The 144,179-nt window shown below is 36.4% G+C and overlaps 6 protein-coding genes, 1 long non-coding RNA gene and 1 other non-coding gene across 9 annotated transcripts in view; 5 read left to right on the plus strand and 3 right to left on the minus strand.

The window, feature by feature from the left end:
• The first annotated feature begins 4,177 nt into the window (after positions 1–4,177).
• LOC122277394 lies at positions 4,178–56,269 on the plus strand. The gene is made up of 3 exons (XM_043087366.1): positions 4,178–4,375; positions 4,530–4,636; positions 55,798–56,269. The coding sequence occupies exons 1-3, from the start codon at positions 4,350–4,352 to the stop codon at positions 55,986–55,988; spliced, it is 324 nt and encodes a 107-aa protein (XP_042943300.1). The 5' UTR covers positions 4,178–4,349; the 3' UTR covers positions 55,989–56,269.
• On the plus strand, positions 15,968–17,097 carry LOC122277393. Its single transcript, XM_043087364.1, has 2 exons — positions 15,968–16,266; positions 16,637–17,097. Exons 1-2 carry the CDS (start codon positions 15,973–15,975, stop codon positions 16,754–16,756), a joined length of 414 nt encoding a protein of 137 aa, XP_042943298.1. The 5' UTR covers positions 15,968–15,972; the 3' UTR covers positions 16,757–17,097.
• Positions 56,270–58,646: 2,377 nt separating the features above from the next.
• On the plus strand, positions 58,647–63,326 carry LOC122274976. Its single transcript, XM_043083864.1, has 3 exons — positions 58,647–59,165; positions 61,955–62,191; positions 62,887–63,326. The coding sequence occupies exons 1-3, from the start codon at positions 58,689–58,691 to the stop codon at positions 63,058–63,060; spliced, it is 888 nt and encodes a 295-aa protein (XP_042939798.1). The 5' UTR covers positions 58,647–58,688; the 3' UTR covers positions 63,061–63,326.
• On the minus strand, positions 60,011–61,366 carry LOC122274977. The gene is made up of 2 exons (XR_006228470.1): positions 61,232–61,366; positions 60,011–60,560 (listed from the first exon to the last, which is right to left on the minus strand). It is a non-coding gene; the product is annotated as an uncharacterized LOC122274977 (long non-coding RNA).
• An 11,083-nt stretch (positions 63,327–74,409) lies between the features above and the next one.
• On the minus strand, positions 74,410–83,841 carry LOC122275349 (probable pre-mRNA-splicing factor ATP-dependent RNA helicase DEAH5). 2 transcript variants are annotated; one of them, XR_006228529.1, is made up of 4 exons: positions 83,679–83,841; positions 83,440–83,505; positions 80,047–80,429; positions 74,919–74,997 (listed from the first exon to the last, which is right to left on the minus strand). XR_006228529.1 is itself a non-coding variant. In XM_043084364.1 (2 exons), the coding sequence occupies exons 1-2, from the start codon at positions 78,626–78,628 to the stop codon at positions 74,604–74,606; spliced, it is 3,606 nt and encodes a 1,201-aa protein (XP_042940298.1). In that variant the 5' UTR covers positions 78,629–78,831; the 3' UTR covers positions 74,410–74,603. The 2 variants fall into 2 exon arrangements, 1 of the variants encoding a protein (XP_042940298.1); XM_043084364.1 differs by lacking the exons at positions 80,047–80,429; positions 83,440–83,505; positions 83,679–83,841 and adding an exon at positions 75,417–78,831 and having other exon boundaries at positions 74,410–74,997.
• Positions 83,842–122,831: 38,990 nt separating this feature from the next.
• On the minus strand, positions 122,832–124,061 carry LOC122276865. Its single transcript, XM_043086760.1, has one exon. The coding sequence runs from the start codon at positions 124,059–124,061 to the stop codon at positions 122,832–122,834; it is 1,230 nt and encodes a 409-aa protein (XP_042942694.1).
• Positions 124,062–131,759: 7,698 nt separating this feature from the next.
• Positions 131,760–131,867, plus strand: LOC122277885. Its single transcript, XR_006229193.1, has one exon. It is a non-coding gene; the product is annotated as a small nucleolar RNA R71 (small nucleolar RNA).
• Positions 131,868–141,171: 9,304 nt separating this feature from the next.
• Positions 141,172–144,179, plus strand: part of LOC122276419 — a 4,220-nt gene continuing 1,212 nt past the window's right edge. The window contains exons 1-4 of the mRNA XM_043086110.1: positions 141,172–141,474; positions 141,956–142,567; positions 143,054–143,241; positions 143,869–144,107. Of these exons, the coding sequence (XP_042942044.1) occupies positions 141,319–141,474; positions 141,956–142,567; positions 143,054–143,241; positions 143,869–144,107 (1,195 nt within the window). The 5' untranslated portion in view covers positions 141,172–141,318. The remainder of the gene's footprint in view (positions 141,475–141,955; positions 142,568–143,053; positions 143,242–143,868; positions 144,108–144,179) is intronic.

Raw genomic sequence — 144,179 nt, forward strand, 5'->3', positions numbered from 1 at the left:
TTTGAGGGGGAGAAAATAATAAGATAAATTGTACTCTTTTTCCTTTATTAAGATTTTATCCCATTGAGTTTTCCTTTGTATGGTTTTGATTAGGCACTCTTAAAATCATTACAAGAAATTAGACACAACAATGTTGTACTTTTTTCCTTCGCCATTGGTTTTTTCCCGTTAGATTTTTCCTTGACAAGGTTTTAACGAGGTGTGTTCTTTGACGCATTAGAATGTTGTAGTCTTTTTCCTTCACCACAAGTTTTTCCCACTAAGTTTTCTTTAGCAAGGTTTTAACGAGATATATTCTTTGTGTATGGTCATCCAAGGGGGAGAGTTGTAAATATATGCATTTGGTGGATCACCATATAGACTACACCTTATTGTGTTTATTGTACATGCAATTTAGTTGGCATAACAAATTATGAGTTTATTGTGTATATGATAGTTTGTTGTGCATGTGACTTGGTTGTTGTACATGTGATAATTTATTGTGTATGTGACTTGGTTGTTGTGCATATAACTTGGTTGGCACAACGAATTACCATGAAATTACCTATAAAAGGATGAGATAAGCTCCCAGCCGGATGGGTTTAAAATCCATTTTTGCACTGGTCAATGAAATTACGACACGTTGGCATCTCAAACACATTTCTCCTGCACCTTACAACACCAAACCTGCACTCATCCTCTCCCTCTCTCCCTTCCGTTCTCTCCCTCTCTCATCCTGCACCAAACCTGCACTCTCATCTATTTCATTTCCTTTCTCTCCCTTTCTCCCTTCCATTCTCTCCCTCTCCTTTCCTGCACCAAACTTGCATTCATCCTCTCCATTCTCTCACTCTCCCTTCCTCTCCCCGACGGAAGCCCTACTCGACGCAACTCCGACGGAAGCCCCACTTGCACTCGTCTTCAAAGCCGACAAAAGTTAAAAAAAAATTCTGTTTGGGACAATTTCATTGGTCTTCTATTTGATTGTGCAATTTCATTGATTGTGCCATTTCATTGATCTTCTGGTTGATTGTGCGATTTTGTAAAAATTTTGTAAAAGATTTCCTTCATTACTCTTTTCCGTTGGTGAAATGACTAAACTCTTTTGTAAAAGATTTCATTGGTAGTAGACTTTGCATCCCCAATAGATTTCATTGGATTTCTCGTTGAGGGCACTTGGAGAGAACGGAAGGGAGAGATAGAGAGAAAGAAATAGATGAGTGCAAGTTTGGTGTTGTCGGGTGCAAGAGAAATGTGTTTGAGATGCCTACGTTGGTCTCTATTGGCTGGTGTGAAAATAGGTTTTAAACCCATCCGGCTGGGAGGTTCTGTCTAAAAGGATATCTTGATAATCATTTGTGACACAAAAATAAAGAATTAGAAGTAAATGATATTGAACTCTTGAAGAGTCAAGTATATTGCAATCTTTCAATCATTTGCTACTTCTATTAAAATTTATAACGCAATATCAATTGGATTTAAAGTAAAAAAGTCCTAGTGTCGGTCAACTAGGAATCAAAACCGATGCCAACCGTGATCGATCTGTCAAGAAAAATAATCTATTGTTGATATTATTATTATAATTATTATCACTATTAGTATTATTATTTTTTAAAATCATCGTTTATCCTCAATTCTAGCATTTCTTCACTCCATTGATTTTAATCTGCCAGTATTCTGATCAGTTCAATATGATCACTCCACTCGTCATCATTGTGAGGTTCTATAATTATTTAAACGTTGTAGTTTTGTATATTTTCATTCTAAAGTAATCATTCATGCATGGTAAGTGTATTAATTTTCTAAATTTAAAGTTAAAAAATATAATATCGAATTATTTTTATCATTTCATAATTTATTCGAGCCCCCTTGACTTTAGAAGAGTTATCTAATATATTTGGAATTATTTGAGTTATCTAATATATTTGGATCTTACAAGTTAATTAATCGTGTCGGAAAGAATAATATTACGTGCATTTGAAGACTTCGAAGGCTATTTTTTCCAAAGTGACATAAATCTTATATTTTGTTCAGTTTTGTATATAATTTTTGTTTGCTACCGTAGTTGTCCTAATCTTGATTCAATTTGTCTCTAAAAAACACGTACAATCTTGCACAATAAGTTTCATTTTTTTTTTTGAATAATCGGTGTCATTCCCGGCCACCGACATAGTTGCTATTAAGTACGTAATTAATTTCTCCTTGTTTTTAACATTGTCCTGCCCTTTCATCCCAAATTAAAGCAGAGACAATGTCAACGCATATCAATAAAACTCATATCTACAAGATGAATCCTTCTGATTTAGCCAGCTTGATGTAATAAAATAGGACCCCAAAATAAAAAAACAAATAAAAATTACCCAACAAATTGTTTAAGATCAACTCATTCAATTTTCATTTCGATTTGGTTTACAAAATCATCATCATTTGTTATTTGTTAAACCATACAAACTCGACCGGAGCTAAGAATCTGTAGAGAGAGAGGGAAGAATTTTTCCCTCACTGGACAAAAAATAGCAGTTGGTTTCATTTTCTATACTACACATTGGTTTAATTTTGTCCATGCCATGGTTTAGCTGATTCGGAACACCAACAGAACCTCAACAATAGTCATTCTTTTCCCATTTCTCCTCCCTCCGATTCTCTCCCATCTCGGGTTCAATGAGCTCGCTATCGTTGCACCCTCTCTTTTAGACTCCATTGCCTACACGACCTGACTTGGTCCCTACATCTCTTGCTCCTTCTATGGCCTCTTCTGAGAACACATTGTTCTTGTCGCCCAAGTCAAGCAACAACATCTTGCACCCATTGGGAGAGCACTTTGGTCGCATTATATATTCGGGTATCGTGCCCTATTTTTATAAGTACCTAACTCTTGATCAAATTGGTTGGATTACAAGGATCTTGGCTACTGAGCATATAAAGTATATGAGACTTCCAATAGTATGCGATCAAGTCCATGACAACAATTCCCATAAGAAATCTCCATAATAGAACCATCAGATTGATGGCAGAAATATCCACTAGAAATCTCCATCTCCAACCCACGAACGGCAACGATGTGGGTCTTTGGTGTGAAAGTGAAGATATTTTTGGTTATTTCCACGTAGTGGTTATATGCATTCACATAGATGAGGTCTTCTATCTATGTCGTGGCTCATGCCATGGTTAACAAATAAACATGGCTTCATAATTTCTCTAGAAAAGAAGAAGTCTAAAGCAGAAGGAGAGAAGAAAAAAACATAAGAGTGAAGAATACGAAGAGGGTAGATGGAGAGTAGGGAATACGAGAAATAAGGAAGATGAAGCTTGTTCTGGAGATTTGTTATTATCATTGGTTGGTTTGATTTGTATTATGGTTGTTTCTGTCTAATTTGATTTGTTGTAGGAATATTTTAATCAATTCAGATAGAGAACTGCTAGATGATTTAATAACATGACACTAAGCACTTGAACTAAAAATTCTTTATATATTTTTAAAAAACTCTTAATACAAATTCTCACATTCCTTACGCTCGCACTCCTGAGGACTTGATTGAAAATAGATCTCATCTTATAATTATCATCTTATCTCATTCTTAAACATAATTTAAATATAAACATATTTAAACTAATCATTACAACTTTTCTAAACTTAAAAAAAAAAAAAACAATTCAACTTTTTCAAATCTTTAAATAAAAATAATATTATAAAATTATATTTTAACAATATTTTAACTTTATAATATTTTTTATTCAATTTTTTCTCTCTTATTTTTAAAAATTTAAAAGATACTGAATTCAAACTATCTCATTACTATTCCCAAAATATCTTATATTTACAAAATTCTCATTTTATTTAGAGGAATGCTACACATCATCTCACACATTACATTTTATATATTAAAATTTTATTTTTTTATTTTTTATTTCATTTTATTCTTATTAAACTAATTAAATTATTTTATTTATCATCCACACACTACATATTTATTATAGAAAAAATAAAAAAAATTAAAATAAGTGTTTATTATAGAAAAAATAAAAAAAAATAAAAATAAGTGTAGTGTATGAAATGTGAGAATAATAAAAAAAATTTTCTTTTTATTTATCTCTCCAAACGGGCCTCAATTTCGGAGCATCCGAATTGAATTGAAAATGAATAAAAAAAAGAAGATAGCCGTTGTCCTTTACCGGATGCCATCCCCCTTTCAAACAGAAAAAAAAAAAAGTCATGAATTTTTAAAAAATACATACAAAAATTGCTGTCAGTTGCCGCAACGGTACAGAAACAAAAATCCAATTCAATTATATACAGAGAGAGCTAGAAGAGATAGATGAGACAGCGAGCCACAGAGAGAGAGAGAGAGAGTGAGAGAATTGAGAGATAGATGGCGATCAAATGCCTTCGGTCGAGGTACATTCTTCTTTTCATCTTATGAATTATTTATGAATATGTTTCAACTGTTATTCAGGGTTTTCGTTTTATTGTGATTATTTTTTTCATCTTATGGATTATTTGGTTTCTGAAGAGATTTTTAATATTCTTTTATGCATGGAATTCATCCAAGACTTCTATTTCGATTCCTGGATCATCGAGAGATGGAAGAACTCGGCGCAATCCAACGCCATCTTGGACGTTCTCCGCTTTTAGAAACCGTGGTGACGAATCCGAAAGGTGTTATTATCTCTCTCTCTCTCTCTCTCTCTCTCTCTCTCTCTCTCTCTCTCTCTCTCTCTCTCTCTCATTTTTTAATTGACTTGAAGATCTCAAATATACTGTTTGGTTGCCGAGAAAATTTTGTGGAAGAAAAGCAAAGTTGTTCTTTCTTGGTTTGCTTAATTGAAAGGAAAATCAAAAAGAGAAAAATTCGAATTAGTTTGTTTAATTTTATAATTTTATAGCATATATACTCAAATCCACTTTGTTTAACTAATATCTGTTGTTCTGTCAAATTCTTTGGGAATTAAAGCATATTTGTTCCAAGTTCGAACTACTTGAGCTAAAGGCCGAACAGGTTGAAGATTGTCAAAGAAACATTTCTCTGATTCTTTAAAATATCTAACCTACGCACTTCATTTCTTCTAAATGACCTTTTCTTTTCTTGTTCAGTTGTTTCCCCTTTTATTTTCTTCCAAAAAAATTATACCCCTTTCAATATTGGAAGAGAATAATTTCGAAAGCTCAACTCGTCAATAACGTCTTGAAAAGAAATTAATAAATGATGTCTATGTCTGAAACTGAAACCAGCGGTTCTAAGCCAATGGTCGTGGAATGGTAGTTAGCATTAGGCCTATTCTATTTCCCGAATGTCTGCTCATTTAGTTAAGAGTGGTGCTAGGATGCTGCCCGTAGGCCAAATTTCTGGCAAAGTAGCAATATTCTTTTGAGTAATTCTTAATATAATCAAGAAGTGCGTAAGCACCACGCAATCGTTTTAAAAAAAAAATAGAATTTATTATTAAAAAATTATTTTTTTCATATAAATTTTATGTTTTATTCACTTTTTTTCAAAAGGATTACGTGATGGTTGCATAATTCTATGTTGCAAATATATGTTCTCTTGTTCTTTATTTAATTGTTTCATACAAAGTTCTTGCCTTTGACTAAAAACGAACGTATAGTCAGTAGGAAATTGAATAGAAGCTCTTGGCTACGATGGTAGACATACCATGTTCTGTAAAAAACGACATGTAGTAGTTAAATTTCAAAGGTAGGTCCAAGTGGTTTGCCTTCGTAGGCCCAATAAAATTGGCAATGTTGAGTAACAAATGTAGATTCAGGGATTGGGGCTTAAAACATTAGAGATGCATTCAGTGAATGAGAGAAATAAAGAGAAAATAATATATATTTAGTAAAGGAAAATGATAGTAAGACTATTAAACATGCCTGCCAAATGTATCCAATTATATGTTTTTATTTTTGACTTTTTTTTAATTTTTTAATAGTTGAAGAAGTGGCTATTAGTAAATTTATAGATTTTTTATTTGTTTCTTAATGGTTAAGGATGTTTAAAAAATAATTAAAGAAAAAATAAAAAAAATAAGAAAACTCATTTGTGCACATTTAGCATACACATATGATAGTCACCCTAGCATTGTCCGTTAGTAAATTGTTGATCTATGGTAAGAATTTAGTTTTCATTTTTTTATGTGAAAGGGACTGTTTTAACTAGACATGTCTTAGGAGATCAAAATTGCTACCTCCAAGGGTTGGCAATTGCGTGCCCATCCTCCCATATTTTTTCATTTCATATATTTATCGTTAATCTTTTGTCTACTTTCTTTATCTTACAATCTCTCGATTGCTTGCTTTTTCACGTCAACCTTCTCTTTTCCCCTTTTCGCTCACTTTTTCATCATCTTCTTCTCCTTACTCTTTTCCTCATCTTGCTCATCTTCCTCTCATCCTTTTCATCTAGTTCTTCTTCCTCTCCTCCAGTTCCTCCTCTTCTTTCTCTTTCTCTTCATCTTCTTCTACTTGCCATTCCTTTTCATATACCTCTTCCTCTTTCTTCTACTTCTACTTCTCATTTCTATTAAAAGCATGGAAAAGCATCCATGAAGATCTTCTATTGGTGCAATAGAGGTATGGATTTCTTTATTCTATTATGCTTTAATAATATGCTAATGTTGGTATGAAATAATGTTTGCTTTCTTTTTAATCAAATCAATTGCTAAAGTTAGTTATGTACACCAATCGAAATATGATATAAAAAATATGGGAAAAAAGCAATCACAAGACCAACACCACAAATCCATAGCCACTAACAATATTCAAAACAACAAAGCTTGCCAGCTGCCACCATGGTTCCATGACATCAACACCTCCACAAACAACACTCAAAATCTAAAAGCACACCACTGTAGCCACATCACTGACACAACAAATAATATTTCTCATAACTTTGAAATTAATACCAACATCACAAATAATATTTAAAACTAAATATCTATTTAAAACTCCACTACTAAAATACAAGGAATCCAACACCATTTACCCATCATAAGGAACAAATCTATTAAACCTTATTCTCTCGACATGTATTTAAGGTGACTTAACACCACCTCTGAAACATATCGAAATCACATAAAGATGACTTCACTCCACTTAAAAGATACAACTTTGAACAACTGCCGATTAGAGTAGTCTAGTAGAGTTAGTTTTTTTAATTCTCATACAATATGAGTATACAATGAATTAAAGATTACAATATAATATTTTGGAAGTGTACTATAGATTTAGTTGGTTGTTCACCCTCAGAAAAGAATACTTAAAGTGGAGATTGTCAAAAGAAAAACTCTCCCTTTGAAGATCTTTCAGTACAATCAAGATATGAGATTCTTTGTTACGTTATGTTATAATGTTATTGTTTTGATAATTCTTATTCCGTATATTATTTTATATTGGTGTCATATAGACAATGTTAGTTATTTTCCTATTCTTTACTTTTTCACTCAACTATTATGATGGATCTTATTGCTGTCTAGGCATTTATTTTGGATTAAACAATTTGCGTTATCATTCATGCAGAATATAATACTATGCTTGAGGTGAGTCTATCTATAAACTTTTATATAAATATGGTACATATTTTTAAATAGACATGTTTTAGGAGGTTAAAATGGCTACCCCCAAGGGTTGGCAATTACGTGCCCATCCTCCCTAATTTTTTCATTTATCATATTTATCATTAATCTTTTGTCCACTTTTATTTTCTTGTAATCTCTCTATGGCTCATTTCTTCACTTTAACCTTCTCTTTGCCCTTCTCACTCTAATATTTGTATTCTTCTTCTTCTTCTTACTCTTTTCGTCATCTTCCTCGTCTTCTTCCTCTTCCTATTCCTCTTCATCCTCTTCATCTAGTTCTTCTTCCTCTCCTCCATTTCGTCCTCCTCTCCTCTTCCTTTTCATCTTCTTGTATTTTTTATTTCTTTCATCTACCTCTACTTCTCATTTATATTAAAAGCATGGAATAGCATCCATGAAGATCTTCTGTTGATGTAATAGAGGTATTGATTTCTTTATTCTATTATGCTTTAATAATATTCAAACGTTGGTATGAAACATTGTGTTCTTTCTTTTCAGTCAAATTATATAAATGCTAAAGTTTGTAATGTACACCTATTAAAATATTATACAAAAAATAGGCAAAAAAGGTCGTCACAAAAACAACACCACAAATCTTTAACCACTAACAATATTCAGAACAACAACGCCCGCCACCATGGCTCCATGACATGACCACCATCACAAACAATACTCAAAATCAAAGCACACCATTGTGGCCACACCACCTACTCAACAAATAATATTCCTAACTTTGAAATCAATCAATACCAACATCACAAACAATATTTAAAACTAGAAATCCATTTAAAACTCAAATACTGAAATACAAGGAATCTAACACCACTTACCTAGCATAAGGAACAAATCTATTATAGCTTATTCTCTCAAGATGTATTTAAGGTGACTTAACACCACCTCTGAAACATATCGAAGTCACATAAAGATGACTTTGCTTCCACTTAAATGATACAACTACAGACAACTATCGATTAGAGTGCTCTAATAGAGTTAGTTTTTTAATTCTCATACAATATGAGTGTACAATGAGTTAAAGATTGTAATATAATATTTGGATAGTGTGCTATGGATTTAGTCGGTTGTCTACTATCAAAAAAGAATACATAAAGTGGAGATTGTCGAAAGAAAAATAATTCTTGTTGAAGATCTTTCAGTACAATCAAGGTATGAGATTCTTTATTATGTTATGTAATAACTTTATTGTTTCGATAGTTCTTTTTCTGTATATTATTTTATATTGGTGTCATATAGACAATGTTAGTTGTTTTTCCTATTCTTTACTTTTTCACTCAACTCTTATGATGGATCTCATTGCTGTCTATGTTTTTATTTTAGATTAAAAAATTTGCATTATCATTCATGCCGAATATAAAACTGTGCTTGAGGTGAGTTTATCTATAAACTTTTATATGAAGATGATACATATTTTCAATAGACATGTCTTAGGAGGTCAAAATGGCAACTCCCAAGGGTTGGCAATTACGTGCCTATCCTCCCCGAAATTTTCGTTAACATATTTATGTTTAATCTCTTATCCAGTTTCTTTTTCTTATAATCTCTCTTTGGCTCGCTTCTTCACGTCATCCTCATCTTTGCCATTTCACTCTCTTTTTTGTCTTCTTATTCTTCTTACTCTTTTCCTCATCTGTCTCGACTTATTCTTCTTCCTCTTCATCTAGTTCTTCTTCCTCTCCTCGACTTCCTTCTCCTCATTCTCTTCCTCTTCATCTTCTTTTACTTGTTAATCCTTTTCATCTTCCTCTTCCTCTTCTTCTACTTCTACTTCTCCTTTCTATTAAAAATGTGCAACATCCATGAAGATCTTCTGTTGGTACAATAGAGGTTTGGCTTTCTTTATTCTATTGTGCTTTAATAATATCTTAATGTTGGTATGAAACAATTTGTTCTGTTTTTTAGCCAAATCTTATGATTGCTAAAGTTTATAATGTACACGAATCAAAATATGATACAAAAAATAGGGAAAAAAAAGCAGTTACAAAACCAACACCACAAATCCATAAGTACTAACAATGTCAAAACAACAAAGCCCGACACCATGGCTCCATGATATCACTACCACCCCCAAACAAAACTCAAAATCAAAGCATACCACTGTGACCACACCACCGATACAATAAATAATATTCATAATTTTGAAATCAATATCAACATCACACATAACATTTAAAACTAGAAATCTATTTAAAACTCCACTTCTTAAAGTACAAGGACCTAGCGTAAGGAATAAATCTATTAAAGCTTATTCTCTCCCCATATATTTAAGGTGACTTCAACACGACCTATGCAACATATCAAAGTCATATAAAGATGATTTCACTCAACTTAATTGATACAATTGCGGACAACAGCCGATTTGAGTGGTCTAGTAGAGTTAGTTTTTTAATTTTCATACAATATGAGTGTACAATGAATTAAAGGTTGTAATATAATATTTGTGGCATGTGCTATGGGTTTAGTTGATTGTTCACCATCATAAAGAAATACTTAAAGTGGAGATTGCAGAAACAAAAACTCTCCCGTTGAAGATCTTTCAATATAATCAAGGTATGAGATTCTATATTACGTTATGTATATTATTGTTTTGATAGTTTTTTTTTCCGTATATTATCTTATATTGGTGCCATATTGACAATGCTAGTTATTTTCCTATTCTTTACTTTTTCACTCAACTCTTATGATGGATCTCATTGTTGTGTATGTATTTATTTTGGGTTAAGAAATTTGCATTATCATTCCTACAGAATATAATACTATGCTTGAGGTTAGTCTCTCTATAAACTTTTATATGAATATGTTACATATTTTTAAATAGACGTGTCTTAGGAGGTCAAATTGGATACCCCCAAGGGTTGGCAATAACGTGCTTATCCTCCTTGATTTTTTCATTTCACATATTTATCGTTAATCTTTTGTCCGCTTTCTTTTTCTTACAATCGATCTACGACTTGCTTCTTCTCGTGATCTTTCTCTTTGCCATTTTCACTCTTTTCTTCGTCTTCTTCTTCTGCTTACTCTTTTCCTCATCTTCCTTGTCTTCTTCCTCTTCTTCTTCCTCTTCTTATTCATCCTCTTCATCTAGTTCTTCTTCCTTTCCACATCCTTCTCTTCCTTCTCTTTCTCTTCATCTTTTTGTACTTGCTAGTCCTTTTCATCTACCTTTTCCTCTTCTTCTACTTCCATTTTTCCTTTCTATTAAAAGCGTGGAACAACATCCATGAAGATCTTCTATTGGTGCAATAGAGGTATAGATTTCTTTATTCTATTATGCTTTAATAATATTCTAATGTTGGTATGAAACAAATGTGTTCTTTCTTTTTAGTCAAATCTTATGATTGTTAAAGTTGGTAATGTACACCAATCAAAATTTGATATAACAAATAGGGGAAAAAAAAAAGCTGTTACAAAACCAACACCACAAATCCATAACCACTAATAATATTCAAAACAACAAAGCCCACCACCATAGCTCCATGACATCACCACCACCCCAAAACAATACTTAAAATCAAAGCACACCACAGTGGCCACACCACCGACACAATAAATAATACTCATAACTTTGAAATCAATACCAACATCACAAATAATATTTAAACTAAAAATCTATTTAAAACTCCCCTACTGAAGTACAAGGAATCTTACACGACTTACCCAGCATAAGGAACAAATCTATTTTAGCTTATTCTCTTGATATGTATTTAAGCTGACTTAACCACCACCTCTGAAACATATCAAAGGCACATAAAGATGACTTCACTCCATTTAAATGATACAACTGCGGACAACTGCCAATTAGAGTAGTCTAGTAGAGTTAGTTTTTTAATTCTCATATAATATGAGTATACATTAATTAAAGATTGTAATATAATATTTGGGGAGTGTGCTAGATTTAGAAAAGAATACTTTAAGTGGAGATTATTGAAAGAAAAACTCTCTCATTAAAGATCTTTCACTACAACTAAGGTATGAGATTCTTTGTTACGTTATGTTATAATGTTATTGTTTTGACAGTTCTTATTTCGTATATTATTTTATATTGGTATTATATAGATAGTGCTAGTTGTTTTCCTATTCTTTACTTTTTCACTCAACTATTATGATGGATCTTATTGCTGTCTAGGTATTTATTTTGGATTAAACAATTTGCATTGTCATTCATGTTGAATATAATACTATGCTTGATGTAAGTCTATCTACAAACTATGAGTATGGTACATATTTTTAAATAGACATGTCTTAGGAGGTCAATATGGCTACCCCCAAGGGTTGGCAATTACGTGCCTATCCTCCCTTATTTTTTCATTTTAACATATTTATCGTTAATCTTTTGTCCACCTTTTTTTTTTTCCTTATAATCTCTCTATGGCTCGCTTCCTCACGTCATCCTTCTCTTCGCCCTTTTCGCTATAATCTTCTTCTTCTTCTTCTTACTTTTTTCCTCATCTTCATCGTCTTCTTCCTCCTCATCTTGTTCCTCTTCCTCTCTTCCACTGTCTCCTCCTCTCATTCTCTTCCTTTTCATCTTCTTGTACTATCTATTCATTTTCATCTACCTCTTTGTCTTTGTCTTCTTCTACTTCTACTTCTCATTTATTTTAAAAGCATCGAATAGCATCCATGAAGATCTTCTGTTGGTATGTAATAGAGGTATTGATTTCTTTATTCTATTATGCTTTAATAATATTTAACATTGGGATGAAGCAATGTGTATTTTCTTTTTAGTCATATCTTATGAATGCTAAAGTTTGTAATGTACACCTATAAAAATATTATACAAAAAATTGGAAAAAAAAGGCAATCACAAAACCAACACAACAAATCTATAAGCACTAACAATATTCAAAACAACAAAGCCCGCTACCATTGCTCCATGACATGACCACCACCACAAACAATAATTAAAATCAAAGCACACCACTGTGGCCACAGCACCGACACAATAAATAATATTCATAACTTTGAAATCAATACCAACATCACAATTAATATTTAAAACTAGAAATCTATTTAAAACTCAACTACTGAAGTACAAGGAATCTAACACCACTTACCCAGCATAAGGAACAAAAATCTATTAAATCTTATGTTCTCGACATGTATTTAAGGTGACTTCAACAACACTTGTTCAACATATCGAAATCACATAAAGATGTCTTCACTCCACTTAAATGATACAACTCTGGAAAACTGCCAATTAGAGTAGTCTACTAGTGTTAGTTTTTTAATTCTCATACAATATGAGTGTACAATGAATTAAAGTTGTAATATAATATTTGTGGAGTGTGCTATGGATTTAGTTGGTTCTCCACGCTCAGAAAAGAATACTTAAAGTGGAGATTGTCGAAAGAAAAACTCTCCCATTGAATGTCGAAAGAAAAACTCTCCCGTTGAAAATCTTCTAGTACAATCAAGGTATGGGATTTTTTATTACGTTATAGTATGATATTATTGTTTTGATAGTTTTTTTTCCGTATATTATCATATGTTGGTGTCATATAGACAATGTTAATTGTTTTCCCATTCTTTATTTTTTTGCTTAACTCTTATGATGGATCTCATTGCTTTTTAGATATTTATTTTGGATTAAACAATTTGCATTATCCTCCATGCAGAATATAATTATGCTTGAGGTGAGTTTATCTATAAACTTTTTTTATGAATATGGTAGATATTTTTAAATAGACATGTCTTAGGAGGTTAAAGTGGAGATTGTCGAAAGAAAAACTCTCCCGTTGAAGATCTTCCAGTACAATCAAGGTATGACATTCTTTATTACATTATATTATGAAATTATTGTTTTGATAGTTTTTTTTCCGTATATTATCTTATGTTGGTGTCATATAGACAATGTTATTTGTTTTCCTATTCTTTACTTTTTTACTTAACTCTTATGATGGATCTCATTGCTTTCTAGGTATTAATTTGGATTAAAAAATTTGCATTATCATTCATGCAGAATATAATACTATGCTTGAGGTGAGTTTATCTATAAAATTTTTTATGAATATGGTACATATTTTTAAATAGACATGTCTTATTAGGAGGTCAAAATGCCTACCCCCAAGAGTTGGCAATCACGTGCCCATCCTCCCTAATCTTTTCAATTAACATATTTATCGTTAATCTTTTATCCGCTTTCTTTTTCTTACAATCTATCGATGGCTCGCTTCTTCACGTGATCATTCTCTTTGCTATTTTCACTCTTTTTTTCATCTTCTTATTCTTCTTATTCTTTTCCTCATCTTTCTTATTTTCTTCCTCTTCCTCTTCTTATTCATCCTCTTCATCTAGTTCTTCCTCTCCACCACATCCTCCTTCTCCTTCTCTTCCTCTTCCTCTTCTTGTACTTGCTAATCCTTTTCATCAACCTCTTCCTCTTCTTCTACTTTTATTTTTCCTTTATATTAAAAGCATGGTACAACATCCAAGAAAATCTTCTATTGGTGCAATAAAGGTATAGATTTCTTCATTTTATTATTATGCTTTAATAATATTCTAATGCGGTATGAAACAAAATGTGTTCTTTCTGTTTAGTCAAATCTTAGGATTGCTCAAGTTTGTAATGTACACCAATCAAAATTTGATATAAAAAATAGAAAAAAAAAAAAAAAAAAAGCTGTTACAAAACCAACACCACAAATCCATAACCACTAATAATATTCAAAACAACAAAGCCCACCACCATAGCTCCATGACATCACCACCACCCCAAAACAATACTCAAAATCAAAGCACATTATAGTGGCCACACCACCAACACAACAAATAATACTCACAACTTTGAAATCAAAACCAATATCACAAAAAATATTCAAAACTAAAAATCTATTTAAAATCCCACTACTGAAGTACAATGAATCTTACACAACTTACCCAGCATAAGGAACAAATCTATTAAGGCTTATGACTCGCTCAAAAATGAGTAGCACAAAGGTTATCCTAAGTGTAGGAGGATGTCGTTTAATAATTATGAATAAATTCCTAGATCGTCTCTTCAGGGAATGTTACTTAAAATTAAACTCATTTAAAATGGTGAAAATATTCACAAAGAGAAAAATAAAAATGATGGTATGTGCAATGGATGGAATAGTGCAACAAGAATGAAAAAGGGCACTAGTCATGTACTAGATTCATATTTTTAGATTTTTGAGTGTCAAAATGAAATGTAAAAGACTAACAAATTGAAATTAACAATCAAAGAATCAACTAAACTGAACAATCTGAATTAATCTGAAAATTAAACAATAAAACTGAAATTATTTAAGTCCTAATTAAGCTTTAATCAATCTAATATGCAATGGAACTAAGAGATTAATAAAACTAAGTTAAGAATTAAACTAGATTAAAAAGTAATTGATAAAATACGAACTAAAAATTAAAAGTCCCAAAACCAAGATTCTAGAATTCATCCTTGTATTCAAATCAAAAATTCTCAAAATTAATCCATAGCAATCAATTATGATCACTATTAAATGAAAGCTTAAAGAAGTGAGAAAAATAAATAATACGAAATAAATAAACAGCAAATAAATTGCCCAAACTTCTAAGCCAAAAATTTCAAAAATATTCCATAAACTTTAAACTGAAATTAAATAAAAAATAGAGAATGAAAAGAGCAAGCCAAATAAATGGAGATGAAGATGAAAAACAGTGGAGGAGGCTGGCCAGCGGCAATGGACCCTTCAAGGTTCTTCAACGGCGCTATGAATGCCAGAGACTTAGGAAAAATTCTGTGCGGCGCTTAATGCTTGCTCTGCAATCTCCCATAGTACGCGACGCCTCTTTCTCTAGCAGAAAAAAAAGAATTCGCTCTGCCTTCTTAGGTCTCTCCCCCGGTCAAAAGTTAAAGTTTTGTGCGGCCTTTTTAAAAACTCCCCAAAGGATATTTATCTTTATGTGTGGTGCCACTCTCCCAAAAGAAGTAATATTGTAGCTCAAAAAAGTGATAGAATTAAAGTTGCCCCCACTAGCTCTGCGGCGTGCCCATCAAGGGAATTATATATACGCTTACCGTCTAGCAATCCCCCAATATCAAATGAAATGTCTAGTCTATACAACTCTCTATGACTTTTCAAAATGAAAAGATCTTTTCCTTGTGCATTTCTTTTGATCACAACATATAAAAATAAAATCAAATAAGAATAATAAAATATAAAAAAATATGTATTGTGCATATAAAGAAAAATTACTCAATTAAATCATAAGTTCTAAAATTAAGCATAAATCATGCTATTAACCAATATAAATCACAACTTGGATTTATTCATCTTAATCATTTTTTTTTATATAAAACCAGTAATAATGTAATGAAAGAATTAAAATATATTGGTTCTACTTTTGGATGCCATACAACAAGTGCCTTCATACGCAAAATTTTTGAAAGACTTGTGCACAGTGAAGATGAAGCTAAATGTTAAGAAGAAAGCTTTCCTAACGGAGCAAGTCAGTGTATTGATATTAAGCGAGACTCCTCAGAAGTTTGGAGATCTCAGCTCTCCCAACATTTCCATTATGATCGGTGAGTCACACATTGGGAGAACTTTACTTGATTTGAGGAGTATTGTGAACTTACTACCATTCTCAGTGTATGAGCAGTTGGGATTAGGTGAGCAGAAAAAGACATCCATCATGCTACAATTGGCTGACAGATCAGTTAAGGAGCCGAGACGTATTATAGAGGATGTGTTGGTCCAGGTGGACAAATTTTACTACCCAGTAGATTTTGTAGTTCTTTATATGCAGCAGCTAGCCTCCGCTATTTACCAAGCTCCTGTCATCCTTGGAAGACCATTTCTAGCTACATCAAATGCTTTGATTAATTGCAAAAGTAGAGTTTTGAAACTTACTTTCGAGAACATGGCACTTGAGTTGAACATTTTCAATGCTTGCAAGATGCCAGCATATTTTGATGACACAAGTAATTTGAATGCTATGAAGAGTTTAACACCAACAGAATTTATTTGCTCAACTTTTCCTTTCTCTGATAATGATTCTATTTTTTAGACACCTGAATTTTTATTAGATGAAAAAATTGACCATATTGAATTTTTGGACTATTTTGCAGATTCTTCTTTACCACTTGAAGTACAATTTGCAAGTGCAAGATGGAAACCCTAGTTTGAAACTCTACGACCACCAGACATACTTAAATCCTCAGAGGAAGAAGTTCCCCACTTGGAACTGAAACCACTTCCTCAAGTTTTAAAGTATATGTTTCTTGATCATAAAGAAGGCACTTTTCCTGTGGTGATTTCCTTAAAGTTAAATCAGAAGGATAAAGCCCAGTTGATTGAAATCTTAAAAAAACATCGAGGCGCAATTGGTTGGACAATAGCCGACATCAAAGGTATTGATGCTGCTATTTGTATCCACAGAATCCACCTTGAAGATGATGCTAAACGGTTCGTGATGCTCAACGTAGGCTCAATCCTACCATGAAGGAAATTATTAAAGAGGAAGTGCTTAAGCTGCTCACAGTGGGTATCATTTACCCCATCTTAGACAATAAGTGGGTAAGTCCAACTCAAGTGGTACCAAAAAAATCTGGTTTAACTGTTATAAAAAATGATAAAATGAGTTGATTCCAACTAGAATGGTTACTGGTTGGAGAATGTGCATTGATTATAGAAAACTTAATTAAGCTAATAGGAATGATCATTTTCCTTTACCATTCTTGGATCAAATTTTAGAAAGAGTGGCTGGTAATGCATTTTATTGTTTCTTGAATGGATACTTTGGTTATTATCAAATTGCTGTAGCGCTTGAGGATCAGGAGAAAACCACTTTCACCTGTCCTTTTGGCACCTTTGCTTTTACCAGAATGCTTTTTGATTTGTGTAATGCTTCAGCTACTTTTTAGAGATGCATGATGAGTATTTTTTCTGACATGATTGATGATATTTGTGAAATATTCATGGATAACTTCTCTATTTTTGGGAAATCTTTTGATAGTTGTTTGCATAATTTGGTACGTATTCTCTAGAGATGTGAGGAAAAAAATCTTTTACTTAATTGGAAAAAATACCAATTTATGGTTACTCAGGGCATTGTCTTGGTACATATTGTTTCTTCTGAAGGTATAAAGGTTGACAAGGCAAAAATTGAATTAATATCTAAACTTCCTATCCCTGGGACAATTAAAGATATTCGTTCTTTTCTTGGTCATGCTGGCTTTTATAGGCAATTTATTCAAAGGTTCAGTTCTATTGCAAAACCTTTGTATACTCTTTTACAAACTGATATTGAATTTGTTTGGACTGATGAGTGCCAAAATGTTTTTGATACCCTTTAAAAAATCACTTACCATTGCCGTTATTATGCAACCCCCGCAATGGGACCTTCCATTTGAAATCATGACAGATGCAAGTAATTATGCCTTAGGAGCTGTTTTGGGGCAGTGTGTGGATAACAGACCTTTTGTTATTTATTATGCCAGTAGAACCTTGAATGAAGTCCAGAAAAATTATACCACTACTGAAAAAGAATTGCTTGCAGTGGTTTTTGCACTTGATAAGTTTCAGACTTACATTCTTGGTTCTCCTGTTACTATTTTCATTAACCACTCTGTGCTTAAGTATTTGTTGGCTAAGAAAGATGCAAAACCACACTGGATTCTACTATTTCAAGAGTTCAACATTAACATTAAGGACAAGAAAGGGGTTGAAAACGTGGTAGCTGACCACCTCTCTAGATTGTCATTATCCTCATCTTCAAATGTCAGCTTTCCTCTTGATGATAGTTTCCCAAATGGGCAACTGTTTGTGATTAATAGAGCTTCCTGGTATGCTCACATAGTCAATTATCTGGTGACTGAGTGAATGCCTTCTGAATGTCCACCCAAGATAAGCGTTGATTTCTCTCTGAGGTACGACACTTTTACTTTGATGATCCATATCTTTCCAAATATTGTTCGGACCAATTGATTCGAAAATGCATTCCTGATGATGAGTTTTCTTCGGTGTTGAGATCTTGTCATATAGGTGCATGTGGTAGTCATTTTTCTGCAAAGAAAACAGTCGCTAAAATTTTGCAAAACGGTTTTTACTGGCCTTCCATGTTTAAAGATGCTTATAATTTTTGTAAGACTTGTGAGTCTTGTCAAAAATTGGGATCCATTAGCAAAAGAGACATAATGCCTCTTTTCCCCTATTCTTATTTTAGAAATTTTTTATTGTTGGAGAATAGACTCCATGGGACCTTTTCCAGTTTCCTTTAGAAACACACATTTAATTAGCTGTGGATTATGTTTCAAAATGGGCGGAGGCCGTCGCTTGCAAAACAAATGACCATTGTGTTGTCCTAAAAAAAGAATTGTAAACATATATTTTAGGACAACACGATGGTCATTAGTTTTGCAAGCGACGACCTTCACTCATTTTGAAACATAATCCACAGCTAATAAAATATATGTGTTTCTAAAGAAAACTGAAAAAGGTCCCATGAAGTCTATTCCCCAATAATCAAAAATTTCTAAAGTAAGAATAGGGGAAAGATGCATCATCTCTTTTGCTAATGGATCCCAATTTTTGACAAGACTCACAAGCCTTACAAAAATTATAAGCATCTTTAAACATGGAAGGCCAGTAAAAACCGTTTTGTAAAATTTTGGCGACTGTTTTTTTTGCGGAAAAATGATCACCACATGCACCCCCCATAAGACAAAATCTCAACACCGAAGAAAACTCATCATCATGAATGCATCTTCGAATCAATTGGTTCGAACAATATTTGAAAAGATATGGATCATCAAAGTAAAAATGTCGTACCTCAAAGAGAAATTGATGCTTATCTTGGGTGGACCATTCAGAAGGCATTCGCTCAGTAACCAGATAATTGACTATGTCAGCATATCAGGAAGCTCTATTAATCACAAACAGCTGCTCATCTGAGAAACTATCATCAAGAGGAAGGCTGACATTTGAAGAGGAGGATGATGACAATCTAGAGAAGTGGTCAGCTACCATGTTTTCAACTCCTTTCTTGTCCTTAATGTTGATGTTGAACTCTTGAAATAGTAGAATCCAGCGAATCAAGCGTGGTTTTGCATCTTTCTTAGCCAACAAATACTTAAGAGTAGAGTGGTCAGTGAAAATAGTAACAGGAGAACCAAGAATGTAAGTCCGAAACTTATCAAGTGCAGAAACCATTGTAAGCAATTCTTTTTCAGTAGTGGTATAATTTTTCTGGGCATCATTCAAGATTCTACTGGTATAATAAATCACAAAAGGTCTATTATCCACACGCTATCCCAAAACAGCTCCTAAGGCATAATCACTTGCATTTGTCATGATTTCAAAGGGAAGGTCCCACTGCGGGGGTTGCATAATAGGGGCAATGGTAAGCGATTTTTTAAGGGTATCAAAAATATTTTGTAAAAGAGTGCACAAAAGTTTTGTAATAGAATTGAACCCTTGAATAAACCACCTATAAAAGCCAGCATGATCAAGAAAAGAACGAATATCCTTAACCGTCCTAGGGATAGGAAGTTTAGATATTAATTCAATTTTTGTCTTGTCGACCTTTATACATTCAGAAGAAACAATATGTCCCAAGACAATGCCCTGAGTAATCATAAATTAGCATTTCTCCCAATTAAATAAAAGATTTTTTTCCTCACATCTTTGGAGAATACGTGCCAAATTATGCAAATAACTATAAAAAGATTTTCTAAAAATAAAGAAGTCATTCATGAATATTTCACAAATATTATCAATCATGTCAGAAAAAATACTCATCATGCATCTCTGAAAAGTAGCTGGAGCATTACACAAACCAAAAGACATTCTGGTAAAAGCAAAAATGCCAAAATGACAGGTGAAAGTGGTTTTCTCCTGATCCTTAGGTGCTACAGCAATTTGATAATAACCAAAGTATCCATCCAAGAAGCAATAAAATGCATTACCAGCTACTCTTTCTAAAATTTGATCCAAGAATGGTAAAGGAAAATGATCATTCCTACTAGCTGAATTAAGTTTTCTATAATCAATGCACATTCTTCAACCAGTAACCATTCTAGTTGGAATCAACTCATTTTTATCATTTTTTATAACAGTTAAACCAGATTTTTTTGGTACCACTTGAGTTGGACTTACCCACTTACTGTCTGAGATGGGGTAAATGATACCCACTGCGAGCAGTTTAAACACTTCCTCTTTAACAACTTCCTTCATGGTAGGATTGAGCCTACGTTGAGCATCACGAACTGATCTAGCATCATCTTCAAGATGGATTTTGTGGGTACAAATAGCAGCATCAATACCTTTGATGTCAGCTATTGACCAATTGCGTCTCGATGTTTTTTTAAGATTTGAATCAACTTAACTTCATCCTTCTGATTTAACTTTGAGGAAATCACCACAGGAAAAGTGCATTCTTCAGGACCAAGAAACACATACTTTAAACCTTGAGGAAGTGGTTTCAGTTCCAAGTGTGGAACTTCTTCCTCTAAGGATTTAAGTATGTCTGGTGGTGGTAGAGTTTCAAACTGGGGTTTCCATCTTACGCTTGCAAATTGTATTTCAAGTGGTAAAGAAGAATCTGCAAAACAGTCCAAAAATTCAATATGGTCAGTTTTTTGATCAAAGAAAAATTCAGGTGTCTGAAAAATAGAATCATTACCAGAGAAAGGAAAAGTTGAGCAAATAAATTCTGTTGGTGTCAAACTCTCCACAACATTCAAATCACTTATGTCATCAAAATGTGCTGGCATCTTGTAAGCATTGAAAACGTTCAACTCAAGTGCCATGTTCTCGAAAGTAAGCTTCAGAATTCTACTTCTGCAATTAATCAAAGCTTTTGATATAGTTAGAAATAGTCTTCTAAGGATGATAGGAGCTTGGTAAATAGTGGAGGCTGGCTGCTACATATCAAGAACTACAAAATCCACTAGGTAGTAAAATTTGTCCACCTGGACCAACACATCCTCTACAATACCCCTCGGCTCCTTAACTGATCTGTCAGCTAACTGTAGCATGATGGAGGTCTTTTTTAGCTCACCTAATCCCAACTGCTCATACACTGAGAATGGTAACAAGTTCAGACTACTCCCAAAATCAAGTAAAGCTCTCCCAATGCGTGACTCACCGATCATAATGGAAATGTTGGGAGAGCTAGGATCTCCAAACTTCTGAGGAGTCTCGCTCAATATCAATGCACTGACTTGCTCCGTCAGGAAAGCTTTCTTCTTAACATTCAGCTTCCTCTTCACTGTGCACAAGTCTTTTAAAAATTTTGCTTACGAAGGCACTTGTTGTATGGTATCCAAAAGTGAAATATTAATCTTTACTTGCTTGAAAATCTCCAGAATCTCAGTGTGGTATTTATTCTTTTGGCCAGTTGCCAATTTCTAAGGATAGGAAACCACAGGTTGGTACCCCTTACTAGTTTCAGCATCTGCTCGCACAGGCTTCTTCAGCTCTGCTCTCACTACCTCTGGTTCTTTTTCAACTTCATCAGTCTCTGCTGTATCTTCAGGTTGAGGAGCAACTACCTTTGTGTCTATGGTTATCTCAGGTTGGGGAACTTTCTTCCCACTTCTCAAAATAAGAACGACCTTCACTATCTCAATAATGTCTCCTGAGACATTATGCACTTGCTGTTGTTGTTGCCTGTATACTTGAGGATTAGGCTGAGGCTGTGCTAGAAATTTTCCTTTCTCTAGAGTGCTTAATGTCGTGCTCATCTTATTAATAGTCCCACGCAACTCATTTATGACCTGAGTGTTCTGATTGTTTGTGGTGGCCTGAATCTGCATGAATTGCTGAAGTGTATTGGTCATCTGTGCCATACTGTCATCTAGAGACTTCTTTGCAGATGGACGCTGAGAACTCTGTGCAACTACATGAGGCTGAAATTCAGGAGGAGCTACAAAAGGATAACTCTGAGAACTCTGATATGGCTGATACTGGTGCTGAGGAGCACCCTAATGAAATGGCTGCTGCTGAGATGGTGGAGACCGGCCAGGCTGATCATTTCTCCATGAGAAATTTGAGTGATTCCTCTACCCCGGATTATATGTGTTGGAAAAAGGCTGATTAGGTGCTCTGTTAATCCAGTTATCTGATTGCATCTGCTTAGACCCACTTTCTTGAAATACTGGCATAATCGGGCAGTCTTGGGTCTTATGGTTTGAATCAGCACATATAGAACATGCCTCTACTACTTTCACAGCCTTCACTTTTTTCAGTTCCATGACCTCCAGCCTTTTGGTTAAAGCAGCTATTTGGGTTTGAACATCAGTATCTTCCTTAAGTTCATATTTGTCCCCTCCAAAAATAACCCTTAGTGGCTGTGCTGTTAACGGCACTCAATCAGTACAATTGTTCTATTGTTGTGCGCTCTCAGCAAGATAGTCAAAAAATGATAGTACTTCATCATGTTCCTTGCTAAAGAATTCCCCATTGCATATCGTCTAAACAAACTGCTTGCATTCTGGAGTGAGACCAGTGTAAAAATAGCTCACCAACCTCCAAGATTCGAAACCATGATGTGGGCAAATATTTACAAAAGTTTAAAATTTTTCCCAATTGGCCTGAAAAATCTTATAAGGTTTCTGATTGAATTGACTGATTTGCTTTTGCAAAAACTGAATTCTCTGAAAAGAAAATCTTTTTTGTAAGAATTCACGCTGCATGTCAGACCAACTAGAGATAGAATTAGGCCTCAAAGAATTAAACCAAATCTTCACGTTATCCTTTAAAGAGAAAGAAAATAAATGAAGTCTAATAAATTCATCAATAATGGCCCTAGTAATAAAAGTATTGCAAGCGAACTCAAAATTTGTCAAGTGCTGGTAAGGACTCTCATAATCCATCCCATAGAACTGAGGTATCACTGACATCATACCATGCTTAAAAAGAAAATTAGGTGCATCATCAGGTAAAATAATGTATGAAGGTGTAGTGGTGCGAGTGAGTTGCAAATAATCCTTAAGAGTGCATGGTGCAGGTGCAGCCATGTTTTGTTCAATTTCAATATCCTTGCTCATAGAAGGGACAGAAGAGCTATCTATCTCTGAGCTATGTATACTATTCTCAACACTTGATGTGACTCTAAGCAACCTATTTGAACTGTCTCTCACCCATGAAATATCAGTCTAAATAGCATAAATAAAATTCAAGTGAATAAGTGGTAAATGCAAATGAAATGTGTAACCAGAGATAAGATAGTGAAGAATAAATAAATAAATAAAAAACAAGTTTAAATTTAAGTTAGACAACTTTTCCAGGCAACGGTGCAAAAAACTTGACTCGCTAAAAAATGAGTAGCACAAAAGCTATCCCAAGTGTAGGAGGATGTCATGTAATAATTAGGAATAAATGCTTAGATCGTCTCCTCAGGAAAAGTTACGTAAAATTAAACTCGTTTAAAATGGTGAAAATATTCACAAAGAGAAAAATAAAAATAATGGTATGTGCAATGGATGGAAGAGTGCAACAAGAATAAAAAAGGGACTAACAAATTGAAATTAACAATCAAAGAATCAATTAAACTGAACAATCTTAATTAATCTGAAAATTAAACAATAAAACTGAAATTATTTAAGTCCTAATTAAACTTTAATCTATCTAATATGCAATGGAATTAAGAGATTAATAAAACTAAGTTAAGAATTAAACTAGATTAGAAAGTAATGGACAAAATACGAACTGAAAATTGAAAAGCCCTAAAACTAAGATTCTAAAGTTCATCTTTGTATTCAAATCACAAATTCTCAAAATTAATCCATAGCAATTGTGACCACTATTAAATGAAAGTTTAAAGAAGTGAGAAAAATAAATAACACGAAATAAATAAACAGCAAATAAATTGCCCAAATTTCTAAGCCAAAAATCTCAAAAATATTCCATAAACTTTAAACTGAAATTAAATAAAAAAACAGAGAATGAAAAGAGCAAGTTAAATAAATGGAGATGAAGATGAAAAATAGTGGAGGAGGCTGGCTAGAGGCAATGGACCCTTCAAGGTTCTTCAACGGCGCTGTGAATGCCAGAGACTCAGGAAAAATTCTGTGTAGCGCTTAATGCTTGCTCTGCAATCTCCCCTAGTACACGGTGCCTCTTTCTCCAGTAGAAAAAAAAAAAAGAATTCGCTCTGCCTTCTTAGGTCTGCCCCCTCCCCCCCCACCCGGCCCAGGTCAAAAGTTAAAGTAGAGTGCAGCCTTTTTAAAAGCTCCCCAAAGGATATTTATCTTTATGTGCGGCGCCACTCTCCCAAAAGAAGTAATATTCCCAGTAAAAAAAGTGATAGAATTAAAGTTGCCCCCCCCACTAGCTCGTGTGGCGTGCCCATCAAGGGAATTACATATATGCTTGCCGTCTAGCAATCCTCCAATATCAAATGAAATGTCTAGTCCGTACAACTCTCTTTGACTTTTCAAAATGAAAAGATCTTTTCCTTGTGCATTTCTTTTGATCACTACATATAAAAATAAATAAAATCAAATCAAATAAGAATAATAAAATATATAAAAATATGTATTGTGCATATAAAGAAAAATTACTTAATTAAATCACAAGTTTTAAAATTAAACATAAACCATACTATTAACCAATATAAATCACAACTTGGATTTATTCATCTTAATCATTTTTTTATATAAAACCAATAATAATGTAATGAAAGAATTAAAATATATTGGTTTTAAATGTATTAAAATATGTAATAAATCAGCTCAATTAGCTTATTTTCTCGACATGTATTTAAGGTGACTCAACACCACCTCTTAAATATATCGAAGTCACATAAAGATGACTTCACTCCATGTTGGGGGGAATTTTTCCAAAAATCTTAGCCCAACCCAAGTAGAAGCGCTAGCGGGCTGGGTGGGCCGTGGCCCATAAGACACTTAGTCCTCTTCTACCATAGAAGGAGCAGCACGCCACCTTGATGGGACTCCCCGAGCAGACGCCCCCTCCCAGACTATGCCCCGTTAAATGAGCTCTGGCAAGAGACACCCTTTGCGTCAGGGGAGCATGGCATGGGTTTCCAACCTTGGGGTAGTTATAAAAATCGTCCCCCCCGAACGCCGAGCGAAGGTAATTGCAAACTTACAATTCGATTCTAGAGTCTATTCTCTTCTCTCCTATTAACTTAAGTATTAGAGGCTCCACCCAGTTGCTACTTGGCCGCTAGACCCTGAAGTGACTTTGTGTGTGCAGGAAAAAGGAAGGCCCAAGCCGCTGAGGCGACCAACCCCAAAGGCGTACGAAACACAATGTTAACAGTTGGCACTGTCTATGGGATTCAACAAATTTCAAAGTCAACGTGCCCTTTGCACGCCTACAAGAGCCCACCCTCAGAGGGTCTAGAGGTGTGACTAGATGTTGAAGGGAGGTGACGACCAAGAAGCGGTCACAAGAGAAAAGTGATTAGGAGTAGTGATGACGAGCCTGCAATGTGAAATGGGCGGCTGACTTTGAGGCGCTGGAGGGGGAGTCCGGGCCGCTTTGGCAAGCAATGAGGCACCACCAGCCCCAGAGTGTACCTCTGTCGAGGGTGATGTGAGAGATGAGTCTATGCTGAAAAGGGCAGAGGTGAACGAGCCCCTATAATTAATCCTACTTGATCAGAACCAAAAAGACGCAACCATCAGGGTCAGGACATGGATCACTATTGAAGTAAGGGAAGCGTTGCAACAATTGCTTATCGAGCATCGGTAAATCTTTGCGTGGACTCACGAAGACATGTCGGTGATCGACCTAGCCATCATTCAACATCATCTAAGTGTGGACCCTAGGGCTGGGGGTTGAGGCAAAAGCATAGGAACTTCATTGCGGAGAAGAATGTCGCCATTGCGCTTAAGGTGGCTCGCCTGTTGGCGACGAGATTTATATGAGAGGCGCGTTATCCAGATTGGCTGTCCAACGTAGTGCTCGTTAAAAAGCATAATGGTAAATGGAGAATATGTGTGAATTTCACGGATCTGAACAAAGCATGCCCCTAGGACAGCTTCCGCCTTCCCCATATCAACCTCATCGTAGATTCGACGGCTGGCCACTACATACTGAGCTTCATGGATGCTTACTCAGGGTACAATCAAATTCGTATGTACCCTGGCGATGAGGAGAAGACATCGTTCATCACTGACAGATGATTACACTATTATACCACCATGCCATTCAACTTGAAAAATGCTAGTCAATCAAATGTTCAAAGCCCATATTGGGAGGAATATGTATATATGGATGACTTGTTGGTCAAAAGCAAAGCCCTGGCACAACACCTAGAGGACCTTTGAGAAGCCTTTGCGATACTACGACGGTACAACATGAAGCTGAACCCCACAAAATGATCGTTCTGGATGGGTTCGGGAAAGTTCCTGGATTCGTAGTGTCAAAAAGAGGAATCAAAGCCAATCCTAAAAAGGTGAATGTCATCTTGGATATGCCTCCTCCCTAAAGTATTAATGACGTGCAGAAGCCCGTAGGCAAGTTAGCGGCCCTCAAGCGATTCATATCACAGTCGACGGATAAATGCCTGTCTTTCGCATACTACCGAAAGCCCATGACTGGAATGAGCTATGTGACGCGGCATTCGCCGTGCTTAAGAAATATTTGACCAACCCTCCATTACTTAGCCAGCCCTAGTGCAGAGAAACACTGACCCTATATCTGTCCATCTCCCTACAAGCGGTTTCCTCAACCTTAGTACAGGAGGACAATAGGATCCAGAGGCCAGTCTACTATGTGAGTTGGGCATACGGAGGAGCGGAAGTCAAGTACACCCGGGTCGACCAGGTTGTCTTCATGCTGAGAATAACCACTTGCAAGCTCCGACCATATTTTCAGTCGCACCCGATCAAGGTTATCACAGAAGCCCCTCTGCGAAAGGCTTTACAACGGCTGGATGCCTCAGATCGGCTCACAAACTAGACAGTGGAACTAAGTGAATTTGACATTGAGTATGCCCCATATGCCTCCTTAAAAGGGGAAAGTCTTGGCTGACTTCATCGTAGAATTCTCTGGCTTCCCCAACGAAGGATGATATGTACCGCCCGTGAAGACTTAGCAAGTCTTCATTGACAGCTCTTCTTGCAAGGTTGGAGAGGGAGTGAGGGTACATATCGTTTTGGACGAGGGCGAGGAGCATGACTATGCCGTCAAGCTGGCATTCAAAACCACCAATAATGAGGCAAAGCATGAGGCACTTTTCCTCGGCATGACCATAGAGAGATCCTTAGGCGCGGAGGAAGTGGAATTCAAGGCAGACTAGAAAGTAGTGGTTAGTCAAGTAAAAGGAGAATTTGTGGTGAAGAGAGAAAAATTGAAGAAGTACCTAGCGTTGGTAAAGACCGAGCGCGCTCATTTTCGATACTTCCAGATCCAACAAATCTCCAAAGCAGAAAGTGATAGGGCAAACAAGCAGGCGAAGATAGCATCTGGGCAAGAAGCTACCCCATTACCAGAGTCGACTATCTTCAGGACCGTAGAGGTGCCCACTATAGGGGCTGAGTTGCTGGAAGTAGGACCAGATTGGGCACAGGACATCTGGCAGTGCCTGAACAATAATGAGCTACTCGAGAACAGATAAAGGGTGAGAAAGATGAGATATGAGGCAGCGTGGTATACCATAGTGGGCAGAATGCTATACCGCACAGGGTATAGTGGCCCTTACTAAGATGCATCTCATACAAGCAGGCCCAACATGTACTGGTGAAATACACGAGGGAATTTGGGGGGACCATGCCGGAGGGAGAGTGCTCGTGGAGAAGGCAACACGAGCTAGGTACTACTGGCCGCACACTTTGAAAGATGCAGAAGAATACGTGCGGATGTGTAAGAAATGTCAAGAATATGTAGAGATCATCCATCGCTCTCTAGTGGAACTGGCACCGATAGTCTCTCCATGGCCATTCGCTTAGTGGGGAATCAACCTGGTAGGGCCCCTTCCATTAGGGAAAGGAGGGGTAAAATTCATAGTCATGGTGGTGGACTACTTCACCAAGTGGTCAAGGCCGAAGAACTGGCAATGATTATGGCCAACAACATTACTCGCTTCTTATGGAAGAGCTTCATTTGCCAGTTCGGGGTGCCCCGCTATATTGTGTCCGATAATGGAAGGCAATTCGACTTTGACCATTACCGAGATTGGTGCCAGGACCTGGGGATCAAGTTTCGGTACTCTTCCCCGAGACACCCAGTCGAACAATCAAGTGGAAGCCACCAACAAAACCCTGTTTTGGATATTGAAGAAATTGTTGAGCAATTGGAAAGGGGCATGGGCAGAAGAAATCCCTGCCATCTTGTGAGCCTACCGAACGACTGTGAGGATGCTAATCGGCAAAATACCATTCACCTAAGCATACGGTCATGAGGCTATGCCTCCGGTGAAAGTCGACATCCTTACTTATCGAGTGCGCCACTACAAGCAACGCTCCAATGACCGACGCCTGGAAGAATATCTTGACATGGTAGAAGAGGTCCAGGAAGAGGCCAAGCTGACGATGGCAGCATATCGAAAGAGAGTGGAGCGCTACTTTAATCAAAGGGTGTGTCCGAGGTTGTTCAAGGTAGGAGACCTCATACTAAAGTAGACGGGATAACGGCAAAGGAAGAAGGCAAGCTTGGACCACAGTGGGAAGGCCCCTATGTGGTGGTCACCTGTAACCACACCGGGGGGTATTGGTTGCCGAACACCTGCGAATGTTTTACCGATGAAGCCCGGGAAATGCATTCTTTTTTTTGTTATTACCGACCCTACAGGTGCTTGTATAATTATCATTAATGAGAAATGCGTGACTAGTTCAAGAACTGTACATCAGAGACTAAGGTCCATGTGTTTGGCGAATTACCCTTCCCGCGATGTCAACGGACTAGAGTGGGTACAGTCACAAACTACTTGAATAGACTACTTCCACGTGCGGGTCATCAGGTAGGGTAGTCCCGAGCTAACCCAGCCTTCCCCGCTGGGGAGAGCGAGTCCAGCCCTGTGGCTGCTCGAAATAGACCCTGTCCCCATTGCAGCAAAGATGCAGATGGCCCCTTGGCCCTCGATGACTAATCTCACCACGGGGTACCAAATGGAAGGGTGTAATGCCAAGAGGCTACCTTGTCCCTCCCACGGCTGGAAGCGGGCTTGCCCTGAGCGTGCATGGATTGACCCTTATCATGAGCGTCGACTAGCGGGAGTGGGTTCAGTCAGGGACTGCTCGAACCTTCACGTGTGGGTCAATAGGTGAAACTAACCTGTTGACCCTGAGCGTGCATGGATTGACCCTTATCATGAGCGTCGACTAGAGGGAGTGGGTTTAGTCAGGGACTGCTCGAACCTTCACGTGTGGGTCAACAGGTGAAACTAACCCCCAGTTAGGTTGACCTCTACTGCGGAGGAGAGCAAGTCTAGCCCAGAGGCTTCCTAAGCATTACCCCGTTCCATCATGACAATGAGTGGACGTGGAGCTAGCCCGGTCCTAATTAACCTTCCTTGCGACGTCAACGGATGGGAGAGGGTCTAGTCACAAACTGTCCAAACAGATCACCTCCATGTGCGGGTCAACAAGTGGAGTAGCCTTGGGATAGCCTGGCCTCCTCCACGAGGGAGAGCGAGTCCAGTCCTAAGGTTGCTCAAAATTGACCCCATCCCTGTCACTGTGAAGAGCGGATGGTCCCTTGGCCTTCCAAGTTACCTCCTTGTGGGATACCAAAGAGATGTGTATAATGCCAAAGGGTTGCTCGATCCCTCCCACGGTGGAGAGCGACCTGTCCTCAACAGCATCGACCACAAGAGCAAGTCCAATCGGGGACTGCTTGAACAGACTACCTCCATGTGTGGGTCAACAGAAGGAACTATGCCCAGGTTAGGCCGACCTCCCCCGTGGAGGAGAGTAGGTCCAGCCCTGAGGCTGCCCGAACATTACCCCATTTCGTCATGACGAGTAGTGGACGCGGCACCAGCCCGGTCCTAACTCCCTTTTCCTGCGATGTCAACAGATGGGAGCGGGTCTATTCACAAATTATCAGAATGAGGTTTTTCCATGCGTGGGTCAACAGGCGAGATTGGCTCTGGGATATCCCAACCTCCCCTGCGAAAGAGAGCGGGTCCAGCCCTGCGGCTGCCCAAACGGGACCCTATCCCATCGCGGCGAATGGACGATGACCTCTCCAAAGGACTAAAGATGAGGGTGTGGTTTGAGACGCCCCTACCTCTCCTTTGGTGGAGTGCGGGATAGTCCTAAGACTACCCGACTCAACTGTGGAAACCAACGAGGCATGTATGATCGAATCACACGACCTCCACCAGAGGGAATGAACGAACCTCCCCTAAGGAAATGAACCTCGTGCGGAAATGCTCCCTAGAGCAGGAATGCTCCCTTGAGTGAATGAACGACTCCAACGAAACGAATTTCGCACGGGAATTCTCCCCTAAGGGAATGAAAGAGTCTGCAAAGGCTTCAGAGTCCCACCACGTCGAATCAACGAAGAAGGTTGGTAATTGTCAATTAGAGTACACATATCTGAGTTTTGATTTTGTAGAATGTATGTGAAAGATGCGGGCGAGTTTGGCTTACGCATTGTTTGGCCCCTTCCATAGAGCGCCAAGATTGACTAAGCCTTGTCGGTTCTACATATCAGAGAAACTTTTGTTACGGCTTTGACTATGCGGCATGCTCAAGCAAAACAAGGGCCTTGCGTATAGGATCGTGGGCTTGTTATGCTATAAGGGGTCTCTCATATCGCTAAGTGTAAATGTCAATCATACTCAACGGGTTACCATCAGAAAGGTTATCAATTTGCCACACTATCTGCAAGCGGCCAGCGCATCGTTGCCCGTGAAAGGCATACACGATACAAACAAGCATCGCAAAGAAACATGATAAAACAGGAAAGCATGAAAGGAAGAGTATTTTATTCATCAATTGCTAGAACAATTACAACGAAAGGGCTACAACATAACAGTGAAAAACCATGCAAAGAGAAATGGAAGACAAGAGAAGCTCAAGGGTCCAAATCGAACCTGGCGAGCTACAGTACCGTAGGCAGAAAAAAGAGCAGCAACTCCCAGGGTCCAAACAGCAACTCCATAGAGGCATCATCCCAGAACTGAGATTGGAAAGCATGATAGGAACCAGCCCGAAGGGAAGGGGGCTTGATCAACCCAAACTCCTTGGACTCCCCCCTAGGTTCATGAGAAGTTATAAGGCAGAGAAACCCATTGAATGGCCTACTTGTGAGGCTAGAGGCACCCCCTCTTTCCCGCGCATCTCCTGGTAATGAAGAATGGCATGATTTTCATAAGGGCATTCGTTGAAGGTTTGAGGGGATCGCCTTGCATGTATCTCTGCAAAATCTTATTGCAGGATCCGACACCACACGGCAAGCCATAAACCATAGTGCCCATCGAAGCCAAGAAGGGCCAACTTGATCACAAAGGGGAAGAAGCAGAGGTAAGATTTTAGAACGCTTGAAAAGCAGGAGGGGAAGATTGATGGCAAATAAAGAAAATGGGGAAGCCTATATATATATAGTCTGGGAATGACAGCTTGCCTCCCAAAATGCATGCCACATGAATGTTTTGGGGGCTTCGTCAGATCTGGTGCAAAGCTTGCAGAAAAATCCCACACAGGTTTTATAGCACGCATGGGAAAAATGTTGCCCACGCCGCAAAGGTAGGACAACCAACCAATGCGCTTTGAATAGCCGACTATACGAGGCCCTTTCATACCCATGAATGCTGAGTTGTACCCTTGGGAACATGCAATTCGTGCACGTCACCCTCGAGTAGAGAGAGTTGATGTGACCAGTCAACTATCACATCTCGTGTGAGGCACGCCTTTGCAGCACGAGATGTATCCTTCTTCGACTCGGTGGGGTCCACTTCTGAAGACATTGGGGCTCTACCGAAGCCTCTGGCATGACCGAGAACACACTAGGAATTAGGTCCACCCCAATCTAAGCTCCAGCCTCTAGAGCGGCAAGATCTGGGGTCAGGAACTCGGGATCTAGTGAGAGTAGGTCACACCCAGGGTTTGTTAGTAAATATATCCTCAGTGCCTACCTGGAGAAGAACCCATGGCACCACACCTCGTCCTTAACATGCCACACCCGCAACAGCTCTTGCTGCTGCTGCTGCAAGGAAACAACTCTCAATTCCTCCCTGTTAGTCCTCACGACCTTGAGGGTCTTTCTCCTCTCCGAGAGGGTCTGGCTAACTGCCAATAACTTATCTTTAGTGCACCTGTTAGAAGACTCTGCAAAATCACACCTCCTGGAAAGAAAAGTGACATTGGGGAACACATGAAAACAAGGAGGCCATGTGCCTTCCCCTGCGAGAGAGCAGAGAAGAATCCCCCATGATTGAGAGGGATGCAGGATGAGCGCACGGGGCCATGCCTGAAGGGAAGGGGAGCACCCGAGACTCTCACAAGGAAGGAAGCAAACTTCCTGAGCTAAGAAGCACGGTGATCCCCCTTCCACCGACCCTGAGAAGAGGGCATTTGACCAGGAACCCCCGTGGAAGATTGGCCAGGAAAGGAGGGAGCATCATCATGGAATTATGGCGAGCTCTATCATGGCTTTTTCCCCTTTCCCTTCACTGGGGTACTAGCGGACTACTGGCACGACGAGCGACCGGTGGATCAAGAACCTCAGCCGGCACAAAGCCACATGCGTGGGAAGATACTGTCGTGGGCTACCCTCACTCAACAGCGCGTTGGACCAGGTCTCTCCTTGTGTCACCAACAACTTCAGGAGTTCTCCCTCAAGCACTACACCCTAATTTGCTCAGATGGGATAGCTCTGTTCCGAAGACTGTCTCGACGGAGATTTCCACTCGACGCCAAAAATGAAGAAGAAGCGCTTGGAACTTGACGCCCTCTCACCATAATGTTGCTCTAGACAAACTAGTAGATAAATGGGATCAAAACCGTAGATGTTTCCCCTCTTCTTCAATACTCGATGAGTGAGAAAGAACTCCCGACCAGTGAGGTCAAGCTAAGTGTCACGAGCCTTTGTCAGAGCCCGTCGCCAAATTACACAACAATCCACCAGAACCCTCTATGAGTTAGGAAGGAGTTGGGTGGGCCCCATACTGACCATGTCTAGCACGTCCCGCACTGGAAAACAAAAGGGCAGCCGAAGGCCGTTGAGGAACATGGAAGGAAATAATGCCACCTTGTAGGTGAAACCCTCAGGGTCTACAACCCTTCATCTGGTCATGGAATGTCGAGGGTTGTGCGCTCTGGTATGTCGAGCACTCGCCTCAAGGCTTGAAGATCGGAGGGAACCACCGATGAGAGCCACGAGGACCCCGTGAACCCTTGACTATCTGGGGAACTCCAACGGGCCCTGCCCCCGAGGACGGACTGGGCTGGGTGGAAGACCCCCTAGCCTTATGATTCCCTAAGCCCTTCGGAGCAAAACGAGCAGGTCTTCTGGGAGCCATGAAAGAATAGTAAGGATGAAGGCCAATGTCTTGAGCGATAAATAAGGCAATGTAGAGAGTCTAGGAGCGATAAGTGTTCGACTCATTCCCCATTAGCTATATGTAGAGTCTTGAGGGACGATTCGTATGACCAAGCGTAGGGGCACATAGCCACCTAAGAATTGTTTCAAAACCGCCCGTGCACACTGAACAACATGGATCTCGTGAGTAGGACAAGAGCTAGATAGACGTTTCATTATAGGGTAGGCAAACCACCAACCCACCCGCTCACAGGTTTGCCCATGAAAAGGGACCCGACACAACTGATTTCAAGTACCCAATAGCAGGGAAGTGGAAGCGATCCCAGCCAGTTTGTGCCAAAAGTCGGGAAGCCAAGGACCATTGGAATTCCAATCGAAATCTTCCGATAGGAATTGGCGAGGTACCTGTTGAGGGGATATTTTCCAAAAGTATCAACCCAACCCAAGTAGATGCGGCGTGTGGCCCAAAACCAAGCCTAGGCCCACCTAACTCAAAACAGCCTATCTACAGGCTTCCTAGCCTTGAGAGAATGCGGGTTAAGCCGGCGGGTCGTGGCTCAAAAGGCACCTAGTCCCCTTCTACCATGGAAGTATTAGCACGCCATCTTGATGGGACTCCACGATCAGGTGGCCCCTCCCGGAGACCATGCAGCATTAAATGAGCTCTGATAGGAGACACCCCTGCATCAGGGGAGCAGGGCATGGGTCTCCGACCCCAGGGCAGGTATAAAGACCGTCCCCCTAAACTCCGAGCGAGGATAACTGCAAACTTACAATTCGATTCTAGAGTCTCTTCTCTTTTCTCCTACTAACTTAGGTATCAGAGGCTTCACCCAACTACCACCCAACCACTGGAACTCAGAGTGACTTTGTGTGTGTGCAGGCAAAAGGAAGGCCCGAGCTATTGAGGAGCCTGATCCAAAGGCATACGAAACACGACATTAACACTCCACTTAAATGATATAACTGTGGACAACTGCCGATTAGAGTAGTCTAGTAGAGCTAATTTTTTAATTCTCATATAATATGAGTGTACAATGAATTAAAGATTGTAATATAATATTTGGGGAGTGTTCTATGGATTTAGTGGGTTGTCTACCGCCAAAATAGAATACTTAAAGTGGAGATTGTTGAAAGAACAACTCTCTCGTTGAAGATCTTTCAATACAATCTAGGTATGAGATTCCTTGTTACATTATGTTATAATATTATTGTTTTGATAGTTCTTTTTATGTATATTATTTTATATTGGTGTCATATTAACAATGTTAGTTGTTTTCCTATTCTTAACTTTTTCACTCAATTATTATGATGGATCTCATTGCTGTCTAGGTATTTATTTTGGATTAAAAAATTTGTATTATCATTCATATAGAATATAATACTATGCTTGAGGTGAGTTTATCTGTAAACTTTTATATGAATATGGAACATATTTTTAAAAAGACATGTCTTAGGAGGTCAAAATGGCAACCCCCAAGGGTTGACAATTATGTGCCCATCCTTCTTGATATTTTCATTAAACGTATTTATCGTTAATCTTTTTCCACCTTTTTTCTTACAATCTCTTTACAGCTCGCTTCTTCACATCAACCTTCTCTTTGCCATGTTCACTCTAATCCTCGTCTTCTTATTCTTTTTACTCTTTTCCTCATCTTCCTCGTCTTCTTCCTCTTCTTCTTCATCCTCTTCATCTAATTCTTTTTCCTCTCCTCCACTTTCTCCTCCTCCTTCTCTTCCTCCTCATCTTATTGTACTTGCTATTCCTTTACATCTACATCTTCCTCTTCTTCTACTTCTATTTCTCCTTTCTATTAAAAGCGCAGAATAATCCATGAAGATCTTCTATTGTTGTAATAGAGGTATGAATTTATTTATTCTATTATGCTTTAATAATATTCTAATGTTGGTATGAAACAATGTGTTCCTTCTTTTTAGTCAAATCTTATGAATGCTAAAGTTTGTAATGTCCACCACTTAAAATATTATACAAAAAATAGGAAAAAAAAAAGCAGTTACAAAACCAACACCATAAATCCATAACCATTAACAATATTCAAAACAACAAAGCCTGCCACCATGGTTCCATGACATCACCACTACCACAAACAATACTCAAAATCAAAGCACACCATTGTGGCCACACCACCGACACAACAAATAATAATTATAATTTTGAAATCAATACCAACATCACAAATAATATTTAAAACTAGAAATCTATTGAAAACTCCACTACTAAAGTACAATGAATCTGACACCACTTATCCAGAATAAGGAACAAATCTATTAAAGCTTATTCTCTCGACATGTATTTAAAAGGTGACTTAACACCACCTCTGAAACATATCGAAGTCACATAAAGATGACTTCACTCCACTTAAACAAAAAAACTGTGGACAATTGCCAATTAGAATGGTCTAGTGGATTTAGTTTTTCTTTTCTTTTCTTTTCTTTTTTAATTGTTGTCGAAATAAAAACTCTCCTGTTGAAGATTTTTCAATACAATCAATGTATGAGATTTTTTATTATATTATGTTATAATATTATTGTTTTGATAGTTTTTTTTCCCCATATATTATGTTATACTGGTGTCATCTATACAATGTTAGTTGTTTTCCTATTCTTTACTTTTTCACTCGAGTCTTACTATGGATCTCATTGGTGTTTAGGTATTCATTTTGGATCAAACAATTTATATTATCATTCATGCAAAATATAATACAATACTTGAGTGAATTTATTTGTAAACTTTTATATGAATATGGTACATATTTTAAATAATGTGTATGAGGAGGTCAAATTGGCTACCCCCAAGGGCTGGCAATTACATGCTCATCCTACCTTATTTTTTCATTTAATGTATTTATCGTTAATTTTTTGTCCACTTTTTTTTTTCTTACAATCTCTCTACGGCTCACTTCTTCACGTCATCCTTCTCTTTGCCCTTTCCACTCTCTTCTTTGTTTTTTATTCTTCTCCTTACTCTTTTCCTCATCTTTTGTGTCTTCTTCCCCTCTTCCTCTTCCTCTTCCCCTTCTTCCTCAACCTTTTCATATAGTTCTTCTTCCTCCACCTTCTTCTCTTTCTCTTCATCTTCTTGTACTTGCTATTCCTTTTCATCGACCTCTTTCTCTTTTTTGACTTCTACATGTCATTTCTATTAAAAGCATGGAGAAGCATCCTTGAAAATCTTCTATTGGTGCAATACAGGGATGGATTTCTTTGTTCTATCACGCTTTAATAGTATTCTAATGTTGGTATGAAACAACGTGTTCTTTCTTTTTAGTCAGATCTTATGATTGCTAAAGTTTGTAATGTACACCAATCAAAATATGATACAAAAATTAGGAAAAAGGAGTATACTAAAAGCCCATACCACAAACTCATAACCACTAACAATATTGAAAACAACAAAGCCCGCCCCCATGGCTTCTTGACATCACCACCACCACAAACAATACTCAATATCAAAGCAAACCACTATGGCCACAACACCGACACGACAAATAAAATTCATAACTTTGAAATCCATACCAACATCACAAATAATATTTAAAACTAAATCTATTTAAAACTCCACTACTAAAGTACAAGAAATCTAACACAACTTACCTAGCATAAGGAACAACTGTATTAAAGTTTATTCTCTCGACATGTATTTAAGGTGATTTTAACACCACCTCTCCAACATATCAAAGTCACATAAAGATGACTTTACTCCACTTAAATAATACAAATGCTGATTAGAGTTGTCTAGTAGAATTAGTTTTTTAATTCTCATACAATATGAGTGGACAATGAATTAAAGATTGTAATATAATATTTGTGGAGTGTGCTATGGATTTAGTTGGTTACCCACCATCAGAAAAAAAATACTTAAGTTTAGATTGTCGAAACTAAAACTCTCCCGTTGAAGTTCTTTCCGTACAATCAAGGTATAAGACTCTTTATTGCATTATGTTATAATATTATTATTTTCATAGTTTTTTTTTTCCTGTATATCATCTTATATTGGTGTCATATAGACAATGTTAGTCATTTTCCTATTCTTTACTTTTTCATTCAACTCTTATGATGGATCTCTTTGCTATCTATGTATTTATTTGGATTAAACAATTTGCGTTATGATTCATGTAGAATATAATACTATGCTTGAGGTGAGTTTATTTATAAACTTTTATATGAATATGGTACATATTTGAAATAGACATGCCTTAGCAGGTCAAAATGACAACCCCTGTAGGAGAATTAATATTGGATGATCCAATCACCCAAAATATTCTAGAAACTCAAGAATGATCAAGAAAGTTCAAGAACTCGTCGTCTGAAGAGAAAACTCAATCTTCTATATTATGTAAAGTGTGTAAATTGAAAGCATAGTGTAGTCCAACTATATATACAACGAAAGAATCCATGTGCAACACATGTGGAATAAACTAAATTTACAATTAAAGGTTTGTAAGGCTAACTATTTACATATTTCAATACTCCCCCTCAAGATGGAGTGTGATTATCAAGAACACCCATCTTTGGAAAGAAGATAGAGAAACTGATTAAGAGTCAAGGCTTTGGTGAATGTATTTGCTAGCTTATCTTGAGAGTTAACATGTAGAGTTCTAAGCATACTAGATTGTATCTTCTCCTAGACCAAGTGGCAGTCAATTTCTATGTGCTTAGTTCTCTTGTGAAAAATAGGGTTTGTTGCTATGTGATTGCAGCTTTACTATCACAAAATAACAATGTTGGATAATCATGAGTAATGCCAAAATCTTGAAGTAAAGCAATTAACCAAATTAATTTACAAGCAGTGGAAGCTAAGGATCAATATTCAGCTTCAGCTTGGAAACGGTATTCCACTTCTTTGGTTTCCAAGAAATCAAAGAAACACCCAAAAATATACAAAATCCAGTCATTGATTTTCTAGTGTTTGGACAAGTTGCCCAGTTAGAATCTGTAAAAGCCTTTAGGAGTAATAAAGAAAAAGATGGCAGAAGAATTCGTTGACCAAGTGTACCTTTGAGATACATTAAGACATGATGTGCAGCATCTAAGTGTGTTTGAGCAGGTTTATCCATGAACTGACTTAGATTTTGTACAGAATAAGTCAAATCAGGAATTGTTATTGTCAAGTAAAGCAACCTCCCCACTAATCTTCTATAAACTGTGGGATTTTGCAAGAATACAGAATCGGTTTTTGTCAATCATGGGTTAGAACTCATTGGACCTTTGGTTGGTTTGCAGCCAAGGAAACCAGAATCAGCTAAGATTTCCAAGGCATAATGCCTTTGACAAAGTGAAATTCCTTTAGAAGTTCTGGCCACTTCTAATCTAAGGAAGTATTTAAGATCTCCAAGATCTTTAATTTGAAATGCACTATGGAGAATGGATATTATGTCTTGGACAACTTTAAGATCATTGCTAGCCACAATCACATCATCAACATATATCAAAAGGGCAAGAAAAGTAGAACCAGAAGCTCTAGTGAATAATAAATAGTCACATTTAGACGGTTTAAATCCATGTTGTAAAAGGTAGCTAGTGAGTTTACAATATCAATTCCTTGATGCCTATTTTAAGCCATATAATGACTTAGTTAACTTGCATACCCGAGTTTTTTCCTTATTTCCATACCCTTGAGGTAGGGTCATATAAACTTCCTCATCCAAATCTCCATGCAAAAATGCATTATTTATATCCAATTTATGTAAATACCAATTATGAGAAGAGGCAACATATAGTAAACAACGTACACTTGTAAGCTTGGCCACAGGAGAAAAAGTATCAATAAAGTCTAACCCCTCTTGTTGAGTGTACCCTTTAGCTACAAACCTAGCTTTATATCATTCAATGGTCCCATCTGATTTATATTTAATTTTGTACACCAATTTACAACCAATGGGATGTTTATCAGGAAGCAAGTTAGTGAGAACCGATGTATTATTTTTCTAGAGCAAATAATTCTGTTGTCATGGCCTCTTTCCAATGAGCAAATTTAATTGCTTGATGGTAGAATTTAGGTTGAAACTGAGATGAGAGGTTAATGGTGAAAGCACGATGTGTGGAAGAAAGTTTGTTATAAGAAAGGTAAGTAGACAAAGAATGAGGAATACTTGCCTTGGAAGAAGCTGTAGCAATGGAAGAATCAGAGTTTGATGAAAAAGAAGTGATTAAATCACAATGATATTGTTGCAAATATTGTGGTGGATGTTTGATTCTAGTAGACCTTCTAACATAAGGATTATTAGTAGAAGGATTAGAATCTGAAACTTACTGTAACTGATCAATGGGTATAAAATAGGAAGAATTTTCTTAATATTAATGTAATAGGAAGCAGCAGGTGTGTTAGAATTTTCTATAGTATTAATGGGATGGCAAACATCAGGTGTATTAGAATGAGGGATGGGTATTACAAAAAAATCTAAGGAGACTGATTTAGGATCTAAAGAAAGGTTGTTTATGTTTTTATATGGGAAGAGATGTTCATAGAATATGACATCCCTAGATAGAAAAACAGATTTGGAGTGTAAATCATACAATTTGTATCCTTTGACACCAAAGGGATAGCCCAGAAAATTATATTTCCTAGCTCTAGAATTGAATTTTAATCTTTGAGAAACAAGAGTGCTAGCATAGCATAAACAATCAAACCCTTTTAAATTGGAATAATTGGGCTTTTGAGAAAAAAGTAGTTCACAAGGAAATTTGTTACAAAGGATAGGAGTAAGTAATCTATTTATGATATAGGCTGCTGTTAAAACAAAATCACCCCATAAACAAAGAGGTAAATAGGCTTGAAACCTTAGAGCACATGTAACTTCTAGTTAATGCCTATGTTTTCTTTCTACTACTCCATTATGTTGAGGAGTGGCTACACAACTCTTTTGATGAATAATGCCTTTAGCAGAATCTTGGACCAAATTTCTAAGAATCATACTTCTGAGAATCATGTGCATTAGAAGCCAGAACAGTAGACTCCAAATTGGAAGATTTATGAACATGAAGACTACGATATTGTTCTTCTTGTACAATTAAAGAAAAAAACTCTATTTATGGGTGGCAGGGGATCTAGCAGTAGAATTTGGGCTCTAACATTAGAATATGTATCACTAAGCCCCCATTAAAAACCTCATCACATACTTTTGTTGTTGGTATTCTAATACTATTTTCAATACACCACAATTGCAATTCAAACCAATAATGGTCTATAATTCGACAATTCATCCCATAAAGTTTTCAACTAAGTGTAGTAATCACTTACAAACATGTCTTCTTGAAGTATTACGTGGACCAATAGAATCTTTCTTACTTCTCAAAAAAAAAAAAAAAAAGACATGTCTTCTTGAAGCAAAGAAAAACTTTCCTTCTAAAGTTGAAAAACCTGTGGCCCATTCGATTGTGAGAACCTTTCTTTGAGATCAGCCCATAATGCAACAACTATATCAATATAGATACAACTTGCTGCAATATTCTTGGAGACGGAATTAAAAATCCAAGAAAACACCATGTCGTTGCATCGAAGCAAAGCATCACGCGTAGGGTTAGGTGAATTCGGAGCCAAATTCAAGCTATCGTCTATAAACCCTAATTTGTACTTTGCATTGAAAGCAATCCTCATGAATCTACTCCAAGAATTGTAATTATTGCCATTTAGCAACTGAGAAACAAGAATAATCCCTAGATTGTCACCATGATGAAGGAAATACAGACTTGAAGAATTGTCCATGAGTTGATACTCGAAACAAAAGAATCAGCCATTGAGAATCAAAAAAATTCTTCTGACACCACGTAGAGAATTAATTTGGGATGATCCAATCACCCAAAATATTCAAGAAACTCAAGAACAATCAAGAAAGTTCAAGGACTCGTATGGAGAGAAACTCAATCTTCTATATTATGTAAAGTGTGTAAATTGCAAGTACATAGTAGTCCAACCATATATACAAGGAAAGAATACATGTGCAACACACGTGCAATAAACTAAATTTACAATTAAAGGTTTATAAGACTAACTATTTACAATAACTATTTATATACTTCAACAACCCCCAAGGGTTGACAGTTATGTGCCCATCCTCCCTATTTTTTCATTTATCATATTTATTGTTAATCTTTTGTCCACTTTTTTTTTTCTTACAATCTCTCTACGGCTCACTTCTTCACGTCATCATTCTCTTTGCCCTTTTCACTCTCTTCTTCGTCTTCTTCTTCTTCTTATTTTCCTCATCTTCCTTGTCTTCTTCCTCTTCCTCTTCTTATTCATCCTCTTAATCTAGTTCTTCTTTCTCTCCTCCACTTCCTCCTCCTCCTTCTCTTCCTCTTCATCTTTTTGTTTTTGCTATTCCTTTTCATCTACCTCTTCCTCTTCTTCTATTTTCACTTCTCCTTTCTATTAAAAGCATGGAACAACATCCATGAAGATATTTTGTTGGTACAATAGAGGTATGGATTTCTTTATTCTATTATGCTTTAATAATATTCAAATGTTGGTATGAAACAATATTTCTTTCTTTTTAGTTAAATCTTATGATTACTGAAGTTTGTAATGTATACCAATCAAATTATGATACAAAAAAAAAAGGAAAAAAAGGGAGTTACAAAACCAACACCACAAATCTATAACCTCTAACAATATTCAAAACAACAAAGCTTGCCACCATGGCTCCATGCCAACACCACCACCTCCAAACAATACTCAAAATCAAAGCACACCACAGTGGCCACACCACCAACACAACAAATAATATTCAAATCTTTGAAACCAATACCAACATCACAAATAATATTTAAAACTCCACTACTAAAGTGCAAGGGATCCAACACCACTTACCTAGCATAAGGAATAAATCCATTAAAGTTTATTCTCTTGACATGTATTTAAGATGACTTCAACACCACCTCTCCAACATATCAAAGTCACATAAAGATGACTTCACTCCATTTAAATGATACAACTGCGGACAACTACTGATTAGAATGGTTTAGTAGATAGTTTTTTAATTCTCATACAATATGACTGTATAATGAATTAAAGGTTGTAATATAATATTTGTGGAGTGTGCTATGTATTTATTTGGTTGTCCACCGTAAAATTAAAAAAAAAAAAAAAAAAAAAAAAAAGAATACTTAAAGTGGAGATTGTCGGAAAAAGAAAACTCTCTCATTGAATATCTTTCAGTACAATCAAGGTATGAGATTTTTTATTACGTTATGTTATAATATTATTATTTTGGTATTTTGTTTCCGTATATAATATTGGTGTCATATAGACAATGTTAGCTATTTTCCTATTCTTTACTTTTTCACTCAATTATTATGATGGATCTCATTGCTGTCTAGGTATTTATTTTCGATTCAACGATTTGCATTATCACTCATGCAAAATATAATTATACACTTGAGGTGAGTTTATCTATATATTTTCTATATGAATATGGTACATATTTTTAAATGGACATGTCTTAGGAGGTCAAAATGGCTACCCCCAAGGGTTGGTAGTTACATGCCCATATTCCTTGATTTTTTCATGTAACATATTTATCGTTAATCTTTTGTTCACTTTCTTTTTCTTACAATCTCTGTACGGCTCTCTTCTTCATGTCATCCTTCTCTTTGCCCTTTTCACTCTCTTCTTCATCTTTTTCTTCTTCTTACATTTTCCTCATCTTCCCCATCTTCTTCCTCTTCCTCTTCTTATTCACCCTCTTCATCTAGTTCTTATTCCTCTCCTCCACTTTCTCCTCCTCCTCTTCCTCTTCATCTTTTTGTAATCGTTATTCCTTTTCATCTACCTCTTGCTCTTCTTCTACTTCTACTTTTACTTCTCCTTTCCATTAATAGCATGGAACAACATCCATGAAGATCTTCTGTTAGTACAATAGAGGTATGGATTTCTTTATTCTATTATGCTTTAATAATATTCTAATGTTGGTATGAAACAATATGTTCTTTTATTTTAGTCAAATCTTATGATTGTTAAAGTTTGTAATGTACACCAACCAAAATATGATACAAAAAATAGGAAAAAAAAAAGCAATTGCAACCAACACCACAAATCCATAACCACTAATAATATTCTAAAATCAGAGCCAGCCACCATGGCTCCATGATATCACCACCACCACAAACAATAGCGAAAATCAAAGCATACCACTGCGACCACACCCCTGATACAACAAATAATAATCATAACTTTGAAATCAATACCAACATTACAAATAATATTTAAAACTAGAAATCTATATAAAACTCTACAACTAAAGTACAAGGAATCTAACACCACTTACCCAGCATAAGGAACAAATCTATTAAAGCTTATTCTCTTGACATTTATTAAAGGCGACTTCAACACCACCTATTCAACATATTGAAGTCACATAAAGATGACTTCACTCCACTTAAATGATACAATTGTGGGAAACTGGCAATTAGAGTAGTCTACTAGCGTTAGTTTTTTAATTCTCATACAATATGAGTGCACAATGGTCTAAAGTTGTAATATAATATTTGTGGCGTGTGCTATGGATTTAGTTGGTTATCCACCCTCAGAAAAGAATACTTAAAGTGGAGATTGTCGAAAGAAAAACTCTCCTGTTGAAGATCTTTTAGTACAATCAATGTATGAGATTCTTTATTACGTTATGTTATGATATTATTGTTTTGATAGTTTTTTTTCCTTATATTATCTTATGTTGGTTTCATATAGACAATGTTAATTGTTCTCCTATTCTTTATTTTTTCACTCAATTCTTATGATGGATCTCATTGCTGTCGAGGTATTTATTTTGGATTAAACAATTTGCATTATCATTTATGTAGCATATAATATTATGCTTGAGGTTAGTTTATATATAAACTTTTTTTAATGAATATGGTACATATTTTTAAATAGACATTTCTTAGGAGGTCAAAATGGCTACCGCCGAGGGTTGGCAATTACGTGCCCATTCTCCCTTATTTTTTTCATTTAACATAGTTATCGTTAATCTTTTGTATACTTTTTTTTTTCCTTAAAATCTCTCTACGACTTGCTTCTTCATGTCATCCTTCTCTTTGCCCTTTCCACTTTCTTCTTCGTTTTCTTCTTCTCCTTACTCTTTTCCTTATATTCCTTGTATTCTTCCTCTTCATCTTCCCCTTCTTCTTCATCCTTTTCATCTAATTCTTCTTCTTCTCTTCCACTTCCTACACTCTCCTTTGGGGAGGATGATGAGGAGGGAGTCCTCTACCCGCATGACGACCCTCTAGTGGTGACCATGCTAATCATCAACTTCACCACTAGGAGGATCCTCATCGACAATGGCAACTCGATTGACATCCTATTTTGGGAAGCGTTTACTCGTATGGGGATAGATGCTACCCAACTCCAACCAGTACTGATGCCACTCAAAGACTTCTCCAGAGAGACAGTCCAGTCTGCATGGACGATCACCTTGTTTGTCCTGGCAGGTATCACTCCTTGCACTGCCCCTGTCATGGTCGAGTTCCTAGTTGTGAAGGCCGACCCTCAACAAACTCAAGGCAATCACCTCCACCTACCACCTGAAGATGAAGTTTCTCACTGCTCAAGGGGTAGGAGAAATTCGAGGAGAATAGGTCTTGGCACAGGAATGCTACATGCAATAGCTGAAGTTGTAGGTCAACAGGGTGCCCACGATGTGCTGTCGAACCATTAAGACTGTTATGTGCTTCACATGAAGCCGCGACTGGCTTTTGTCAGAGTGAGTACAATTCGGGGAGATCGGTTTGTAGGAAAAGCAAGGAGCAAACCGATCCTTCCTACAAATGTGTAAATTTCATTTTCTGTTGTATGAACTCTGTTAATGAAAAACGTTAGTTTTTTCAGGAATCCAATGTGTAAGATCAATGTCTCAACCAGCATTAATCCTCACCAACAAATGTCTCCACCAGCGTTAATATTCACCAATTGGTTACCTCTTCATGGGGTACCAAAGGGATAGTCACAAATTGCCCTAACAAACTACCTCCCCATGAGGGTCAACAGGAGGGTTCAGCCCCCTGGTGACCTAGCCTCCCTCACGAAGGAGAGAGGGCCTGGCCTCTTAGCTGGCTGAATGAATTACTCTGTCCCGCCACTACGAAGAGTGAGTACAATGCCAGTTTGACCCTCACTTACTTTCCCTGTGACGTCAACGAACGGGAGCGGGTCTAGTAGCATACTATCCAAACAGACTACCTCCACATGAGGGTCAATAGGCGGGTCCAACCCCCCCAGCGACCCAGCCTCCCCCACGGGGAAGAGCGGGCTCGATCTCTAGACCACCTAAATGAATTATCCTGTCCCATCACAGCTGAAGTGTGGACTGGCTGCTTAACTGTCTGACATTACCTTCCCCGCGGAGTACCGAAGGGATTGCGTTGTAATGCCTAAGGCTGCTTGATCCCTCCTGCGATGAAGTGCGGCCCAGTCCTTAGCTACTTGACAACTTACCTTCCTCATGTGCATCGACAAGCAAGAGTGGATCCAGTCTCAAACTATCTAATCCTTACCTCCCCGCGGGACTCTAAAGGGCTAGATGAGCCAAAGGCCATCTCGACCCTCCCGTAGGGAAGAGCGAGTTAGGCTTTACAGCCACTCGAATACTTATTCTGACCTCTGTCACAACGAAGAGTGGGATCAGCACCAGCCTGACCCTCCTTCCTCATGGTGCCAACGGATGGAAGGGGGTCCAGTCGCATACTACCCTAACAAACTACCTTCACGTGAGGGATGATAGGAAAACTTAGACCCGGCTCGGTCTGACCTCCCCATGGAGGAGAGTTGGTGCAACCCATTGGGTGGCCGAACAACTTACCTTGTCTTGCCATGGTGAAGAGCAATCTGATTCTAAGGTCGTCAACTAATTACATGCCCTGGGGGGGGGGGGGGGGGGGCAAAGTGGAAGGTTGTGGTTTGAGACACCCCTACCACTCATTCAAAGGAGTCTGGGTCAGTCTCAAGATTACCCGACAAAACTTTAGAAAGATTGTCACCTCCAATAGATAACGTCTCAAAGCTTCACCACACATCAGCCACACAACTCAGGTTAGCGAATGTCAATAATTTTTTTGTACTATATTTTGACTTCCACAGCGTACTCAAACAATCAGCCCCCTTTCGCAAAGCACGAGGGTCAACAAGACTAGTTCCAGCCTAAGTGTTGCTCGACCTCTGCTGAAAGATTCAATGCTAGTCCGGCCTTTACTTGTAGCTTGGCCACATCTTGCCAAGTGTGAGGGTCAACGAGGCGAGTTTGGACATTACTTGTTGCTCAACCTCTGCCAAAGATTTAGAGCGAGTCCAGCCTTTACTTGCAGCCAAAGAATACTCATTTTTGCTTAATAGGGTATGTAGCATATATAGTGTGTGTGTCGAAAATGCTAAATCTATGTAATAAAAATTTATTTCTCCATATCTCAACTATTGATGTATTAAAAATTATAAAATTTGAAATTCAAAATAAAACTAATAGAATGAGTGTTGAAAATAAAATTGTAAGTAAAAATATAAGTACATGTAGCACTACTCTATATGTATACCATGCACCAAACTTCCATATCATTAACATGGACTTATGAAGTTGTACCTAAATGAATACACATATATATACCCTTTAAATCTGCTTAGAAAAAAAATACCCTATAAATCAAAATGAGGTTTTAGTTATGTATAGATTCTACTTAATTAAGATAGGTCAATAAAAGTTTCATATCTAACGGGTTGTTTGGATGTTGAGATAGTTTCATCTTATCTCATCACATCTCAACACCATTCAAACGTACACTTTTTAATTTTTAATTTTTAATTTTTTTTTATCCAATCATTATTTAATCATTACAACCTTTCTAAATTTTCAAATAAAACACAAAAAATAATTCAAATTTTTCATATCTCAAAATAAAAATAATATTAAAAATTTATATTATTATATTATTTTAACTTTATAATATTTTTATTCATTTTTTTCTTTCATATTTATTAAAATCTCATAAAATATTATAACTCAAATCATTTCATTACTATTCATTAATTTTTTATCTCATTTTATTTTCCAAACACCTTTTTCTTTCGAATCTCTTAATATATTCTTTAGTGCCTACAGTCTAGTTAGCGTTTGTTTTCTGAAAAGTTAAAAGAGTCGTACGTTAGTAGGGAAAACGACAAGCTTTGACTCTTTTTCGTGTGACTATTTAGTATTTAATAGAGTGCTACGTTTTGCAAAGTAATCTATCAAAAAGATTGAAGTGTTGTAAACTAAATGAAAATTAGAGAGAACTTCAAAGACAAAAGAGAGAGAATTCATATTTCTATGTATCTGAACTTAGAAATATGTTCATATATATAAGGATATAAAGGTCTTAATTGACGGCTAAGACTTGGTCAATAATGACGACTAAATGTGATCATACAATACAAGTTAGTTTATAACACGAAGGCGTTTATTTGGTTATACTTTTACGTATTCTCTTACAGGTACAAATAAAATTGAAGTCATAATAATAGAAATGCCCAAAGTTGAGACGTGATCATTTGGTTGAGTTCTGAAGCATTTGTACAGATGAGTACTTGATTGGGTTGAGTTCCCAAGCAATCGTAACACAATTTTTTTAAGTGGACTTAATTATCCTTCCAATGAGTTAAGAGTATTTGATTGGTTTGAATATCCGTTACAATCTTTGCCATCCAATATTCACAGAAATAGACTCATTATCTTAAAAATGTTTGGTAGCTTCATCAAGCTTAAGGTACATACAATTATAATCTTCAATAATTTTTTTTCCTTTAATCTATTTGGTAAACTCCTTTCAATTTGTTTTTTTCTTTTTTAACCAAATGTGACAACTATGTTTTTTTATCGTTGTAATTTCTTAACAATAGTTCCAGATCTTTCAAGCATCCCAAATTTGAAAAAATTGATTGTCCATTAATGGTGTACAAGTTTAGTTAAGGTGCATGATTACGTCGAATCCCTAGATAATCTTTCTCATTTGAGTTTTTCCCTTTGTTCTAGCATCAAAGTTTTCCCAACAAGCCTCATATACTTAGGGATTGCTCTAGCCTTCGTGATTTTCCTAAAATCGAATATGAAATGAAATATTTAAGTTCATTGAATCTAGGTGGCTCTGTAGTAGAAGAACTGCCTTTATCCACTAGAAATCTCACTGGACTTGAGTTTTTATATCTAGATGATTGCAAAAACCTAATACATCTCCCAATTAACAACATTCTTCAGTTGCAACATTTATCCAATCTTTGTATTGGTGGTTTTACAAATCTTGTAAAGAAGATGGGAGATAATATAAAATCCATTCTGCTTATTGAGTATACAACAATGGAAGACGAGATATCATCGAGTGAAGAATGACTCTAGGAATTGGCACCTCCAACGAATTCAAGCAATGGGATGAGCAATGCATTACAAGTGTTAAATCGTCAAAATTTTTTCTAATCAGAATCAAATTTCTTTCCAACATCAAGTTTCTTCACCATGTTTAATTCTTCAGCGACTTCGGATTATTTACGTCTATCAGAATCTGAAATTGTTAACCTTCCCACATGCGTCAAAGGATTTGTTGCACTAAGTCACCTCAACTTGTTAGATTGCGAGAAACTTGAAGAAATATTAGAACTTCCACCAAATATAAGATTAGTATGTGCTAGGGGATGGAAGTCATTAATAAAGATTTGCAGAAATATCAAAAGTATTGGAATTCAAAGGAATCCACATCAGATCACTATAAACAATTGGATTGCAAGGTAGTGACAAAATTCATGAGAACATTTGGAATTATAAAGTGCCAAATTCATTATTGTGAAAGGTATGCATGTGTCTCATTCTCTCTCTCAAGTCTTTATAAGTTGTGACTTTAAAATTGATGATGATGATGATGATATTAGCTTAACAAGGACATTATGATGCCATTATGTTGCTGGAAAATCAGATACTAGAGTGGTTCTGGTATCAGAAGGAATTTTTAAAAAATGAAATTGTTAAGAGAGTGGATGATGATGTCCAACTAAAGGGAAATGAAGAATGGGTAACAAATATTGAGCGGCCACAGTATTTGGAGGATATAAACAGAATTGTAGTATATGCCATTATGTTTTTTAAAAAGGATGGTAAGCGTGAGAATTTTTATTTTAATGCTGAGGTAACCATTAACAACTCAAATCATATATGGTGTTGAGGACTATTATTTTAAAGGGTGATTCTCTACAGGTTATCAATGCCATTACTAATGCAGGAGTCATGGACTAGAGCTGGTATGCTTGTAAATGAAATTAATGATAAGCTTAGGAGTTTCACCAAGTGGTCTGTGCACCATGTTAAAAAAGAGATTAATGTTGCTGCCCATCAGTCCATGCAGTTTTGGCAAAAGATGCCTTACTCATTTATGATATTATTGTTGATATGGAGGACTATCCTTCATGTATTCTTTTCTTGATTTAAAGGAATTGATCAATAAAATAATATTCCTTTAAAAAAAAATCATGTATGGCTTATCGATTGTCATGAAGAGCTATATTTGTCTAATGGTGATATAAGGAATAAATTCGGAGGCCAACATGGAGTACCGGTGCAGTACTCCGAGTTAGAGTCATTTGAGCTAAAGGCTTTGGATAATTTGAGAGTTCAACTTCTTCCCTATTGTAGTTGGTACCGTTTTATAGAAGTTGAGGGTTAATGTTGTATACAAGCATAGAATGGATTGATAATATGTTGCTGGAAATGGTATGTTACAAAATAAAATAAAAAATAGTATTGAAAAAAATACATTAAAACAGTACACATCTTATATTAAATTACAATCCATAAAGCAATTACACAAAATACTTGCTTTATATTCTAAGCAATTACATTATATTACAATCCATAAAAGCAACTTTAGACTTCTCAAGGCACATCAAAGTACAAAACCTGTAAACTTGATCCAAAAACTCTGATCTCTTAAACCACATACCTATGTTATCAAACTGGAAGGAAAAAAGCAAGAGGAGAGAGAATGGTTCACTTGCACAAAAGGCACCTGACAAACATCAGAACTGGTACAAAGCTTGGAGTGAAACTCCAATAGTTACCACATGCTTTTGCAATGAACATGGCATCCAAGACTCTCAACTTGCAACAGCAAAATCGTGTCAAAATCTCAAATCATATTTAGCATGCACATAGATGATGCTATATTATCTAATCACAAATTTATGCTATATTATTTGATCCTTTGAGTATATTGGTGCACCTATAACAGCCGACTCACAAGCCGCATCTCAAGTAACGAAAACAATGAAAGCTACGGAAATGGAAACTGTAGAAACAGAGGATACGGAAATGGAAGCTGCAGAAACAGAGGATATGGAAATGGAAAGCTACGGAAAAGGAAGCTATGGAAATAGAGGCTACTGAAATGGAAACTGCTATCAGTTACCACAAATCAAGCATAAGAGAATCGCATGAATTCTGGGATTTGAATTTTGTATTTTGAATGTATATGACATATCTTCTTTTGTTTGTAATATATATATAGAAACACTTGTACGTAAATTGACAATAAATGAAAAAGAAACAGAGGTGATCTTCATCCATTCTTCTCTAAACGTTTTACATGGTATCGAGCCATTAGACCAACGTCATCTTTCTAAAAAAATTTTCTTTTCCCCCCCTCTTCATCATGCCTGCAGTTCAGCCCACCCAACTCCCTCTCTTTAATCCTACTTCCTCCCTCAACATTACTAAACTCAGTCGTACTAATTATCCCACCTGGAAGGCCACCATGCTTCCCTATCTGAAAGGCCAAAAAGTTTTTGGCTACCTCGATGGTTCTCTCAAGCCACCGTCCAAAGAACATGTTGCCGACAATGGCACCACGACTCCAAATCCTCTTTTTGATGTTTGGGAAACTCAAGATAATTTAATTCTTAGTTGTCTCAACTCCTCTCTCACTGATGAAGTTCTTGAGCAAGTTGCTCACTACACCACTTCTCATGAAGTGTGGCTTGCTCTCACATCCTCTTTTGCCTCTCAGTCCAGAGCTCAAATCATTCAAATCCGCACTCAACTCTCAACAGCTCGCAAAAACAATCAGACAGCAAGTGAATATTTCATGCATATTAAACGTCTCACAGACAACCTCGCCATTGCTGGTCAACCCTTGAACCCTGATGACACCCTCACATATTTACTTGCTGGTTTGGGACCAGAATATGATTCCCTTGTCACTACCATCTCTGCTCACGGTGAGTCACTGACAATGGAAGAGGTCTACTCTATGCTTCTTATCTACTCTATGCTTCTTACTTGTGAAGCTCACATAACACACCACTCCCAGATTCCTCCAACCATGAATGTGTCCGCCAATGTAGCTGCACGCCAGCATAATTTTTCTCGTGGTCATGGTAGCTCCAGTAGAGGCCGTGGCTTTTGGAGGCTCAAATCGTGGCACTGGTAGAGGTAATTTCTCACCCCGTAATTCTGACTTGTGGTGCCAACTATGTGAAAAATTTGGCCACACTGCCTCTCGATGTTTTAAGCGCTATGATCCCCACTTTCTACCACCACCACCACGTCGGACTGCACAAGCCAACCTCTCCACCACCCAAACTCAGCAGCCGCCTGAACAAGAGTGGCATGTTGACTCTGGAGCAATGCATCATCTGACCAACAATTTCAATAATCTTAATGTACGTGGCGAAGAATATGTTGGCACTGATCAAATCCAAGTTGGTGATGGTTCAGGTTTGTCTATAACCCACACTGGTACCACGTCTTTATCCACACCTTCAAAATCATTTGTTCTTGATAAAATTCTTGTTGTTCCCCAAATCACAAAAAATCTAATCTCTGTTCAAAAATTTACTCGAGATAATAATGTTTATTTTGAGTTTCACAACAATTTTTTTCTCATCAAGGACTACTTGGGGAACGTCCTTCATAAGGGCCATAGCAAAGATGGGTTGTACTGTCTTTCTCATCCACTTCAACGAGTTACCTCATCTTCCTTCGTCGGTGTTCGTATTTCCATCTCTGATTGGCATCGTCGACTAGGCCATGCTAACTTTCGAACTATCAATAATGTCTTAAATTCTAATAAAATTTCTGTTGATGTCAATAAAAGGCAATCTGTTTGCCCTGATTGTGAGATGGCCAAAAGCCACAATTTGCCTTTTGTAAACTTTGTTAATCATGCATCTCGACCTTTAGAACTTATTTTTTCAGATGTGTGGGGACCAAGTGCTGTTACATCTAGCTATAAGTCTCGTTATTATGTTTGTTTCTTGGACGATTGTACAAAATTTATTTGGCTTTTTTCCCTCAAAAATAAATCTGAAGTTGAAAATATTTTCCTCCAATTTCAAACATATGTTGAACGGCACTTTGATGCAAAAATTAAAGCGGTTCAAACTGATTGAGGAGGTGAATTTTGCCGACTCAACACTTATTTCAAAAATTGTGGAATTGAACATCGTATTGCTTGTCCCTATACTCATGAACAAATGGGTTCGGTAAGGCGACATCGACAAATTGTTGAAATGGGACTTGCCTTATTAGCTCATTCAAACCTTCCTCAATATTATTGGGAAGATGCTTTTCTAACGGCTACATATATTATCAATCGTTTACCCACTAAAATCTTGAATAATCATTCTCCATTTGAAAAAGCATATCACAAAAAGCCAAATTACGATTTTATGTGTGTCTTTGGTTGTGCTTGTTGGCCCAACCTACGACCCTATAATCGTCACAAAATTGACTTTCGATCCAAAACTTGCATTTTTGTTGACTATAGTCTCTCACATCAGGGGTATAAATGCCTGGACTTATCTACAGGAAAAATCTATGTCTCTCGACACGTGGTCTTTGATGAATCCCTCTTTCCATATCAAAAATCTGATCCTATCTCTCTCAATCCCACTCAATCCGAAATAACATCCCTTCCTCTTACTTTAAACTCCACTTGTCCACACACTCTAACTTTACATGCAGGTGGTGACGTCCCCCCACTTCCTTCCATGCCAATTGTCTTTGATCAAGTGCCACACAATTCTCCACCGACAATGCAAATGCCACATGCCTCTCCACCAATATTGAATCATTCAGATGATGCCAACGCCCCAAACTCACATGCTACATCTCATTCGGCGCCTACTTTTCTTCCACAAAACAGTACCTTGCCAAACCAAGTGGCTACCTCTACGTCCACACACCGCATGGTGACACGGTCACAAACAAATAGCCTCACACCAAAGATTCCATACGTGAGATACATCAAATATCCACTGCCCAAAGCACTTCTTGCCGAGGTAAATCCTTCCTATATTGAGCCTAGTTGTTTCACCGAAGCAAATAAACACTCACATTGGAGGAATGCAATGCTTTCTGAATTCAATGCTTTAATTTAAAATGGCACTTGGGATCTCGTCCCATCTCGAAGAGACTATAATCTTGTTGGAAATAAATGGGTGTACCGTGTCAAAAAAAAGGCGGACAGTAATATTGAACTATTCAAAGCTCGTCTTGTTGCTAAAGGCTTCCATCAACAAGAAGGTGTTGATTTCACTGAGACTTTCAGCCCAGTTGTTAAACCAACCACCATTCGCCTAGTCATCTCTCTTGCAGTCTCTAACAATTGGCCATTACGTCAATTGGATATTCAAAATGCATTTCTTCATGGATTTCTTCAAGAGGATGTTTATATGCACCAACCGCAATGATTTATTCATCCGGATTATCCTCATCATGTTTGCAAATTAAAAAAGAGTCTCTATGGCCTTCGACAGGCCCCAAGAGCATGGTTCTCTCGCCTCACAGATCAACTGCAAACTCTTGGTTTTGCAGCCTCAAAGGCTGACACATCTCTCTACACTTTTTGGCAAGGAAAAATTCAATTAATTATCCTCATCTATGTGGATGATATAATTGTTACAGGTTCGGATGCTAAGCATATTGATGCATTAGTTGGCACTTTATCAACTATTTTTCCAGTTAAAGATCTTGGGCACCTGTCTTTCTTCCTTGGTGTTGAAACGTTGCGTAATGGTGATGATTTATTCTTAACTCAGCGCAAATATATTGGTGATTTATTACAGAAATTGAATCTGGATCAAGTAAAACCATGTACAGCTCCACTGGCAACCACCTGCCATCTCTCTAAATTTGAAGGTGCCGATTTTTGTGATCCTCAACTCTATCGAAGTACTGTTGGCGCATTACATTACCTTGGTTTTACACGTCCGGATATAGCCTACAGTGTTCATCGTGTAAGCAAGTTCATGCATCAGCCTAAAGAACCTCATTGGTAGGCGGTGAAGCGAATTCTTCGCTACCTTAAGCATACCATTTCATTCGCCCTTCACTTCTCTAGACAAAATGATCAAGCTCTTCATAGCTTCAGTGATGCTGATTGGGCAGGGGATAGAGACGACCGTAGAAGTGTGGGTGCTTACTGTATTTTTCATGGCAAAAATTTAGTCTCATGGAGCTGTAAACAACAGCAAACCGTGGCAAGAAGCAGCACTGGGTCCGAATACAAGTCCCTGTCCAACGCTGCCGCTGAGCTTCAATGGATTCTATATGATCTACATATTTCTCTTCCTAAATGTCCAACGTTATGGTGTGATAATATTGGTGCTACATATCTCTCATCCAATCCGGTGTTTCACGCCCGCACCAAGCATATTGAAATCGATTTTCATTACGTGCGTGATCAAGTCCTACGGAAGAAGCTTCAAGTTTCATTTCTATCCTCCAAAGACCAGTTAGCAGACTTGCTCACCAAAGCGCTGAATGCTCCTCGATTCACTCTCTTACGAGCCAATCTTCAATTGCAGGATCTGCCATTTCGATTGCGGGGGGATATTGGTGCACCTATAACAGCCGACTCACAAGCCGCATCTCAAGTAACGGAAACAATGAAAGCTACGGAAATGGAAACTGTAGAAACAGAGGATACGGAAATGGAAGCTGCAGAAACAGAGGATATGGAAATGGAAAGCTACGGAAAAGGAAGCTATGGAAATAGAGGCTACTGAAATGGAAACTGCTATCAGTTACCACAAATCAAGCATAAGAGAATCGCATGAATTCTGGGATTTGAATTTTGTATTTTGAATGTATATGACATATCTTCTTTTGTTTGTAATATATATATAGAAACACTTGTATGTAAATTGACAATAAATGAAAAAGAAACAGAGGTGATCTTCATCCATTCTTCTCTAAACATTTTACAGAGTAGAATATTCATCACTAACTGCACAAAAGCAGCCTTTTAGAGTCGACCTCAATTGATAAACAAGAAAGAAATTCAGCAATCCATTAATAAATTAACAAGTGCTCCCACAAACTTAAAACAATAACAAAAATTCTATTTACAGTCACTTTTACGTACTCTTTTATGTATTCCATTGATATGATTTGTTATATATTAAAAAAATTGAAGCAGCTAATCACATCAGTGAAGTGTGTAGGGAGTACGTAAAAGTGACTATATGTAATATTACTTAAAAGACTAAATTAACTTCACATGAATATTTACAAAATAAAGAAATTTCTAAACTTGCAACTTGCAAATAAACAAATGTAAACTTGAAGATAGAAGAAATACCAGAATTTTTCAACTTGCAACTTCAAACCTGTAAACTATAACTAGAGGAAAGATCAGTTTCAATAACATGGAAAAAACATAGAACCAATCACGACTTTGGTGCTTGATAAGATACTCATGGTCACATTTGGAGCCAAAGATTTAGCGACATTTAGTTGGCAAAATAACCCACCTAATCAAGAACAAGCAACATTTAACTTTTATCACATCAGCAAAATCATAAGAAAAAGCCAAAACACTCAAAACAGATGACTGGATTTTATGCAAGCTTGTTTGGTTTTGTTCTTTAATAAGATCACATACCCCACCAGTTTTGAAATAAGAAAAATTCCAAACACTCAATTCCTTAACCGATTATTAAACTTTTATGATTGAAAAAATATGGGATAATTTCAGATACATGAAAGGGTCTCTCTCAACAACGGTGAGGTTGAGAGAGCGAATTCAAAAACAGAGTAGGAATCAAAGTTGCATTGAAAATAGAGTAATAATACTGCCCAATATTCAAAATGCAGTAACAAAACCACTCTCTCAAGGAACAAATCTAACTAGCAGGACACATTTGAAGAAGTCCTTGTAGCATGCCAACCAAAAGGTGAAGAGATCTAAGATATTGTAAGAATTCAAGACCAAAAAGAACCATATGTGCATTGTATTCGAACTACAATTGGATACCAGACTGGACATGATCCATCCCACTTCAAGCATGTTATACATCATCCATCCCACTACAGGGGTATCCTTAAGGTGCCTCTAAGCAATCCGTACATAGTAGTGTTGTATAACTATATAGCCAAACAAGAAGAAAGAGAGGCCAAGTATTCCCCTATTTAATCAACAAAACAAATTTGATTTATACATAGCTAAGATACCTAGCTAAAACAAATATGATGTATAATATTTGAGACCTCGAAGCAACTAGTATGTGTAATGCGATTGAATTAGTATTAAGAACATTGATAATTAGAAATTAACTAAAGCTTTATATGGTTGAGGGACATATTAGATCTTAGTAATGCAAGACCAAGACCAACATTCCTCAGACCATATTGAGAGATGCATAGAGGAGAATGCAAGAGGAATACTAGGAACCACTCAAGTATTGTTTGTTTGCATCGTCTGTACTAGATGAAACCACTCTAGGGGCAAAGGAGCACTTGTTAATTAGTCTCCCAAAAATACACTCAGTACAGGAGTCCACATATACAACGTTTTCTTTTTAACATTCAGCTTTGTGGTATAAAATCACTAAAAATAGTTAAATACCACATAGACTATTTAGTGGCAAATCAACGTTGTCGTGAAAGAAATCAAGGTGTTAGAATTATGTTTTTACATCCAGATTCTTTGCAACAATAAATTTGATTTGGTCGCAAGAAGTTATTTCTAGTCATGAATTTTTACAAGTAGGAAATAAAACGACTGGAATTCAAAAAATTGACATTTTGCGATCAAATCAAAATTGTCGTAAAAGAATTGGTTGAAAAAAAATCATTTTTCTTATAGTGTTTTTTGCAGCAACCAAAAAAGGTTGCAAAAACTTAAAATTTTATCGCAGTAAAAAAATTTACCATTAGAATTGCTGTATGACACCATTTGCGATAAAACCTAGCATTGAGTTTAATTTCCCTGCAAATGATATTTTTTAGCGTCGATTTGATGCATGTGTATAATGCATCATTTGATTGGGTTAGTCTAGTTGTATCAGATGCATGTGTCTAATGCCAGCATACAAGTGACTTGTTCTATATTCTTGTTAACTTGAATAACGGTGTATTGTTTTCTCGCGAGACTCTGACTTAACAAAATATGGTATAGAAGAGTTTTTTTTTTTTTTTAATCATCTCGCAATTCAGTATGGAGAGTACATCTTCCAAATCAGAAGGTTTGATTTTAAAAAATTTAAAAATTTTATTATCTTTAAATCAAATTTAAAAATTAAAAAATTTTAAATTAAATTATTACGACCCGAAACTGTAGGGGATACTGGATACCATACCCTCAAACTGTAGGAATATACGTTTTTCTTTTTTAATTTTTCTTTAAAAAAAAAAAAATTGTTACTCGGAAGGCCATTTTAAACCCCTCTCAGCCGTTCGATCAGTACCAAATGCTATGGCCAAAACCGCCGCAACCTCTCGCTTCCTCCTCTTCTTCTTCCTCCTCTTCCTGACGACCGCGCCAAAACCCTCGCACTCTCTCGTCTACTCACAGTACCGAACCTTCGTATCCCTCGCCCAATCTCTCACGACACGCGTGGCCAACCTGCGTGCCTCCCGGGGAGACTTTACGGGCTCGCGTCGGGCCAAGGACATCGCCGAACAGCTCGAGCGCGGTCTGGGGCTGGGGTTATGGGGGTTCACGTGGTCGGTGGGCTGGGACTACGTTAAGAACTACGCATGGAGGGAAGTTAGCTATGACGATCTGTACGGAGCCATTACGGACGCGAACGAGCTGCTGAGACGCCTGGGGGAGTTGACCCGGACGGACTCGGGGGCGGATAGTGCGGAATGGGTCGGGCGGAATTACCAAAACGTCCTAGGCATCTCTAGCTCCCTCTTGAAAAGGCTTCTCAACGTGTTTCGTCAATCGGTAATTATCCTTTTTCCCTCTCTATTTTTTTGGTTGAATCTTTATTTTTTGGTAGCGTTGGAGTGATATATAAATATATATATAGATATATATATATATATATATATATATATATATTTATATGTGGGTTAAATGCTAAAAATAGTGATTGGTTGGTTGGAATGTAGGGGACGTTGAGGAAAGTGGTGGAGACGGTGGAGACGGAGGTGGTGGATGGAGGGTTCCTGAAGGACTGTCTGGAAGTGGGTACCAATGACTTGAAGGGTTTGCTTCAAATAGTCAAAGACTTGGCTTCACAATTCTATTCCTCATCCTCCGGTAATGATGGGCGAGATCTATGATAAACACAACCCCATGGTTTTTTTTTTTTTTTTTTCACTTTACCAGTGAATAGTAGTTTTGAGTCAATCAAGTAGGAAATTCAAGGTTGACGCAAGGAGAAGAGATGCTTCAGTACATAAATTGGGGCGTGAAAAGAGTAGAAAGTGTTGATACTGATAGATCAATGTAGCAAGAAATCTCAATCCCATCTCACATTTGGTAGTCTATTATCAAGTTTTTGTCTTTAGGCTGGTATCCTAAAATCTGCTCTACTGCTTCAAGACTGGTTTTTTATTCCATCTCGGACATCTGTTTCCTCCAAACTCAAAAATGGTGTTCATCCTAGCTTTTATCATCTCAATTCAAATTTAGGACAGAGCAGTTTTTTTATGATATTAAATTGCAGGAAGTTGTTTATTGAGAGAGATTTCAGCAATTCAAGTAACGTGAAAATGGTGGAGATGAGTCACTGGATATATAGGGTGGGAACTCGGAACCAGCTTAATCGTATTGGATACAATTTGCAGCCCAGCACAGAGAAATTACAACTCACTTCCACATGGCATAATCTGAAAGCAACGTAAAATCGGAAATCTAGAATTCTGTTAATAAGAAAGTTTAATGGTGACATATGATTTAGTGCCGGGATAGTTAAAGAGATTATCCCTTTCTATATTTCAATATTTCATCGAAGGATTGATGAGATGCAAAATGACTTTTTAACACCAACAAACCTGACTGAATAAATCTTTTGATGAGTAAAGTTGGCTGAATATATGTCCCGTATACTGGGCATTTCCTTCTCTTTTGATCAATAAAAATTTGTTTACCGATCACAAAACTGGTTGAATATATGTGCAAAGCTAAAACATATAATTTCTTCTCCTTTTTTTTTTGGGGGGGGGGGGGAAGAGAGATAGAGATCTGCTTCACATCTTCACAAAATTCTTCATTACTCACGTTCTCTCCACAGTTTAGATTCCCAGACTTGAAAGCTGAAGCTAGAACGAAATTTTCGCAACAAACAGTAGGAAAAAGCAGAAGGATGCTTCGCATATTTCTGAAGGGCCGTGGCTGCATCATCAAATACACATACAAATACAACAGTCTTTAATGCAGCCTACAAAAGAACACCACTCAACATCTTCCAAAAGGGTCATGCTAGAGCCACCGCTAGGCTCTAGAATTTTTTTTTTTTTCAAATTATCTTTTAATATTTTTAAATATTTAAAAGATATATAAATAATTTATAATAATATTAAATAATTTTTTCTTAATCATTAAGAAAAAACAAAAACAAAAACAAAACAAAAAGGGACAGCGGTGGCCTAAGTATTTCCCCTTCCAAAAAGCTCCATTAAGGCTAAAAGAAAAAACCCATGGAAGTAAGAAAAATGTCAAGGTCATCAAGGATCGAATCTGTAATGGTGACTTAACCAAAGAACGAATCTGGAAGGGTAACCATTTTCAACAAGGATTCTGTTATTCTGTGCCATGTAGTCCGGTAGCAGATGAAAGCAAACTAAAGTAAGACCAAAGGAGAAGTTGTCTCATATTTTGGGTTCAGCAAGAGCAAAGACAAAAGTTAAGTCAGGCACTGCAAATTTCAATTATTAAAAAGCTAATACTTCCCCATCATACAAAACTCGGCAGATTAACCTTCCATATTTTAAAAAAGTGTAAGCTTGTACCTCACGGTCCTCGCGTCTTAAAAAAAAAATGAAGGATACGGGATGATACCTTACCTCAGGCCTCAAACTGGAGGATACCTTTTTGTTTTTTTCCTTTTCTTTAAAAAAACAAAAAAACTTGTTCCTCGAAATGCCATTTTAAACCCCTCTCTCAGCCGTTCGATCAGTACCAAATGCAATGGCCAAAACCGCCGCAACCTCTCGCTTCCTCCTCTTCTTCCTCCTCCTCTTCCTGACGGCTTCGCCAAAACCCTCGCACTCCCTTTCCTATTCACAGTACCGAATCTTCGTGTCCCTCGCCCAATCTCTCACGACACGCGTGGCCAACCTGCGTGCCTCCCGGGGAGACTTTACGGGCTCGCGCCGGGCCAAGGACATCGCTGAACTGCTCGAGCGCGGTCCGGGGCTGCGGTTATTGGGGTTCACGTGGTCGGTGGGCTGGGACTACGTTAAGAACAAATACGCATTGAGGGAAATTAGCTATGACGATCTGTACGGATTCGTTACGGACGCGAACGAGCTACTGAGACTCCTGGAGGAGTTGGCCCGGACGGACTCGGGGGCGGAGAGGGCGGAATGGGTCGGGCGGAATTACCAAAACGTCCTAGGCATCTCTAGCTCCCTCTTGAAAAGGCTTCTCAACGTGTTTCGTCAATCGGTAATCATCCTTTCTCCTCTCTAATTTTTTTTTTGCTGGATCTTGATTCTTTGGTAGCGTTGGAGGGATATGCATGTGGGGTAGATGCTAAAAAAAGTGATTGGTTGGTTGGAATGTAGAGGACGTGGTCGGTGGGCTGGGACTACGTTAAGAACTATTACGCATGGAGGGAAGTTAGCTATGATGATCTGTACGGATCTGTCAAGGACGCGAACGAGCTGCTGAGACGCCTGGGGGAGTTGACCCGGACGGACTCGGGGGCTGATAGGGCGAAATGGGTCGGGCGGAATGACCAAAACATCCTAGGCATCTCTGGCTCCCGGTTGAAAATGCTTCTCAACGTGTTTCGTCAATCGGTAATTATCCTTTTTTCCTTTATTTATTTTGTTGGAGTGAATTTAGGAGTGAAAACAATCCGGTCCAGTATAGGAGACGGTCCATCATTTTCCCCGGACGGATAGTGGACCGGACCGGTAACTATCGATTCAGTTCATTCGATCCAACTTAATTATTTTTTATTTTTTTTATTTTTTCAAAAAAATAAATTAATAAAAAAAATTTATCTAAAATACTAACTATAATTAAGTAATTTATTAATATTGATTATGTAACTAACTTTAAAAAAAAAATTTATATGATCAATGATAATAAATTAGATGAAAATTACATTATTAATTTATATAACTACTATATAATTAGTTAATTGTTATTATATACTAGTTAATTGATAGAATATTAATTTTTTAATAATATATTTAAAATTTAATATTTTTTATAGTGATAGATTATATGAAAATTACATAATAAATTATACAATTATTATATAAATAATATATATAATATATTTTCTATTTTTATTTATCATTCCTTCTCAACCCTGGGTGGAAAAACTCTACACTGAGACCGAACCAAAACTTTTCAATCTTCTAAAATATGGACCAAAACCGACTGGTCTCAGTCTCGGTCCAGTCTGGACCGACCCTTTTTCACACCTAGGAGTGATATATGTGGGGTAAATTGTAAAAAAAGTGATTGGTTGGTTGGAATGTAGGGGACGTTGAGGAAAGTGGTGGAGACGGTGGAGAGGGAGATAGTGGATGGAGAGTTCCTGAAGGACTGCCTGGAAGTGGGTACCAATGACTTGGAGGGTTTGCTTCAAATATTCTCAGACTTGGCTTTACAATTCCATTCCTCAGCCTCCGGTAATGATGGGCGAGTTCTATGACAAACCCACTCCCATGGTTTTTTATTTATTTATTAATTTAATTGCACTTTAATAGTGAATAGTAGTTTTCAGTCGATTAATAGTGGATGTATAGATCAGTGAAATGTTAGCAATCAATACTATACAAGGAGGACAGATGCTTCAGTACATAAATTGAGGCGTGAAACGAGTAGATAGTGTTGATACCAATAGATCAATGTAGCAAGAAATCTCAATAGCATCTCAGAGCAATGGATTATGCAAATGCAAAGTCATAATTTACATCATATCACGTGACTTTGCATATGACTTTGCATTTGGCTATTCTTTTTAAAAACCAATTCCCTCGATGGATTATCTAAATACTATATATATAATAAAATATAAATACTTTTTTTTTTTTGGTCATATTTTGAATTTCTAATTTTAGCCTACTGCTTTTATTGTTTGTGCATTGTTTGCCTAAAATAAAAACTGATTTGTTCTAAATGTTCTTGAGTGTAGTGATATTGAAATCAAATGCAACAGAACAGAATAAATATTCATTAGTTTAGTGTGATTGAAATCAAATACGACACCTCGGCTGAGCAGCACATAGGCACTTGCATTTTATATTAGATCTACCTAATCTCTCCAACATATGTAGTAAGATTGAAAAGCAAAATCAGCCAGCCATAGTTCTGTTATACAATTAACAACCCAATCGTATTATAGCAGTACAACCGACAGTTTCAATCTTAGCAAAATGGGGAAGAGATGCTCTCAACAAGTACCAGCAGCAGTTCCACACAAAATTATATAAATACTTTCAACCCATAATAAAAGGTTTCATACAAAATACTAATTCACATCAACAAGTTAACTAATTCAACGACAACATTACACAATTAAAACACAACAGCAACAACAACAAGTACTATATAATTTACCACAAACATGCAGCAAGCGCTATACAATTCACCATAAAATGCAACAACACATATACAATTCCACATCATTCCATATCACAATACTATCACTAATGTTTGGCACATTTGGTTTTACATAACATCACTAATGTTCAGCATATCTGCAATCACACCACGTCATTTTGTTCATATCATTTTAGCCCATCAAAAAAATATGCCCATCACAAAAAGAAGCACATCAAAAAAATCTGCCCATTACAAAAAATAAAGACAATGTCCAATCACCAAACTAAAAGTGGGGTAACCACATCATGTCACATACTTGCTGCCCAACCACATGTATTTCCATCACATGTAACTGGACGATTACTAAAATCAAAAAAAGTATATGTTAAACATGTACTACTATTAATTACAACGTCGAAATAGGCTAAACAAATATTTACACACCTCCAAAAGGTGTGGATGGGTCCTCAGACTTATTCATCAAAGATTCGTAAATTTTATCCTGAAGACGGTGGAAATAAACTTTCTGCTTTGCATTTATGACAGTAAGATCTAATTGCATTATTTTAGCTTCAAACTTCTTATACTCAATTGCAAGTTGTTCACTTCTATCTCACTTCACCGTGCTCACTGCTTCTCTTCTCTCCACCGTGCATATATTTATGTCATTTTTCATGCAAGCTAAGGCATGATTAAATTCAACATCTGATACTTCTCTAGACTTCCTCTTTCTTTCCTTTTCTTTCCCACCCTTCTTTCTTGGAGGTCTCTCATGGATGACCTCCACATTGCATCCAAAATATCATCTCTGTCTAGAGATAGCTAGCACTGGCGGGACGTTTTCCAGGTGGTGTCTCAATAGATAGCAACAATGCTCCATGGTAAAACTTGTCTTCTCAACCTCGTTGTACACTATTTTCACATTCTCAATCTTAAATGAACAAAGTGATGAAGTTAGTATGTAAATAAACCAAAGCATAGACAAAAACTAAAGGAGAAACAAAATTAATACTTTATCTAGTTCTGTGGTACCACTCAGATGCAAAGACTCTACTTGTGCTATAACAGCACAAAACTTGTTTGTGCATTTTTGGATGGATTGTCATCGATTAGTCAATGACGCAATCGAACTTTTAGGAGTGTTTGGTTTTTTATACGCATTATAGTATTCATAAATTCTTTCTCACATTTGTTTGGATTTTTGGTTAGTCTCCCATATAGCATCAACGCTAATGCTTAGCCAAGTTAAAACAACGAGATTATACTCCTCTGTGGTGAAAGACAAACCTTGTTGAGATTTTTTAGTGTGTGGCCTTTGTTCACCTTCAGCTTGTGATGGTTGGACCACCACATTATCATGTATGCTATTGATCGGGATGCTACCTTCCCCTTGTCCACTACTTTGCAAGAGATTGGTGAAGAAGGAATCAACATCAAATGAAGGCTCAATCCTTGAATAACTTGAAGTGTCATAAAACTTTCATACAAATTTTAAACAACACCAAAATAATTAAAAGACATAACTAAATGAGGCAGCCCATAATTAAATGAGTGTTCAACAAGTCATTAAATGAGGCAGCAACATTTCTCTTTATTTTTAACAAGTTTCATTTAATTCCAGGCCACTGAATTATATTAACCCCACACTAGTAATAATTACATAATCCAACAACAACCCAAACTGATTAATAAACAAACCATTGAGAGCCTTTATAGATTTGGTTTCAAATAAACAACTAAACTAGGAAAAGGGGCACAATAGCATCAACAACAGGAATTCATCAAATAAACAACTTTGCAAATATAGTGAGCTTTGGAGAGACTAGTTTGGTAGCTTCTATAAGAAGAGCTTTGGAGAGAAATGAAGATAAGTAAATAAAGATCCAATTTTTTCATTTTAGTTTGTACTCATACAAACTAAAACATATAGTCCCAACCACAATACCATCAAAAACTCGAGGCAACTTAGTCACTACTGAAATTATTTCAATTAACATAAAAGCTTTATCTTGAAACAGAAGACTCCTCTCAAATTACAAAAAAGGGTAAAAACCATCAAAATCTAGACTTTTACAATTCAGGGCTTAATGTTCACCAGGCAAAGACCACCAAAGAACAAATCAAATTGTTAATTTAGGACTGAAAAAAGTTTAATGGCTCTACTTTTACTACATACTAGGATCAATAATGCTAAGACAACAATCTTCCCAACACCTAGCCTCTCAAAATTGCACGGGGGGCTCTAGTGGCAACGGGATATAATATACACAACATTTTCAATAGGGGAGGTGATTTCATGTAAATTTGTACATGCTAAATTTATGGCCAATATCCATCATAGCTTTTAAGTCTAAAATTTGTTAAATGTCACTTCTATGCATCTGGTTGATTTTAGTCATAGCTACTGCTTCCATTCATCTTCTAACCTAACCAAATTGCTGATGTAGTTAGGGTTCTATATATTGAAGGACATTAAAATAGATTCTATGTGTGGTTATGTGCTTACTCTGCAATGTTGTGTTTTGTGTTTTTTTTTTTTTCCAATCAATTCATATCATAATTAGAACCTAACTCCTTATTAAGCAAGCAAGAAGCCTATGCTTAACTAGTAGGGGTGTAACCGATCCGGTCTGGTCCAGTTCTGGACAAAATCTAAGACCGAACTGGTAAGCATCGATTTTGTATTTTTCAAAACCGATTACGCAACGGTTACCCTTCTAAATTGATATTCTGATTTTACCAGTTTTCGGTCAGATTCGATCATATTTTCTATTTTAATCAAATATAAATTTGTCATAAAAAATATGTTTTAAAAATTAACAAACTTATTTAAAAGTAAGAGTCAATATATAGAGCAACCCTTGATGCAAGGTCTTGGAATTTTTCCAAAGTTTATACCAAGATTGTGGAAGACAATTACCAAGCACCTAGAATCTAGCTAGAACAATAACCAAAACCAGCTCAACCCATAAAGGGACTACATTTATATCAGCAAAACCATACCCATGAAACTACATTCTTTTCTTAGAACCAATCAACCAAAGAGGAGTTCTTTTCTAGCTAGAATAATAACCAAACCAGCTAGAAAATGTGAAATGTTTCGTTTGTTTGGACTTTGGTACCAAAATAGAATGGGAAAAGCAATAAAAACCTCAAAAAGTTGTATACATGCTTTTCTTTCCCGTTATTTTCTTGGCAACCAATCAACCAATGAGGAGTTCTTTATTAGAGTTCTTGCACCCTCAAAACGACATATTTTACATGAAAAATCAAACAAATTTAGTTCAAACTCTCAATCTGACCGCCTTGCATTCATATGAATTTTTGTTATGTGTATGAAATGCAAAGTTATAATAAAAGTGATACTCTTAATTAATATTAATTATCAATCACGTCAGAAAAAAGAAAAAGGTCATCCAATTGATTTAAAGCTAGAGAAATGCTTTCTGTACTTAAAGAAAACGTATCAAAAACTTACCACTAATACGCCACACGTGATAGCTGACAAAAAGAAGGAAATAAACGGCAAGGTTAAAAAGGGAAAAGTAAAGAAAAACGAATTAATAGAACATAAAAGAAGCAAACGTAGAAACAAGAGACCCATCACCTCTGCCTCTTCAAGAGTGCTGCTACGCAACACTTCTCTTCAGCAAACTCTGTCCATGAACAATCTATGGCATTTCTCTATCTCTCCACTTAGAAACGTATATACTCATGGTAAGAAATTCTTTTTTCTCTCATGGTCTATGGCATTTTTCCATTTCTTCTATCCACATCCATCACCATCACTCCTGTGTTAAAATAACATGGATTTCTTCCTTGAAATGTTTTCACTTTCTCACTTTCTCTTTCTCTCCTTCCCCCGTTGTTCTCTCTTTCTCCCCCTCTCTCCTCTCTCTTTCTCTAGTTTTACCCATGCTGATTGATTTTTGGTAAATGCATCCAAATTTTTGTATTTTTCTTTTTGAATTTGTAAAATTTTATGGACAGACAATAAACACCTAAATAGATTGAAGCACCAACAAAAGCCCAAACTCATGAACCATCTTCTTCTTCCTCGAATAAGCTATGTATAAAGCTGTTTTGTTCTACTACTAGCAAGAAGAGGGAAAAAAAAATTACGAATTCGCACTGCTATATTCTACTCCCAGCAAGAAGAGGGAAAAAAATTAAGAATTTGCACTACTATGTTCTACTCCCAGCAAGAAAGAGAAGAAAAAAAAAAATTTGCACTGATGTGTTCTGCTCATAGTAGGAAGAGAGAGAGAAAAAAAACTCGATGCTCTTGCAAGCAATGGCAAAGTAAGGAGAGAGAAGTAGAGAACACTACCAAGGAGAGAGAGAGAGAGAGAGAGAGAGAGAGGCGAAAAGTAGGATTTACTTTCGAATCTCTTTACCGTTTGCTTTTTACTTCACTTTGTACTGCAGTCACGTGCATACGTTTTTCTTAAGTTTTCTTTAAGTACATGTAGCAACACCCTTAAAGCAATCATGTGGTGTTTAAAACAATTTAAAGAGACCTAAGCATTCTAACCATATTTAAAAACACAAAATACAAAAGGTAGTAAGATAAACTCAACAAATGAAAACTAAAGGTAGCTGATTGCCGATTGGTATATATGTGTTTTCACAATACCATTGTCTATCATGAACATGCCAGTGGACACTAGATAATCTAAGATTCGTCAACTACAAGGCCAAGGCAAGTACTTTCCCATATTCAACACCATCAAAAGATTCAAAACTAGAGAGAGAGATAGAGTATCAATAGACAATCAAAGAAAAGACGCGATGGCGGAGATGAAGAGAACTTTGACAGAGTCATGGAGGGGCTAGAGAGGGGGGGATGCGATGGAGGGAGGGGTAGGGTTTTCCATTTTTGCCTTTCGGGAGAGGGGGGAAGTGAAAACTGAAAATGAAAAGTAGAAAACTGAAAGGGATTCGGCGAGGTTGGGGAAAACTAACATTGAAACGGCGTTGTTTGGATTGAAATTGGACCCAAATGGTGCCGTTTCAACAAATAGTTTATTTTAAAAAAAAAAATTGAGTTGCATGGAACAACATCGTTTCAAACAACTCAATTTCAAAATGCTCCCCCCGCCCCCCCAAGTCGACTTAAATGGCGCCTTTTGGGTCTAATTTTACACTAAACGGCATTGTTTCTTGTGATTCTTTTATCTTTTTGGCACATAAATTAATTATTTAAATTAATAAAATTAAATTAATAAAATTAAAATGAAGTAAATTATTTAATGTGAATTTTTTAATTAACTCATTAAAAAATAATTAATTATAATATGATGTTAATTGCTAATTTGTTATAATTTAGAGTATGTCAATGTACTATGAAAACTGTCAATAACTCAATATATTAAACTTTTTAATTTTTACATTTTGAATATGATTAATAAAAAAATTTATATATTATAATACTAAATAACTATAGACTATACCAATATTAATAGTAATACTAATACTATATACTATACTAATAGTGATATTAATACTATATATAGTTATAGTGTTACTACTACATATAGTGTGTATATATATTATAATGATATAGTGATACTAATACTATATGTTATACATTATGGAATTTATATTATATATTATGTAATAATTCATTGATACTAAATTATTACTAATACTATATACTATACTAATTATAGTGATATTAATACTATATAATAATATATGGTCATAGTGATATATTCATAGTGATATTAATACTATATATGGTTATAATGATTTAGACTTTTAGTGAATCAGTGATTAATATAACTATATAATAGTATTAGACTATTAGTATTATTATAATTATATATTAGTATTAGTATAAATATTAGTTAAAGTTATAGTGATTATTGATTAGTATAACTACATATTAATATTTGTTATAGTGATTTTAATTTAGTATAAATATATAATAGTATTGGTATTACTACATCACTGATACACTATAGTATCATATAGACTTATAGTGATATAATATTAGTATAACTACTAATACTATAATGATATATATAGTTTTTTATATATAGACTTTGAATTAATAATACTAATAGGCATACAATGTAATTAATATACTAATATACATTAGTATATATTTATCAAATATTCAAAAGGAATATGTTGATAATTTTAATTTATTAGGCCATAAAATGTTATTAATATATATATTTTTTATATTTAAAGCATATGATCAATTAAATTTTCATGTTTAAGATTAAACTTTTATTTTATAAATTATAATAAAATTATCTTATAAATAATTATAATTTATATATATTATATATAATATAAAACATATTATATATAATATTTTAAAACAATTAAAATATATATTAAATAGAACCGGTCCGATCTGAGCTAAAAATGTCTGGAACTGAAACTGAACCGGTTCCGGCCGGTTTTTCATTTTCAGAAACGAGTCCATCTAGTCCGGTCCGAACTAGTTTTCCGGGATTTTTTTTACACCCTTACTAACTAGCCATGAGTCTTTATAATAGGGTTGGGATAGTATGACTCAAACTTTTAGACATCTTTCATGAAAGAAGAGACAAATATCAACATATTGCAAGGTCATTGACAGCTTAATTATCGACTTTTAGACATCCTTAATGAAAGAAAAGATAAATACCAATAGATCAGGAAATAGACTAGATTTAGCATAGTTGACCATGAATATACTTCTTTGTTCCCCTTCCAACAGGAAATAGACTATATTTAATATAGTTGATCATGAAAAACTACAAATCACAACCCAACCAAAAAGCATGATCACAAACCAAAAATCACTGTCCATCCCCTAGTCTATCAAAATCAAGGAATCGAAACGAGTATTAAAAGCCGATTCATGAGTGTCATAACAGTCCTCTAACAGTAAGTATCGAGAAGAAAGAGCAAGAAATTTTACCCAAGGATTTTTGGTTGAAATATGCAAGATGAGGAAGGACTCTAGGGCAAAAACCACTCACCTATCTACTGAGATGTAGATTCACTCCATTGATATCGATTCTGACGCAAGGAAGATGAGGGAGCTAGCAACCGAGTGGTGTAATCGCGTGCGCCAGACACCCAAAATCAAGAGAAAATTCTCAAAATAGAAATGAAGCAAAAAAAAAAAGGAAAGAAAAGCACAGATGCACTTGGGACGATGAGAAAAATACTAGGACAATTTTGTGAAATCCTTCAACAGGTTTTTGGACAGTGGATAAAATGAAAATAGTGAAGAGGAGGGGGAGAGTAGGATGAACACCTATAGAGAGAAGGAAGCTTGGTTGGGAAATAGAATTTTGAGGGAAAGAGGGAGGCCGTGTCTGACGTTTATTCAATAAAAAATTCTTTGGTCTTTATACAGTAGGGAGTGATATATGATCGTTGAGTATGACATACCATAGCTAAAAGTCATATATTTTTGCATTTGGATAATGTAACCACCCAATCCAATAATTCTAAAGTCGATATATTAATAATTTTTATTGGACTTAAATTATATTTAATGTGCCATATTGAATAAGCTCATGAGCGATAAATTATTTGAGGTTGATTAGTAATTTTAATTAATCTCAATAACTAGGTTAAATCTCATTTATTATTTATTAAACAAGTTAGATTCATTTTAGAATTTAAATACTAGCCATCATAAATTTATTTTAATTTAAAATCATTACTGATTAAAATTTCCTATGCAGTCTCAATCACTGCCAATTCTATATTGAATAAATTACTAGATCATGTTTTTAAATTCAAACTTTATTCTTGAATGATCGTGACCAAATTCAACTCGAACTCGAATTTGTTGGCATCCTATTTCAACAGGGATACAACTTTACAAGTCATCTTTACGTTAAAACTCTTTAAACGAGTCCAATTCAAACTGGTTGTCACCCTCCCCCAAATCTCTCTATAAATATCTTCTTTCCCCGTGTTATTTGGGAAAAGAATTATAAACCTCCCAGTCTAGCACTATAATCGATTTTGTGTCAGATATTTTAGGAAGCAACATTAAAAGGTAAGTAGCATGATCATACCATGTATGGTAAATGGCATGTCTTTTATATAAAATATTATGTATGTATGTTATCCATTGGAAGCCCCTTTTACGTACCCAAGTCATGATAAAATTATGAAAAGTCATGATTTTATGTGAGAATTATGCATTAAAATATTTTTTAAAAAGCCATGCATGATTTTATGTGAAGATTTATGCATTAAAATACTTATGAAAAATCATGATTTTATGTGAAGAAACATGTATCATGATATTTTATGAAATATGCAATTTCACTTGAAATCTATGATATGACAAGATATAACAAGTATACAAATATGATTATGATGAAGTATGAATGATAAGATATGTAATGGCCTATGTTATGATATGAAAACGGTATCATATGTTATAAGAATATTGCATTATTAGGTTGTACATGTTGATAGTGTATCTAGTGTGTCTTTCTTATGTATGGATTCTACAACCCGCGGCCACAGGTAGAATCAGAATCTACTTAGATTCACTAACTCTAATAAGTGAAAGATAAGTTCATGTTCATATTATTTACGTATGTATTTATAAGTATGCATATTTTTCAAGAAAACCCAATGTTTATTATATTTACTGTATGATGTGTTTCTTATTGAATATTCAACTCATTTTTGTTTGTTTTTAGTTTTTTTTAACCATCCTAGGTAATGATCTTTATGAGTATGGGACTGCAAGACAAGACTTGACCCTAGGAGGTGAGGCTGAGGCCTAAACAGATTATGCTATGATTAATTTTATGATTTTAATTTAATAATTTATTTTGATAAGCACATGAGACTTTAGTAAATTTAAATAGAGTTAATCTACATACAGTTTCCATAGAGTTAGTGCTTTTGGGGACAACTCATACAAGCCCATACAGTTATGTTTAAAAAAATTTTAAAATTATAATAATATATTTTTTAAAATAATATTTTTTTTCCCTTTTTCCCATTCTTCAGTGGAACTGCATACACAGTCCCCCACTCAGCCCTGTAAATAAAAATTTTCACTATAAATAAAAATTTTCTTTTAAATAAGCACTTTCGTAGACTCTCTTTTAGATTTTAAATATTTAAATAAGATGAAATTTATTTATATATAAGAAATCTGTTGTATCTGGTGCTTCGTTAAGAGGAAAAGCTTTTTAGTCAAAATTTAGTAGCATACTGGTTGCCGAAAAATTTTTAAAATGGCATATAGAACATGATGTTACAGATACCCAATGCGTATAATTTTATGTAAAATGAGTCAAATTTTGCATTTAACTGGCATTTGGATTAAATGCCAGTGCTCTGACATTTGTTAGTATATTATAAAGTTTTTGTTTTTAAACTGATATCCTAAAATCTGCTCTACTGCTTCAAGACTGGTTTTTTATTCCATCTCGGACATCCGTTTCCTCCAAACTCAAAAATGGTGTTCATTCTAGCTTTTATCATCTACATTCAAATTTAGGACAATGTGCAGTTTTTTTATGATATTAAATTGCAGGAAGTTGTTTATTGAGAGAGATTTCAGCAAATCAAGTAACGTGAAAATGGTGGAGACAAGTCACTGGATACATAGGGTGGGAACTTGGAACCAGCTTAATCGTATTGGATACAATTTGCAGCCCAGCACAGAGAAATTACAACTCACTTCCACATGGCATAATCTGAAAGCAACGTAAAATCGGAAATCTAGAATTCTGTTAATAAGAAAGTTTAATGGTGACATATGATTTAGTGGCGGGATAGTTAAAGAGATTATCCCTTTCTATATTTCAATATTTCATCGAAGGATTGATGAAATGATAAATGACTTTCTAACACCAATAAACCCGACCCAATGAATCTTTTGTTGAGTAAAATTGGCTGAATATATGTGCAAAGCTAGAACATATACTGTGTTTTTTTTTTTCTTTTCTTTTCTTCTCCTTTTTTTGGAGAGAGAGAGAGAGAGAGAGATCTGCTTCATAACTTCACAAAATTCTTCATTACTCACGTTCTCTCCACAGTTTACATTCCCTAACTTGAAGGCTGAAGCTAAAACAAATTTTCACAACAAACAACACGAAAAAGCAGAAGGATGCTTCGCATATTTCTGAAGGATCGTGGCTGCATCATCAAATACAAATATACAACAGTCTTTAATGCAGCCTATAAAAGAACACCACTCAACATCTTCCAAAATACTCCATTAAGGCTAAAAGAAAAAACCCATGGAACTAAGAAAAATATCAAGGTCATCAAGGATGGAATCTGTAATGGTAACTTAACCAAAGTACGAATCTGGAAGAGTAACCATTTTCAACAAGGATTCTGTCGTTCTGTACCATATAGTCCGGTAGCACATGAAAGCAAACCAAAGACAGACCAAAGGAGAAGTTGTCTCATATTTTGGTTCAGCAAAGACAAAAGTTAAGTCAGGCACTGCAAATTTCAGTTAGTAAAAAGCTAAACTGCTCATCATACAAAACTCGGCAAATTAACCTTCCATTGCTACTGTTCATTTTAGGTTCAAGGTCACTGTGAGTCGAAATAGCCTCAAAAACTTAAACTAAACAAGGACCATATTAGCATATACAACAAGATGAATGATAATCAAAATGGGATTAAAAAAAAAACCTGAAACACATGTCAAGCACGGCGTTTACTCAGTCGCCAAGAATTAGGCTCATGATATCTGTCATAAAGCGGTTCGATTCTTTCTTGTCGTTTGCGCTTGCTCATCTTTGTAGGATCTACCACTTTGAAGAATCTTGGTGCCAGTTCCACGAGCCATTTAGGATCTATAACTGTGACCTCTCGCATGTACTCTTTTGTAGTCATCACGAGCTCATTGTAGATGACCCAGTCAGGTTGTCTCTGGAAAAGAGCACTGCTAGGATGGATATAAACTGGCTGGTTCTCAACTAAGGTCCTATAGCCCTCCTGTGGGTCTTTTCTAGCAGCATGGAAAAAGAATCCAGCAGTAATTGCCTTCCTGATCTTTGTAAAATTCCTTCCTGCACTCATGACGTCCAATTTATATCTGCAGTGCAACAACAATTATTGAGTCAATACAAAACAAGCAAGCTCTACCGCTGGTGGCCTTGCTAAAGCTACAAACAATTACTTGCTTATTGCTTCATCTACAAAACCAGTAGAATTGACATGGCAACCATATAATCATATTATTAAAAGGCACTGCAAGGATATTGCCGCATCAAAGAATTTGGAATTCACTCATACAGCATTTACTGCCAATTTTGTGACAAACTAAATGGATGGTATTCAAAGGGTAATCTAAACTAAAACCATCTACAAGCAAGCAACTAATCACTCATGAAAAGTTCTGATGAATTAGGGCAGCTGCGCTCGAAGAAATCAGAAGGAAGCACTAGAAGGAAAGCTAAAGGCAGGAAACAATTCTATAGCTGAGAAATAGCAAAAGAAAGAGGAAGACCATACTTGTCCATGATGGTGAGCAGCTGTTTCCTTACATCCTGTGCCCTCCTCAATGATCTAGACTGCACAAAGTTCTCAAAACACCATGGCCCAGAAAAGTTATTATTTTTCCAAGCATCGTAAACCGTAAGTAACGTCAGATGGTCTCCCTCTGGCTGGAAAAACTTGGCCCTCTTCTGGTCTGCTTGGGCTTGTTTCTCCCTAGGCCTGTAGAAGATATTGCCAGTTTGAATCATTGCAATGATTGTCAAAATCTCATCACTGCATCCAAGGTCCACACTGGCCAGTAGCATCTTAGATAATGGCGGTTCAAGTGGAAACTCTGCCATTTTCCGCCCCAATTTGGTCAGAAGACCCTCCTCATCAAGAGCTCCTAGACTGTACAGCTGTTCCATAGCAGAAATGAGCGCCTGGGGTGAAGGCGGATCCATGAAATCAAAAGAAAGAAGATCATTTATCCCCATAGCTTTCATATTAAGCGTAGTAAACCCAAGATTTATCCTCTGGATTTCAGGAATTGAGGTTGGGGACATCTCATTGCGGTAGGCACTCTCAGTGTAGAGGCGATAACATTTCCCAGGTCCTGTACGCCCGGCACGCCCAGCTCGTTGCTTTGCTGATGCTTGTGATATAGGAGTTATGACCAGTGAATCAAGCCCTTGTTTAGGATTATACACATTTTGCTTCGCAAACCCAGGATCGATTACGTAAAAAATCCCATCTATAGTCAAAGATGCCTCGGCAATATTGGTAGCCACAACCACTTTTCTCTTACCTGGAGGGGCAGGTTCAAATATCCTCGACTGCATTTCACTTGGAAGTGCACTATATACCGGTAGAATAATCAATTCTGGAACATTTTCACCTAGACCTTTCATCCTCTCATAAAGAGATTGGCAGGCAAAATCAATCTCCTCCTGACCAGTCAAGAAGAGAAGGATGTCTCCTTCAGGTTCCATCAAGTGGATTTGTAGCACGGTAATTAGAGCTGCATCTAGATAATCACTTTCTGGCTGTTTGGTGTAGAGTATCTCCACAGGAAAAGTTCTACCAGGAATTGTAAATATATTACAGTTGAAGAAATACCCTGAAAACTTCTCCGCATCCAGTGTGGCAGAAGTGACAATCAAGCGAAGGTCAGGTCTCCTTTTTACTAGTTGCTTTAGTAATCCAAAAAGAACATCAGTGTGTATTGTTCTCTCATGAGCTTCATCAAGCATAATAACAGAGTACTGAGAAAGGTTCTCATCAATCAGAATTTCCCTCAGAAGCATGCCGTCCGTCATATACTTGATGACGGTATCTGGACTGGTACAATCCTCGAATCGAATAGCATACCCAACTTCCTCCCCCAACCGACAACCAAACTCTTCAGCAACCCTCTTTGCCACAGACATGGCAGCAACCCTACGGGGCTGAGTACAACCAATTTTTCCCCTAGTGGTATATCCAGCTTCTGCAAGATATTGAGTTACCTGAGTTGTCTTACCCGAACCAGTCTCACCAATAACAACTAAGACCTGGTTGTCATGCACAGCCTGAATGAGTTCCTTCTTTAATTTGTAGATTGGCAAGCTCTGCCTTTGTTCCTGAATGGAGAGCTTTGACCTCTGCCCAAAACTGATGGATTTTCCATAAGCATCCTTCTTCCATTCAGGCATGTCATATGCCGATAAACCAACACCCCTGAGCTCCTGTGCTAGATGCCTCTCACCCATATCTGGCATTGGATCTTCCCATGGACGATTGAGATCCTTTGGAATAGAATCGAGCATAGTTCGCTGTTGCTGTTCTCTTACTTCTCTCCGCTCCTTTATCAGCGCAGACTGAAGTGCAGCTGCACGACCCAAAGACCCTTCTGGGTTCTTGAAAATCTTAACAGGTGACATATCCATTGAATACCGGCTCTGCCCGTGCAAGAATGCGGGCTCATCCTCGTTCAGTTCAATCTCAAGCTCCTCCTCAGCACCCTCTTCTTGATATAGCACTCCATCTCCTTCCTCATCATATGTGGGATAATCGGTAACACTCAAAACACCAGAAGCAATCAATTGCTTTGCTTCCCATATTTCCGGTGAACTCATCCTCTTTAATGGTCTACGTGATGGGACTGCATCTTCCTCCTCAAAAATCCTAATCCCTGAAAGACCCGTCCTAGTTGCTGGCCCCTCCTTCGACCCGCTAGATGGATTCCTCCTATGCGTATCGTCCATTGAGCTCTTCTTCAACGGAAGCAAATCCTTGCCAGTATTCTGATCGACATCCCTCATCGAAAGACTCAGTTTCTGACCTGACACCGAAATCAGCTTCACATAAACTTCCTGATCCCGTTTCACCACATCCTTGGCATTAGCAATCCGCCGAGTTGCAATCTGTGAAACATGAACCAAACCCTCCTTCCCCTTCAAATCAGTCAATTGCACGAAGCAGCCCGAGTCCATCACCCTTGAGACCCTACCCCTGTAAACCTTATACAATTCGGGCTCATCGGATTTATACCGCCCATTTGAACGATCTTTACCTCCTCCCGCATAATCTTCATTTTCACCATTATCTCTATTAACCAAATCCTCATCATTTCTCCCATTCTTCTCGTGTCGATCCCTGTGCCTTTCCCTACTCCTGTAATCCCTTCTACCATCATCATCACCATCAATATCTCTGTCTCTATGCCTCTCATCTCTATCATGTCTATCCCTGCGCCTATCTCTTCTGTCTCTGTCTCGGTCCCGGTCTCCATCTCTGTCTCTGCCTCTGTCCCTGTCTCTGTCCCTATCTCTCCTTCGATGTCTATTTTCTTCTTCGCGTTCTTCCCCGTCTCTAAGTCGTTCCCGTGCCTCCAATTCGATTTCTCTCTCGATCTCCTTAGCTCTCTTTCTATCATCCGCAATCGCCAGCGCCGAATACTTGGGCTTCTTACCATCCGAAGCGCTCTCATTCTTCGACTCCTTGTCGGAATTCTGCTTCGGAGGAAGAATTGCGTGTATTATCGTCAGAAGCGTACGGACAAAGTAGTCGGGCATCTCGGCGCCGTTTTCCTTTAGTTTCGCATCGAATTCATCGACGGTCTCACAGTTGCGGCCCAATTCCGTAATGAATTCGGCGAGAACTTTGTCCCCGAACCCTAGATGCGTTTCAAGTTCCGAGCAGACCTTGGAGACGAGCGAGAAGTATTCGAGCTTCTTCAAGCCGTCGTCTTTGGAAGTGGGGGCCATTGTAAGATACAGAAATGACAGAGATTCAATAAGAAAAACGATCGAAATGTGTGGTACTTATGGGAATTAGGGTTTACTGCGGGCCCGATTTTCGGGACTCCTCTGGACAAGCAGAAGAAGACATAATCGAAACCCTAATTTAATGCGTCTGAACTCAATTGAAGCGGAGGACGAAAACGCATCGTTTTGGCTGTCCCGAAGTTCTGAACAAGTCATCGTGGGAATAAACTAATTATTTTAAGATATGAGTTTTGTTACGTAAAGTAACGTTCTAATCTACTTATTAATATTGATTATTTTATATTTAAAATTTAAATTAATATTATTTTTAATAAAATTTACTTTTTAACTAATCACATTAAATTTATATACATATTAATGTACAATTATACTTGCAACTAAATTTTTTTTTAAAATATATAACAACGGGCATTCTGATTACTGTTCGTTTTTTTTTTATTTTTTGCATAAATATATATATATATATCAAAATTACTTGGTGCTCTTCTACATCTTCTACCTAGGCTCACTTCTGGATTGGATAAACTAATGACAGATTCTAACTTACACGCTGCGGCAAGGTGTTCCATGCAAGAGAAATGATTTATACAGATTCTAACTTCTAAGCGGTAATTTAATATGCTAACTTAAGTTACAACTGATGTTCCATGCAAAAGAAATGATTTATACATTTTTAAAATATACAAATCCTATGTACAAATGATAAATAATAAAGTTGGATGAGAGCCTCGTATTCAGTATACATATCTTGCATTCTCATTCCATCTCATCTCAGCATTTATCAACACCTAAGAGTTTATCTAATATTATTATTAATAGATCTTACCATGTATTTAGATACTAATTTAATCACGCAGACAAAAGTAGATTTCTATCATCTTGTAAGCAAATACTATATTTTGAAGATTGTAAATATTAATAGATATTAAAATCATAAATAGAAAATTCTGCATAAGCTCTCATCCAACTTCTGAACTTCTATCTCCCTATGATAAGTAACTTTCTTTTTCATTATTGAAATGCCATACAGAATGATCAAATGAAAAGGCTTAATGCCTCTCATTCTTATTATTTTTCAAAGTGAAATTTTGCATTTTTCTTTAGAAAAAATATAGAATGACACAAGAATAATAAAAATGCCCGACTTTAAATAATTTAATGAAAGTACCATGATAAGTAACATTACTCAATCAGAAAACCACGTGAATCAGAATACATATAATATACGTGTGCGCAAGCGGGTGAAACCTTTTAGCCAGTTATCAGCGTCAATGAATGCAAGTAATGGGTAAATATCATGCATGCATATTGCAAGCATCAGGAAGGAACAACACCACCGGCATCATTGCTATAATTAAAACCTCAATATCACAAAAATCAAGGGGAGAGAATTTCACCTTCATTTCTTACAGGTGTGATCTCCACCCCATCCTTCCCTCTCTGTTTGGTTATTCCATGACATCCCGGTGGCTGGTAGAGTGATTCACCCAATTTTTAACTCTAGAAATAAATGTATAAACCACCATATAGGGTTCATTATTGATATGAAATAGAAAAATATGCATCTCCTTCGACAATTATGCAGCTAGCCACAACAAGCTAGCTTTCTTCCACTGATAAAAGGACATCGTGAGCCAACAAGTACCCGAAAAACAATTTTCATCTTATAAAACAAACACAATCTCTTTCTTCCTGCCAGCAACCCAAAATATGTAACGAGCAATACAATCCATCAGTGATGAGCCTTGGCTTGAGCTTTTTGATGTGATTTTGCCTTTGCCTGGCAACAAAGAGGGAAGAGAAATGAGTCATAATTTTCAACAAAACTGCAGTATTAAATCTTATTTTTCCATTAGATATCTGCTTTTGAAGGAGAAGGATAAGAATAAGGAGAAGAGATTATAAGGGAGGGAAAAAGAAATTTAAAAAACCACAATCATTACAATATAGGTGAGAAAAGTCACACTTCTCGAAAACAGAATAGGTGTTCTTTACAATACAGTAGGTGCAAATTGGGGTGCTGAATACCGGAAGTTTGGAGGTACCATTGCAAAACAGGTGATTGGTTTGGAGTTAAATAATGCATAGCAATAAAATTATAAAACAACAAAATGGCAGTGAACTTATACAAGCACCACATGCAAAAATGAAAAGAGAGTTTGCAGCTCTGGAAAATCGGAAAGCTGTAAAAATTATTATTTTTTTATTAGTTTAAATCAGTAAGTACTATAAAGTTTTCACATTAAATACTGCTGTTTTGTGGGGGCCTGGGACATTGTATCCTCTCTTGAAATGGTGCCTAAATAGGCATTATCTTAATTCTGTCAACAGAGCATTATCAAAAGAAAGTTTTATAATCCACAAAACAATCCTCGATAGACAGACCATTCTTTCGACTAGCCCATCTTTTTCACATCCCTTTCCCCTTAGCAACCTAAGTATCTCCACCAACTTAAATTAGCTCCATATCACAGTGAATCAACACTCTGAATCTTGAATTTAATTTCAAGAGCAGTTAAAATGTGAGCACAGCTGCTCTGGCTAGCACAACTTCTAGATCCAGCGCATAATAAGGCAGAGGCCAATTGCTTTTGGTGCTTCAAGCATGTAGACCTCCAAGCATGGCCCACTGAGAATTTTTTATTTTATTTTATGTAGGCATCCAAAATTAAGTGCCAAGAAGAATTTCATAAAAGTCATCAATTGAGCTGCAAATGATGAAGATGAGTTTAACCAGAGTTCACAATGATGCCTACATAAAAGTTTTCCATGTCATTCATCATGAAGGGTTGCGAATGATCATGGCTCGTTTTTATTGGTATGGAAGATGAATTAAACCTTAACAGAGTTCACAATGATGAGGGGCATACCACACAAGGTGCTCTGGCTAGCACAACTTCTAGATCCAGCGCATAATAAGGCAGAGGCCAATTGCTTTTGGTGCTTCAAGCATGTAGACCTCCAAGCATGGCCCACTGAGATTTTTTTATTTTATTTTATGTAGGCATCCAAAATTAAGTGCCAAGAAGAATTTCATAAAAGTCATCAATTGGGCTGCAAATGATGAAGATGAGTTTAACCAGAGTTCACAATGATGCCTACATAAAAGTTTTCCATGTCCTTCATCATGAAGGGTTGCGAATGATCGTGGCTCTTTTATATTGGTATGGAAGATGAGTTAAACCTTAACAGAGTTCACAATGATGAGGGGCATACCACACAAGGTGTTTTGGCTGAGCAGGAATTCTTGCCTCTCGGTTAGGTTTATCCCCAAAAAGTATTCTAAAAATTAGAGGACTAGCTCCCACTCTAAAAATTAAATCCATACTGTTCAACAATCTCTATGTTTGGACAAAAGCTCGCAACAGCCCCCAAGTTTCCAGCCTATTAGATTTTGAGAATTTTTTTATCCTTCTCTCTCCTTGCTGGTATGTCGTATCCTTTGGTATACTTCCTATGTACTTGGGTTGCACCCTTCCATGACTTCAAGAAAATTAGCATTACTGATAGAAAAAAAATTATATATAGACGACTGGGCTACCCTCCCTTTACGAATGTTCTCTGAATTTAACATATTCTTTTAACATAAAATCTCCAATAAGTAGGCTTGGCTTAACAAAGTGTCATCATGTAATCCGAATGCTCCACCTCCCCTATCCCTCCCCCCAAACCCACTCCTTCCCCACAAATGTACTGTCATCTGTTATCAACTACCATGATTCATGAATCTTTTTTTGATAAGAAAGTATAAATCAACTACCATGAATCTTAGTTCAAAGGATGTATAAATGTTATTAGCTGATGTATTACACCATATACAGAAAAATATCAACCTGTATTCGCATTTATACTTATTGTGGGAGTTCACTTGGACAATGTATTCATATTCATACTTATAAAGTAAAAAATCTGCACTCTTTTTTCCTCTGCCATTATTCACTTTCTTTAATACAAAAGTTCTTTCAAAATATTAAGTAATATATCAATACTTTTGAAGATAAATTATATTATTTTATAGGTTAAAAGAAAATTATCAAATTTTAAAAGGCATAAAATATATACAAATTATGAAACTGGTTTTTTTGTCAGTAACAAATTATGAAACTGATTTAGGTGTTTATTACAAAAGAATTGAGAGAGGTTGTTTACATGTCATATCCTGTCGTAATGATGAAAAATGGATCGTGCCAAAAAAGAGTAGCAGTGTGTATGGAGTGGTATGGAGTGGTATTAATGCCCCAAACCTTAACAGCTTGTTTTTGTTTTAGAATAAATTAAAAAAGGATCTTTTAGAATGAAATAACTTTAATCTGATAACATAAGAAAAGTAAGCATTCTGCTGACTTCTCAAGAGAAAAAGTAACTTACATTCTGCAAAGGTTATACTGGATGTCAAAAATATATAATTGAATCTTATACAATGTTTGTTTTTAATTGAGTGATCTAACTAGACCATAAAACATCATTCAGAAAAAAAGGTCTAGTCATGTAATGTCTTCCAAAAACCATCCGAAAGAAATTGGAAACTTGAAACATCAATGCCACTCCATACATACGGCTTTAAACCATGGATATCTCCTAAGTTTTCAGTCAACATTTATAAATTTGCAACTTGTAGCAATTTCGCATGCAGATGCGCTAACTACAGTACCAATTCTTTTGATCGTTAGCTACAGCACCACTTCTACAAACAGTTAAAACAGATAATTTTGGGCTAGATCCAACCGGGGAGGAGCACACATGGCAAAATATAAAATTAAGCAACAAGCAGCATTCACTTATGAAATCACCTTGAGAATCTTAAGCTTCAGGCTTCCATAGACCACGCCGAAAGTGAAGGCTGATGCACGAGCCACCTGCAAAGAATGATGAAATCAGATTTCCCATCTTAAGGTTTCCATTCTCTAAAAATCAACTAAACGTTAAAAAAAAACCATTTGATTATAAGGAAGCACGAAAACACTACAAACTTGATAGAATTCAAAATAAGATTTGATGAAAAACTGAGAGGTGAAGATTGGAGAAATACCAGGGCGAGAGTGCTGGTGCCAGAATAAGGGCCTGGAGGCGGCGCCATGATCTCAGACTGAAAATGGTTGAACTTGACAAGTCACTGTGGAAAGAAACCCTGTTCGGATCAAAGTTATCGAACTCAAGTCCTCTCTAGCCTCTAGTATTTGATGCCCGTGAATGTGAATCGCGAACTTGAAAGAGCATGTAGACCCGCACCGTTTTGACCCGTACCATTTGGGCCCAAACTCTTAAGGAATGGGTACGGCAGGGGATGTAGCTTGACAACCACCGAAAAAGGTAAAACTTTTTTTTTTTAATTTTTTATTATTCATTTTTTATATTCTTAAATATTTTTTAAAAAATAAAAAAATTCACAATATCATTATTTTTTTTAAAATAAAAAAATTCACAATATCACTAAAAATATATTTTCTTAATCACTAAGTTTAAAAGAAAAACACATTCTGGACATAAATTCTAAAAGAAATAGCTAATGTTAGTATTAAATTAATTGAATTATTCTACACATTATCCATACATTACATATTTATTATAAAATAAAATAAAATAAATTCACAAATTTATAGTGTGTGGGATGCTAAATAGAGTTATTCTTTTACTTATCACTTGAATTTTGTCATTTTCTCACATCTATGGTTTGGTAACTTAAAATCTCAATATTTCAAAAAAAAAATCAATATTGTGAAGATAAGTTGATGTGATTGAAAAAATAAAACATAATATAAAAAATAAGAATTCTTCCACTTATCTTTTATACACTAAATACTTGTTAAGAGAAAAAAATAAAAATAAAATAAAAGTACGTGTACATATAAATATAAGTATAATTTTTTAAAAAATAATATTTTCAAAAAAAATAACCAATACAATTCAATTGATTGTGAGATTCATTTTGTCTCAAAATAGTATATCTTAATAAAATTTAATACATGTAGTTCGCACTCTTAAGTTTCGTTTGGATATTGAGCCTAATTGAGATTAGATTAATTCTTTATGAATAGTAGTGAGTTGAAATAGTGGAGTGAATTTTGTGAGACCTAACTAATATGTGTTTAGATGTTAAGATGCATTTAGATATATTTATAGAAAATTGAAAAATCTTGTGGGTCCTACGTATAAAGAGGTGTTAAATTGAAAAATGTTATGGATCCTACATGTAAAGAGATTTTGAGTTGAGATGAATTTAATGATTTGAGACTTGGGTATTTAGATATTAGACTCATGTTAAAATTAGATTAAACTGAGATTATCTCAGTTCAATCTAAGTTCCAAATGAGGCCTTAGTAGTCGCACTAGGTGGCTTGGGCGATTTCTTACTTGAGAGTTTTTTTCTTGTTGAGATTACAAGTTTCTTTCTTCCTTACATGGGGTTGAGTTCACAAATTTCTTTCTTCCTTCAGTTGTTTGACTTACTACCTATGTCATGGTATATTATTTGTCTTGGTGGTGGGAAAATACAAAGGTTGTAATTCAGGAACATCCAATTTCTGTGTTTACGGTGGAGCAATCAAAATGTTGTCTTCTATTTAAACTTCTGTCTAGTAAGTTTGTGTACAAGGAAATATTTAAGTCCATGATGAAATCAATGTGGAATCTTGTGAAGGGGGCGAAGTTTTATGATTTGAGTGATAATATATCCTTAGCCTAGTTTTACAGAGCAATGTAATAAAGATTGTATATTCCGGAATGGTTCTTGGTTCTTTGACAAAAGTCTTGTATTGATGCATGACTACAATATGAATTGTCAATGTGACGCCCCCAATTCCCACGTACGGATATGTAGAAATCGAGACGTCGGAATGATGACAACATGGGTCACTACCTTATCGCCAAGTGCCAAGTGTGTGAACATGCAACAAGTGTGCAAATAAAAACATGCAGCGGATAACAAAAGTCTTATAAATAAGTACCAGAATTTTTCTATGTTTAAGACAAACCCGCTCAACACATACATAATAAAATATTACAAGCCTCACATATCGTTTCAAATCAAACTACAAGGCATAAAACTCCAAATCAATACTCCGGCGGAGTCGCCTCTTCGAGCTCAGCCTCCTCCTCCTCCTCGACTTATGCATCAAAATCTACGGTATCAAAATGATGCCGCAGGTAAGTAAAGATCCAAACGCCACAAGATAAAAACATATTAAACTCAAATAATATGCATGAAAGAATGCTAAATGCACATATCTTATAAAATCATATTTTTATTCCCACGCACGCCAAAAAACCCATTTTGGCTCAAAACATATCCTTTAAAACCGGTCCTTGCTATTATCCCAAATAATGGCCCAAAATCAAGAAAACCACCATTTTCCCAGAAAATAGATTACAAAGCCTCAAACATAACCTCGCCATTTTTTTCAGAAAATGGCCCGTATCCAATATCCAAAAACCCGATCCAATTTATTGCATGCACCATGATCTCCCCTAGGGATCATCCGCACACTCTGGCTCATGTGCCACACCGCAGGTAACGACTATGCGTGTGACACCTAAACGAGCGATACCCAATTCTCACACCCAGCGCGTACCTGGACCAGGCCATCCTCTAGTCCCCATCAGCCTAGGAACCATGGGGTCGACACGATAGCGTTACCGTATCGTACGATCTGGTTGTCGCCCAGCGACAACCCAGGGGATGTCACTCAGTATTATCCACTTCCAAGTGACCAGAGGAGCTCCACCGAAATAATACCTCATCTCGGCTTGGGGTCGTGATACACACGCACCCGAAAATCCATTTACACAAATAACACCGATTTTTCTCAATTAAATAAATGCACATGAATGCATCATGCAATGCACACCTCAAGATACAAATCATCCAATCAATCACAATATCAACAAAACCAAACAACTCCGTCCTCAATCCATCCGACCCCCGACTCCTCAGACTCAGTCCGGAATTAACCAACCAGTCAAATAAAATAACTGTAAGAGAAATAATATATTTAAATCTAAAATAGAGTTTGAAAAATACTTACAGCTATAAGATATTTTTCGAAAGATCACGACGTTGCAAACGGCGGAGAAAAAGCAACGTAACAGTGTAAAATACACTGTGGTCGTGGGTTGTAAAATACCCACTTTTGAACAGAGACAAACCAAGACTTGGAATTGATAGGGAATGACCTAGAGATATTTATGAAAGTAATGGAAATGAGTTTTGGCCGTAGGTGGCGGTGAAAGAGGAAAAAAGGCAAATCGGAGTTGAGCTCATGGGAGCCGCTCCGGCAACGGATCGGAGCCGGAAATGGGTGGTTTAGGATGGTAAGAGGTAGGTGATGAAGTGGTGAAAAGATGGTGGCCGGAGGTGGAGTGACGGCGGCGAAAATGCACAAAACCTGTGCGGCGGTTCTGGGCTGAGGAGCTGGACGGAGAGAGAGAGAGAGAGAGAGAGAGAGAGAGAGAGAGAGAGAGAGAGAGAGAGAGAGAGAGAGAGAGAGAAGGTGCAGCGCGCGCGGGAGGAAGAAGAAAGAAGAAAGAAAAAGAAGAAAAAAGGAAAAGAAGGAAATGAAAAGGAAAAGGAAAAGAGAAAAAGGAAAAGAGAAAAAGAAAAAGAGAAAAGAAAAAAGAAAAGATGGGGAAAAGAAATGAGGTCCAATCCTCACCTTCGGAGTCCAAAAACTGATCCGACAAAAACAATTTTAAAAACTATAAAACGACTAAAATAAATAAACACCACATCAAACTAAAATAAATCCAATTAAAATACAATAATTTAAAATAAAAGAACTAATATATTAATTAAATTAAAACACTCATTCATTAAAAATACATATAAAAACAGGGTATCACATTCTCCCCCCCTTAAAAATAAATTTTGTCCTCGAAATTTGCAAGATGAAACACTAACTTGAAGCAAGCCACATGATTCCACTGAGACCAAGTTTAAGAAACGTACTGTCATTTACTCAAACAAATAGGGGTACTACTCTCTCATGTCTGCTACTCTCTCCCAAGAGAAATTTTGAGCTAACGGATCTCCCCATGCCACCTTTACTAGATGTATCGTCTTGGATCTCAATTGTTGCTCTTTCCAATCCATAATCTGTGAAGGAACAACCTCATAAGTAAGGTCCGGTTGCAACTAAATACGCTTTGGGTCGACAAAGCGCGGCTCTTGTTGTTCAAAACTCTTATTCAAGGATGATACATGGAAGACATCGTGAATTTATCCAAAATACTCTGGCAAAGCAATTCTATAAGTGATGGACCCTACCTTCTCCAAAATCTAAAAACATATCTCAGATCCAGTTTCCTACTTTTACCAAAACGCTTAACTCATTTCATGGGAGAAACTTTGAGTTAAACTCAATCACCTTCCTCAAAAGATAACTCTCTCCTCCTTGTATCTGCGTAGCTTTTCTGACAACTCTGAGCTGCCGCTATTTTATTCCGTATAATCCGAACTTGACTTTGCATCTCTTGAATTATTTCGGGCCCAATTATTTTATTCTCCCCGACTTCATCCTAACACAAGGGCGATCTGCACTTCCTCCCATAAAGAGTTTCATAAGGAGCCATCTGGATGGACGCATGGAAACTATTATTATAAGCAAATTCTATGAGCGACAAATGATTTTTCCAACTCCCTTAAAATACCATAACACATGCTCGCAACATATCTTCAAGGGTCTGAATAGTGTGCTCTGATTGGCCGTCTGTCTGAGGGTGATATGTAGTACTAAACTTCAACTTAGTACCCAATGCTGCCTGCAAACTTTTCCAAAACTGAGATGTGAACCTTGGGTCCCGATCTGATACAATACTCTTCGGTATACCGTACAACCGCACTATCTCCTTTACGTACAAGCGAGTCAACTTACCTAAGGAATCAGTGTTATTAACAGGCAAGAAATGAGCACTCTTAGTTAACCGGTCAACAATCACCCAAACTGAGTTCTTCCCACTAGGAGTCCTCGGTAAGCCCACTAGGAGTCCTCGGTAAGCCCACTACAAAATCCATCGTGATGTCATCCCACTTCCACTCAGGAATAGGAAGAGGTTGGAGCATACCGGCGGGTCTTTGATGCTCGGCCTTGACTTGACGGCATGTGTGGCATCTCTCGATATACAAGGCAATATCCTTCTTCATCCCTTCCCACCAATAACTTTTCTTCAAGTCTCGATACATCTTCGTACTGCCAGGATGAACTGAATAAGGGGCCGCATGAGCTTCTGCCATAATTTGCTCCTTGAATTCTGAATCTTTGGGGACCACTCTGTGATCTCGAAACTGAAGAATTCCATCTTTATCCATACTATAATGCAATGGCCCTCTAGATTTTTTGACTCTTTTTCTGATATCCAAAAGCTTCGGGTCCTTCCTTGAAAAGTCTTCAATTCCTCAAAATTAACTATTCGAATATCAAGAATTGAAGATAATATTTTCTCTTGCTGTGAACTTTCAATAAGAAGTCTTCTCATCCCGTAAAGTAAAGAATCCAATCCTGACGATTCGGCTTCATCTTCCAAGTACGACTTTCGACTCAAAGTATCAGCAACTATATTTGCCTTCCCCGGATGATACTTGATCTCGCACTGGTAATCACTGATTAACTCTAACCATCGCCTCTGCCTCATGTTCAGATTCTTCTGGGAAAACAAGTGCTTCAAACTCTTATGATCGGTATATACTTCGCAAACTTCTCCATACAAATAGTGCCGCCAGATCTTAAGAGCAAACACAATCGCAACCAATTCTAAATCGTGCGTCGGATAATTTTTCTCATGATCCTTTAGCTGCCGAGATGCATAAGCAACAACCCGTCCCTCATGCATAAGGACACATCCCAATCCAAATTTAGACACATCGCTGAAAACTACAAATGGCTTGTGCGGTTCTGGAAGTGCCAACACTGGTGCAATTGTCAATCTATTCTTCAATTCTTGGAAACTTCTCTCACACTTGTCTGACAAAATAAATTCTGCATTCTTTCTAGTCAAAGTAGTGAGAGGTCCAGATAAGCGAGAAAATCCCTCCATAAATCTTCGATAATATCCGGTAAGTCCCAAAAAACTCCGAATCTCAAGCACGGTCGTCGGATACTGCCATGACAAAATAGCTTCCACCTTGCTAGGATCAACAACCACCGCGTCTCGGGAAATCACATGCCCAAGAAATCTGACTTCCTCCAACCAAAATTCACATTTGCTGAGTTTGGCATACAATTGGTGTTCTCTTGATTTCCCAAAAACTAGACGAAGATGATAAACATGCTCTTTAAAATCTCGGGAATAAATTAAAATATCATCAATGAAAACTACCACAAAGGAATCCAAATAAGGTCTAAATACCCGATTCATTAAATCCATAAAAGCGGCAAGGGCATTGGCTAACCCAAAAGGCATCACCTTAAATTCATAATGCCCATATCTCGATCTAAAAGCAGTTTTGGGTACATCCTTGTCTCTTATCCTCAACTGGTAGTATCCTGACCTCAAATCAATCTTCGAGAACACAGTTGCTCCTTGAAGCTGATCAAACAAATCGTCGATCCGTGGAAGAGGATACTTATTCTTGATGGTCACCTTATTTAGTTCTCGATAATCAATGCACATTATGAGGGTACCATATTTCTTTTTAACAAACAGCAATGGCGCACCCCATGGCGAAGTACTTGGCTGAATAAACCCCTTATCTACCAGTTCTTGCAACTGAACCTTCAACTCTTTTAATTCAGCCGGTGCCATACGGTAAGGGGCTTTATGTATAGGAGCTGCTCCAGGTTCCAAGGCAATAACAAACTCCAATTCACGAACAGGGGGTAGCCTAGGCAAGTCATCCACAAACACGTCAGGAAACTCTTCCACAACTGGGACATCTACTAATGACTTCTTCTTAGACGGCGTAAACACCATTTGGACTAAAAAGGCATCTGCTTCACAAGCAATCTCTCTTCTCGCTTGAATTGCCGATATAACTACCGGCTTTCTTTTTTAGCTTACTTCCCGCAAATTCCAAATAATCACCATCTGGGAGTTGAAAGCTAATTACTCGACTTCTATAATTAATACTCACAAAATATCGATATAGCCAATCCATCCCAAGGATAATGTCGAATCCCAGAAGCTTAAATACAACCAAATCTGCATCCACAAATCTTCCACCAAAATTCAAAGGACAACCCAAAGCAACTTTGGAACACCACACCACTTCACCATTTGGTAGAGCCACTACCAATGACTTTGGCAAAGGTCCTGTAACCAGATTACATATCCGAGGGAAAGTGGAAGATACAAACAACTGAGATGCACCCGAATCAAACAAAGTGCAAGCATAAAATTCATAGAAACGAACTATCCCTAAACCAATCACATTAACTAATGAAATCCAAATACAAAAAAGAAACCAAATCACACCAAAAATCAAATCCAAAATTAAATTAGATCCATACCTGTAATCACTCCAACATCATGGGTTACTGGTGCCTCATCATCAACATCTCTGGGTGTAACAGTATAAATCCGAGCTTGCACTGTTTGCCTCTGATTTGTTCTTCTACCACGTCTACCTCCACAGCTTCCTTGAACTAGCCTAGGACACTCACGAGCAAAGTGTCCCTGCTGGCCACAATTATAGCATCGAGCCCTACCCAAAGGGCACTCACCCACATGGGCTCTATTACAACTTCCGCAAACTGGCACCCGTCCTCCCATACGTACACCTGAGGCCGCTTGTGGTCGAGTCCTGGTCTGCTGAATAAATTTCTGAGGAGAACAAGAGCTACTTCCTTCGCCAGTAAAACTCCGCCTCTTTTGTCCTGGAGGGGAGCCCGTAGTCAAATTAATCTCTTGCTCTGCAAGAGTGGCCAAGTCCACTAAATCTTGAAAAGTGGAAATCCGGTGGCAGACTACCATTCTATGTATATCAGGAGGCAGACCCTCCTGGAAACGCTCGGTCTGCATCTCCTCCGTGGCAATGAGGTGGGGAGCAAATCGCTCAAGCTTTATAAATCTTTGGGCATACTATTCCATGATCATACTCCCTTGGACCAAGCTTGTAAACTCTCTTGCTTTTTGCTGCCTCACAGAAGCAGGAAAGAATCGATCATTAAATTCTTTCTTAAAGCGCTGCTAGGACACAGCGACAAAAGACTCCAATTCTGACTCCAACATTACTCTTTTTGTATCCCACCATTCAGAAGCAGTGCCTTGCAACAGATAACTGGCAGAAATTATTTGTTGCACCTCAGTGCAACCACAGATTTCAAAAGTTCTTTCTAAGTCTCTAAGCCACTTTCCAGCCTGAAGTGGATCATCTTCTCCAGTGAAGGGTGGCGTTCTATGCGCTAGAAAGCGCTCATAAGTGCATCCAGCTTGCACCACTCCACTAGGCCCTCCTTGTTGTGGCCTAAAATTTTGCTGCATGAACTCAGTCATTTGCCTTAGCGCTTGGGCTATGGCATCATCTCTCGGCATATCATCCTGAGGCTCTTGAGTAGACTTTCTTGGCCTCACCATCTTCCTACCACAACACAACCTTTGACCCCCTTTAGGAAACGAATAAAACCAACAACATAAAACCAAAACCAAAACCGAAACCACATAACAAGAAAATAAGATATACTAGCATGCAATAACATAACTAAATAAATAAATACAAACAAGTTAACTCAAAAAAATCCAAATCAAATAAAACATATAAAATAGAAAACTTTAATTAAAATAAATTTCAAATCACAGCTTTAAAAACTTTCTGGTACTACACCTGCGGGACATGTGGTTTTACCCAGAGCCAAACCGCTCTGATACCACCTATGACGCCCCCAAATCTCACGTACGGACACGTGGAAATCGAGACGTCGGGATGATGACAACACGGGTCACCACCCTATTGCCAAGTGCCAAGTGTGTGAACATACAACAAGTGTGCAAATAAAAACACACAACGGATAACAAAAGTCTTATAACTAAGTACCAGAATTTTTCTATGTTTAATACAAATCCGCTCAAAACATACATAATAAAATATTATAAGCCTCACATATCGTTTCAAACCAAACTACAAGGCATAAAACTCCAAATCAATACTCTGGCGAAGCCGCCTCCTCGGGCTCAGCCTCCTCCTCCTCCTCGACCTCCGCATCAAAATCTACAGTACTAAAATGGTGCCGCAAGTAGGTAAAGATCCAAACGCCACAAGAAAACTCAAACAATATGCATGAAAGAATGCCAAATGCACATATTTTATAAAATCACATTTTTATTCCCGCGCATGCCAAAAAACCCATTTTGGTCCAAAACATATCCTTTAAAACCAGTCCTTGCCATTATCCCAGATAATGGCCCAAAATCAAGGAAATCACCATTTTCCAGAAAATGGATCACAAAGCCTCAAACATAACCTAGCCATTTTCCCAGAAAATGGCCCGTATCCAATATCCAAAAACCCGATTCAATTTATTACATGCACCATGATTTCCCCTAGGGATCATCCGCACACTCTGACTCCTGTGCCACACCACAGGTAACAACTACGCGTGTGACACCTAAACGAGCGATGCCCAGTTCTCGTGCCCAGCGTGTACCTGGACCAGGCCATCCTCTAGTCCCTGCCAGCTTAGGAACCACGGAGTCGACACGACAGCGTTACCGTATCGTGAGATCGGTCGTCGCCTAGCGACAACCCAGGGGATGTCACTCAGTATTATCCACTCCCGAGTGACCAGAGGAGCTCCACCGAGATAATACCTCATCCCGGCTTGGGGTCGTGATACACACGCACCCGAAAATCCATTTACACAAATAACACAGGTTTTTTTCAATTAAATAAATGCAAATGAATGCATTATGCAATGCACACCTCAAAATAAAAATCATCCAATCAATCACAATATCAACAAAACCAAACAACTCCATCCTCAATCCATCTGACCCCCGGCTCCTCAGACTCAGTCCGGAATTAAACAACCAGTCAAATAAAATAATTGTAAAAGTAATAATATATTTAAATCTAAAATAGAGTTTGGAAAATACTTACTGCGCTATAAGATATTTTTTGAAGGATCATGACGTTGCAAACGGCAGAGAAAAAGCAACGTAACAGTGTAAAATACACTGTGGCCGTAGGTTGTAAAATATTCACTTTCGAACGGGAACAAACCAAGACTTGAAATTAATAGGAAATAACCTAGAGATGTTTATGAAGCTAATGGAAGTGAGTTTTGGCCGTGGGTGGCAGTGGAAACGGCAGTGGAAGAGGAAAAAGGGCAAATCGGAGTTGAGCTCATGGGAGCTGCTCCGGCAACGGATCGAGGCCGAAAATGGGTGGTTTAGGATGGTAAGAGGCAGGTGATGAAGTGGTGAAAAGATGGTGGCCGGAGGTGGGGCGACGGCGGCAAAAATGCACAAAACTTGTGCAGCTTAGATGGGCTCTTGGCGGCAAACGGCGGCTCGAATGGAGGTAAAACTTGGTGGGGTGGTTCACCGGCCGGAGGGAAAAGTTTCTGGGTGGGTGGTGTCGGCCACGTCTCCGGCGAGCGGCGGTTCTAGGCTGAGGAGCTGGATAGCGATAGAGGAGAGAGAGAGAAGGTGCAGCACACGCAGGAGGAAGAAGAAGGAAGAAAGAAAAAGAAGAAAAAAGGAAAAGAAGGAAAGGAAAAAGAAAAGGAAAAGAAGGAAAGGAAAAAGAAAAGGAAAAGAGAAAAAGAAAAAGAAAAAAGAAAAAAGAAAAGATGGGGAAAAGAAATTCGGTCCAATCCTCACCTCTGGAGTCTAAAAACTGATCCGACGAAAATAATTTTAAAAACTATAAAACGACTAAAATAAATTAAACACCACATCAAACTAAAATAAATCTAATTAAAATACAATAATTTAAAATAAAAGAACTAATATATTAATTAAATTAAAATACTCATTCAGTGAAAATACACGTAAAAACGGGGTATCACAGTCAAACTTCAAAGATTTATATGAATTCTGCATCATTTTGTATTAGGCTCTATAATCTTCCTTTGAATTATATAAATGGTTCGGTTGTATGCCTAATTGGTGAATCTATTGGAGAAGTAGAGGACATCGATTTGCCAGAGAATTCTCCTACCCAGGGTGAGTTCTTTAGTGTTTGTGTTAAATTAATAGGTATTCAATAGCCTCTTCCCAAAATTAAATGTCTTTCCCAACTTATAATCGATGTGGGTTCGACTTAAATATGAATGTCAAATTTCTATTATTGTTATGACAAATTAGGGCATTCTGATTGTGATTGTGAACTATGGCCGACTCATTAGTTTAGTTTGAAAAGGAAGGATTCCTAGTTATGTGTGGATGGAGGCTTATCACAGAATAGGAGTTGAACGATACCTTAAGACGATGCAAAACCTACTAATTCTTTCGATACAAAGAGTGACAAATCTCAGTTAGATGCAAATTTTAGATCATCAGAAGTTGCTACGGTGGTCATCGGCGACAAAATCGATTAGTTTGGGTGATGAGAATCCGACATCAATGCAACAGTTTTTTATAGTTACCTCATATGGTTGTACTTTTGGTTAGAATTTGAATGCTACTAGGGTAGCTGGAAAATTGAAAGCTATCAAGCAAACGATTGTGGACCAGGCTAGGCTTGAGTTTTCGTGTTCTTCATGATTTGCTATGAAGAGAAACTCCCAAGGTAGTCTTTGTGATGGAGACCAAATCAATTGCTAAAAAAATTGAGACTTTAAAGTTCTATATGGGGTTTTATGGTTGCCTTGCAATTGATTGTGAAAGTAAAAGTGGTGGACTTGTTATGTTTTGGCTTAGGTACATTGACTTGGCGATTCTTTCTTATTCTAAACACCACTTCGATGCTTGGATTTTTTTACTTAACTACAAATGGTAAGAGGCGCATTATCGTAGTATATGGTAATCTTGAGGTAGGTGTAGGAAGGAAGTTTTGCAATTGTTGAAGTCCATTTCAATTTCTATTAAAACTCCTAGGTTATGTGATGTGAACCCGCGAAATTGGAATTTCTTGAACCCACAATCAATTTGAAAACTCACCCAATAAAGCCAAAATCAATACAATGAATGGAGAATCTAAACTTGTTGAGAACCCATTTTAAAAATCTATATTATATTAAAATCTAGACCCGTTGAAGAACTCATCTCGAAAACCCAGATTGCAAGGAGGAACGCTACAAAAGTTGTGATTTACCTTTGATAAGTTCAAATTTCAATCAAAAACAAGATAACTAAACTCAACTCACAATTAAAATTCAATGTTGTCTAACCATAAAGTGGGCAGCCAAAGATGTTTAAATACTCTCCAACAAAAATAACCTTAGGCCAAAATAACGCCTCCTTCCCAAAAATACACAATGCGGCACTACAATACTATGAACTGTGACGCGCTATAGTAATTTCTTGAAACCCTAATTCAACAAAATAATAACTTTTCTAACATGCCCTTAAGTCATTCTCATAATAAATCCAATTATTCTAAACTAAAAAAATAAGTCTTTTAAATGAATTAAATAAGTTGAAAGCTTTCAAGTGCCCAAGGCCTTGAAGTCGCGTTGCTCTCTTCCATAACTTGTATCAAATGGATCAAAACTGGTTCTCATGTCTTCAAGCCCATATTGAGTGTAGGGCTCTTGTTAGTTTCATCCCAAGTAGATTGCACAAATTCTTGCATTGCCTCCTTGATCTTCTTTGCTCTTGATCTTGTAATTGGTCCATCTGGAATTTGCAACGAATCTTTAAGACTAGGTCCATATTGGTGCCCATCATTTCCCCTCTCCTCAAAAGGATTCGACTTTGAATCTTCACCTACATCAAAAAGAGAAAGATAAAAAAACATTGAAAGTAGCAGACATATTGTACTCACCTAGAAGATCCACTTTATATGCATTGTCATTAATTTTATCAAGAATTTGGAACAGTCAATCTCCTCGAGGATGCAACTTAGTCCTTCTATGGATTGTGAATCTTTCTTTACGCATGTGAACGCAAACCCAATATCCAGGTTTAAAGATGACACGTTTTCGCCCTTTATTTGCTTAGGAAGCAACCATTTCATTCTTTTGGATAATTTGAAGCCATACCCTCTCATGAAGTGATTGAAGTGATTTCATCAACTCCATCTTCTTTTGTCCATCCAAGCTACTCCTGCCATTAATAGGTAAAGACATCAAATCTAAGAGCATTGTTATTGGATTCTGCATATGTAAAAGACACTTTTGATGAATATAAGATGAATTTAGATTTTAACTATTCCATTTACATAAGTTTCCACATTGGAATAGCTATTTTTTTCATTATATAACAATAAAATAATATATGATGAATTTGACTTTATTATATAGTAATGAGTAATTAATAATTTAAAAAATATTTAATTTTTTTAATTTTTAATTTTATCATATTTTAATTATTAATTATTAATTTATTTTATCATGTTTTATTATTTAATTTAAAGAAATTGAGGGAAGTTTGTGGATGTAAATGGAGAGAAGAGAGAGTGTTATAAAAAAAATAATAAAATAAATATTTGATGTGTGTACAGTAACTATCAAATTTGGTTTTGGTTGGAATTCCTCTTCTTTTCTCTCAAGCTAAGAGCACAGCCAAAGTCGCGCCACCCTAGCCCAAAGCCGCTCTACCGCCCGCCCGGGGGGGGGGGGGGGTGGGAGCTTCGTCTCCCGCTCCCTACCCTCTCTCGTTTAAGTTTTTTTCTTTTCTGTTTTTGGGTTTTCAGGTCCAATAAGGGAGGTTTACCACTCCGGTCTGTCCAGCCGCCGACCGTCAACACTCCCCCCTCCACGGTGTCGATTAGCTGCCGATCTATGAGTCCTCCGAACGTGATGCCAAACGGAGTGGGGAGTTGGCCGGACGTGCGGGATGAAGCTTCGGCTATCTGCGGCGTGTGGATGTCACGCGCCACCAAGGGGCCTCCTACAGACGGTGTTCTCGGTTTGTTTGGATCCTCAGACTTCGGTTGGTCAGTTTCCGATCTACGGTTTTCCTCCCAGTCGAGTTTCACCGGTTGTGTTTTTTCTGTTTTCCCTTGTTTCGGCGTCCGGTTTATGCAGTTGCACAGGCTTGGCCGTTGTTGTTTTTGGGTCGCCGGTGGATGTGCTCGATTCTATCCTTTTTTGTGTGCCTTGCTCAGTTACTCTTTGTAGCAGATGTAGGTGATGTGCACGGTCTCTGCTGCCGTGTCCTTTGGTTGTTTGTTGTTACGTCCGTTTCATGTGCAGTCCACGGTGAGGTGGTGAGTTTGCTGTGTGGCCGCAACCTGAGGCAAAGAGCTAAGAGCGGCGGTCGATGCTACGGCCGGCCTTCGTTGTGGAGGTTGCTGTGGTCTGTACGTAAACTGGGTGCTCGTGCCGTTGAGGCTCGTGATGCCGATTGCCTGTGGAAGGTGTGCTGCCGGAGTTCATGCCGTGCTCGTGGTGGGGCTGTTTTTGTTGGTTTTGTTGGTTGCCTGGTTTTTTAGTTTTAATATAGGTGTTTGTTGGTTTTGTTGGTTGTCTGGTTTGTTGTTTTAGTATAGGGTTATGCTCTTGAACTGTTTTGTTCGTAGTAGTTGTCTCCGCATTCCGCCTCCTTAGAGGTTGGAGGGGCCATCAAATCTCTGGTCATACAGAGTGTTTACTCTCTCTTTTGAGAGTTTTAGAAGTTTTAAGACAATGTCCGTCACTTTGTGTGCGGGGAAGCTCCTGAGCAGTTGCGTTAGTTGATTTATAATCCGGTTCTCCTGATTTATAAATCACAGTTGTAACTTCGTTTATTGAATGAATGCAATGAAGCATATTTCCATCAAAAAAAAAATTTGGTTTTGGTTTTAGAATTACTGTAGCTAAAAGCTACTATAGCTAACTTTTGCCTAGTCCAATGTGGACAATTTTATTGTCCTAATAGTTAAAAAGTACAACATTTTTACATTTAGATATTCCAATGAAAGTGCTCTAAAAGAGTAAGTGAATTAAATTCACAGACAACTTCAAAAGGAGAATATGAAATAGTAGTATGCATGGTCTTATTATATGCAAACTCTATAAATGACAAATAATCCTCATAAGTTTTTAAATTCTTATGAACAATAGTACGTAAAAAGCTAGGTTATAGTCCTATTAACTACTTCAGTCTATCCGTCAGTCTATAGGCCAGTGACAAGTAGTGAAAAATAAAAGATTGGTATCCAATTTCCCCCACAACACCCTCCAAAAGTAGCTAAGGAATTTAACATCAATATCAAAAACAATACACCTAGGCACACCATGGAGTCGCACTATCTCTCTGAAAAACAAGTAAGCTATATTTGTGACATTATCTATTTTATGACATGGAATGAAATGTGTCATCTTGCTAAATCTATCCACAACCACAAAAGTAGAATTTTTATCCCTTTTTGTCCTATGCAGCCCTAAAACAAAGTCCATAGATATGTCTACCCATGGCTCACTAGGAACGGGTAAGGGTGTATACAATTTATGTAGCAACACCTTAGATTTGACCTTTCTATATGTAATGCACCTACTACAAATGCGATTGACGTCTCTTTTCATCTTAGGTCAAAATAAATATTCATGCAATATGTCTAAGGTTTTGTTGACAACAAAGTATCCCATTAATCCCCCACCATATGCCTCATGCACCAATAATTCATGCATAAAACAACTAAGCACACACAGTTTGTTTTCTTTAAACAAGTAACTATAATGCTTGTAAAACTTACCAAATGCTACCTTATCACATGTCATATACACATCATAAAAGTCAACGTCATTGGCATACATGTTTTTCACATATTCAAACCCAAGCATTTTAGCACTCATAAAAATAAGGAATACATACTTTCAAGATAAAGCATCAGCAACAATGTTCTCCTTACCTTACTTGTAACGGATGACATAGGGAAAAGTCTCAATGTATTTCATCTATCTAACATGCATTTTATTCAACTTTAACCCTTGAAATGCTTCAAAGATTTATAATCGGTGTGGATCACAAATTCTCTAGGCCACAGGTAGTGATGCCAAGTCCATAAAGTATCAACAACAATGTTCTCCATACCTTGCTTGTAACAGATGACATAGGGAAATGTCTCAATATATTCTATCCATCTAACATACATTTTATTCAACTTACCTTGATCCTTGAGATACTTCAAAGATTCATGATCGGTGTGGATCACAAATTCCTTAGGCCATAGGTAGTGCTACTAAGTCTCTAATGCATGAACAAGGACATAAAGCTCTTTGTTATAAGTAAAATGCTTCAAGGACCCCTCCACTTAGCTTCTCACTTAAGAAGGCTATGGGCCACCTATCCTGCATCAAAACAGCTCCAATTCCTATTCCTAAAGCATTATATTCAATCTCAAAAATTTTATTAAAATCAAGTAATATTAACACAGGTGCAGAGCACAACCTTTCTTTAATAGTGGCAAAAGCATTCTCTTGATTAGCCCCCCAATGAAACCCAACATTCTTTTTAATTGCTTCAATGAGTGGTGCAGCAATGGTGCTAAAGTCTTTAGCAAAACGCCAATAAAAGCTAGCTAAGCCATGAGCTTCTTACCTTAGTGATACTCTTTGGCATTGACCACTCCTTGATAGTCTTGACTTTCTCTTCATCCGCTTCAATACCTTTTGTACTAACAACATAACCAAGAAAAAAAAATTTCTCCATGCAAAAAATACATTTCTTGAAATTAGCATACAATTTTTCACATCTTAACATATCAAACACATATCTCAAATGTTCAATATGTTCATTTAAGTCCTTGCTGTACACAAGGATATAATCAAAGTACACGACCACAACCTTGCCTATGAATGCAAGTAGGACATGGTTCATTAATCTCATGAAAATACTGGGCGCATTTGTAAGTCTAAATGGTATAATCAACCATTCATAAAGCCTATATTTAGTCTTAAAAGCAGTTTACTAATAAACCGAGAGATAAGTAATTCGACTCATTCACATCTAGATCATGAATGTTTGGAATCCATATTATGCAATGAGACATTGCTTTTGCTAATTTGAATTGAAGGGTGATTTCCCTCTTTCATTCTAATTTGATGGTACCTACTTTTAAGATTAATTTTATTAAAAATACATGAGCCACGTAATTCATCAAATATATCATCTAATCTAGGAATAGGATGACGATACTTTACCGTAATATTGTTGACTGTCCTGCAATCAACACACATCCTCCACATCCCATCATTCTTCGGCACTAGTAGCACTGGCACTGCACATGGGCTCATGCTCTCCTTCACGTACCCCTTACTCATCAAATTCTTAACTTGTCTTTGAAGCTCCTTTATCTCCTCTGGATTACTCCTATAGGAGAGTCGGTTTGGAATATCAACTCTGAGCACAAAATCAATCTTAGGGGTGCCAAATCGTGTTAATAGGTCATGTTCGTGTCGTGTCGAGACATGTGTATTACAGCTAATGGGTCAACCTGAACACGACCCGTTAAGGATTTTGTGTCAAAATTCTAAACCCTAACACGACCTATTAAGATAACGGGTTGACATGACACAACCCACTAATAGATTTTAAGGAAAGATTAACACAACACGACACGACCCGTTATGACCTGTTAATGGATTTTAAGAAAATGTTAACACGATACGACACGTTATGACCCGTTTAACCCGTATATATTACTAGACATGAACACGATTCATTAACCCGTTTAACCTGATTAATTTTATATAAATATTAAAATCACAATGTCTCTAAAAAAAATATAAAACTAACTACAACTACAAATTACAATCCAAATAATAAATATATCAAAATTAAAGTTCCAATAAAATAACAAACTAATAGTGTTGCAGTGCATAATTAGAACACCTACACAAGTCCAACTATTCTTGTTACATTACATCTAAGGGTACCAAATATGTCAAACACACATTGCAAATATTAATATTACAATTCCAAATAAGATGATACACACACCAATCTAAATAATTTATGAACCCACAGAAGGGACTGAAGGAAGTGTGGTGTCCTTATTGGTATTTTTCTCTAATTCCATTATATCTTCAGTTAACTCATTCATTTCTTGTGTTCCTATGAAACAAAAAAATGACATTAGTAAAAGAATTAAGATAGAATTTAATAAAATAATAATAATAATGTTACCCTCGACTTCGGCTTCCTCGCCATATAACCAATTTCTTGTGCAGACTAATGCTTCAACAATATCTGGTTTCAATGCACTCCTGAACTGATCAATAATACGCTCACCAACACTAAAAGTAGATTCAGATGCAACTGTGGAAACTGGAACACTCAAAATATCACGAGTCATACAAGCAAGATCAGGATAACGAAATTCATTTCCTTTCCAAAAGGAAAGAATATCAATCTTCGCATTTCTATCTGTCCTAGGTTCATCCAAATACAGCTCCAACTGACTTTTTTGCATATGGGCAGTGAGATCATTACTTCCAAATGAATCAAATTCCTATACCAAATAAAAATAAAAAAGTCCTATTAAGAATATTTATATAAAATAATAAAACAATATAATATAAATCATTAAACAAAAAAATATTATTTGAATTTACCTGAAATATTTGTTTATTGACTCTATTCGATCTACCCGAAGAAGATTCACTTTCCGTTCTACTAGAATTTCTTTCAAAAGTCGTGGTAGAACTTGTGGGAGCATTAGAAAAACTATATTCCATAAAAAGAGATGTCAATTTGGTACGAACATTTAAAAACTCCAGGGAACCATTTCCATAAAGTTTCGTATAAGAAAAGTCAACAAAATGAAGCTTGTATCGAGCATCCAATATAACTGCTATCGCCAATAGCACATTGAATTCAGATCAATATTTCTCAAACTTCGCAAGCATTTGACAAGACATATTCCTCATGTAGTCATCTTCACTTTCAGAGTGTTGTTTTAATGTCAAATAAATCATATACACTGCTGGAAAGTACAAATTGGCTGTAGGGTATTTGGTTCCAGAAAACTCACAAGTGGCATCATAAAAAGCTCCCAAGAAAGTGTTAATCTTCTCCACTTTTTCCCACTCAGATGTTGATAGACAGTGTTTAAAATTGGAATCAGTTAATTCCAAATGACAAAAGGCACGACAATAAAAAATAGCACTCTCAAGCATAAGAAAAGTTGAATTCCATCTAATAGGGATATTCTGTCTCAACCCCTTCTTACCATCCAAAGACATCTGTTTTATTGAATCTAAAAATTTTTGTTTCCTTGATTGTGATCCCTTGACGTACTTGATACTGTCACAGACTTTTTGAATAGTACAATCAATTGCTTTCAATCCATCTTGTACAACCAAATTGAGAATATGACAACAACAATGAAGATGAAAAAATTCACCATCACAAACAAGGGCTCTCTTAATATTCAGCTGAGTTCTTAACAACTCTACCGACACATCATTTGAAGAAGCATTGTCTAAAGTTAATGCAAAAATCTTGTCTTGAATTCTCCACTCACATAGCAAATTATAAATTTTCTCAGACAAAAATATGTCATTATGTGGTGGTGGCATAAAAGAAAAATTTAAAACCCTTTTCTTTAGATCCCATTTCTTATCCAGAAAATGTGCTGTAATGCACATATAACCATCAATGCTCAAAGAAGTCCACAAGTCAGATGTCAGACAAATTCTACCACGAGCATCACTCAACATGTATTTAATCCTTATTTTTTCTCGATGAAACATCTTAACCAAATCAGCCTTAGTAGTATTTCTAGAAATAATTGGAATATCTGGACGCACATATTGCATAAAAGTTCTCACCACCGAATATTCAACAAATCGGAAAGGCAAATCATGCTTCACAATAACTTCTACCAAAAGTTGTCTATATTGCACAGGATCAAATTTAGAAGTGCTTACCGAAATAGATCCACTATTTTCCCCCAACATCAACTGACCAATATCTCTTGTATTTCTTCTAGGGCATGTATCAATGTTACGCTTCAAATTTCCAGTTCCATATTTGCTCGCTGCCAAGTAAGCAGCTCCACACATCTTGCACTTGGCTCGTGCCTTACAGTCACCAACTTTATCAAAATCGGGAACCATCTTAAAGAAACTCCACACATTTAACCTTTTCCTTCGTTTTGTTTTAGTGTCTTCATTTGCAAAACTTTCCGAGTCCATCCCTTCCAAGTCAATCAAATCTTCATTTCCCCCTGCTGTCTCACTCATCTGACATTTTAAAAAAATCAAACATGAAAATCAACAATCAAAGAAACTAAACAAAAGAGCAACAATCAAAGAGACTAAACAATCAAATTTATTTTCTTCTTCTGTTATTTTTTAATAGAAAAGAAAAATGAAAGAATGATTATTTGATTCATACAAAAAAAATAAATAAAGAGCAGCTGTTAAATGTAATAGGGATCCATATCAAAAAGAGCAGTTGTTTCCTGTACAAGGGTCACCATGGGGCTCTAGCACTAATAGTCAGAAAAAGGTTGATGGAATACCTCTTTAGTAGTTGACAAATCTGTAGGTAAAATTATCCATGTTACATTATTACCTGACACTGCAATTTTTCTGATGTGTAGTATTGGTATTATTGGTTCTGTCCTCTTATGTTGGAGATATGGTCATTGTGGCTTTGTAATTTATGCCATATCTTACAAACTACCTTATGTAGCAAAAGTGCAAGTTTGAAAGTCAATTTTATTCTCACTTTACTGTTCATCTTGCAGGTAATGGAGAAGCAAAGACTGATTGAGTTTGCAGAAGCACTTCGTAGTAGGCTCAAGTACTTTGATGAATTGGAGAATGTAAGGTTTGAATGCTATCTTACAAAAATATTTTCTGTTTGCTTCAAGTCTTTAATTAATATTCTAGTACTATACATCATGCAACTGAAAAGGCCTAAAATATAAAAATATTGATGAAGTGATGGAAAAGATTTGAACATTATTTTGATATGTGGGCTATTCCTATTGGTACTTTCTTGTGTACTTGGGGTGATGCCTATTCTTATCAATATAATTGTTTACTTATAAAAAAAATTATCAGTAAAATTACAATTACATATAAAACATTCTTTTGATATGTAGCAACAAGCAGTCTACTTATTAAGTTATGATTGTTTGTTGAAACCTCTTCCATCACTCTAGCTTATCCAATCATCCAAAATGTTCAAAAGAACTGTACTCCATTAGGGATTCTTCAGTCATCAATAAACTAGGGGGTCATTCATGTAGCTTTTGTGCCAAGATGTATAGTAGCTATGTGAATGCAAAATTGATTGTGGAAGAACCATCTTTATTAATTATGTAAGAATCAGGACAAGTAATTTGCAAAGAAATTATAGAAGGGTTGAAGGGGGCTTTTCATTCAAACAAAATAAAACATTGATCAAGTATGATGTCATTTGAGAACAGGTTCTTCTAAGGAGTTATGAGGTGTCCATGAAGATTTTATCTCTGATTCTCTTTTTTTTATAAGCACTTTTGATCACAGATTCTAACAACAATATAGTCACTTTAAGTTGCACCTATATGCTTTTTTTCCTATGGTTTTTGAACCAAATGCATCTCCACTTTCCATAAAGCTGGGTTGGTGGGTGAGGTTGCAGGTTCCATCCCTCATGGTTGGATGACTTGTATTTATATAGCCATAAGCTTACATACTATTCAGATAGGGTTATTTTACAATCTTTCCTATCTATTTTTTTAAAGTGGTTAGATAAAATTTATGTACCTGATATAGCAATTGGAATTATTGCATGGAAATCAGGGCTTATCTAATTTTATGACTGCAGATTGCTTCCAATTTTTATTCTCCAAATATGAATGTTGGAAATGAAAACTTTGTACCATTGCTTAAGCAACTTGATCACTGCATTTCGTAATTGGATGGTTTTCTAAAGCAGTGATTTTCTATAATTTTTTGGTTCTGGCATTACTCAATTAAAAACCTTGCAAGTTTGTTGTTAGTGCTGGGAATTATTGATATTTGTGGTAACAGGAAGTTGTGGTCTTATCATTTTACTGGACTTAAATGTACTCTAACAAGCACAACAGTACTTGGGTCAGCTGGAGTACCAACACAACAAATGGCAATTACACTGGGTCCAAACCATTGACTAGCAGCAATTTATTACACTGCTTCATGATTTCATCAACACAACCCAATCTATTTCTGAACCAACTAAAACCAACAGACAAGTAGTATTTTTTTTTAATTATAAAAAGGGCAACAGCGGCAGCTCGATATCAAATTTAACAAATATTTAGAGTCAAACACTAAGATTTCAACCGAATATTTAGAGTCAAAAATAGTGACTTACGGCTTAAACTTGCAGATTTCACCCGAAGATGCTCGATGGATCGATGAGAAGGAGAGTTTGAGAGAGAAACCGAAAATAATTCTGAGAGAGAAACCAAAAATAATTAGACTTCCATATGAGCGGCGCCGATTCGCCATAAGAGGGAAAAGGGAAGCAGAGACTTACCAGCCCCTGTGCAGTGCTGTGAGGTGCCGAAATTTTTCGTGAGCCGCGAAGCCCGTGTGCCGTGAGGTGAGCCGCTGAGCCCGTGTCCCATGTGCTGTGAATTGTGAGGATGAATCTGGCTCTTCTGTGATGTTTTAGTCTATGAGTGATGACTGATGAGGTCTGCGGCGCAGGAGCAGGAGGCGAGCAATGGAGCATCCATGAATGTTAGGGTTTCCTTTTCATGTTTTTACTTTTTAGATAGTGAAGATGGGAGTCAGAGGATGGGTCACAGGGGAGGGGGACCGAATGCCTAAACTCTAAAGGCTATATCAGTAAATTTAAATTCATTTCCTTTAAATATTTTAAAATCTTGCCAGTCTTCTAATTTAAATTTGCAATTGAATTTTAATTTAAGGTTGAAAACTTGAAAAAGAAAAAAAAAATCAATTTAAACTTAATAGGTCAAAACGGGTTGACCCGTTAGTGACCCGTTAAGCAATCGTGTCTTAACGGGTCGACCCGTTTTGACCGAACCCAATAAGACTAAACCCAAACCCGTTTTTGTCGTGTCGTGTTCGTGTTGGGTTAACGGATCATGTCACAAATTGCCACCCCTAATCAATCTGATGTTCAATGCCTCTAATGGGTGGCAACTCATTTGGCATCTTCTCTGGATATATATCATCAAACTCCTGCAACAAAGAAACAACCAAACTAGGTAGAGACTAGTTAGTTTCATCAAGATTAAGATAAGACTCTTTATAGATAAGAAAAATCATAAAGCAATATGCTAAGAAAGCCCTCTTAACCTCACTCTGTCTTGTATAGAAATTCACTTTTGTCTTTCCTTTTCTCTCTGTAGACTCTCTTTCTTTTTTGTTCATTTTCACTCTCACTCTTTTTTTTTTTTTTGCTCAATCTCTTTTTCACTCTTTCTTTTTTGCTCAATTTCTTTTTTACTCTTTCTTTTTTTATCACTCTTATTTTTACTATTTCTTTTTTGAGCAATCTCACTTTTTAATTTCAATTGGTCCTCATAGACCTGTCTTGGAGTTAAAGGAGCAACCTTGATTGTTTTGCCAACATGTATCACACTCCTATAATACTACCGCGACCTTTCCAACAAGATATGGCCAGTATGCATAGGCACAATATCACAAAGTATCTCATCTTGATACTTTTCAATGGAAAAAGTAACTAATACTTGTCTATCCACCCTAATTTCCACACAATCATTCAATCAATGCAACTTGTATGGTCGAGAGTGTTTCAAGGTAGGTAAATACAATTTCTCAACTAAAGTAGTGCTAGCAACATTATTACAACTCCCCCATCAATGATCATACTACATACATTATTATTGATGCGGTATCTAGTATGAAAAATGTTCCCCATCTATTGTTCTGCATCATCCACCTTAATTTGTGTGTTGAGAGCACGCCTGGCAACAAAGGAATCACCTATCACATGGTATTCTACTCCATCATCATCATTAGCATCCTCCAACTTGGGCATCTCATTACTATCATCCTCACTGACAGTCATCACCTCCTTATTGTCACACATAATCATCACACATTTGCTTAGACATTGAGAAGCAATTTGCCCTGAACCCAAACACTTAAAGCATGTAATATCTCTATTTCTAGAAGGTCGGGTGCTACCTTGGGTTTGTTGCTAGTTTCTTCATTTTTTCCCTTTTGTCTTTGTCACAGCTCAGTCATCTTTCTCTCACTTTGGTTTTCAATGAGTGCTAGAAACTGAAGTGTACCTTGATATCCATTTCCTCTTTAATTACCTCTCTACCTTCATAGCCATGTGTACCATGTCTTTTATTTCTACATAATGTTGCAACTTAACCACATTGACTATCTCCCTATTCAAACCACACAAAAATCTAGCGATAATGGCCTCCCTATCCTCATCTACATTCGCCCGTATCATAGTCATCTCTATCTCCTTATGATAGTTCTCCACACTCCTAGACCTTTGTGTAAGATTTTGTAATTTATGGTAGAGGTCTCTATAGTAGTGGCTAGGTACAAATCTCTACCTCATGAGAACTTTCAACTCTCCCTATGTCTTTACAGGCCTCTCATAATTCCTCCTCCAATTGGTCACTAATTGATCCCACCAAATAATAGCATAATCAGTTAACTCAATTACTGCCAACTTTACTTTCTTATCCTCTGAATAGTTATGACAATCAAAGATCAACTCCATATTCTTCTCCCATTCTAAATAAGCTTCAGAGTTAGTTATTCCTTAGAAAGATGGTATTTTCATTTTGATGCTCTCAAAGTCCCCATTTACTCCATCCCGTTCTTGTGGGTTTTCCCTAAATCTTCTTTCATTCCTAACTCCTCTATGCCTACCCATCCCAAATTCAGACGTTAGGTCTTCCTCATCCTCATCATCTCGTTCATCTCCATGCTCATGTTCTCTTTTAGGTTCACATATCTTCCTATCTCTCCCATCATGCAAATTTTTAATTACTTTATCTTGTTGATCCATTCTATCCTTTACTTTCCCTAACATCATGTTCAACCGTTCAAACTGTTGTTGTATAGCCTGCAACACAAAGGAGTTATCTGTCATCCCTTTTGGTGATGAGTCACTTTTATGAGATATCATATGCGCTACACACAAAAATGTTAGTGAAAAAAGACCTCACACGTTCCCTTACGTGTTTACACTTGAATAATGGCACTCCATTCATGTTTCACTCTTGTGACGCCCCCAACTTTCATGTATGGACACGTTAAAATTGAGGTGTCGGGATGATGATAACACGGGTCACACATCCCATCGTCAAGTGTCAAGTGTGTGTACATACAACATGTGTACAACAAAAAATCGCAGCAGATAATAAAAGTCAAATGACAAAGTATCAGAATTTGTTTTAATACAAGTTCTCTTAAAAATAAGCGTACCAAAAATATTACAAATAACCAATAAAAAATATAATACAAACTAAAAGTAGTAACTAAAATCGAGAAATAAATCATAACCCACAAGAGAGTGATTCTCGATCACTCCTTTGGCGGAGCCGCATCCTCAAGCTCAACCTCCCCATCATGTGCATCCAAATCTATGGTACCAAAGATGGTACTACAGATAAATAACAATCCAAATAAACATCAAGATAAAAATACATTCATGTAATAACCAAATTCATGAACATGCTGTCATATTCATATACCCTGAAAATCATTATTTTCCAAAATAACCAATTTTACATGCACACCAAAATCTCATTTTGGCCCAAAACATTTACTTTAAGACATTTCATCGCCATTATCCCAGATAATGGCCCAAAAATCAAATCTCATAATTTTTCAAGAAAATGACCCAATAACAACCTATTAGAACACTGTAGGCAGGAATCATAGGCATGACTCTATCACCATCCCTACTTACCATTATTCCTACGCGTGCACCGTAGGCGAGAATTACAGGCGGGATTCTAACACCATCCCTACAAATCCGTCTGTAGGCGAGAATCGCAAGCGGGACTCTACCACCATCTCTGCTTACCATTATCCCTACGCATGCACTGTAGGCGGGAATAACAAGCGGGACTTTACCACCGTCCTTACTTACCACCATCTTTACGACTCTCTATCCAACCGTTCAATCAGTTCATTTCAAAAATACCCAAAAATCATTTCTCGTATAAAAACCTAGTTTTCAATATTCAACACATGTACATGCATGCACCATGCAATGCAAATGACATGACACAAAATACCCAACAATCCAAATCATCCAAATATAAGTAACTCCATTCTCAAATCTATCTGACCTCCGACTCTTCGGACTAGTCCAGTACAATCAATCAATCACAAATTATTGTTAAAATAAAAATATATTTAAATCTTAAAAGAAGTTTTAGAAAATACTTACAATACTATAAAATAATTTTCAGAGGATCAATGAGCTACAAAATATGACGGAAAAGCAACGTAACAGTGAAAAATGCACTATGGCCGTGGGTCACAAAATACCCAAATTTCAACAGAGGCAAACAAAAACTAGGGAAAGCTAGGGTAGGGCTTAAAGATGTCAGTGAAGCTAATGGAAGTGGGGTTGACCATAGGTGATTGTTGGCTGTGGGTGGCCAAAACGGAGTTTAGCTCATGGTGGTTGCTCCGACAACAGATTGAAGATGGGGATGAGTGGTTTGGATGATAGAGGGCCGGTGATAATGTGGTGAATAATGGTGGCCGGAAGTGGACACACTGCGGCACAGGAGCAACATAACCGTGTGGCTTGAAGAGGGGCGCACGGGTTAAGTGCAGCGAGGGAGGAGCTAAAAACAAGTGGGGGAGCTTGCCAGCCGGAGGGGAAGAGAAAGGGTTTGGTGGTGTAGGTCACGGCAGCACGACAACGGTGTTGGGGTTAGACAAAGAAAACGGTGTGGAGACGGGTGAGAGAGACATCGCGCGGCTGGGAAGAAATAAGGAAGAAGAAAGAAAAAATAAAGAAAGAAGAAAGAAAAGAAAGAAGGAAAAAAAGAAGAGAAAAAGAAAAAAAAAAAAAAGAAAAAAATGAAAAATGAAATGAAAATAGTGAGGTCCAACCTCACAACTTGGGTCGTCCAGCCTCTCAACTTGGGTCACGAAACTGATTTAAGGAAAATTAATTTCAAAACAACAAGTTAAATAAAATAATTTAAATACAGTGATTAAATAAAATAAAATAATAAAATCCAAAAACACAATAATTTTAAAGCTAAAAAGTAAACTAATTTAAATTAAAGAATAATTTAAATACAAAATAATAATAAATTGTAAGAAAGCACGTTAAAATAATTTCACCACTTAAAACTCATAAAATAATATTGCAAAAAATCACCTTTAATTTAAAATAAGAAAATCACTATTTATAATTGTTGAATCAAAAGTTTCAAATTTCATGTAATTATATACCAACACATAATTTTGATGATAATAAATGAATTTAAAGAATAAAGGAGTTTCAAGTTCAAGTTGTTTATATAATGAAGTCAAGCACATCAAGAAACTAAGTATGAGCAAGAAGGGAATAAGTTCACATTAAATCTCATAGAGTAATTTTGTACATCTCTTGAAAAATTCAAAATTATGATTAAGGATCAAAATTAATATTTTATCATAAAACATTAAAATATATTTTCCACATGTACATGAATATTTTGAAAATTAAATTTAAAAATTTTGAAAGATGATTGATTGTCATCTTTCACATGTGCATGACATGATTAAAAGTTTGAATTTTGAAAATATTAAAGATGATTGATTGTCATCTTTCATATGTGCATTCTTTATTTGAATATTTTCAAAAGTGATTGATGCTCTTTTTGACTTATGTAAAAAGTAGATGATTTTGTTTGAAAATTTTGAAAATATTAAAGATGATTGACTGTCATATTTCACATGTGCATGCTTTATTTGAATATTTTCAAAAGTGATTGATGCTCTTTTTGACTTATGCAAAAAGTAGAAGATTTTGTTTGAAATCTTTGAAAAGTAAATAGTACTCCTTTTGTCATATGCGAAAAGTAAAAAGATTAGGTTTGAAAGTTTTGAAAAGTGAATGATGTTGTCTTTGATAAATGAAAAGAATAAACTTTTATTTAAATTTTTTGAAAAAGTAAATGATGTTGTCTTTGACATGTGAATTTTTTAAAATTTGAATATGAAGTCTCGTATATCTATAAATAGATCATTTGAGAATTTCACATGTACAACACCAAGAGCATACAACATTCATTTAAAACTTTCATTCTCTGTTTTCTAAACATTGAGTCTTAACCCTTGTTCATTTTGAAAGAGATATAGTTTACGCTGTATTGTTTTTATTTAACTCACTGAGTAGTGTTCTCTAATAACCTACCCACTATCAACTCTTATATTAGTAAAAAGGTGTGTATAATCCTTGTGCGTTTCAAAAGTGTTCTACACAGGGAATAGTTGAATTACTATGTGTAATGTGATTACAAGTGTAGAGGGTGTTCTGTACAGATCCTTTAAAGTGATATTGTTTAAAGGTGTAATAAATTTCTATTTCAACCGAAAGAAGTTGAATAGTAAATTTGAGGATCTTCAAGGGGTAGCTTGAGGTGAGGACGTAAGCAGTGGGGGTGAACCTTATTAACCTACTGAGTTTGCTTTTCTCTTACCCTTACGCTTTGTATTTATTGTTGCTTCGTATTTTGTTTATATTTTATATTGTGTATTTGATTTATAATTGTTTATTTTTAAATATAACCCAATTCACACTCTTCTTGTGTTAGTCATCTGTGCAACAATAATAATTTAAATAAAATCACTCAATAAAAAATACATGTGAAATGGGGATATCACAACTCTTAATTGATTTTTTTTTAAAAATGATCTCACACTTTCTTACCTTTTATCTCAAGAAATTTTCCACTCAAATTCTTTAAAAACTAATCGAACCTAATCAAGGCAATACAACTTTATTTTATCCCAACTAGTAATTAGGTTCAAGAAACAAGAACAAGAGATGCATGGAAGGAATAAAATGACACAAGAATCAAGAAAATGATAGGAATGGAAGAGTAACTATAAGATAAGATACAAACTATAATAATGTATGCAGCCCTTTTGATGATAAGGCTCAATAAAAAAAATTCAGTTTTTTTTTTTTCGATTCTTTTTTTTTTTCTTTTTCTTTACTTTTCTTTTCTTTTCTCACTAATTCAATCACAAACAGCAATATTCAAATGTGACAATCAAATAATTGAATTCAAACACATAAAAATTGACAAAAAATAGAAGGGAATAATAAAACCCTAAATGATAAAAAACACGACAGTCCTAATAAGATGAAATTTCTGCACGTTTTTTTTTATAAGTAATGCAAAAATTAAAAGATAGACTTAGACTTGATTGAAAACCTGGCTCTGATACCAAATGATGTGAACCCACAGAGTTGGAATACCTTGAACCCACAATCAATTTGAAAACTCACATAAGAAAGCCAAAATCAAGCCAATAGATGGTGAATCTATACCCGTTGAGAACTCATTTTAAGAACTTAGATTATATTAAAATCTAGACTCGTTGAAAAATCCGTTTAAAAAAATCCAGATTACAAGGAGAAACACCACAATAGTTGTAATTTACCTTTGATAAGTTCAAAACTCCATCAAGAATAAGAGAAGTAAGAGAAGTAAGAGAAGTAAATTCAACTCACAATGAAAATTCAATATTGTCTAACCATGAAGTGGACAGCCAAAAATGTTTAAATACTCTCCAACAAAAATAATTATAGGCTAAAATAAAGCCCTATTCCCAAAAATACCCTTAAGTGAACAGTGCGGCGCTACAGTACCGTGAACAGTGTTGTACTACAGTAATTCCTTGAAACCCTAGTTCAACAAAATAATAATTTTTCCAACATGCCCTTAAGTCATTCTCATAATAAATCCAGTTGTTCTAAACTAATAAAATAAGTCCTTTAAACAAATAAAACAAGTTGAAAGCCTTCAAGTGCCCAAAGCCTTTAAGTTATGTTGCTCTCTTCCGTAACTTGTATCAAATGGATCAAAACTAGTTCTCTTTCCTTTAAGTCCATCTTGAGTGTTGGGCTCTTGTTAGTTTCATCCCAAGTAGATTGCACCAATCTTTGCATTACCTCCTTGATCTTCTTGACTCTTAATCTTGTAATTCGCTCATTTAGAACTTGCAACGGATCTTTAAGATTAGGTCCATCTTGGTGCCCATTATTGTTACGTTTTTGGGGACTTTAATGGAAGGTAAGGTTCATTTTGAATATCAAATTAAGGAATTTCAGGATGGTTATTTTCATCTCAAAATTTTAATCACATAGGACTATTTATTTACTTGGTTAAATATGAAGAAAAGGGAGACATTCATATAGGAAAGACTTGACAGATTCCTTGTCAATCCTAAGTGGTTGACCATGTATCCATTTACAAAGGTAAGTAATATTCCTACTTCTTATTCTGATCATAATTGTTTAGTTCTTGACACCATTAGAACTGTGAGTGCACCAAGGACAGATGGGAAACCTTTTAGATTTAAAACTATGTGGATTTGGGCTGAGGGGTGTGAAGATACAATTTTCAGATCTTGGTGTATTCGAACTGCTTATATTTCCAGAAATGTAAATTACTACTATATAGATAAATAACCTCCCCCAAATTTACTACATCATCAACATCGCATGCTAAAAGGGAAAATTTGACTAGGGTAGTAGCAACTCCTCATTTAGTTTCTATGGTGAGGAATATTAAACATGTAGTTAATCTGTTATTGGAAATGGAGGAGTTGATGTAGAAACAAAAATATGTTTCTGTGGCAGATTTGGAACATGTTGTGCCATATTTATCATATTTATTCTCTTTTTCTAACTCAAAAGGCATGACCAATGTACTTGATATAATGTAATCTAAGATAACTTCACCTATGAATAATATTCTTTTGCACCATATTCTATTGAGGAAGTAAAGCAAGCTTTGTTCCAAATATAACCAATGAATGCACCTGGTCTAGACAGGATGCTTTCGATTTTTTTTTTTTTTTTTCCAAAAGTATTGACAAATTGTTGGAGATTTGGTGGTAACAACAGTGATGTCCTCTTTCAACGATGGTATTATTTCACATGAGTTAAATAAAACTTTTTTAGTTTTTATTCCAAAAGAAGGAAACCAAAAAAGATTCAAGAATTCGAACCTATTAGTTTATGCAATGTAGTATATAAAATAATTGTGAAGATGATAGCTAAATGGCTGAGAGTTATTTTGTCACAATTAATTTCTTCCAGTCAATATGCTTTTGTCCCATAAAGGCTAATTACGAATTATGTTTTTCTGACTTATGAGGTTGTCCATTCAATACGAAAGCGAATGAGGGGTAGAAGAGGTGTAATGTCAACCAAGTTTGATATGAGTAAGGCTTATGATAGGGTGGAATAAAATTTTCTTGAAAAAATGATGCTTAAATTAGGCTTTGATCCAAAATGTGTGGATGTGGTTGTATCATCTATAACTTCAGTTTCTTATAAGATTATTCTTAATGGTGTGCCTATGTCATCTTTTGTCTCTTCACAGGGTTTATGACAAGGTGATTTATTCTCACCTTATTTGTTTGTTTCATGTGCCGAAGAGTTATCCTCTCTCATTCAAGATGCCAAGAAAATAAGTTTGATAAGAGGTGTGAACGTATGTAATGGTGCTCCAACTATCAATCACTTATTTTTTGTTGATAACAGTTGCTGTTTTGTCGAGTTACTATGATTGAAAATGTTGTTATTAAGTAATTGTTATATATTTATAAATTTGCATCTGGATAGTATTTAGGAAAAAATAGAGTTATTAATTAGTAGAAATGTTAGTGAGGTCGAAGTTAATGATATTGAGGCTATTTGGAATGTGTAGTCCATTTAACACCATGATAGGTATTTGGGTTTGCCATTCTTTGTTGGGAGTTCTAGATCCACCACTTTTCAGGAATTAAAGTCACAAGTTTGGAACAAATTACAAAATTGAAAAGAGAAATTCCTTTCACAAGCTAGAAGAGAAATATTAATCAAAGTAGTGACTCAAACTCTACCTACTTATACCATGAGCTGTTTTCAATTGCCTAAGTCATTTTGTAAGGATTTAGATAGTATGTTTGCCAGATTCTGGTGGGTGTAATGTGGATCTGAACTTAAAATGCATTGGGTTAGTTAGAATATTATGTGATTCTAAATTGTAGGTGGATTAGGTTTTCGTAATTTGAAGATACTTAATATGTCTTTACTTGCTGAACAAGGATGAAGATTGCTAAATACTTATGAATTTTTGTTAGATAACTTTTTTAAAGCTAAATACTTCCCACATACCTTTACAGTTACAAATTGGGTGTAACCCTTGCAATGTATTGAAGAGTATTTGTGCAGCAAAGAATATCCTTATCTAAGGTTGTATATGGTGTGTTGGAAGTGGAAAACTCATTAATATTTGGAAAGATAGATGAGTTTCAATATCCTTATAGCCTCATTTTTCACAATCTTCTCAATTATTATCTTTGGAATCCATTGTTAATGAGTTGTTTAATCCCTCTTCTAGATCTTGGAATGATGTATTAGTAAGAGATGTATTTCCTCCCTATGTGGCTGAGCATATTGTTCAAATCCCTTTACATTCTTGGACTATTGATCAACTTGTTCGGAGTGGCACTAGAAATGTCATGTATTTTGTTAAACTAGGGTGTATCATTTCACTTTAGAGTTATTTAAAACCAAATGGAGAGTTGAAAGTTGACATTTACAAAGTAAACATGTTTTGGTGGAAGCTGCAAAATTTGACACTTCCTAATAAAGTGAAGAATCTTGCTTGGAGGGCTTGTCAATGGCGGAACCAGGAATTTATTTCAGGGGGGCCAAGTGAAGCTAAAAGTATAACAAGATGTTTTTATTCTATTTCTACACAATTTTTTTATGGTATAGAACTATCAGATAGTAAGATCTAAAATAAAAATAAAATACGTTTAATAGAACCTCTGTATTAAAAAGATATATCATGGTCAATAATAATATATTATTGAAATAACAAAAAAATAAAAGTAAATAATCTATAAGATTAAAATAATTTTGTAAATGGGGGCCAAATTAATTTTTAGTGAGGGGGCAAACACAAGATAAATTTAATATTGTCTTATTAAATCATAAAATATTAATATATATTAATAGTTTTTCAAACTTTGGGCAGGTGGGAAGGGCCAGGGCCTTAATAGGTCTGCCACTTAGGTTTGTACAAATAGTCTACCCACAAAACTGAATTTATTGAGAAGAGGTATTGTATCTGATAGTATTTGTGATCATAGTAATTTGCAACTTGAAGATAATATCCATGCATTATGTTTATGTTCGATTGTTACTCAAGTATGGGTTACTAGATGCAATAAAGTTTCAACTTGTGTGCTGAAAATCCTTTTGATGTTTTGTTGTGGGATTTAATGGAAGATGATATGTCTATAGTTCCTACTTTTCTTAATATCTCTTGAGGAATTTTGAAATATAGAAATCTTAGACTAATTGAGAATTCTGCCTATACAATTCAAGAAGTTGTTGATAATTGTCTTGAGTATATTAAAGGATTCTATTAAAAACTCTCAGTTGATTGTGGGGAAGCAAAATGTACGGTTAAATCGAATTTTGATAGGGCATTAATTTGAAATAAAGACACTACAAGAATTAATATTATTTAAAGGGATGCTACTAGTAAGGTTTTGTTTGCTTTGAGTAGGAAAGAAGTGATAATATTTTATGTGGATGATATTGAAGCTTTTAGGGATTTGCAGATGATCTTTCATTTGGGTATTTCTGATTTGGTACTGAAACGGGATTCTTGACTCTTATTGATGCTATCAAATCCAGAGAACTTATTTTCTTTTATAAATAGGGGCATTTTTTAATAGAAAACTAGCTTCTTGTTTAAAGATTTCAGGATTATGAGTTTCTCCATGTTGGTGAACAGGGTAATGAAGCTGCACATTTGCTAGCGTGACATGCTAAGATGGTTGATGATACAGCCAAATGGTGGCAGTCTTGTCCAAAAATTATTTTGAATATTTAGGGTTTGATAGATGTTGATATGTAATTGTCATTTGTACATAAATTTTAATTGTAAGATAGAATATGTCATTGTAATTTGTTCATGGTTTTCCAAGTATGAATGAAGTCTAACTAAAAATAAATAAGTACATAAAATTGAATACATTAATCATCATTGATGGGAATACTTTTATCATCGATTTATTCATTTTAGTCTTACGTACTAATATGGTATGTCTTAAATGATAGTAATGACATAACATAATTTTTTTTTTAATTATAACTATTTGTAATGCGCTTAGAAAAAAAAAAGTCAATAAAAAGTCATTTCAATTAGTAAGAATTTCAAATGAAAAATAATATTTGTAGTCGTAGAGTACACAAATGGTGTACAATCATTTTGAAAAAAAAATGAATAAATATATGATTCACGTGAAAAAATTAATTTTTTAATAGTTAATCCCACTCTTTTTAAAAGGATTGTACGACGCTTATGTATTAACCAATTGTATCTAACATTACTCAGTTCAAATTTCTTTTTTCAAAAATATTAACTTTAGCTCAAAATCAACCAACCCTAATCCAAATGCTATAATAACATGTGTCAATCAAGTTAAGATATTTCGAGTTTGTATCGAGTCCCAAGTTTGTGTAGCCGTCACCTTTTTCCTATTTTTTTTTTTTTTTTGTTATTTTTGATAGTTATAGTAACACTTAATAATGGATTTACTATAATTATATAATTATGATATATGTTTCTCATGAGTCATTCTTATTTACTTTGTCACTCATTTCCGACATCAATACGTCAACTACATTTATGGATATTATAAATATGAAATATTTAAATTTTCATGTATTCGAATATATGTTAGGTATTAAAAATAAATAAATTGTTTTATAAATTTGAAAAACCTACAAACTTCTACAAAATAACTCAAAAATAAAATAGAACATATATAAACCCTTTAGGTCTTTATCGATGGGGGTAATACCGATTCGAGTGAGATACTGAGAGCTTTGACTATAATCTTGCAATATTTAATAGTAGAATATTAGGTGAAAGTTTTACAATTTTTAAGAGTTTGGATTTTTTAAGTTCTCGATTTTAGAGAAATTTCGGCCTAATATTCCTTGCAATATAAAAGAGATATTCTTTAAATATACAATTTATTATAAAAGTGTTTTAAAATTGTTAAAAGTATCTGGACATAAAATTTTTGTTATCATAATATATATAAGATATTTTGATTATTTCATTAATATTTAGAGTAAAACTGTCACTAAAAACTTGAACATGTATTATTAAGAATTTTTTAATCTCTCTCTTATGGGTATCATGGAACTATTATCCAATAAAATTGCATATCATAAAAGATGTATAATATAAATGGGTTAGTTGGGTCATCATGTGGGTTCCCCGAGTTGACCAGAAAATGATCCAACTAATGATCAAGTTAATTAAGTTTATGTTAAATTGACTCAAGTTAGACTATACTCGATCCTAATTCTATTATTATGTGTTGGATTTATATTGAATTTGTGGATTGAGACCCGAGCCATATTTGACAACAGATAATATTGATTTATTTGATATACAATATAATTCTCAACCATTTTAATAGAGTTGCTATCCCACCCCTACGGGGTGGGTGGGTGGGTTTGGTCCTTGGGCCCTGCCTAGCAGGGGTGGGTGACTGATAGTCTCCAAATTATCACTTCCAATTGTAGAAGTGGATCAATCATAATAATAGGAAAATCCCAAGGTCATTTCCACAGAGGCAAATGTGTTTCAGACTCTTCACTATCTCACAAATTAAACAATCGAAATAAAGAAAAATAAAAATTTAGAACCAAACAAATGGAGAACCTGTTTTGAAAAGGAAGTGGTTTTTAATATTTTTATAGACCGGATTATTTTTTGTCAATGGAATGTATGGTTGAGCATGGAGGATTTCGGATTCACAATTGGTAGAAAATTGAAATACTTAGTAAAAAAAATCAGTACTCAAGAAAGTAGGCAAATAAAACTTAAATAGTTGTAATACTGGATTTTACTAACTTCAGACCATGAAAACTTTCAGGATTTAAAAACAACAACTAATATAAAGACAATCTAACAAACACTTGAGTTATGGAATATTTCCTCCTCTGGTTCAGCAATTCACAAGAATTTCTGGGTATCTCTTATCAATTACTAACTCGATCAAGATGTTAATAACTTGAAAATATGGAAATCCACGTTCAGAGTTCATTGTACCAAAACTTAGAAAATTTTCTCACTGTAGCTACAACTAGATTTGATTTTAACATTTGGTTGAAAGAAACCTTGATTAATTCAAGGTTCTATTGTACCTTATGTCAGCAATAGAACAAGAGCAAGCAAATCTTTCAAACCCTCAATTTTTGGAATTTGATTCTTAACAACGGGAAGCTTAAAATGTCTACACGGAAAATCAAGTAAAAATTGAGAATAAAATAAGGCTTTTACTAGAACCCAAGCTTCAAACTTAGCCAATCATCTTCATCAAAAGCTAGTAAAATACTAAAATGAAAAACCCTAAGAAAAATCCCAAAGATGTTGTCTAAACAAAGAAAGAGAAATAAAATGACAAAAAAAAAAAAACTAGAAACTCAATGACCCCTTCACCTGAAGATTTCTCTTCCTTTTATATCCAGAATCTTCTCTCCTAGCCACGGATTGCAGCTTCTCTATTGTGTCTAAGAGCATTAGTAGTGGCCTCAACAAAGCCAAATTATAGCTATAGAATAGCTAAAATGTGAAAAAAAACATCTAAAATGGACTCAACAAATGCATAGTAAATTTAGCCTCCAACCTTTTGACTAGCTAAATTTATTGAGTCAAAACCACTAGCTAAATAATATTTTTAATGTAAAATATTCTCCCCCCCACGCTGCACTGAACAATCCCGCGTAGACCAATTTCAGCTCTTTCCCTCATTTCATCTCCTTCACCAAAACCCACTAGAGCCCCTTTCATCTCCTTCCCCAAAACACACAATTGCAACAGAAAAACATACCTGGAAATCTCATTTTTTCGGTGGCTGGAACTCCCTCCCAAACTGCCTCCCAGCTCCAGCGTCTGCAGCACCGAAGGAAGAGCAACGGCAGCACCGAACGAGAGCAACAGCAGCACCGGACGGACTCCATCGTCTCCCAGCTGCAACACCAAATGGACGCACTGCCGGTAAGCCGCCGAATCCCATGCCTCCATTGTTGGGTCTCCTCTGTTTTTAATTTTTTTTTTTTTATGTGATTTCTGGTGAAGGACAACACCGAACGGATGATTCTCTGGTGAAGGGCAACACCGGACGATTCTCTGGTGATGGGCAGCACCGGACGAGATTCAAGCAACACCGGATTCTCTGCGCACCGGTAAATCCCAATCCATCGTATTTCTCCTCTGTTTTGCTTAGTGTTTTTTTTTTTTTTTTGTTATGCATTTTCTGGAATCAACTACCAGATCGGATTGGGAATTTTCTTCTTTGATGTTTGAACTTATTTGATTTTGGTGTATTGTGATGAAATCGAATTAGACAAATTTCTTTTTTCATCCATCAGTTTATATTTCTTATTTTCTTGTGATGTATTTCATATATCTTGTTAGGAATGGATCCATCCACTCACTGTGATGCCTACTTCACAAATCTTCTAAATAACAATGATTTTTTGATGAGTGCCACAAATGAACAAGAATTCTCTCCACCCCAAGTTGAGGTTATTGAAATTGAACCGAGTAGACGAAAAATAAAACGGGTTAATAATTTTAGTAATGAGGAAGATTTGTTGCTTGTGGAAGGATGGCTTGAAACTTCTTTAGATGCAGTACAAGGAAAAGATCAAAAGCACACGATGCTATGGAAAAGAATTCCTAAGTATTTTGAGGAAAACAAGAAATTGACTTTTTACGCAACTTCACATCTCTAATGAATCGGTGGTCGACGATTCAACAAGCTACAAATAAGTTTTGTGGTTACTTGGCTCAAGTCGAAGGAATGCATCCAAGTGGGTTTAACGAGTAAGACAAGGTATGTTTTGCACCTTTTAAGCTTATTTTTTTAACATGCTATTTTTTTTTTAAATCTTATTTATTTAGAACCATGGTCCTTTATGTATGTAGATCGGGAAGGCAAAGGTAATGTTCTTGGAGTTAGAGAAGAAGTCTTTTAACTTTGATCATTGTTGGCAGGTGTTAAGATTCCATCCAAAGTGGGTGGAACATATGGACATGGTGAAGCCGAAGAAGAAACCAAGTTCACATGATTCGACACCAAATTCAATAAATCTAGGCGAAGATGAGGATTTTCATTGTGCATCTTCAAATTTGGAACGACCAATAGGTCGTAAAGCAGAAAAAGAGAAACGAAAGAGAAAAGAAATGACAAACTCTGACTCTCTTGTGGTACTAAATGAGATGGCGGAAATTAGAAAGAGTAAACTTGTGCTTATGCAAGAAGCACGTGATCATGACAATAAAATGTTGTGTCTTAGGCAAGAGAAAGTGAGTCTTAAGCAAGACGAATTACGTATTCAAAAAGAGAAGGTGCTACTTCAACAAGTGAAAGCACGTCTTGAAGAAAAGAAAGAAGATGAAAGAATTATGACATTAAATACAAGTGCCATGCCTCCAATGCTACAACAATATTATCTTCAACGACAAATGGAAATACTTGCAAGTCGTGCTGGGAAAAACTAGCTGTATTTTTTGTTTATGTTTGTTAGATTAATCACTTTGGCTTGACCATTATGGAGTAATGTTATATTTATGTTTGGACGATAATTTTTTTGATTGATCATTATGGAGTAATTTCATATTTATGTTTGTTAGATTAATCACTTTGGCTTGACCATTATGGAGTAATGTTATATTTATGTTTGGACGATAATTTTTTGGTGGTTGATCATTATGGAGTAAATTCATATTTATGTTTGTTAGATTAATCACTTCATATTCATCATTATGGAGTAATTTAATACAACAAGAAATTTAATACAACCATAAACTTAATACAACAAGAAATTTAATACAACCATAAACTTAATACAACAAGAAATTTAATACAACTATAAACTTAATACAACCATAAACTTAATACAACAAGAAATTTAATACAACCATGTCTTATGCGGCACTATATTGTTACCATAAGTGCTCGACGAGATATGTTTGGAGTTGAGAATGGATTCTTCTATCCCTAAGAGCATGATGACATTGAATGAACTCGCTAAATTCAGGCGTAGGGCCGGTTGACACTGGATCATTGTATGTTTCTGGCAACTGTTCATATTCGAACTCTTCTTCTCCATTGTCAGCCCGTTCATCTTCAATGATCATATTATGTAAAATTATGCATGCCATCATAATTTCATTAAGTGTTTCAATGTGGAAAAACCGTGCAGGTCCACGAATTATAGCAAATCGTGCTTGAAGCACACCAAAAGCACGCTCCACATCCTTCCTTGCGGACTCTTGGGCTGCAGTAAAATATTTTTTCTTGTTTCCTTGTGGAGCTGAGATAGTTTTAACAAATGTTGCCCATTGCAGATAAATTCCATCAGCAAGATAGTACCCCATTGCATAGTTATGACCATTAATAATGTAATTAACAGTCGGAGTATGCCCTTGAGCAAGGTCAGAAAATATAAATGATCTATCAAGAACATTTATATCATTATGAGACCCCGGCAACCCAAAAAAGGCATGCCAAATCCATAGATCGTAAGAAGCCACTGCTTCTAAAATAATTGTTGGTTCATGGATATGACCAGAATACATACCATGCCAAGCAGTTGGGCAGTTCTTCCACTTCCAATGCATACAATCAATGCTTCCTAACATACCTGGAAATCCACGTTTCTCACCAACTGCTAGTAATCTAACAATGTCATCATTGTTGGGTTTTCTTAAGTACTCTTCAGAAAAAATTGAAACAACAGCTTTGACAAACATCTTTAGGCTTTTTAATGCAGTAGTCTCTCCAATCTTCAAATATTCATCCATAAAATCAGCCGTGACACCATATGCAAGCATCCTTAGAGCAGCTGTTATTTTTTGAAGGGAAGAAAAACCAAGCCTTCCAAAACCATCTCGTCTTTGGACAAAATAAGATTCATGGGCTTCTACTGCAGCTTGGATACGAAGAAATAGAGGACGACTCATCCGGAACCTCCTTCGAAAATATTTGTGAGGATAGATTGGAGGATCAGCAAAATAGTCGCGAAATAGATTTTGGTGGGCTTGCAATCGATCTCGCCTTATGAATCTATGTGCATTTTTAGAAGAACCATGTGAGCTTGATCCTTCTCCTTCCAAAACAAGTTGCCTCGCTATCTCAAATTCTTGGTCAGAATCTAAATCAATAAGTGTCATTTTGTGAAAAAGTGAACGATCCATTGAGAGAAAATGAGAATAAAAGGTTTCAAAGAGATACTTGAGTTGAAGTGAATGAAATTGTTGAAGAAATGTTATATTTTATAGTAAAAGTATATAACTGTTGGAGAATTATAGCCGTTAAAAAATATAACCGTTGATAAAATATAACCGTTAAAAAATATAGTCGTTGGAAAATATAGCCGTTAAAAAAAATAATACATGAATAATATAACCGTTAAAAAATATAGCCGTTGGAAAAATATAGCCGTTATAAATTTTAATACATCAATAATACAACCATAAACTTTAATATAACAATAATACAACCATATTATATTAATATAACAATAATACAACCATAAATTTTAATACAACAATAATACAACCATAAATTTTAATACAGCAATAAACTTTAATACAACCATAATATTTAATATAATCATATTCAAATTACAATTAGAATTAAAATTTAATAAAAAGTTCAAAATCAATATTTTAATAAAATAGCTAAAGATTTGTTAAGTCTATTATTTGGTGTTACAAAAAGTGGCTAGCTAAAATTTGTAAAAGTGAAAACTTTAGCTAAATTTTAGCTAAAGTTTGTTGAGGCCACTAGCAATGCTCTAACCACCTCATTTTTTGTTTCTCGTGGTCCCCAAATTCCTCAGAATAATCGCATGTGTTTATTGGGTTTGGTAGTGCTAAGTCCTTCAAATGGCCTTCTCAAGTTTTAGCTTCTTCACATGGGCTTCAACTATGGATATGGACTTAGTTACTTCATACCATGGACCTGGCCTTAGTTCCCTCTCAGATTTTTGCTTCAACAAGTCGCAAGTCTTGTGCATCCTCACGTTGGCTTCACTCCTGCATTGGGGCACAACTCATTATAAGTTGTAATTAACACCAGCCAGCCCATCAGTTGATAAGAATAATAATAAGACCATATTCACATGAGTTAAGTGCTTCTGATAGGAGAACATGAAGTTTATAATTACTTAAGGTGTAAATGGTCATTTCACAAGTTAGGAAGAGTTAATGCACATTGTTTGACTAATACTTTTATTTTAACAAATAAAGTTTACTCAACCCACTATGTTAAGAGTATTAAAAACAACAAAATTATCCATTTATTAAGCCCTGCAACTAACTTTTTGCTAGTCCCTAGCAAATTAAATTATTTAGATCAAAAAGGAAGAGGGTTCCCAACTAAAACCCAAGAGCTCATGCCATGTTTCTAAACTTACTGAGGCTAAGAATACCAGAAGTTTATTGATAAGAAATTTAGTGCCAATAAAAAGGTTTATACATTGTTTAGTCAATCAACCAAAATGGTCAAGTACAGTAAAATATTGTTTCTTTCAATGCGTGGGGCTAGGGTCAGAATTTTAGAGTGGACTACCAAGAGACATTAGAAGTTTCAATCATTGCAGAAGATCTGGAATGAACACATGGTTTTACTCCAATTCAAACCATTGTATTGTTAGTTTTCACGCCATTGCACTTAATAGGCAGCCTTTTCAATACACAAAATTATGTATGAGTTTTCTTCTTTCTTTTTTTCTTTCTTTTTTTCTTTTAGTTTTCCTAGTGGAGTCAAACCTATGAATGTCCACCTACCTACACTTTTACTAATAAACCCTTATCACTAGGTTGCCACACCTCTTGGATTTTTAGGGAGAATCAGATTTATAAATGTACGTCTACCCACACTTTCACAAATCGGCCCTTACGACTAGATTACCTAAAGGTTGTTTTTTTTTTTTTTAATCCCTGGCTTGTCCATTTTCTCATTTGATTTATCATATTTCTTCTTAAGCCATTAGGATATGGTTCATTGGAGTCCCACATAACTAGAATGTAAATCAACAAGTAATGGCACACTAGAATCTTTCTAATTCTTCTGAGTATGTGTGTGTGCGCTTAGTAAGATCTTAATTGCTATCCCTTGGTTTAAGCAACTAAACAAATTGGATAAACTTCCCTTTTGACCTAACTTTTGAGTATAATTGAATTTTAAATGTTTTATATCCTCAGCAAATCAACTACATGTTCAGAAACAAGGGTGCTCTGCTACTAAATTCACAACACTTTCAAAGACATAGAGAAAATGAAAAAAAAAAATATGTTGTCCTGAATGTGTCTAAGGCATGAAAACTAAATTCTCCCCCCCCCCCCCCTCCCCCCTCCCACCCCAGTAGACTGTAGCATTGTTCTCAATGAGACAATACAATAAAAATGTAAGAGAGGAAAAGCACTTAAAAGAAATTGAGCAACCAGCAGAGAGGTTGTGAGAGAACATACTTGATTGAATTGTGAAGGGGATAACCAAAAAAAAAAAAAAAACAGAGAAAAAAATGACTACAAAAACATAGGAGAAACAAGTGAGAAGTGAGGAAATTAAATCAACTTGATTCTACAACTGATTATTACTTGTGTCTAACAATTGGAGAGTAGACTCTTTAGATAAGAAATTAGCAATGAAGGGTTTGAGTCTTTAACCATTAACTTTGAACATGTTGTCATTTTGAGGATTCATAATCTCCACAGTACAATGGAAAAATACACTTTTGACCACATATGGACTACTCCACTGAGATCTTAATTTGCCAGGAAACAATTGTAAGCTAGAATTGTACAATAATACTTGTTGCTGAGGCTCAAAGGATTTGTGTTGGATATGTTGATCATGAAATTTCTTCATCCTTTCCTTGGACAGCTTGGAATTATTGCAGGCATCCATTCTAAGCTCCTCTAGCTCAGCCATCTACAGTTTTCTTATAGAACCAGCATGGTCAGTGTTGAAATTAAATTGTTTAATAGCTCAACATGCCCTATGTTCTAACTTTACAAGTAGATGACAAGCCTTTTAATACACTATTCTATATGAAGACATGCTCAGAATTGTTTTACAGGCTGTTTTGTAAGCCTACAGAGCATCAACTAAACGCAATGACTAGTCCTTTTTGTTAGGGTTAACTGTTTTTTCAATAATGTTTTTTATTTCCCTATTAGCTAGTTCAGCTTGACCATTCGTTTGAGGATGGTAAGGTGTGGAAACTTTATGATGGATGCCATATTTCCTTAATAAGGTAGAAAAATGCTTGTTACAAAAATGAATGTCATTATCACTGATAATGGCCTTAGGCATTATAGATCTTGCAAAAATATTTTCCTTTAAAATTTTTAAAAACACTTGATAGTCATTATTTTTGCAAGAAATTGCCTCAACCCACTTAAAAACATAGTCGACAGCAAGTAAGATATACAAATAGCCATAAGTTGAGGGAAATGGACCCATAAAATCTATCTCCCAACAGTCAAAAATTTCAGTCATTAATATAGGCTGCAGAGGCATCATATTTCTCCTAATGATACTCCCTAATTTTTGATAGGGTTCACGGGCCTTACAAAAGCTATATGCATATTTAAACATAGAATGCCAATAAAAACCACTTTGAAGGATTTTAGCTACTGTTCTGTGGGCTGAAAAATGCCCACCACGAGCTTCTGAATAACAGAAGAGCAACACACCAACAATTTCAGTATTAGGGACACACTTCCTAATAATCTGATCTAAACAATACTTAAAGAGGTATGGATTATCATAAAAAAAATACTTAGCTTCAAATTTCAGCCTCTTGATGTCCTACATAGTCCAACGGGGAGGAGTTTTTTCTGTGACCAGAAAATTTACAAGGTCTACATACCACGGTAAAATTTCAACTGAAAATCATTGTTCATCAGGAAAATAATAAAAAATTAAAGGAAAGTGTTCAGAATTTTCAGATGTAAGTCGAGACAAGTGATCCGCTACCACTTTCTCCACCCCATTTTTATCCTTTATTGTGAGATCAAATTCTTGCAGTAGGAGAATCCACCTTATTAGTCTTGGTTTTTGTTTCTTTTTTTGATAAGATGAATTTGAGTGCTGCATGGTCAATAAATATGGTGACAAAATAACCAAGCAAATGATCTAAATTTATCCAAAGCAAATACAACAGCAAGGAGTTCTTTTTCTATGGTAGAGTAGTTCTTTGGGCAGCATTCAAGATTTTACTAGCATAATAGATGACATGTGACATCTTATTTTTGCACTACCCAAGTGCAGCTCCTACTGCAAAATCGCTAATACACATTAATTTAAAAGGAAGTGTCCAATCAGTAGGTTGAACAATGGGTGCAGTGGTGAGGAAGGATTTTAATTGATCAAAACAATTTTGACATTTATTGGTCCATTCAAACTTGACATCATGCATGAGAAGTTGACAAAGTGGTTTAAAGATATGACTAAAATTCTTTATAAACCTTCTGTAAAACCAGTATGGCCTAAAAAGGACCTAACATTCTTTACATTCCTAGGTGCATGCAAGTTTGAAATTAATTCTATTTTAGCCTTATCAACCTCAATGTCTCGTGAGGACACAATATGTCTAAGTACTATGCCCTGCTACTCCACAAAATGGCCTTTTTCCCAGTTCAATAGTAGCTGGTTTTCCTCACATCTGGTAAAAACAACTTGTAAGTTAGCCAACCAAGCATCAAATGATTTTTCAAAAACTAAAAAAATCATCCATAAATACTTCTACAATTTCCTCAATTAAATCACTAAAGATGCTTAGAATGCATCTTTGAAAAGTAGTCGGGGCATTGCATAGCCCAAATGGCATTCTTTTGAAAGCAAACGTGCCAAAGGGACAAGTAAATATGGTTTTCTCTTGGTCCTCAGGGGCTATCTCTATTTGATAAAACACAGAAAACTAGGGGTGAAGGAATAAACCGACAAACCGGAAAATCGGCCCAGACCGAACCGGACCAGTTGGTTCGGTCTGGTTTTTGACCGATCCGATTTTCGACCGGTTCGGTTTGGAATCGGTTCTTTCATTTTAAAAATCGGTCAAATCCGGTCTAAAATCGGTTTATGTTTTCCAACACAAAAACCGGACTGGTTCACATATTATATATATATTATTAATTTTTAATATTACATATAATATATATAATTATGTATGAAATAATATATTATAATTTATAATATAACATTTTAATATTAAATATGAATATTTATTTGCTCATATGTTTTAAATATAATATATATATTAAATACATTTTATTACCTAATAAATTCTCAATATATTTCTTTTGATAAATATATTAGTAATAATACTAATATACTTAATATATTAAAACAAAAAAATCGGATCGGACCGGACCAAAACCGGTAAAACCGGACATACCAGTTTAGGGAGGTAATCGGTGCATAATCGGTTTTTAAAAATACAAAATCATTACATATTGGTTCGGTCCTAAATTTTATTCAAAACTGGATCGGTTACACCCCTACAGAAAACCCATCTAAGAAGCAGTAGTACTCATGTCTCGCTACTTTTTCCAAAATCTGGTTAAGAAAAGGCAAGGGGAAATGGTCTTTCCTAGAGGCTGCATTGAGCATCTTATAGTCTACGCATATTCTCCAACTTATGGTCACCCTAGTAGTACTAACTCCCCCTTGTTATTTTCTATCACATTGACCCTAATTTTTTTGGATCAACTTGGATTAGACTAACCCATTCGCTATCTGCAATGGGATATATGATGCCCATGTCTAAAAGTTTCAAAATCTCAGCTTTTACTACTTCCGTCAGTAATGGACCAACCAATGGCTGCTTTATGTTGTTTCAGCATGGTTAGTAACTTATCGTCTTGGTCGGGAAGTTAATTGAGAAGAAGTTACCACTGGAAATGAATTTTCTGGACCCAAGTGAGCATATTTCAGTTATAAAGGCAGGGGCTTTAATTCTAGCACTGGGAACTTTTCTGTGGAAGGCTTTAATGCTGCTGGAAGTGTTGGTAATGGCTCAAATTTGAGCTTCCACTACACCTCAGTGGAGTTTTCTACAGCATATATAGATGACATAATATTAGCAGGTTCAATAAAATCAAAGGAGTTCTCTAATTCCTCCTATTGTTCATTACAATCATAATTTAGCAGAGAATTTTCAGAAAAAAGAGATTCCAGCACATTGACTTCTTGAAGATCTTCGAGTTCTTTAGGTTGTCTGCACAAATTGAAAATGTTCAATTGCAAGGTCATGTTCCCAAAGCTTAATTTAAGACACCACTCCTACAATTAATTATGGTATTAGAAGTTGTTAAGAATGGTATCCCTAAAACCACAAGTGCTGAAGAATTTGAATGGGTAGTTACTTTCATGTCCAACACCACAAAATCTACTGGGTGGTAGAATTTATCTACTTGGAGCAAGACATCTTCAACAATATCCTTTGGTATTTTGATGGATCAATCAGCAAGTTGTAAAATAATAGAAGTGGTCTTTAATTCTCCTAAACCCAGTTGTTCATACATACTAAAAGACAGCAAATTAACCCCTGAACCCAAGTCAAGCAAAGCTTGGCCAATTTTTGCATTTCCAATGATACAAGAAATAGTTGGTGAATTAGGGTCTTTATACTTGGGTGGTGTGCGATTTTGAATTATTGCACTGACTTGCTTAGTGAGAAAATTTTTTTTCTGCACATTTAAATTTCTTTTTACCGTGCATAAATCCTTTAGAAACTTAGTATAAGCAGAAGTTTGCTTAATAGCATCAAGAAGAGGTATATTAATCCGAACTTGTCTAAAATTTTTCATAATTTCAGCATGCTGTTTTTCCTTATGCAAAGAAAGCAATCTATGTGGGAATGAGGCAGGTGTGGGGCATGTATTTGCTTCAGATTCTAGCATGCTAGGCTCACCTCTATCTTGGGAAAGGTTAGAATTTTTACCTAAGCTGGCTACACCATGTGCAGGAATATCCACAACCTTACCACTCCTTAGAGTTGTGATGGCTTTGACAAATTTGACATTGGCACTTTTAGCATTACTCTGAATTTGCTGATTCAGTCCTTGAGGGTTGGGTTGTGGTTAAGCAGGGAATTTCCCCTTTTCTTGAGCATTCAGGGAGGTGGTCACTCTTGTGAGTGTTCCGCTAATGTCATTTATTGCTTATGTATTTTAATTGTTTATTGTATTCTAATTTTGCACGAACTGCTAGAGGCTCATGAATAGCTGCTATATAGTATCTTCCAAGTTCTTCTTTTGCACTTGAGGTGTGTGGTTCACATACTGTGAAGGTCCTGGGGCTGTTGGTACTAAATAGGAGTTATATTGAGTAGGTCCTAGGAGTGCTGGCTACTTATTTCTCCAACCAAAATTAGGATGGTTTCTCCAACTTGGATTACAAGTGTTAGAGTATGATCCAAAAAAATTTTAGAAATTATATTCACATCATTAGATTGGTCAACTAAAACCTCTTTAAAAGTAGGAATTGTTCGGCATGCACCAGTCACATGCCCTAGATCTTCATATATGTTACATTTTGCATACTTGTAAACTCATTGACTTACTTAAGCTCTGTAGATTCTACCTTCTTAGAGAATAATGCAAGTCTAGCATGTAAATCATCAGATTCTTTCAAAAGATACTTTCCACCCCCACTTGAAATTTTTTGATTTTCAGATCTATTATACACCTCAGAAATATCCCATAATTGAGCAGTTTCAGACAAGTAGTCAAAGTACTCAAATGCCTCCAAGGGTTCTTTATTAAAAAATTCACCATTGCACATAGTTTCCACAAATTATCTTAATTTTTGTTGTAAACCCTCATAGAAAAAAACTTATGACCCTCCAATCCTAATATCCATGATGAGGACATGCATTTAATAAGTCTTTAAAATGTTCCTAGCAGTGATAAAATGTTTCTACATCATTTTGACCAAAATTCATAATTTGTCTTTTTAAGGCATTGGTCATATGCATTGGAAAATTTTTTTAAAAAAATTCAGTTTGCATTTCCTGCCAAGTCCCAATAGACCTAGGCCTTAAGGAGTTTAGCCAAGTTTTAGCCTTGTCCTTTAGAGAAAATGGGAACAGTTTCAATCTAATGATTTCTTCAGTGCATGTTCTATCCATGAAAGTTGAGTAAACTCTTTGATGTGCAAATTAGGGTTTTCTGATTCCATGCCATGAAAATATGGCAACAGTGGAATCAACCCAGGTTTGAAGTTAAAATTATTTGCATTCAAAGGTTGAATGATAAAAGAGGGTGGACTAGTCTTAATAGGTTGCAAATATTCTCTAAGTATCCTGTTAGGATTTACTATTTCTCTGTCATTGTGTTCTTCATTTTTAGCCATGTTACTATAAATGTCAAATAATGATTTAAATGCTAGATTAAGAGAAATAGATGCACTTGAGGATGAGATTGATGATTCATTTCTAGCAAGTTTATATGTGCTATCTCTAGCCCAACCAGACAAGCAAATTCAGCAGGAAAAAAAAGGATAAAATAAAATAAATGCAAACAAGTAAAATGAGAGGAAAAGATATCACACAGGTTGTGAAGAGGTTCACAACTCTACAAACATCTTCCCAATATGATAATGTTCTAAAAACACCGGTGGTCCTAGCAACGGTGCAAAAAGCTTGATGGTCTTCAAATTATCACTCTCAAGTGTAGAAGTGGATCAATCGTAATAATAGGAAAATCTCAAGGTCATTTTCACAGAGACAAATGTGTTTCAGACTCTTCACTATCTCACAAATTTTAAACAATCAAAATAAAGAAAAATAAAAATTTAGAACCAAACAAATGGAGAACCCGTTTTGAAAAGGAAGTGGTTTTTAATGTTTTTATACACTGGATTATTTTCTGTCAATGTAATGTATGGTTGAGCATGGAGGATTTCGGATTCACAGTTGGTAGAAAATTGAAATACGTAGTAAAGAAAATTAGTATTCAAGAAAGTAGGCAAATAAAACTAAAACAGTTTTAATATTGGATTTTACTAACTTCAGACCACGAAAACTTTCAGGATTTAAAAACAACTAATATAAGGACAATCTAACAAACACTTGGGTTGCGGAATATTTCCTCCTCTGGTTCAGCAATTCACAAGAATTTATGGGTACCTCTTATCAATTACTAACTCAATCAAGATGTTAATAACTTGAAAATATGGAAATCCACGTTCAGAGTTCTTTGTACCAAAACTTAGAAAATTTTCTCAATGTAGCTACAACCATATTTGATTTTAACATTCGGTTGAAAGAAACCTTGATTAATTCAAGATTCTATTGTGCCTTATGTCAACAACTGAACAAGAGCAAGAAAATCTTTCAAACCCTCAATTTTTGGAATCCAATTCTTAATAATAGGAAACTTAAAATGTCTACATGAAAAATCCAGTAAAAATGGAGAATAAAAGAAGATTTTTACCACAACCCAAGCTTCAAGCTTAGCCGATTATCTTCATCAAAAGCTAGTAAAATACTAAAATGAAAATAAGAAAAATCCCAAAGATGCCATCTGAACAAAGCAGGAGAAATAAAATGACAAATAAAAATAGTTGGAAACTCAATGACCCCTTCACCTGAAGATTTCTCTTCCTTTTATACCCAAAATCTTCTCTCATTGTCACGGATCATAGCTTCTCCATCATGCATAATTATCTCATTTTTCTGCTTCTCGTGATTCCCAAATTCCTCAGAATAATCGTATGTGTTTATCAAGTTTGGTTGTGCTGAGTCCTTCATGTGGCCTTCTCAAGTTTTAGCTTCTTTAAATGGGCTTCAATTATGGATATGGACTTAGTTACTTTACAGCATGTAGGGGTGTAAAAATAAATCGATAAACCGGTAGACCGGACCAAACCGGTGGGATCGGTCCAGTCCTAAGTTTGGTTTGGTTCGGTTCGGTACCGGTTTTATTTTTCTTAAAACCGGTCACAATAGGTCAAGTTCTGATTTTCCTTTTTCTAAAACTGGACCGGACCTAACCAGACCAGTTTATACATATATTTTATTTATTTTTATTGTATATAATATATAATTATATATAAAATAGTTTTGTATTATATGATAAATTACTAATTAATATAATATTAAATTTTAAAATATTATATCATTTTATTTATTATATTGATAGTTATACTAATATTATATAGTGCATATTAATAGTTATACTTATACTATATCACTATATATTATAGTATACTATAATATATCATTATATTCTATATTATAATATATCATCATAGTTTATAATACAATTATAATATATATTATAATATACTACAACATATTATCACTATAGTATTATATACTATAATATACTATATTATATAATATATAATATAGTACATTAAAATAAGTAAAATCAGACCGAAAATCGATAAAATCGGAATATCGATTTTGTAGGATAACCGGTGCATAATTGGTTTTGAAAAATGTAAAATCGATGCATACCGGTTCGGTCCTAAATTTTGTTCAAAACCAAACCGAACCGAACCGATTACACCTCTAATAGCATGGACTGGCCTTAGTTCCCTCTCAAATTTTTGCTTCAACAAGTCACAAGTTTTTTTTTTTTTTTTTTGAAGGCATAACAACCTTTTGATCCTTTCATTCCAAAGAGCATAAAATACATAGAGGAAGTTCCTCCATAGTAACAATACAATCTGAAATAGAAAGAGCATCCTTTGCAAGAAGGTGAGCCATTGTATTCCCATCTCTCCTAACATGAGAGACTTCCCACCTTGCAAACCTTGAGAGAACCAACCTGGCTTCATAGAGAAACATGCTAGAGCTGCACCATACTTCCCGATTCTTCTGCAATGCTTGTACAGCCTCGAGTGAGTCCCCTTCTAGTATAATATTTGCCAGCCCCAGATCCCTTGCAAAATTGACAGCAACCAGAGCTCCATAGGACTCTGCCAACAGAGGTTCTGTGTAAAGGGATTTCCTCTGTCTTTGAGTTGCAATGACCATACCTTGGCTATCCCTTACGACCACCCCAACCCCAACCGTGCCTTGTGCCTCATTTATAGCCCCATCCCAGTTAACTTTAAACCAGTCCTTAGGTGGTGGCCTCCAGTCAGTCCCACTAGTAGCCGTGATGTCCTTTCTTTTCTCCTGTATGCTAACCCCTCCTGGCTCCCCTTGTTCCAATCGTGCTCTATCATCCACTTCTCTAAGGATTTTCTTTGGTGGCCAGAATTCTTGGTTAAAAAGGTATGCATTTCTCCTAAGCCACAACATCCGGGCAACTATAGCGAATTCTTTTAGTTCTTCCTCATTGAGGCTCTGAAACAAAAATTCTACAAGATAAATCATGGGGATATGAGTTAGTGAGCACTTTTGTAGACTTTTTGAGCATTGTCCCCATACATCCCTGGTAGCTTCACACGACCATAGGACATGTACTGAATTTTCCTCCTCTCTCTGGCATATAGGACACAAAGGGTTTGACACCACTTTCCTTTTATAGAGGTTTGCTTTGGTTGGGAGGGCTTCCTGGCATGCACGCCAGAGGAACATTTTTTCATTTGGAGTAACTTCAAGTTTCCAGAGTTTCTTCCATATAGAGTTGGCATTGGTACTCGAAGAAGCTTGACCCTTGATGGCTTCCTCATTTGATTTTTCCAGGTGGTAAGCACTTCGAACAGAAAAAAAGTCCTTTTGGACCCTTCCATATTAGCTTGTCTTCTGTTCTGAGAGTACTTATAGGTGTCCTAAGGATTATGGCAGCTTCCTCCTTGTCAAAAACGTCCTTGACTAGCCCCTCTTTCCAGCACTTATTTTGAGGATCAATAAGCTCTGAAACAGTGGCATTTGGTCCAAGTATTCTCTGAGTGCTCGAAGGCTTGGTGGGTGCAGGCTTGAGGATCCACTTGTCTTTCCATATTTTAGCTTTCTCCCCTGTACCTATTCTCCAGAAGGACTCCTTTTCAACCACATGTCTGGCAGCTAGTAGACTCCTCCACACGTAGGAAGGTTTTGACCCCACCTTGGCTTGTAGGAATGAGGATTTGGGGAAATACTTCGCTTTAATCACCTGTGCTGCCAGTGAATTAGGATCCTGTAGAATTCTCCAACATTGCTTTGAGAGAAGCGCTTTGTTGAAGATTTCTAAATCTCTGAAGCCTAACCCCCCATCACTCTTCGAATGCCCCAACTTCTTCCAAGATACCCAGTGGATTTTTCTTTCTTTTTCTTGCTGACCCCACCAAAATTTGGCCATAGCCCTGTTGATTGCTTGTAGTAGACTTAGAGGCAACTTGAATACACTCATTGTGAAGGTTGGCAGTGCTTGAACCACTGCTTTGAGGTATATCTCTTTCCCTGCCAAAGTGAGAGGCTTGATAAACCTGCTGTTCAATTTCTGTGTTATATTGTCAAGAATGGCCTTAAATGTTCTGACCTTGTGCCGACCCACCACTGAAGGTAATCCCAAGTATCTTTCATATGTCATTGTTGTCCTCACCCCTGCAATTGAAGTGATATAATCCTGAGTAACTTTAGCTGTATTTTTGCTGAATATGATTGATGTTTTCTCAATATTCAGCCTTTGCCCCGAGGCCATCTCATAACATTTCAGCAATCTAATCAACCTAACCCATTCATCAGCTTGTGCTTTACAAAAAACCAGACTATCATCCGCGAAGAAAAGGTGAGAAACTTTCAGCTGACCTCTGGCTACTAGGATACCATGTAACTGCCTTCTTTCCTCAGCTTTAGTTAACAGGTTGCTCAAAGCCTCTGCGCATATGATGAAAAGGTAGGGTGATAGAGGATCACCCTGCCTTATGCCTCGGGATGGAGAGAATTGAGGTTGAACTGTTCCATTCACAAGGAGGGAGTACTTTACTGTTTCCACACAATTCATCACCATTTCAACCCATTTACTGCAAAAACCCATTTTGTAGAGAATTGCTCTGAGAAAACTCCACTCCACTCGGTCGTACGCCTTGCTCATATCAAGTTTTAGAGCCATGTAACCTTCTTTACCTGCCATTTTACACTTCATAGTATGTAGAGCCTCAAAGGCCACCACTATGTTATCAGAAATCAATCTATGAGGAATGAAAGCTGACTGGGAAGGTGAAATAATACAGGGCAGAACTTTCTTCAATCTATTTGCAACCATCTTAGAAATGATCTTATAGGTTACATTACAAAGAGAAATAGGTCTAAAGTCTGTTACCCTTGAAGCCTCCTTCTTCTTTGGAATCAAGGTTATGAGGGTATTGTTGATCCCTTCCAGGCTACCTTCAGAATTCAGTACATTGAGAATTGCTTCTGTGACTTGGTCCCCAACAATACTCCAGTTTTTTTGATAGAAGATGGCAGGGAAGCCATCGGGTCCTGGTGAGCTCAGTCCCTCCATGTGAAAAATTGCCTCTTCGACTTCCTGTCTAGTGAAGGTTTTGGTTAGTTGCACATTGTGTAAATCTGTGACTTTAGCTTCCAAAGAAGAAACACATTCAGATTCTAGATTGGGCCTCGAAGAGGTGAAAAGCTCAGTGTAGTAGGCTTGAAAGAGTCCATTGCTTCCTTCTGTTGAGTCTACCAGCTGGTTCTGGTTATCAAGAAGTTCTCTAATGAAGTTTGTTTTCCTTCTGTGTGTAGCTGCTTGGTGGAAAAAGTTGGTGTTTCTGTCTCCCTCCTTCAACCATTTCTTCTTGGCTCTTTGCTTCCACTTGATGTTTTCCTCCTCTAGGCCTGTATTTATGTCTCTCTGAAGGTGTCTTATTTGCTCATTTAATTCCCCTGAGTTTCTGTTTTGGAGCTGAGCCAATGCTTCCATCTTGTCTTTTAACTCTTTTCTTTTGTTTCCAAACCTCTTGCCACTCCATTTGAGCAGTTGCTCCTTACATAGCTGAAGCCCTGCTACCATGTGTTCCATTTTGCCTCTGATAAGTCTAGGAATTTTCCATGAGGTTGCTACTAGCTGGTGGCACTCTTCATCAAGTAACCATTTTGCCTCAAACCTGAAGGGCTTATTGGCCAAGGGGGCTGGACTTGGAAATTTCTCAAAAGTGACCCATAATGGCCTATGGTCAGAGTTAAGAGTTGGGAGTATGACAACCCTTGCTTCAGTGTAAAGGTCTGACCACCTTCCATTACAAAAAGCCCTGTCCAGTCTTTCCTTTATGAAGGCTGTTCCTTGTCTCCCATTATTCCACGTGAATTTACTACCACTATACCCCATATCAGACAGGCCACAATTATCAATTGCTTTTTGGAACCTTTCTATTTGTTTTGGTGGTCTTACAGGGCCTCCCTTTTTCTCAGCAAATTGTAGAATTTCATTAAAATCTCCAACACAAAACCAGCCTAAACTTGTACTAGGGTTCAAAGTTTCCAAAAGGGCCCAGCTGCCCCTTCTGGCTTCTGTGACAGGGTTGCCATAAAAGCCAGTTAGAACCCATGCAGGTGCATGTCCATTGGACACTTTCAATGAGATGTGTGAGTCTGTGTAGGAAATCACCTCTGCCTCTACTGTATTCTTCCAAAGAAAAGCTAGTCCACCTTTCATTCCCCTTGCCCCAACCACGAAACTGTTTTCAAACTGTAAGAAACTTTTAACTGCTTCAACTCTAGCTCTGTTACTCTTTGTTTCCATTAAGAAAACAAAAGTGGGATACTTTGACTGCACTAAAAAATGCAGGTTGTTCACTGTCCGAGGGTTCCCAAGCCCTCGGCAGTTCTAGCTTATACAACTCATAATTTCTGGTGGGGCTGGGTTCCAGCCACCACCATTTCTTCATCCCCCTTCTTCTCTGGTTCCACTCTCTCCTTTTTGATTTTTTTCCCGTGTACCATGACAGTATGCAACTCATTCTGGTTTAGTCTTTTCCTTGTTCCTTGTTGGATGTTTTCTTTGTTGCTGGCTGCATCATCAGGAGAAGTATCCAACCTTCTGTCACGGGCCTTTCTTTTCCAAGTAGTCTTCCTCCTTAGTTCATGCAGTACTTGCACCTGATCTGATACAAAGGAGGCTAGGGAGGAGACCTGGTCTTTAAGCCCATTTGTGTGGCCTTGATCCATTTGTGTCGACTGAGACTCTAATTTTGGGCCAGCTTGCATGTCAGTTGTTGTTTGGCTTATCTTGTTACTATTTCCCATCAAGCCCGGTTCAGATTGGTTAACATACTCAGTAGTAACATTATTCATAGGTAGCCTTACTATTTCCTTAACAGGAGAATTGGTACCTTTTGCAGGAGATGGAGTGAAAAGGGGCTTCTTGTTTCCTCCTCGAGCACCTGGGTTGTCTGCATCAGTCAGGTTAGGTGTCTGCATGGTTGGTGAGCTGTCAGAGTCCTTGGTAAATGAGTCATCCCTGACCTCCTTTCCTGTCCTCCATGGCTGTTCAACGTGGTCCTGCCTGTTATTGTTTGTACCATATTTTTTCTTCTCCCCATCTGCAGACCTGGTTACTGGAGCTCTTAACCATGCTCCATATTGCACCGTGTCACTCCTTGTGTTGGCAGCAGAACAGCCTTGAACATTGTGTTTTATACATCCACACCTAAAGCACAGATTAGGGAGTCTTTCATATTTTAAATCAATCCATGATTTCTTTCCCTCACTGATAAGGAACAATCCCCTTTCAATAGGCTTTGTAATATCCAACTCTACCTTCATCCGTATGAATTCTCCCCAGCATATCCCTCTGTCATCAGCTTGTACTTCTAGACACTTTCCAATGCCATTACCTATCTGATGGCCTACATCCAAGTTCATGCTTGCAAGGGGTGTATTGTGTGCCTGTACCCAGAAAAACTCCATGGAGAAAGGGATCTCCTTTACTGACTTCTCTCCATCAAAAGCATGCAGACACACCAGCCATCTATCGAAAGACCATGGTCTTCCATTTAGCACCTGTTCTAGATCCTGTGGTAGATGAAATTCTACCAGATATTTGTTACTCCCTACTTCAGAAAATTGCATCCAGCTTTTGCATTTCCAGACTTTGGACATAGTGCTTTTAAAAGCCTCTTTGTTAACAGGTCTCTCAGCTATGATCATTGCCAGCAGGCAGTGTTGTCCTTATTGCACCATTCTATCCTTTGAGCTCTGAGAGATCACCACTGCTCCTTGTTCCTTCTCAGTGAGACTGAGTGCTTTCCATTTCGTTGCTAGCTCCTCTTCCATATCCTCTTCAAACTAGTATTCTAGCTTAAGAGACCAAACTCTTCAAGAGAGAAAAAACCTCACCCTGCTGCTAGGAGAGGACCCCAGCAAATCAGAACTTAGAAAAAATTATTCGATGTTGAAACGCATACGAACCAACCTTTCGCAATATTGACACTTTGTGCATCCTCATGTTGGCTTCAATCCTGCATTGGGCCACACCTCATTATAAGTTGTAATTAACACCGGCCAGTCCATTAGTTGATAAGAATAATAATTAGACCATATTCATGTGAGTTAAGTGCTTTTGACAGGAGAACATGAAGTTTATAATTACTTAAATGTAAATAGTTATTTCACAAGTTAGAGTTAATGCACATTATTTAACTAATACTCTTATTTTAATAGATAAAGTTCACTCAACCCACTATGTTAAGAGTATTAAAAATAACAAAATTATCCATTTATCAATAACCTTGTCAGAATACACGAAGGATGGATTGGCTTATGGGTTGTCGGCCCACTGGTGGTCGTGACCGATCAAATGAGCCAATAGATATGTAAGTGGCCAATAGAGAGTGAGAGAGATAAAAATAATGGTCGGAGAACCATTATTATGGAGACATGAGCAGCCAATTCTTGTCTGAGAGTTGAGAGTAGAAATTGAGCGATGGCTATGGGCTACGACCACATCACAACGGCAACCAAAGCTCAAAGAGACTCATAGAGCATTAGAGATATTCGAGAGATGGGGGAGAGGGGAGAAAATGAGGGGTAGATTTGTCATTTAAGTTATACATACTTGGTTAAACGATGCCGTTAGTCTAACTGACATAGTTTTGATATATATATATATAAATGAAATATAAAATATATATATAAATATATTGAGTTGGGCGGATGGGTAAAAAGAGTCGGCCCAAGGTCCACTCCGGCACTCATCCACTGTCATATACAAGGATGCGCTTGCCCACCTTAGGTGGGGGCCTAACATATTGACCGGCCTGGCCCGGCTGCGGGCCCCCACCAAGCAGGCCTACATTTTAAGATAGAAATTGGGCCGCTACATTTTTATTTACCCAAAAACTTGGAGCACTTTTTATTTCATTCGGCTTTTTTACTGTTCACGAGAAACTTCCAACCAAAACATACACGAAGCGGTGCTAATCGGTTATAGGAAATCTTTTCGTCTTGTCGATGACCAAACGGGGACGATCAGAGAAAAGAAACCTCGCGACAAAATACTGGTTTTTGAGAAGAAAATCGCAGCGGCAGCGAGGATGGGAGCATCGAGTTCGACGAGCCAGAAGGTGTCGACCGAACAGCGAGAGGTCGAAACCTTAGCGGCTTCTACAGGAGCTCTTCCTATGCTACAGCAAGCTTTTTCCAGGCTTGCCGATCCCCAATCAAATGTAGTTCCCCTCAAAAGCTTGCAGGTACAATAACACTAAGGACATCTAGGCCTTGCAGCCCGAATTTAATTCAATTCCCTATTCTATCATCTATGCCTCTATTATCTTTCTTCATGCAAGAACTCTTTCCAAGGAAAGCCGAATTATTGGGTCTTATGCGCTCGATTTGGCTGCCGCGGGAGCCGATGAAAAGTGAATGGAAAAGAAATCTTTGGACTTTACTTTTTTTCTTCGGGAAAATGAAAACTTGAATCAACTTGGCCGAATTGTTGCATGGTTTCAATGGAGTTTCAAAGGCTGGCTATGTTGGTTTTCACTCTTTTTCACAATTTCAGGAAAAAAAAAAAAAATCAACTTCACCCCAAACATTTAGATTCTTTTTTATTTTTTACTCCTTTTTTTTGTTTTCTTCAACAATTGTTTATTTTTGTCTATTGAACTTAACCTTCATTATAGGTCTCATGGTTTTTCGTTTTGTTCTAATATAGAAACTTAATGGTTGCAGCAATGCTTCTGCTTTGCGTATGAAAACCTGATCTCTGAAGCACCCAAGATGCCCGATACCTTCCTTGTGTTTTTGGATAATCTCAGCTCATCCATTGTTGAGGTATTTTTCATGCCCCAGAAAGGGGGAGTAAGTTGGGTCGAGTTTGTTAGAGGTTATATTAAGTGCTGTGGAAGGATGTCGGCATCAATGTCACTTAATGCATTACTCAAAATGTATGCTGCGACGGTGACAAAAGCGGGTCTTCCTTTGAAATTGGACTTTGAATCTGATGAGGCTGACTGTAAGATAAACGGTTCACTTTTGGCAAGCGATGTGCATATGCTTCTTTGGATGTGTTGGACTATGTCGTGGGATGTCAGAACATCGAGAAGTTCCAAGGCAAAAGCAAATCTATGTCTTCCGGACATCAGTCATCTGGTATTATCAGCTGTCACGTCGTGTACTGAAGTTGGCAGTGGCTTGAATGTGTGGTATTGTGATGTCTTGGGCTTGGAGGTTCAACTTCCTGTCGGTAAGTTTCTGACATGGGCTATTAAAACGGCCCAGTGCCTCCCGGATTGCTTGACACAATTTGTCCATGCGAGACTCCAAAACTTTCGCGCGGCAGAGGTATCTCATTGCTTTCTTTTGAGTTTGAAAATTAATGACCTTCATGAGTCCGTCCATCTATATGCGGTAGCATTGTGCATATGATCATTTTATTTATTGAAAGATATTCATTTTCTTACAAATATCAAAACATATTCCTCCTAAACCTTCTTAAATGCCACAACTTCCAATTTGGCTTGCGATTTCAACAGAGTTTAATGGTGCACTTATGAAAAAAAACAGTTTAATGGTGAGTCAATGCTTGGCGTTTGGTCATAAGGGGATGGGAAGAGTCAAACTAGTGATCTCCACTTCATGGGGGCATGGTAAACCAAGCAGTTTATGCCAGTTGCCACTCTGAAACTGCTAAGCATAATTATATCCCATGAGCTTTCTTTGGCATGATGATTATGGAGTAAACCACACACACACACACACACACACACATTATATATTATTTGATTAGAAGAAATCCTTGGACCAATGTTTTTTCTTAATCTATTTCAGAATGAATGTGCTTCTTCAAGTTCGTCAGTAGGAGAACTTTCCTCAACTAAGACATGCAATTCTTTCCTTTTAACCCGGGGAAGGGCATGGGCAATTTCCCTTACACTCAGAAGTACCATAAGTGAAGAGATCTCACAAGTTTGCTTTCCAAGCACTGGTGATGGAACACATGACAACCTACTTTATCAGTTTGTCATCTTACTCATTGATCTTACTTTACTCAACTGTTGCCTATCACATGTTATGCTGGTTGACATTGTTAATGGTCTATGGGGGTCCTCAAATAGGAATTGTCATCCGCTCGGGAAATTAAATTGCTTTGGCATTTCTTACTTGATTGTTGCCTGAGGTGTTATATAGTTTTACTTGTCCAGATTCTGTCAGATAAGTAAACTTCCGTCCTTAGTATGGCTGGCTATAACAAGCAGCCACCTGGTACTTATGGTGTTCACAATTTGTTATTTCAAAAACCAAGTTTCACTTTAGAACCTAAGTTTTTAGCTCCTGTTAAAATATAATTGTTGTTCATGGTGCATATTTCCATATTATATTCACTACTTCTGCATTTTGTGGCTATGACTTTTCATAAGTCGTTACTTACATATAAAAAAAAAAAAAGATAAGTTTTTCTATTCTATTTAACACCCTTTAAGCTTATTCTTTTCTACCACAAATTTTATTATTGTTTTCTTTCCTTAATAATTCATTCAAAAGGGAGATGAAATCATTAAGTTGACCATGTTATCATCCTCTATACTTCTAGATGCAAATGCATATGCAGAATTTGTTCTTTAGCATTTGCTACTGCTCTGTAGGTCATCTCTTCATGGGAGAGGCTTGAACCGATTCTGGTCTAATATTGAAGGATACAAAGGTCCATTGTTGATGTTGATTTCTGCAAGTTCAGGAGATGCTAATGAGAGTGGCACCAATCTTAGGAAATGGATTGTTGGTGCACTTATGCAGAGTGGGTTTCAAAATGGGGATCTGTTCTACGGAAGCTCTGGATGCTTGTATGCCATAAGTCCAGTCTTCCATGTGTTATCATCAACTGGTATGTGACATAGAGGGAGTGTGAAGGGGGATCATTTCCTTTCTCTTTTTTCTCCTGCAAAATTGCTTGCAT

The sequence above is a fragment of the Carya illinoinensis genome, chromosome 9, assembly GCF_018687715.1.
Source record: "Carya illinoinensis cultivar Pawnee chromosome 9, C.illinoinensisPawnee_v1, whole genome shotgun sequence".
Taxonomy (NCBI): domain Eukaryota; kingdom Viridiplantae; phylum Streptophyta; class Magnoliopsida; order Fagales; family Juglandaceae; genus Carya; species Carya illinoinensis.

What these genes read in the sequence shown, in the direction of transcription:
- LOC122275349 (XM_043084364.1), bottom strand. Translation starts at nt 78,628, where the DNA reads ATGGCCCCCACTTCCAAAGACGACGGCTTGAAGAAGCTCGAATACTTC. An exon ending in CTGCTCACCATCATGGACAA is followed by an intron (nt 74,998 to 75,416) that starts GTATGGTCTTCC and finishes GTTGCACTGCAG; the next exon opens with ATATAAATTGGACGTCATGA.
- LOC122274976 (XM_043083864.1), top strand. Translation starts at nt 58,689, where the DNA reads ATGGCCAAAACCGCCGCAACCTCTCGCTTCCTCCTCTTCTTCTTCCTC. An exon ending in TCAACGTGTTTCGTCAATCG is followed by an intron (nt 59,166 to 61,954) that starts GTAATTATCCTT and finishes GTTGGAATGTAG; the next exon opens with AGGACGTGGTCGGTGGGCTG. An exon ending in TCAACGTGTTTCGTCAATCG is followed by an intron (nt 62,192 to 62,886) that starts GTAATTATCCTT and finishes GTTGGAATGTAG; the next exon opens with GGGACGTTGAGGAAAGTGGT.
- LOC122276865 (XM_043086760.1), bottom strand. Translation starts at nt 124,061, where the DNA reads ATGACACTTATTGATTTAGATTCTGACCAAGAATTTGAGATAGCGAGG.
- LOC122277394 (XM_043087366.1), top strand. Translation starts at nt 4,350, where the DNA reads ATGGCGATCAAATGCCTTCGGTCGAG. An exon ending in ATCAAATGCCTTCGGTCGAG is followed by an intron (nt 4,376 to 4,529) that starts GTACATTCTTCT and finishes AATTCATCCAAG; the next exon opens with ACTTCTATTTCGATTCCTGG. An exon ending in CGTGGTGACGAATCCGAAAG is followed by an intron (nt 4,637 to 55,797) that starts GTGTTATTATCT and finishes CTTCAATTGCAG; the next exon opens with GATCTGCCATTTCGATTGCG.
- LOC122277393 (XM_043087364.1), top strand. Translation starts at nt 15,973, where the DNA reads ATGAAGCTAAATGTTAAGAAGAAAGCTTTCCTAACGGAGCAAGTCAGT. An exon ending in TAGAGGATGTGTTGGTCCAG is followed by an intron (nt 16,267 to 16,636) that starts GTGGACAAATTT and finishes ACTATTTTGCAG; the next exon opens with ATTCTTCTTTACCACTTGAA.